Here is a 125,284-nt window from a genome sequence, read left to right on the forward strand (position 1 = left end):
ATTTTCTGGAGATTTACGACATGTTTCTGATTTCGTCGTCTGTGTATAACGTGCAGTTAAACTGTTCAATAAAAGTGCCTTTGCATGAAGTCTTTGTTCAACTCTTTTAATAACCAAATTATCTCTTTAATCACAAGCCAATTGAACAAAATTGAATTTTATTTTTTTTAATGGCAGCCGTAAATGTTACCAGGTTGAACCCCAAATCCCGTCCCTCCATAGTGCGCAGGTCTTACGTGACTTGCGCAGGTTCCCTCCCTTGTTTGGGATTGTGCAGTGTGACAATCTAATAGGACACTGCGGTTTGGTATAAATAATGGTGCACTCTCACACTTAGAGTGATTCATTTGGTCATAGTTTTAACTTTAAAGCCTAAAACGCTACAAGTCCCTACCCATCCACATATCTTATGTATCCAGTGTATCTGTGTGCTGGATGGGTAGGGACGTATGGGCCAACCTGTATGTATGAAGATGTTTTCAATAATTTACTGAAGTGTGAATGAAAGTAACACTGTAGACACCATAGCCACTTTGACTAGTTGAAGTAGTGATGGTGCCTGCAGTTTATTGGCAATAGTCCTGCATGTCTGCTAACCCGCGTAGCTGCCTTTTACCTATTTCCCAGTGACAGAGGCCACTGACCGCCATTCTGGGGGAAGTGGGCAGTGATAGCCTGAGATTCTCAGCTATCCAATTGATCCAATTTGATCTTTGTTAAATTCAGGGGAACCCAAATTGTTTCAAGTGCACTTGGAGAAGCTTGAATTAGACACCAGACGTGCCAATCACTGCCCGAATCCTGGTATAATGTGCTATGGCGCAAGGCTTTAAATGTGAATTTTATATTTTAGGGGAAAATAGTCAAATTGGAAACATTCTCCAAAGTTTATGAAATCACTCTGAATTCCTGGCATTTCACACATTAGTCAATAGTTAATATTCATCTTTACTTTGGAAAAAATCCCAGACAATGATTAATGGGTCGAACGTCACAGACCCTTCCTGACTTCCCATATATGTGGAGTTTGAAGTTAAATATTCTCTGAATCACCTGCCTTCTCTGTAAACATTCTATACATAATATTATAGCCATCCATGCTCCGTGCCGGGCAGATACTTGGCAGTACAAGGTCATGTGACCTGCCTTGGAGGGCCTGGACCACAGAGCTTACAATTTAATACAGAGGTGTTCAACTGAAACAAACCCTCTGAAGCCATATTCACACTGCAATGATGTGACTTATGTGCAGATTGCAGAATTACATTTTAAACGTTTGTTCACTAAATAGAGGACTACGGAGAAGTGCACCCCATCTCTTCATCTGCTGTTTGGTGAAACAGAAAAAAAAAAAAAAAGTACTTTAAAAAAAAAAAGTATTTAAGCTGTAATGATACACTGAGCTGTAATAATGCAATAAGCTGCAATAATACATTGAGCTGTAATACACTGAGATGTAATAATACATTGAGCTAAAATGATACAATGAGCTGTAATAATACACTGAGCTGTAATAATACACTGAGCTGTAATAATACATTGAGCTGTAATAATACAATAAGCTGCAATAATACATTGAGCTGTAATACACTGAGATGTAATAATACATTGAGCTAAAATGATACAATGAGCTGTAATAATACACTGAGCTGTAATAATACATTGAGCTGTAATAATACAATAAGCTGTAATAATACAATAAGCTGTTGAGGTGATAGTATTCTGCTCCAGAAAGGGACACAGCATGTTACATTGACCCCGGTTAATCAAAAGGTTACATAGGAATAATTTTTATAGTAAACTCTGTCTTACTGAGAAGTCACAGGTTTGTGGGTGTCACAGTCTGTTGAGTATAGCAGAGTGGGGTGAGTGGACAGTGCCTCCTTCACTGCTTCCAGTAACTTGAAGTAACCTGTTTCTTCTCTGAAATTAACCCGAGGCCATCTAAAGACAAACCATGAACATCCAGTCCGTAATTCTCCTCTGTCAAAGAACGGACAAAGTTCAGTCCTACATAGAAACTTCTAACCCCCTGCTTGCTCGGTGTTATCACAGAGAATCAACTTTGCTAGTTAGTGATAAATTCACCTATGGTACCCTCAACATGGGGTTTTAGAGTCCACAATCCATCAGACTTAAAGACATTGAGAGCAGGCAGGAGCTGACAGTTCCCTCTGATTGTCTGTGGGTAAGGAGGATAAATTACAGGACCCTGAAGGCTACCTGAAAATCAGTCAATGGCAAACCCAGAACTGGCAAGTTCTGAAAACCAGAATCTTTAACCAAATTCTGCATTTTTTTAAATTGATTTTCAGAGTTTGATATCGGAGTAACTTGGTGTAAGATCATAAAGACATGGATTCCAGGTGATGGAGAAATTTATCCCAAATTTCTGGACTTGATTGATGTAACAAGTTCTGATGTTCGGATAGTCAAAAACAGACAAGATCATCTTTGAAGCACGTTGTGGCCAGTTAAGTCAATCTTTGGGCTATCAGGAGATCTGTGCCAGGACAGAGCAAATCGTGTGGATCTAGTGGAACCAGCACAGGACAAAAACTCAAACCATTTCAAAGTGGTTGTAAAGATATTAACATTTTTTTTTAACCAGGACACAATATTCTGTATTTTGATCACCTTGGTTTCTGTAAGAACTCGATACAGCAACAATCTCCAATAACATTACAGGCAAGTCCTTCTACCTCTCGCACTCCTTGTGGTCTCCGATCATCCACAATGTCGACTTATTAACCAAAAATCTAACTTTAAGGAAAGATTGGTAGTTCTTGAATTGTAGCTCCATTCTTCGATAGAGACTGTATATTATCAATATAAAACCTATCCTGGTCAGAAGGCCACTGTTGGACATATTGAATTGTTCATGGTCAAGTTGAATGGAAATCATTTGTTGGACTTGTAATATGGTCCGTAATGTCTCCATCCATTGAGACACAGTGAGTGAGTCTCCAATTAGGTTTGTTCGTATCCGAGCAGTGATCACCGCTAAGCATCATGGAAATGATTCCTATAGAACATCAAGAAAAGGCAAACCCTGGTGAGTGCGCCATCTGCTATGAGGCTTACAAGACGCCGTCTAAATCCAGGGCACCAAAGACATTACAATGTGGGCACAGCATGTGTCTCCATTGCCTTAAAAAGCTGGTTTGCCACAGTTCACTGCTGTCCTTCGTGGTGTGCCCGTTCTGCCGTTGTGTTGCCATTATTCCTGAAGAAGGCGTCCAGGCCCTAAAAACGGATGAGGAGACCCTGCGCCGGGTTTCCTCGGTTACCGTGATTTCCAGTATCTCAGAAGATACGTATTCGCAGAGTTCTGGCGTCTCTAGCGCAGGCTCTTCACCTTATTTTTCTGTTGAACTTGGGAATTCACCACGCCCATCCATCTTCACTATCAGCGATGTTGTGCCCTCTGATCAAGGACAATTCTGGGGAGGTAGGTACATGCAACAAATTCGAAGCACCTACCTGCAGGGAATCAGTCGTCGGGTGGCACAGTCTGAAGCCCACCCATCTTCTGTCACCATGCCTATATCGGCCGACAAGTTACGACTTTGCTTCGCTTTGGGGCTGATTGTCCTGATTGCTTGTGTCTTCTTTCTCATTATATTCTTCAAGTGAGGTTCAGGCAGAGGGGAGGTGAACCGTAAGGAAAACTGCTACTACAAACACATTATGGATTCGGGGGGGACTTGAATACACTGCCAGCATTGTATGGACCTAGAGAAACCCTAATATAATGTACTGTTGGGGTTAATTAGGAGATACGGAGTTCTGCAAGACTATAGCGAGGAGAGAGACATTTTCACTGGACTCATTCTCAATCAATAAAGCTTTATCTAATCTTTCATAATCTAGAATGTTTGTCTCTTTAAATAGCTTGAACAATGCAACCAGCGAGCGCTGCTTACTAACTGTAGATAATTATATAATTGATCAAATTTAAGCTCTGGGTTGACAAAAATGGCCATAACACAGTATATTAGTTTGAGCCCTAAACCATCACTGTCATAGGCCATGTGCATTTATAAAGGGATGTCTCACTGCCCAAATACAGACAAAATAAAAATCACTGTTTAGAAGGTATGCCCACAATGAAAACATACTGCAATGTGCTTAGTAATCATCAACCCAAATAAATAGGATGAAATCAAAACTGTTACCTGCGTCCCTTTTAACATTTGATTAACAGAGGTTTTTAAATTCACTCTAATAGCCATTTAGTTTAAGCTCACCAGCCCCGTCAATACAAACCTCTGGGGTAAGTACTAAAACAGGCCTGTCCAACCTGCGGCCCCCCAGATGTTGCTGAACTACAACTCCCATGATTCTTTCAATTAAACAGATAGCCAGGGAATCATGGCAGTTGTAGTTCAGCAACATCTGGGGGGCCGCAGGTTTGGACAGCCCTGCACTAACATAGCTGGAGCGTTGGACAACGTTCTAATAGTGGAGCAATCACCATGGAAACCGTAGAACTTGGCTGCTGCTGGTTTGGGATTGAGGCTGAGCCCACATACATACAGAGTGGTTGGGTTAAACCAGATACACATGGATTTTGTTCAGCTCACAGATATTGTGCCACGATTGTTGTGTTAATTGCAGACTTTTTTTATTCATTTAACTCATTGTGTGCCATAGGCTGTGAGTTAGACTTGTGCCATTTATGGGATTAACTATTTCTTGGTAGTTTTTGTGGCCCCTGCCCTTCTTCCCTGATATCTCTTCCAATCTTGTTGCAGAGGATGGCCAGTTGATAAAGCATTCTCCTTACAGGGCGAGCAGCTGGACACTAACGTCTCTCTAATCTCACCCTCGTTCACTATTGACCTTATGGTCACTATTCTCTGGTCTGGTTACATTATTGGTTAGTAGCTCATTGTTTTAATACCATTTGCTGGATCTCAGCACCGAGCTTCAAATGGTTACATTTTGTGGGTAACAATGAATGTCAAACCTTTAGGATATTTACAGATATGGCATTTTATTCTTTACTGCAGTGTCCCTTTAATAATATAAACCCACCCAGTATAACTGTAACCTAACCTACACAGTGCACCTAACGTGTGTGGGAGCCTGGAGTGTCCCTTTAATAATATAAACCCACCCAGTATAACTGTAACCTAACCTACACAGTGCACCTAACGTGTGTGGGAGCCTGGAGTGTCCCTTTAATAATATAAACCCACCCAGAATAACTATCTGTAACCTAACCTACACAGTGCACCTAACGTTTGTGGGAGCCTGGAGTGTCCCTTTAATAATATAAACCCACCCAGTATAACTAACTGTAACCTAACCTACACAGTGCATATAATGTGTGTGGGAGCCTGGAGTGTCCCTTTAATAATATAAACCCACCCAGTATAACTGTAACCTAACCTACACAGTGCACCTAACGTGTGTGGGAGCCTGGAGTGTCCCTTTAATAATATAAACCCACCCAATGTAACTAACTGTAACCTAACCTACACAGTGCATCTAACGTGTGAGGGAGCCCAGAGTGTCCCTTTAATAATATAAACCCACCCAGTATAACTAACTGTATCCTAACCTACACAGTGCATCTAACGTGTGTGGGAGCCTGGAGTGTCTCTTTCCAGGGTCACAAAATGCACCCAAACTACTTCATATCAATGAAACTGACTGGATGTGTTAGTCCTGTAGTTTTAACTAGACATGTGCAATTTGTTTTGGTCCGAATATGAATTCGGACGAATTTCGGGCAATTCGGACATTCGGGTACTTCCGAATGTCCGAACTGCTGAAGTGCCAAAGTGCCGAAGTTCCCAAGATGCCGAATTTCCGAAGTGTCGAACTGCTGAAGTTCCAAAGTGTCGAACTGCCGAAGTTCCAAAGTGCTGAAGTGCCGAAGTTCCGAAGCACAGTATTGCCTAAGTACTAATATACTTACCCAGTGAAAGAAATAAAAAGGTTACATTGTATACAATTTTAAATAAAAAGTATACAAACATAGCCAGGATTCAGCTGTAAGCATTTGCAACACTTAGAACAATCAAGTAACATACATTCATATAAAATGTAAGTTACTTGGCCAGTCAGTGTAATGACAGGAATGAATAAGTAGATAACTCCCTAATTCCCACGGTATTAGGGAGCTATCTACTAAAAGGCTGAAAGACCTGAATTGGTCTTTCAGCCAAATTTACTAATACTAAGTAAAGATTACATAGTATTAGTAAATTATGCCCCTACTCGCTATACCGCGAGTAGGGGTATGTCAATAAAAAAAAAAAAAAAAAAGCTCCCCCTTCCCGAGCCCCCACCCCTGAGTGGCGGGTGGGGGCCCTAAATTATAATAAGGGGGGGGACCTAATGTCCTCCCCCCTGAGCGGCGGGTGGGGGCTTTAAATAATAAAAAGGGGGGGACCTAAGGTCCTCCCCCCTGGCCCCCACCCCTGAGCGGCGGGTGGGGGCCCTAAATACCAATAGAGGGGGGACCTATTGTCCCCCCCCACACCTGAGCGGCGGGTGGGGGCCCTAAAAATAATTTCCCGTCCTTCCCCCAGGTGACTAGGGGTCCCCAAACCCCTAGTCACCCCCCCCCCCCCTCTCCACCCCCCCAAAAAAAGATCCCCCTACCTACCCCCCTCACCCTAAAAATAATGAGGGGGGGACCTTTAACTAAGAACCTGTAAAAATAAAAAAAATAACTTACCATTCAATGTTTTCTTTCTTCTAAAATCTTCTTTTTTCAGCCCCAGAAAAGGCCAAATAAAAAACCGTAATAACCGACGCAATTAAAAAAAAAAAAAAATCCTTCACCCATGGAGTGCTCTGCGCAGGCTGAGCTCTGCAGGGCGGGGGAAGGCTTAAAAAGCTTTGCCCGCCCTGCAATTAGGCTCAGAGCACTCTGATTGGTGGGTTTAAGCCATCCAATCAGAGTGCTCTGACAGGTAAATGAAGAGACTGACAGGTAAGTCTCTACATTTACATGTCACAGCACTCTGATTGGTTGGTTTGAAATCCACCAATCAGAGTGCTCTGTGTCATTTTACATGGCGTGGGAAAGTTCTTTGGAATTCTCCCACGCTGTGTAATTTGACTCATAACTCTCTGCTGATCCACCAATCAGAGAGTTATGAGTCAAATAACACAGCGTGGGAAAATTCCAAAAAGAGTGCTGTGACAGGTAAATGTAGAGACTTACCTGTCAGTCTCTTCATTTACCTGTCAGAGCACTCTGATTGGATGGCTTAAACCCACCAATCAGAGTGCTCTGAGCCTAATTGCAGGGCAGGGCAGGGCTTTATAAGCCTTCCCCCGCCCTGCAGAGAGCCCTCCATGGGTGAAGAAGGAATATTTTTTTTTTGCGCTCGTTTTTTTTTTTTTTTATTGCGTCGGTTATTATGTTTTTTTATTTGGCCTTTTTTGTGGCTGAAAAAAAAGAAGATTTCAGAAGAAAGAAAACATCGAATGCTATTTTTTTTTTTTACAGGTTCTTAGTTAAAGGTCCCCCCCCTCATTATTTTTTAGGGTGAGGGGGGTAGGTAGGGGATAATTTATTTTTTTGGGGGGAGGGGGTGACTAGGGGTTTGGGGACCCCTAGTCACTTGGGGGGGCATTTTTTTAGGGCCCCCACCCGCCTCTCAGGGGTGGGGGCCAGGGGGGAGGACAATAGGTCCCCCTCCCTATTGGTATTTAGGGCACCCGCCGCTCAGGGGGAGGACATTAGGGCCCCCACCCACCGCTCAGCGGTGGGGGCCAGAGGGGAGGACATTAGGTGTCCCCCCCTTATTTTACTGTAGGGCCCCCACCCACTGCTCAGGGGTGGGGGCCAGGGGGGAGGACAATAGGTCCCCCCCCCTATTACTATTTAGGGCCCCCCACCCACCACTCAGGGGTGGGGGCCAGGGGGAGGACATTAGGGTCCCCCCCCTTATACCAATTTAGGGCCCCCACCCACCGCTCAGGGTGGGGGCCAGGGGGGAGGACAATAGGTCCCCCCCCATCGTTTTACTTTAGGGCCCCCTCCCACCGGGGGAGCCTATTTTTTTTAAACAGTGAGCAGCCACAGGCTGCTCACTGTTTACTAGACATGCCCCTACTCGCGGTATAGCGAGTAGGGGCAAAATTGACTAATACTAAATCATTTTTACTTAGTATTAGTAAATTTAGATATTTCAGCCTTTTGGTAGATAACGCCTTCATACCATGGGAATTAGGGAGTTATTTACTAAGCGGCTGCAATAGAAGTGCCAAAGTCCCAAAATTCCGAACCGAACCGCAAATTTTCCCCATGCACATGCCTAGTTTTAACCCCATCTAAAAACCATTGTAGTTTTGTAGATATGTTTACAATGCAGGTGTGGTGGAACTTACCACCTATTCGTGTGTTTACTCCTCATTTTTGTTGGTTTTCCCTTTATTCCGTTCGGGAGGACTTCATACAAACAATATCCATTCGTTCCCGAACGAGGACCACCCCTGTACCTCATTAGAAAGTTCACACCAGCAATTTAAGTGCAAAACCACAAGGGAAGGAATTAATGAATGGTGCCCCTGGGTGGCATCTTGTGTCCCGAATGTGGGCAGCAGTACTTGGTCATCGAGTGCCTGGAACTCTTTTCAGCTAGGCACTCGCACAAACGCCGGTAAAACTTAGACCACTGCCCCAAACAGAGAAGGCCCAGGCACCTCTTTCCCTGGAACTATTTTGGGCTAGCTTGCCGGTCAAAACTTTACTTCGATAGCATTCCATTTTACCAAACCGATCTTAGTGTATAACATATCCAAAGATCACTCTGATCGGGGCTATCTGGGGATGTACTTTTTGTGGGGTCCCTAGTTACGGTGGGGGCACTGTATATTTTGTATGGATTTTCTGTACCTGAGAGATAATTGGATTATGGTTCTTCTCACACAATTATCTCTCAGGCACAGAGGATCTTGGGATTGATACCCCTGTTTTATTGTATTGGAGACCCCATATAGGGGTCTGTGCATAAGTTGTGTGTGGCCACAATAAAAATCAGCTGACTCCCAGCCCAGGACTACATTTTGTCTGGTTACTGGGGGAATGGATGTCTACATGTTTTAATAGTTCCAGAGTGGCTAAGGGAAGGAATTAGCGGAGGAGTTACCCATGGTCCGCTACAGCAGGGTTAAACACACCTCTAGATGCCGTCCTCCAGACAACCACTAGAGGCCCTTCCTGAGCAACAACCAAGTAAAACTCATGTGAACCATTTGTAGCTCAAAGTATCGAATTCAATGCTTTCCTATGAAAAGAATTTGATTGAATTTTACACTCACCGAGGAAGCGATTGATGACATTGCGGGAGGTGAAGTGGGCAGCAGCACAGATGAAGTCTTGACGCTGGGGTCTATATTGGATTAGGTTCTAAGGCACTATAGCTTAAAGGACCACTATAGGCACCCAGACCACTTCAGCTCAATAAAGTGGTCTGGGTGCCATGTCCATCTAGGATTACCCTGCCTGCTATAAACAGGTTTACTTTAGGGTTAATCCAGCCTCTAGTGGCGGTCTCTTTGACAGCCGCTAGATGCGCTTCTGACTGTGATTTTCACAGTGAGAAGACGCCAGCGTCCATAGGAAAGCATTGAGAATGCTTTCCTATGGTCTGGCTGAATGCACGCGCATGCGCATTCAGACGATGACATCAGACGTGGGAGAAGAGTCCCCAGCGTAGAGGGAGCCCGGCGCTGGAGAAAGGCGAGTGTTTAACCTAGATAAGATAAGAGGAGTGTGTCAGACACCTCATACACATATGAGGGTGAGTGACAAACAATGGTCAGTTCGGTGGTTCCAGTTCCACCATATAGGGCTTGTACCCAGGTTAGAGTATTAAACAAAGAGTAAATAGATAATGTAGAGACTCACCGAAGTGAGGCTCATGAGCTGGTTTTAATACAATAGATACTGAATAGTTTAACATATAAATAAATGACTTAACCAGACGCACTGTATATTATCTATATTATCCTGATGTGTAACTCCAAATAAAGGGCATAGATTCTAATAAAAATACTTTATAATGTTCTTTGACAGAACAGAAATCCATAAGAACACATAATGCCACTGGGGAGTACCAACAGGGAAAGATACGATATACTTAGAAATGGAATGCACAGGCTATGAAAATAGTGGTAGATTCTTTAAACAATGAACATAATAGAGAATCGCCCAAAGTCAGATTGGTATACTGCACATGATGCCAACGGAAGCATAATCCTAGATTCCTAGATAATGCGCCTCCAAAGTATATGAGGCTAATCACTGGTAAATCTGAGAAGTTCTAGAGGTAGAAATCCAACTAAAAAGTGGTCAAAAGAGCAGTTATCCCTGCAACTCCTAAAAAACACCTTCAAGGGTGTTCTATACTTTCCCTGAAAGCGGAAAGAAGGAGAGATAGTACTATACCAGTTACCTTAGGTAATCCCACCTCCGATTAGCATCAAACAGTACCAACTATAACAGGGGAGTAAAAGCAAAGGAGCAATAATATGTATCCCTATAACTCCTAAGGAAACACCTTCAAGGGTGTTCTATGCTGACCCTAGGAGCTCCAAGAAGGCAGGGACATAGCTACTCCAAATGCTTGTGGCGTTCCAATTCTTAATATAAGCGGTGCTGTCTGGACAGAAAACTTAGGTGACCCAAATAAAGTTAATTAAACACCTAGTGTTCCCATAGTGCTAAGTGAACAAAATAATAAATAAAATAAAAGGACCCGACGCGCGTTTCGGTGCGTTCTAATGCACCTTCGTCAGGGGCTAACAGTACCTCGTCCAGGAGGACGTCTTTTTATACCCTCTATTTGCCGCCAAAAGAAGCAAAAGCCTTGAAATTACCTGATCTATCGGCAGGTGAGTGTAGGGGGCCTGGCTTGGGCGGGGGAAGCTGAGTAGGTTTCCCCCAATCGTCGCTCTGCATATATGTCGGCTCTGCAAATCTCCAGCCCCACGTGTGTTTGTAGGGGCGAATCCGGAGGTGAGGAGGAGGAGCGCCAAGAGAGCGGAGAAAAGTTCATCCCCTCTGAGCCTCCGTCCACTCTGAATGTAGAGGGGGATATACTGGGCGGAGAATGAGCCGTGAGTGACAGCTCAGAACGGCTCGTCGAGGACTGACTGCTTGTATAGTTAGTCAGTTCTCGGTCATAAAGAATGATAATATCCATTTGAATCATTTGAAAAAGGTTTAATACCTAAGTAGTGTATAGTGCAAACTGGGTATATAGTACAAACTGAATGTTTAGAGAGATCCCAGGGTAGAGTTAGCACTAAGAGGCTATCTTTCAAACAATAAGGGCAGCATTATATAGTGAATGATTTAAAGAAAAACTTATAGATATTAATAAAAGTCCCCAACTCCTGACCCTTTATAGTCATCTTTCCCAAAGGAAGTTTAGCATATTGTAAGTCCCGGGAAGAGGGATAAGATTGTATAGATGTCCCTTATATTTCTGTGGTTTAAGGGATCTATGATTCGTCAAGTTATCCCCCCGGGGACAATTGCCTTGGTGATGCATATTATGGGAAAGGGAAAGTGGGGCGTATCATACTTATATCAGAGTTGGTGAGATAAAGCTGTGGGTATGTCTCATATATTGCAATTAATTAGATTCATTCTAGTGTCAGAGAGACCCACTCACAGCGGAAAAGTTTCTCAACACTCAAGTATCGGGGAGAGGGTGAAAAAATGGCCTAAAGTGCAAAAGTGAGGGTATTAGTCCATCTTGGAAATATAAGAGGTCTGTAAATAGATTAAATTAAATTAAATATTGAGGTGAAGTCGTGAACATACAAGGAATTCAAAGAAGTCATTAATAGAAATTATAGAGAAATTCTCAATGAAGATCGTATGTATTGTATAGATGGTGTTAAAAGTCAGAGATCACTGATAAACGGGGAGTAGGAAAATCCTTCGTTTAGCCCCCTCGGTGATAGAGTGCTCAGGCGGTAAATCCAAAAACACTCTCTTCTCCTAAGGAGCTTATCGAGGTTTCCCTTCCTTTGGTCCAGTTTGACCAATTCAATCCCAAGAAATTGGAGTACTTTATAGTCACCTTGGTGAAAGTTCTTCACGTGTCTAGAGACTGGGGTCTCAATATGTCTCTTGGTTTTAATGGAATTAATGTGTTCCAGAATCCTTCTTTTAAAGGGCCTGAAGGTCTTTCCAACATATAGTTTATTGCATTGGCATTTTATCAGGTATACCAAGCCTTTGGAGTTACAGTTAAAGAAGGAGTTTGGGTAAAATGTTTCCACCTGAGAGCTGTTATGGAAACTTTTGGAATCCTTACAAATGAAGTTGCAGGCCTTGCAACGGCCACACTTATAAGTCCCTTGGAGTTTGTTAGAGAGCCAGTGAGTATTGGTCTTTTTGGCCTGTTTGAAGTGGCTATGTACAAGGTGGTCTCTAATATTCTTGCCCCTACGTGCTATAAGCGAAGCATTTGGGGGGAGAATTCCTTTTAGATGGTCATCTTGTTTGAGTAGCGGCCAGTACCTGTTTAGAATGATTTTCACTTGCTCCCATCCCGCGTCATAGGTGGCAATGACGCTTAAGTGTTTGGAATTAGGAGTATTTTTGTTTTTAATATATTGGTTCTGAGAAGGTATTACATCTTTTATCAGATCTTCTCGATCCGTTAGAAGGGCTCTATGGTAAGCCCTTTTCAGACACTTGTTTGGGTACCCCTTAGCTCTGAACATGGATCGCAATTCTCTGGCCCTGATTTTGAAATCCTGTACATCAGAGCAATTGCGCCTAAGGCGCAGATATTGTCCTGTGGGTATGCCCCGTTTAAGGGGGATTGGATGGAAGCTTCCCCAGTTCAACAGACTGTTTGTTGCTGTACTTTTTCTGAACAGGTCAGTTTTTATTCCGCCCCTTGTATTGGGGGTGATTGTTAGATCTAAGAAATTGAGACCCGGAGTACCCATTTCAGACGTAAATTTCAGATTCAGAGTGTTGTCATTAAGTGTCTGTACAAATTGATCGAACTCTTCTATGGTACCCCTCCATACCACCATAATATCGTCGATATATCTCTTCCAAGAGAGAATATATCTGGTGAATGTACTCAAGTTTGTTGAGAATACCACCTTCTCTTCCCACCATCCCAGGTGCAGGTTGGCATATGAGGGCGCACAAGACGTCCCCATTGCCGTACCCTGCACCTGGTGATAGTATGTGTCATTAAATACTAGAAACGCGCGTCGGGTCCTTTTATTTTATTTATTATTTTGTTCACTTAGCACTATGGGAACACTAGGTGTTTAATTAACTTTATTTGGGTCACCTAAGTTTTCTGTCCAGACAGCACCGCTTATATTAAGAATTGGAACGCCACAAGCATTTGGAGTAGCTATGTCCCTGCCTTCTTGGAGCTCCTAGGGTCAGCATAGAACACCCTTGAAGGTGTTTCCTTAGGAGTTATAGGGATACATATTATTGCTCCTTTGCTTTTACTCCCCTGTTATAGTTGGTACTGTTTGATGCTAATCGGAGGTGGGATTACCTAAGGTAACTGGTATAGTACTATCTCTCCTTCTTTCCGCTTTCAGGGAAAGTATAGAACACCCTTGAAGGTGTTTTTTAGGAGTTGCAGGGATAACTGCTCTTTTGACCACTTTTTAGTTGGATTTCTACCTCTAGAACTTCTCAGATTTACCAGTGATTAGCCTCATATACTTTGGAGGCGCATTATCTAGGAATCTAGGATTATGCTTCCGTTGGCATCATGTGCAGTATACCAATCTGACTTTGGGCGATTCTCTATTATGTTCATTGTTTAAAGAATCTACCACTATTTTCATAGCCTGTGCATTCCATTTCTAAGTATATCGTATCTTTCCCTGTTGGTACTCCCCAGTGGCATTATGTGTTCTTATGGATTTCTGTTCTGTCAAAGAACATTATAAAGTATTTTTATTAGAATCTATGCCCTTTATTTGGAGTTACACATCAGGATAATATAGATAATATACAGTGCGTCTGGTTAAGTCATTTATTTATATGTTAAACTATTCAGTATCTATTGTATTAAAACCAGCTCATGAGCCTCACTTCGGTGAGTCTCTACATTATCTATTTACTGAGTGTTTAACCTCCTTCCCCTTTAGCCCAGCAGGAATGAGACCCTGAGGGTGGGGGTACCCTCAGGGCACTAAAGGGCCAGGAAAAGGCTTGAATTCCTAACGCTTTTTCCATTTATACCCACCCAGTCTAACTAACTGCACTGAATCTCTACGAAATATGGGATCCAAATAAAGAGGACATTAGAGTTACAACTTAGGAGTAGAGATTTGTATATAGTATTTGTAATGTTATTAATAATCAGAGGATTAGCAGAGTTTTGTTACATAAAGCATTTTAAAATGTCTGGTGCCTTAGTAAAATATTTTGCAGGAGGGTTTGTGAAGTTTACTAATTCACAAACCTAATTAAAGGGGCATTATTAGTGTCATGAACAAACGTGAATTCCTGACACTATAGTGCTAAAACCACCATTTAGGTTGTCATCCCCCCCCCCCCCCCCCCCCCCCCTTACCTTGGGTTAGGAAGGTAATTTACCCGTCTTTTTCCAGCGCCGCGCAGGGCTCCTCTTGTCTGGCCCTGGCCCCGATCCGCCTCCTTGGCCGATATCAGAATTGATTATCTCACCCATAGGAAAGCATTGGGTTGGCCCCGATTGGCAATTCTGATGAATCAATGCATCTCTATGGGGAATGTTTAGCGACTCCATGAAGAGCGTGGAGACGCTGAATGTCAGTGCTGCACAGACCCAGGAAGCACCTCTGCTGGCCGTCTGAGACAGCTAAAGTGGAGTAACACCCGCTCTCCCAAACCAGCTATCTTTTCGGTTTAGCTATTTTAGTGAACAATTTAATGTACTTTTGGTTTATTTACTAAACAGTGACTTGAAAAAACAACTACATGACTATATCTGGTTAAAGAACATTTTTTTCCCAAGACAGTTCTTTTGTACCATATTTGTATTCCCCCTGAACCCACATTTAGTGTGAGTTTCCCAGCACACGTAGGCTGTCTATTTGCAGTTAAACTAAATCTGTGAGTAAGGGTGGTGGAAAAAAACACACAAATAAAACTTAAGAAAAAAAGTATACTTCTGAGTAAGTAGTTTGTTAGTAAAGAAACAAATTATAGAAATAAGCACGACACACAGTTTGTTAATAAACATCTTGGTAAATTGAAGCCGAACAGGCAGTAAGTCCCCAGTGCCAGACGTGGTTTCTACTCCCAGCGCCAATCTCAGGATCGGTAACAAACAGTGCGGAGGACATTTTATACTACAACATGGTTTATTGCCACTATAAAAAGGACAGACAGACCGACAGACGTGTGGCTGAGAAACACACAGTGGAGAAGTGGGAGCAGCCATCAGCAAACCCTGCATTCTGGCCTTTCCCAGTCCACGCTATGAATTCCTCGCTGTCCGAGCTCCAGTGTGGCCTGGAGAAGTAAAAGTGGAGGAATAACCTCAAAATATCTTTCTGAACAGATTTAGGTCAAGAAGAGAAAACTCTACCAGCCCAGATCATCGTCGTCATCATCTTCATCTCCAAAGAGAGGAGCCGGAGGAGGGCGTCCTTTTAGGCTCTAAAAAATAAAATAAAAAGGAAGATTGAATCAAGGTGAGATCATTTCTCTCTACATCATGTCCTCTCTGAGAAATGTTCGACCCCCTCTTTGCTCGCCTCCTAAAACAGTCACAAGTCCTCCAATCAACTCCTTCCAAATCCCAGTTTATTCAGCGACTCAGACCTTGGTTTCCACAGCAAACATATTAAACAATAAGCTCCAGTACAGGTCGGAGCCATCATTTAACCAGATTTCCTCACTATATAACAACCAGCTAGCTTTTCAGTGGTTAGATTTGCATCACTCAATATGCATGTTTTTTCTTGCAATCTATTAAAAGGTTCTGAACTTGTATAAATGCAAGCACTGAAACCAATACCCACACTCCGTTATGTAACAAAATAAGTCATACAGAATTTCTTGTTTTTAACCAATGCACACAACGTACAACTTGGGAGGTGTTCCCAGTACACCAACATTAGGAGATTAGGCTCAGCCATCCAGCTGAAGACAGGAGGAGGCATGGGACTAGCTGAATTCTTTCAGCCACTTCCTGGACTCTGGAGAGCTCACTGGGTATATACAGCAACTATGGGATCTTTTATTGGCCTTTTTAATCCCTTTATGTTTGTTAGCCTGTTTACACACATTATCTCTAATTTGTCCTATTAATACATTTTGAGTTCAGTGGGTATCTTACAGACCCATTCATTATAAGGAATACGACAATTTACCACTTCTTCATCTTCTTCGTCTTCCTGCTTCGGTTTCTGGGCTCGGGGAGAAGCAAGTTTAAATAAATCTTCTTCATCGGAGTCGTCCAGGCTGTAAGACAAGGATTACAAGTTAGTTTTAAACTATGATGCACACAGAACCCCCACATCCACCATTCCTTCCAGACAGAAATGGCAGCCGTCATCTCAGATCCACTGGGAATAATGGAGTTTGTTTAACCCCTTAAGGACAGAGCTTCAGAAGCTTGACTTACGCTTAATGACACAAGCAATTTTTGCATTTTCTTGCTGTTTGCGTTCAACTGCAATTTGCATCTCTCTCATTTATTGCACCGACACATATTATATACTGTTTTTTAAAGGACAGAAAGGGCTTTAATTTGATATAACATACATACATACATACATACATACATATATATATATACATATATACATATATATACTTACTTATTATAAAAAAATACAGAAAAATGCAAAAAAAAGAAAAATATTGGTTTTTTTTTTACAGTTTTTGCAATCATAATTAGTGCAGGTTAAGGAAAGTAATTAAAAATAAATTAATTTATTTGTTCTGATTTACAGAATATATAATGTGTCTAGGATTTTAAGTTTTTTTTGGTAGTTACAGGTCACAAAGCACAAGGAGTAAAATAAAATTTTAATGTGGAGCGATTTTAGAATTTGGTATGTTTGTCTTGTAAGCCTAATAGCCATAAAATAAAACAAAATTGCCACACAAAAGTATATATTTATATAAAGTAGACATCACAGGCTATTTACCTAAGGTTGTTTTGACACTTTCTACGTAGCCATTTTACCGCCAACCTCTGCTAAATATTGGAGTAAAATTGTGTTTTTTGGGGGTTTTCGCACACAAACGTATAACAAAGAACTTCTCATGTGTATTTTGTAAAGTTGGTTTGTGCTATTCCTGTACAAAGTTTTATTATGTGTTCAGTTACTTCTGCTGAGTACAACGGTACCCCCATTGTATGTCTTTGGCACTATTTCGTGAAGCTACAGTGCCATATAGGAGACCTGTCCTTTTCAGTATTCACAGTAGAATTTTGAGAGACGGATTTAATGAGCCTATGCTTGCATTTGGGGTATTATAACAGTTTGACTGTTCAAAAACCCCCACAAAGGCCTACCATTTGTAAAAGTAGACACTCCAGGGTATCTCATAAGGTGCATATTGTGCCTTAACATGCCCCCATTTTTTTACCATTACATGCCAAAGTATGTGGTAAAAAATAATTTTGTGCATTTTTTACATACGGATTGCATTTTTGCTGGGCATTTTGTATATTTCATATGTGCCACTAAGTTCAAACCCCCCAAATTATGCTCAGCTAAGTCTTCTGAGTAAAAGGACACCCCCATTGTATGTCTATGGCACTATTTCGTGAAGCTACAGTGCCATACAGGAGACCTGTCCTTTTCAGTATTCACAGTAGAATTTTGAGAGACGGATTTAATGAGCCTATGCTTCCATTTGGGGTATTATAACAGTTTGACTGTTCAAAAAAAAAAAAACACAAAGGCCTACCATTTGTAAAAGTAGACACTCCAGGGTATATCATAAGGTGCATATTGTGCCTTAGCATGCCCCCATTTTTTCACCAATATATGCCAAAGTATGTGGTAAAAAATAATTTTGTGCACTTTTTGACATACGGATTGCATTTTTGCTGGGCATTTTGTATATTTCATATGTGCCACTAAGTTCAAAACCTCCAAATTATGCTCAGCTAAGTCTTCTGAGTAAAAAGACATCTCCAATGAATGTCTTTGGCACTATTTTGTGAAGCTACAGTGGCATATTGGAGACCAAGCCATATCAGTTTTTACAGAACTTTGAATTTTGACGCTGGGCCTATGTGCAATTTCCAAGCATCTTCGTAAGTTTTAAATTCAAACTACCCCACAAAGGCCTACCATTTCTTAAAGTAGACACCCCAGGGTATTTCAAAAGGCATATTTTGAACCTTAGCGTGGGATAATTTTTCCGCTAGCTTGTACCAGGTGTAGTGGCAATAAGCGTTTTTTCTGCCTTTTTGACACACAAAATGAGTTTGCACAGTATATTTTGCAAACCTTATGTGTGCTACGACTGTATAATACTTCATATGTTGCTCAGCTATGTCAGCTGAGTATAAAAATACCCCCGTATGTACCTTTGCCAGGTATATGTGGACATCAGAGGGGCACATTTGGGACATAGTCATTCCAGTTTTTTTCAAACTTTAAATTTTTACGCTGTGCCCATGTCCCATTTTAGAGTATTTTACCAGGCTATATAATTCAAACTACCCCATAAAGCCATACCATTTCTTAAAGAAGACATCCCAGGGTATTTCAAAAGGCATATTTTGAACCTTAGCGTGGGATCATTTTTCCGCTAGCTTGTACCAGGTGTAGTGGTAATGAGCGTTATTAAATTAATTTTTTAACTTTTTAAAACTTTTTTACTTTTTAAAACTATTTTTTAAACTTTTGTTTTGCTTATTCATTTTTTTAAAGTTTCCTAAACTTTCGTAAAACTTTTTTTTTTACAGATTTAAAATTTTTCTAAGCTTTTTCTTTTACCGTTAACCCCTAACTAGCAGTAAGCAGCACTAACAGTAAATTCCCCATTTTCCCATAACTCCCACCCACCCCAGCTAGCAAAATATTTAATTATACAATATTTAAATTAGTTAATTAAATTAATTTAACCCCTGAGGGTTAAAAAATAAATAAAAGTTAATCGTCAGGGGTTAAAAAAAAAAATTAGATCACAGTATAATACTGTGATCTGTATTTTGATCACTGTAGAAAATGATAGACTGGCAGGGAAGGGGTTAATTTTTATTTGGACTGGGTAAAGGGTTTATTTTTTTTTTACTTAAACGTTATTAAAACTTTTTTTTAAACTTAATTTTTTTACTTTTTAAAGCTTATTTTAAAACTTTAACCCCTAGTTAGCCTAACACTAATTCCCCCAATTCCCCACTAACTTCCACCCTCCCCAGCTAGCTAAATTTATAACTTTAAAAAATTTAAATTAATTAATAAAATAAATTTAACCCCTGAGGGTTAAAAAAAAAAAAAAAAAAAAAAAAGAATTAACCCTCAGGGGTTAAAAAAAAAAAATCAGATCATATTAAAATGTAATCACTGCCAATTGATCACTGTAGTCAGTGATCAATTGGCAGGGAAGGGGTTAATTTTGTATTAAAATGGTAAAGGGGGGGTAAAGGGGGGTGGGATTTTAAATAAACTTTATTTTTTTTTCCACCAGGGGGCAGGATCAGCACTGATCCGTCTCCCTGCACTTCACACTGAACCCGGAAGTGCAGGGAGGCGGAAGGTAAGTATACAGAGCACATGTGCCCGCTCTGGCATGCTGTCAGAGCGGGCACATGTACTGGGACAGTCCGATCCGGTGCTCCCGGTCTGCCTCTAATACAGAGGCAGACCGGAGCACCATTAACCCCACGATCGCGGCGATCTGGGGTTAATTTTACCGCGTGACGGACGAGGTCCGTCATCCGTCGTTACGGGTATCCCCTGGATGACGGACCTTGTCCGTCACCCGTCGTGAAGGGGTTAAAGATCAGATACCGAGAACATTAGCACAAATTAACTGGCCAATTTGGTTTATTGTTTTATCATAACAGAAGGTTTTAACCTGGTGCAGTACAGATGGCCAGCTAAATGAACCAATAATTAAAATTGCGTGCACGCACATACACCTGGCTCACTGGAAACCTCTACACAGGTTCATGGAGATTTTGCAATGGAGTTAGACTTGGAATAGATCTGACCTGAGAGGGCTTTTGTGGGTCTTTGACTGTGGCTGCCCGGGACCACCCTTGGCTGCGATGCCAGACATAGAACTTGAGGTATCTTCTGTTGGAGGTATGGGGCTGCTATTGTCCTCATCACTTTCTAGCAGAGGTGGACCATCTTGCCTTCCATCGTTAAACACTTCGGTTTCAGGGACCGTGGAGGGAACAGATAGCGCTTCTTTGCGAATAGTTTTGTTCTCATTGGATAGGTCTTGTGTTAATACTTCTGGAACTGGGGAACTACTGATTCCGTTGATTTCCTTCCCTTCTTGTAGAGATTCTCCTGTGCCCTCACCAGGCTCATTATCTATATAGGAGACGGAGCTATACTCTGGCATGTCACTTGATACCATATGAACCAAAGCAGAAGATGGATCCATCACTTCCTGAATCACCTCCACCTCGCTTTCATTTTCCACCAAGACCGAGGGAACAGGTTTGGTATCCGAGGGCTTATCTTTACTCAGATCGTTCTCCACAACATGCATTCCCTGACTTTGTGTCTTTTCCATACTTTGATCAGCATATTCTCGTTGCTCTCGTCTCTGCCAATGCTCATCAGCCAAAACTACAGTCACGTGTGAACTTGGCTTCTCCTGCTCGGACACGATAACCTGTCTGGGAACTTCAATCTCCTCATCTTCATGTTCACTGTCGCTTTCTGCGGGTTCCTTATCCGGCTGCTTGTTCAGTAACTGCAGTGTTGTTGCCTAACAAGTAATTACACAATACATTGATGAAAACTTCACCAAACAGTAAAGAATCATTACATAATTAGTTCACCATTTATTAATAGGATACGTATACACACACACACACACACACTTTTTAAAAGGGAAAACAATAGTCTATCACCATTAAGGGTAAGAATTGGCAGCAGGTGTTTAGAGCCAATCAGAACCTTTGAAATGTGTTAGGCCCTCCTCCAAGGAGCCAGGTGAGCACAGATTAGCTGAACAAAACAACCATGATGGGCTGAATGTTTCTTATCTGCCGTCACATTCTATGTTTTTATACTATATTTGCCTATGCAGCCATTACAATTTCAGTTCACAATTACCAGGAAATAAAATGTCCAGGAATGAAGATGGATTTTTAAAGGCGGAGGGGGGTAATTATTACTCTAGGTGTCACCTTTATGGTGTTCATAATTGTTCCAAGAACCACTCGGCCGCTGTAAGTCTCCTCCAGCTCAAACTCCCTCCGAAGGGATTGGAAAACTCCATTCATGATCGTCTTCACCTGGAAATAGAACATGTTGAGGGATTATTTACTGCACTTGGATCAGGGAGGAAAATTTCCATATGAAGAACACTAGACATTTTTGGGATAAACCCACCTCCTCTGTGGAGTCTGCGGCCGGTTCTTGCTCCTCCATCTTTGCTCGTATTTGCTTGTACTCCTCGGTCAGTGTAGTTAGATGGCTCTGGAGCTTTGCACACTGCAGGAAAAACAGAACAAATAATGAAATGAGGAGTAATGTACTTAAACACAGAGATAGATTGTAACTTAAGCAGACAGCAGTTACATTGTAATGTCCACTTAGTGTAACAGATACACTAAAGATACACCCCAGAGACGGTCTGTTTTTTGCATTGTTTAGAAAAGGGACACGGATCCTTGCACACCGACCAAAGAAAGAAAATAGATTCAAGTACACATTGCTCAAGGAAAGATTTGGCCATTTATCCCGTGTAGCTTCTAAAGAAACACTATTGGCATCTGACTGAAGTGGTTTGAGTAAAATGTGCCCCCCCGTTTTATCCCTGCAGCTGAAAACATTGTATTTAGGCAGGAACCAATCTAACGACACCCACTAGAGGCGCTCTGCAGTATAGTGGAGTAATACTACTATTTCTAACAGATGGTCTCATAGAGACCATCTGATTGGTGCAGCGAATGGTTTTGCTGCACATGCGCACTTGCCTCCCAATGCTTTCTCAATGGGAAAGCTTTGGATTAGCTGGGCTCATTGATCTCCATTATCTCAGCCAAAAAGTGAGAGCTTCTACGAGAAGACTGGCATAACGAGGCAAAAAAGGCAATTAAACTCAACCTTTTAACTATGGCAGTGGGGGCCGGCCACCTAAATGGTGAATAGGTCCTTATAGCATAAGGAATCCACATGTGTATTCTCAACATTATAAATGTTCCTCTAAGTGCTACAGGGGTGAGTAATGTTCACATTTCATTGTAGCTAGAATTTTTTATGGCATCTAAAGATTACCCCTACACCTGGCAAGATGCAGAATTTTAAACTAGACTTCTAATAACCAAATGAGTTAAAAGAAACATGGATTAGTTTGGCATGATAAAATATGGCTTAGCATGCCAACGGCTCACCTTGTCTCTCAGCGGCTGGACCTGCGCTGCTCGCTCTTCCAGCTCAGACAGTCTTTCAAGATCAATTTCATGGGCCGAAGAACGCTGCAAAAAACATGCAAAATAAAAATAAAAAATTTCACAGGTTTCCATCCCAGTGTGCTGTGGGGTATAATCCATGAATAATTTAAACAACTGTCACTCAAGAGACCACGTCATCAGTGAATGAGTCTTTAGGAAAACGGTTTTAGGTAAATAGAACACTTTAACGCGTACTTCATCACTAAATTATTAGGAATACATGTTTGTAGCGTTTGTTTAATACAGATAATCCTTCCAACGCGTTTACAAGCGGAGATCAGGTCCACGTCACCATTAAAATGGTCACAGTTCTAATTGGGAACCCTGCTAATAGATTGTTAACATATTTACCCAAGTGATGGGTTCTAAAATGTAATTGTTTTCTTGCACCTGTGTTATGGCGGCTGGTGAATATTTTTCTGATACAAAAAGAGAAGTCCTGCGCTTAGTCCCATGCTGGACCAGCTGCAATGACTACAATACACATCAGCCCCAATATATAGTAAAAACCAAAGTAAAGAAAATGTTACTTGCGCTTTCTCCTTAATCCCTATGTATATTTAGACAAATGGAGGTCATTTAGTTGCTCCAATGGCCATTGGAGGTAAGGCCCGCCTGCCAACGTCAAGGCAGACCCCCCTAAGCGGGTCCTAACACTGACCCTTCAGCCTGCTTCCTTGAGCTTCTGGCAAAAATATCTCTAATGAGACAGAAAGGGGTATTTTTTATATACACCCCTATACTTATTAACCCTTAATAGGGAACACATGGTTGAAAAGTGGGCGTGTCCACCCAAGTACTTGTCGCGGCAGCAGAGTGGGCGTGTCTCCAGTGTGAGCGGGGCGGGGTCAGGCGCGCTGCGCTGTCTAGGAGTCCGTTGAGCTGGGAGCTGCTAATGGTCTGAAGCCGGAAAACGGGCTGGGTCTGTCCAGGGCGGCCCGCTGACTGCTCGGCTCTTCCTTCCATGCCAACAGGCCCGCACTGGCCCTCAGATGGATTTGCTGATGTAAAGAAAAGTGACTTGGATTTCTCCTGGCTGCTTACTAGACTACACTGTTGAGCATCAGCACTTTTAGAAGATGACGACAGAAGAGGTGGTCGTTGTTGCAAAGTTTGACTACGTTGCACAGCAAGACCAGGAGTTGGATATCAAAAAAAATGAAAGGCTTTGGCTCCTAGACGATTCAAAATCATGGTGGCGTGTTCGCAATTCTGTGAACAAAACTGGATTTGTACCATCTAACTATGTTGAAAGGAAGAACAGTGCTCGTAAAGCATCAATTGTAAAAAATCTAAAGGACACATTGGGTATTGGAAAAGTGAAACGGAAAACAAACATGCCAGATTCTTCATCAACAGCTGATGATAGCTTCCCAGACACCGAGCGGTTATATGACTTGAACATGCCAGCATATGTTAAATTTACTTACACCGCAGAGAGGGATGATGAGCTGTCTTTGGTAAAAGGCACAAAAGTCATTGTAATGGAGAAGTGCAGTGATGGCTGGTGGCGAGGAAGCTACAATGGACGCATGGGCTGGTTTCCTTCAAACTACGTGACCGAAGAAAATGATAGTCCCTCTGGTGACCAAGTGGGCTCCTTAACAGAGAAATTGGCCGCAGTTGTTAATAACCTTAACAATGGTCGTTCGCTTCATGTAGTTCAGGCTCTTTACCCATTTAGCTCATCCAATGAGGAGGAACTTAATTTTGAGAAGGGAGAAGTAATGGATGTTATTGAGAAGCCAGAAAATGATCCAGAATGGTGGAAGTGTCGGAAGAGCAATGGTCTTGTAGGTCTGGTGCCGAAGAACTACGTTACTATCATGCAGAACTTTCAATCCAGTTCAGGTTATGAGCCTTTACCACCTCGCTGTGATTATGTTGGACCCTCTGCATCTGGAAGATTTGCTGGCAACCAGTGGTATTATGGAAAGGTGACACGACATCAAGCAGAAATGGCACTAAATGAACGTGGAAATGAGGGAGACTTTCTTATTAGAGACAGTGAGTCTTCACCAAATGACTTTTCGGTGTCGCTGAAAGCCCAAGGAAAAAACAAGCATTTCAAAGTGCAGATGAAAGACAGTGTGTACTGTATTGGCCAGCGCAAATTTACTACATTGGAGGAATTGGTAGAACATTACAAAAAGGCCCCTATATTTACCAGTGAGCAGGGTGAGAAACTATCTAATCAAGCCTTTGTCTTGAGGATGCAAAGTGGAAACGAGGGAAGGATTTCCAGGATTGGTGCATTCACTGAACGACTGAAAAGACGACGGCTGGAAGCCACGGAACGTACCAAAGGCATCTTTTGGCCCAGTAGCAATCCTCCTGTATCACTATTCCCAAGTCCCAGCCGACATATTTTCCCCTTTTTAGAATTTAATTCTTCTATATTATTTTTATTTGCCACCACACTTTCTGTGCAGTTTCTCCACCCCCTTTTTTTCTACATTATGCCTTATTATTGCAACATATCAGATTCGGTGTAGAATTGTGTAACCTTCTGTAATCAATTATGTCCTGAGCAATGTGACTGTGGATTGACAAGAAAAGATCATGTCTGATATCTAGCATCTACATGCTGCTTCATTTGGGTAGGGGAGGGGTTCTTCAAGTATATGTTGGGTTTTTCCCTTCATTCCATGCTATGAACTATGAATTTTTAAAGTCCGCCTGGATCAAATGCTGTTCTCACTGTGGAAATGCTGTCTTCGGTTTCACAACCCCTATCAGACTGTACATTATGTCAGCTACAGAAGTGGGATGTGTGCTAACTGTCTTCTTTTCTTGTTATTATCCAAGACATTTCATATTTATTTGTTAAAAGAAACAAAAACCTTTGATTACATTTCACGTGGACTGTTCCTTAAAATGTTTTAATACTTACAACATAAAGGTTGTTCATATGTTTAGCTTTTTATGGCCTTATAGGAGACTTTTAAAACAATGCAGTCTGCTGTTATAAGAACAGACTTGTGAATGTGCAGGTATAGAACTAGAAGATGCCTGTCTCTACAAATACAATAAAGACTCTTACTTATTGAACTTCCAAAAAAAAAAAAAAAAAATAGGGAACACATGGGATGGGCAGCAGCATTGTATCAGGCTGTGTGATACAAAGTAAATACAAATACAAAAAGAGAAGTCCTGCGCTTAGTCCCATGCTGGACCAGCTGCAATGACTACAATACACGTCAGCCCCATCCAGAATATTTTTCTGACCTGCTCTGATGCTGCCTGCTCTCGCATCTTCTTCAGAAGTTGTCTCAGGTTCTCGATCTCCTCCTGATGCGTCCTGCGCAGCTCTTCTAGCTCCTCCTCGGCATGCTGCCTCTCCTGCTGGGACCGTTTCTTGCGCTCCACGAGGCTCTGCATCACAACATGTGATTCAGTGAGATCAGTATTCGTTAAAAGGGAAATCTCATGATATTTTATGTCATGTGTTAATGTGCTCAAAGTACGGGGTATAAGTTACCTTTTCCAAATTACGCTTCTCTGCCTTTAAGTCTGACACTTCTTCCTCTAAGGCGGCCAGTCTGACCTCCAGTTGTCGACGACCATCTTTCTCCACCTTGACACGACTCTTCATTTGCTCCGATAATTCTTGCACCTCTACAAACGACAGACAGCAAGGCTGGAGAGGACTTGTTGAGATATCCAGAGTAATGGGTACATATCAACCTCCAGTTTGGATCTGGAGTGGTCACTTACCAATCAGCTGGACTTGCAGGGAGGACAACTTCTCAGCGTCCTGCAGAGCGGCTGCAAGCTGCATCCTGAGGTCCATTTCTTTCTTCTGATAGGCTGTGACCTCTAGCTGCAGTTTAGACAGTTGGCCAGTGGCGGCTGCCAAATCTTCTGCTACTTTGGCCTAATTTGAGTGGTATAGATATTAGCAGGTCATGTAATCAATCAGGTACCTTCTCCGAGCACAATCTTATCACGGTCCATTAGAAGGATCATTTGGGAATTGGTGGCTGCGCATTTTGAAAAAAAGGTCTAAACATGATCTCTATTTATAAATAAACCTTTCTGCTTTTATTAAAATCTATATCATACATGCTAACCAATAACCGGATATCTAATCACCACAGCAGTAAAGATTATTATTATTATTATTTTTTTTTTTACCCCTTAAGGTCACAGGACATGTCATGATTCCCTTTTATTCCAGAAGTTTGGTCCTTAAGGGGTTAATGGCATCCCACAAATAAAGATATGAGTAAAATGTCAGACATCACTTTTGGTTTACAGACTAAACAAGGAATTGTTGGGAATGGACAAAATAATTATTGTGAATGGCTGTTTATTAAGATATTTTTGCCTATAAATAGCAATTCTATTGTCAACGCTATTCTAACTCCCTACTTTTCTACCCTACCCTTACCCTCTGTGTCACTATACCCCACTCCCTCTAACATGTAAACTCACTGAGCAGGGCCCTCAATCCTTCTGTTACTGTGTCACTATACCCCACTCCCTCCAACACGTAAACTCACTGAGCAGGGCCCTCAATCCTTCTGTTACTGTGTCACTATACCCCACTCCCTCTAACATGTAAACTCACTGAGCAGGGCCCTCAACCCCTCTGTTACTGTGTCACTATACCCCATTCCCTCTAGCATGTAAGATCACTGAGCAGGGCCCTCAATCCCTCTGTTACTGTGTGACTATACCCCACTCCCTCTAGCATGTAAGCTCACTGAGCAGGGCCCTCAATCCCTCTGTTACTGTGTCACTATACCCCACTCCCTCTAACATGTAAACTCACTGAGCAGGGCCTCAATCCCTCTGTTACTGTGTCACTATACCCCACTCCCTCTAGCATGTAAGATCACTGAGCAGGGCCTCAATCCCTCTGTTACTGTGTCACTACACCCCACTCCCTCTAGCACGTAAGATCACTGAGCAGGGCCCTCAATCCCTCTGTTACTGTGTCACTATACCCCACTCCCTCTAACATGTAAACTCACTGAGCAGGGCCTCAATCCCTCTGTTACTGTGTCACTATACCCCACTCCCTCTAGCATGTAAGATCACTGAGCAGGGCCTCAATCCCTCTGTTACTGTGTCACTACACCCCACTCCCTCTAGCACGTAAGATCACTGAGCAGGGCCCTCAATCCCTCTGTTACTGTGTCACTATACCCCACTCCCTCTAGCATGTAAGCTCATGGAGCAGGGCCTCAATCCCTCTATTACTGTGTCACTATACCCCACTCCCTCTAGCATTTAAGATCACTGAGCAGGGCCTCAATCCCTCTGTTACTGTGTCACTACACCCCACTCCCTCTAGCACGTAAGATCACTGAGCAGGGCCCTCAATCCCTCTGTTACTGTGTCACTATACCCCACTCCCTCTAGCATGTAAGCTCATGGAGCAGGGCCTCAATCCCTCTATTACTGTCTAACTCGTCTGGTTACAAATACGGTTAGTCCACCCATTGTACAGCGCTATGGAACTTGTTGGCGCTTTATAAATCAGAATAATAAATCCCACTATCTGTGATAGTTGATTGGACCTGATTCCACAGCATCTTTTTTTTTTATTGCTTGCAACTCTTATTGCCATTTCCTGTTAACTTGATCTCCCAGAATGCATTCTGAACTCCTTTAAATGCCAGACTGGCTCCTAGATTTGTGTAAATGACCTCCAGACCCCACACCATTTCGCCTTTGTTAATGAACAGGTTTTTTCTTTTTTTCTCCCGCTACACTGCAAGTTAGTGCTTTAGGACTATGGATTTCAGAGATAAAACTGTAGCGAACCTACACCCTTTACAATGCTCAGCAATCTGCAACATCTGTGCTGGCTGAGCACCAGAGAGGTGTAGTCGCATAACAGCAGGGCTTTTAAACAACAGCTACCAGTGAAATACACAACAGTGGGCGTCATCCCATCAAACAAAACGAGCAGCCATAAAAATATTACAAGAAGGCGGAGAGATCGCAAGGGAAGGAGTGAGACAGTAAGAGCCACAGAAACCACGGACCTCACCTGGCACCTCCCCAGATCCGTGTGTAATGCATGCTGGGAAAAAAAAGCAGCAAGAGTGAGAACAAGCAGGAATACAGCAAAAATCACAGTTTGTGGGAAAAAGACACAAAGACGTGCAGTTAGAAGGCAGCATTACTCCAACATTCCAGGAAAGGCCCCGACAGTCGATTGCTATTCAGAGGCTCATTGTGTACACAATGTTTCACAAATATGAATCCCATTCATCTTCTCCCCGGCAGGAATGGAACTTCTCGGCAGGTTATGAAAATCCCTACTGGGAGTAGCTTTATTTATTTTTACATATGGAAGGACAATACAAAGCTGTAGCTGCAGTGCGTGTGGTGTGAAGGAAAACGTAGAGACCGCGTGTACCAATCATTTAGGGCACGCACAGTACAGGACAGGACAGGTAGCCTAGAATTAATAGAATGGAGGGGAATGGGGCTCCTTCCAGCATATCCTACACCATACCTTTTCCTGTACAGCGTGTAGTACCCGGGCCTGCGTGTTTTCGGACGTTGTTTGCAGCGAGTCATTTCTTTGTTCCATTAGAAGATTACTCTGCTCCACAAACCTGACCGGGGAAAACAACAGTCAGAGAGCTGCCCAATTCATTACAATAACTGGGGATATGGTCATAGCTCCAGCAGGGGAAACTCCCATTACTAACTTTGCCGTCAGTGGCATTTATTTTTAATGCTAAACAGTGACGCAGGTTCCTTGTGGCGGCTTTCCAAGTGGTGGTGGTGGGGGGGGGGGGGGGGAGATCTACAGCGATGCATGAGAGAATTTTAATGGCCTCTAACCGGTAAGATTTGAAGGTTAATTCACTAAACTGAGAAAAACAAACAAACATGGATTCTAATAGTTCTAATCTATCTGTTCTAACGTCCTCCCATTTGTATGAGGGCTCAAAGGGTGAGATCTACGTGGCGCACCGGTCTCCATTGTGCTGGCACGCCTGCTTGGCTGAGATCATCAATCTTGATGATCTCAGCCAATCAATGCTTTCCCATAGGGAAGGATCGGGAGACTACTGCACATGCGCAGCAAAAAACAATACATTTTGCCAATCACAAGGGTTCTGTTACAAACAGAGTTTCAGTGTGACCGCCCTAGAGGCACGTAAACCCTGCAATGTAAACATTGTCTTTCAGCTGAGGGTTACACCTACGGGGGCATGGCACCCAGAACACTCCATTGAGATGCCTACTGTGTCCCAGCTCCAGTTGCTGTACATAAAGTCACAGGTCTGATTCCTGGCAAGGGAACCGTAACCTTTCATTCTTCAAAAGGTGGATAAAGAAGGAGTACAGCCTTACTAGTAACACACAGAATGTACCTTTGCTGTTTAAATATGTAGCAATGTTATAATTGGTATAGACAAAAGCATTGCTCATTTTAGAAAATAACTAAATACTGTGGAAGTTGGAGACCTTACCCAGCTGTTTTGGCAAAAGAATTTGTAAATAAACCTCCTCTAAGTGATTTACTAAATTCCAAACTGAGGCCTACAATTTGTCTAGAGCCTCACCTCTGGTTACGTGTAATCAGCTCTCCAATCTTCACGTTCTGCTCCTCGATCCGGCTGCTCTTTTCTAGAACCTCCTGTTTCAGACGTTCGTTCTCCTGCATCAGATTGGCCACATAATGTTAGTTTAGGATAGTGACAGGTGGACAGATGGGATGAGAACACTCACCGTGTTACATTTACACACTCAGAGCATTTTTATTGAACATTTTATAACAATCCTTTATCAGAAATAGTCATCTCCTGTAAAGTTCACAATTTGAATGTCCCGGCATTGAAGGCGTGAGTGATTATTTCCCCCAAAATCTGTGCAGTCAGTGTAAAAATTAAGGGATATTCTACGAATTCTATTCTGGAACAGGTCATATTCAAATTAAGGTACAAGGAGAATGGTTAACACTCAGAGACATCCACCAAATGACCACATTAGCCGGTGGCAATCTCTACACTTTATGGACATGACATGCACATTAAGACCAGCTTTTCATAAAGCTGTCAAACCACTTGTAGATTTTTGATCTGCAGCGTTAGGACGTTTGGTAGAGCTGGATGTTAGATGAAGCTCACCTGCATAATGCGCTGGATGTTGTTCATTATCATGGAACTCTCCATCGTGATGGTGGAGATCCCTGGAAGCAGGTGAGAGGCCCCACTAGGATTTTCCTTCTGGAGACTGTCCACCTGCCAAAAGAGCACATGATGATCTCAGCCAATCAATGACATGAGGGAACGGGAGGGACAAGGCACAAGGCTGGGAAGAAGGGGGGAGAGGGGGTTGCAGAGGCTTCGCACCTTGGAAGCCAAATTATCGATCTTGTCAATCACTTTGCTGATGGACATTCGGATTTCGGTGCTTTGCTGACGTGCTTCTGTCATCAGGAAGGACGTGATGTCACCTGCAGCAGCGCAAGAGGAACATTGGTGCATGAATATCCTAAAATATTATCAGTTCACGGTGCCATTACATTACCCAATAGGAAGAGAAAATGCCAAAAATGTGTTTTATGAATCCACGATGCCTGGGGCTGTATGATAAGGACAGCACAATAACGGTGGATTTTGAAAATCAGGTGTGATTTTATAAATTTACTCCTGCCTTTGCTTCTGTAACATTGCATAAACACTTCGAATCAGGCTTTGTGTACGAGAACAGAAAGGGGAGCAATTGAAACTTCATATAAAATCATAAAGTACACACTGATCATCAGATAAAGGACAGTAGGAAACTAATGTAATACCACGTTGTGCCTTTCTTGCCCCCTTACAACATTTAGAAGCAATAATTTGTTTTCCGTACCAGGGCAGCCACTGCTGGGATCCATTTACGGTATTTTATATGTCATCAAATTGAAGTAAATTAAAATTAATAAATTCTGGTTAGAATAGGCAAGCAGTTTTTTTTTTTTCCCAAATTCACTGAGTGGATTAAGGCCCGCTTAGAGGCGACAGTGGGCTGTAAATGCATCCCCTTTCCAGACCCAGAGCCAGGATGCATTCTGGGTAAGGGATTCTATCCTGCAGCAAATGAAAGATACTGATACCTTGGAAAGGAGACGACTGCTGGAGCTGAGGAGGGTAGACGGGTGCCATTGGCTGCAGCTGGGTAACTGGGGTCTGAGAATAGGAATACTGGAGACCACTGTATGGCTGCAAAACACGGGCAAAAAGGCTTAGCTCTAGCATAACAAGGTGTCAGATTTGACAGAAAATAAATCTACAAATGGAATTTCCTATGGATTTACACAATTTATGCCTCTTTATTCAAGTCTACCTGGACAATAAAAGAAATATAGAACTCAGAGGAGCTTGGGACCATATACAGGGCTTTGACGGTCAGCTCCTCAGCCAACAGGTTATTGGGGTGTTCCTGTTTAGTGTAATCTGTAAAATACTTCACAAACAGTTCTCCCCTTCGGCCAGCATATTATGACGCACACAGCAGTAAATATCTACACACAGATACTCCTTAACGTGTGAGGAATAATAATATATCTAGAATAAAGAGATGGCAGTGGTCCTTATGTTTAACCCATCATAATACATCTAGAATAAAGAGATGGCAGTGGGCCTTATGTTTAACCCATCAGGGTAAAGTAGTGCAGTTTTGCAGAAAGGGCAATGTTTACCTGGAAGGGTTAAACACACCTCTAGTTGTTGCCATACTGAGAGCCACTAGAGGTGCTTCTGCCCTGACTCGTCACGTGACATGGCAGCCATAGGAAAGTACTGAATTGAGACGCACAGAATGTGTGCAGGGCATTGCTTCTCTGTGATTACATTGACCAGGTCCATCTCCGGAGGAAGTCATGCCTCCTCTATAACGTTGCAGGAGGCCGAGGGAGTCTCGCCGCTAGGAAAAGGAAACTAAAAAGCTTTTATTTATAATTTTTATGGCGAAAAAGGATTGGTTGTTGAATATACCTAGGGACAAGGACTCTATATTGTTACCAGGTTTGTATTCCTAATGCTATAGTCTTCATTTAACCCGGTTTGGTCATCATTAACTTCATTAAGAAAAATACTAAGCTACAGGACCGGTGTGACCTATGTAGGAGGTTAAACAGTAAGGATATTGCACAGCCTTAAAATGGATTAGCAGACGCTCCATGTGAATTCCATTCTACCTGTGAATCTGGGGCTGTGCTGCATCCAGACACGTACCTGGAAACCTGGAGCTGGGGGTGTGCCCGAGGGGAAGGCCTGGGAATGAATGGATGGTACAGGTAACAGAGCAGCTGACGGTGCTTGGAGGCCTAACACAGCCTGCTGAGGAGGAACTGCGAGAACAGAAGACAGTGTAATCCAGAGATAATCCTGATCCTCCACAGACACACAGAATTAAAAACACATGTACCCAACATCACTGGGACAGACCCAGGCCAGAAAAAAAAAAAAGCTTCACAGGAAAATCAGTTTCATGGATAGGTCAGTAGGCCCAGGGACCAGTCTCCCAGCAGAGGTGGTAGCAATAACAGATGGAGGAAAAGAAGTAAGAAGTATAAACCCCTGGGAGACACGGGCTCACTTTGACCCTTAGGACAATGCAATCACAATACCAGGCATTAGAAATTGTATTCAGTTCTGCATAGTATACAGCGTGTGTGTATTAATTAGAATCAGGCCCAAATCTACTAAATGTTTTGGCATCCAATCAAACTGCAAGAGTTCATAATAAACATTTACAGAGAGCATGTGATGTTGGTAGCCAATAAGATCCCGTCATTTGCATAGCTGAGCAGATTATCGCCCAACATTCCACTCTGCAGACAAATGTCTCAAAACACCAGCACCCACCAAAATAAAGACTGCCGTTAAAAACCCCCAAAACAAAACTACAAACTCAAAGGACACACAGTTTTATATGCAGAAAATGTCAGAGTTGGAATTAGAAGTTTGTCCCCAGTTTGCATATTTTGGGTTACAATTTCTATTTCCCCTGATACATTTTCCACAATTCTCATTTTAGTGGATAAGCATCACACGTGAAGCAATGTAGAGGTTTATAAAACAATGGTTATTTTACAGCACTCTCGGGACACACACACACACACACACAATACCTGAAGCAGGGAGGTGACTGGCCACGGTGGTGTGGCCGATCTGTGGGGTGGGTCGGACCGGGAGAGGCACAGCTGGATGTGGGGAGAGTCGCTGTAAGTTGGGGTCCTGCAATAAGTGAACTATATTAAAGGTTTTTATTGAAAAAAAAATTCTAATCTAAACATGGAAATGCTAATTCTGACTCGTTTGTCAATTCCTGCATAAAAACAAATAATGAAAAATCTGTTATTTATAGAAGCATAAAGCAAACAGAACGGCCTCTTCATTAAAATATGTAGAGTTCTATTTCTAGAATGAGACAAACACCGGTATTTCAGGAGAACAGAATTGGAAATGTGACACCAACACAGCTGACCTGAAAACACCGATCACTTTTATTCCCTTTTAGTTTAAGCTCCTTTTTGGCCCAACATTTCAGTGAATTACCCTGCTTAATGGAACACTCCAGGCACCCAGACCACTTCTGCCCACTTCTGGAGTGGTCTGGGTGCCAACTCCCGCTACCCTTAACCCTGCAACTTTAATTATTGCAGTTTTTGATAAACTGCAATAATTACCTTGCAGGAGAAAAATCCACCTCTAGTGGCTGTCTACCAGACGGCCACTAGAGGGCACTTCCTGCTTCATAGCACAGGTTTTCTGTGCTAGAGCATCGCTGGATCTCCTCACGCTGTGTGAGGACCTCCAGCGTCGCTCAATTCCCCATAGGAATTCCCCTATAGAGAGGTCTAGTGTGCATGCGGATCAGTCTCCCCCGCCGGCTGACGTAATGAAGAGGAGGAGCAGCGGCGACCCAAAACCACCGCTGAGGGACATCGGCGTGGGTCTCAGGTAAGTCACTGAAGGGGATGGATGGTGGGAGGGAGAGAGGACCTGCAGTGCCAGGAAAACGGATTGTAAATCTGGTCTATAAAACGAGCCATGTCTCTCACACCAGCTGTGGCGATGTACACCTTTATAATCTTGTAATAAAGAGGAACAATTGCCGGTAGCAAAGTTTGCTTTCCCAGCAGAGTACTGTGGTGGTGGAATTTGTACATATCTCAGAATTTACAAATAAAGCTGTTCCTGACTGGTGTGAAAGCGGGTAAGACCTCACTCCAGCGGCCATTTTGTTACAGATGTGGTCTGCTAGCAAAGAAACATGTCTATGCCCTGCAGCGTCTGGTACATTGGATTGTTTGCTATCGGGCCCTTCAGTGCAGAAAGCACTACATGTTAAAGAACGGATTTGTGTGTGCAATTAACTATTAGCATGTCTGGCTAAGTACTTAGAAGTTCACTTCCCACCATACCAGTATGTTTTAGATTTTAAAGAGCATTTTAAATCGAGCCAGCAGCACAAAGTTGGACAGATGGGCTGGGGTGGGTACTTACCTCGATCTCAGAGTCGCTGGAGTCTGGTCCCGGCGTGCTGCTCCCTGCTAGGAAGGGTAACATTGGCTGTCCCATTCTTGCCATTCTTGAGATGAGTTTCGCTTTGGCAGCATCTGGATTCTAAGGACGGAAAGGAACAAAGTCAGAGTACGCCAAGTGCACCCACTGACACAGGAAGCGGGCAATCAAAGGAGATAAATACCTTTGTTTACAGACTATATCTCCATAGATGCCCATGGATCTGCCAGATTCACCATTCTCCCTGTACACACAATGTTACTACATGTTGATGGGCAATGCAAGAAAAGTGCTGCCCTGCCGTCTGTAGAATTCAAATTCTGCAGGATGAATCCTACTTTATAGAAGCAGCTCTTCTCCTGTGCTTACCATTAACAAGTAGATGTAATACGTGGGTGGATTTACCAGGGTGGATTTACCAGCCGAACATGGAACAGTGAATTAAACACAAACAAAAACAACATTGCGCTGACACCTCAAAGAAAATGAGATCGATACTAGGTATTCAATTTAAAATGTGTGTAAACATTTTATCCAACAACACTCAAAAATTAAACACAAACAATGCAAGGTTCTCTGTAATGACTCCGTAAATAAAAGAGTCAGTAGTGTAATAATCAGGAGAGGGGAAATGATTTTGTGTAATCTCTGATCCAGAGCTACTTACCGCTAACTGCTCGCTGATGGAGTTAGATTTGGTGCGGACTGCAGGTTCCCTGTAAGGGGTGAGAAATGAAAGCCATCATTCAAGTTCTGAGTCACTAGTAGAGAATGGCGATCACTGATAAAACAGCTTTGGTGAGATTCACTTTAGACATCTTGACTAAATTTCAAGTCCCAACGCAGAGACATGCACGTGGGATCAGATACTTGGGATAATGATAATATAATTTAAATGGGGCGCAGGTTACACATATAAACCTGTACCCAAACCCCTTGTACCAAGCTTGATCCTGCCATGACGCACTGCCAGAACACAAACAGGGTTCAAGTCTTACCCAGGGTGAGGCGGCACGGAGGTAGGTGGCTGTGGTAGGAACTCTGTGGATAAACTGTCTGTGATGGATACTGGTGAATCTCGCGAGCCAACACTTTGTCTATCAGATGCCAAATCCTTCAGTTTAATCTGCAAGATCAGTGGAAGAATCGCAAATCAATACCTACTACAAAATGGCTACTTAAAACAGGAAATGGCTTCAAACACATGATTTCAAATTAACAAGGGCAGTTTTCAAATATATAGGTTTCTTTCAAAACTATATTACATGTTAATGTGGGAGAAAGACAACTTTTTTTTTTTTTTACTGTAAATGTATTTTTCCTTAAGATTAGAGACGGTGCAGAACTCTAAAAACCACTAACAATTTAAGCATCTCCTACACTTTAGACTATAAAATTCCCCCAAAGACAAAACATCTCAAGAAAGTACAAAAGCTGAAATCATACAAAATGGTTTTTTTTTATTAAATAGGGAGGAAAATATCTTAAGGAACAATACATTTATGGAAAGTAAAAATGTCTCTCCTTCCCCACCCCTTCTAACCCCGCCCATACTTTCTGTGGCTGTCCAATCACAGACTTCCCAATGCAGCTCAATGAGAAGTGTTTGCAAAGCAGGTGCTCTGGGCAGTTGCTGCCTCTTGGGTTTCTCTCCACTGAGTGAAACAAACCTGGAAGTAATAGCCTGAGGGATGTAACACGGTCAACTTATAAAAGTACCAAATTCAATTGAAATCTGCACTTTTGACAAAATGGAAATAAGAGGACAAACGCTTCACACATAAAACTTTTCAGCAAGCTAAACTGCTTTAGGGTCCTGAAGCGTTCCTTTAATTGATCTCTGGGTGTGCTGGAGGGTTGGTGAGAGCTGATAGGTAGTTGTGGCTGGAGTTTAGTTTAAAGCGGCACTGTCATGCCGAACGTACCTTTCCTCAATCTCTTCCTCTCCCCCCCCCCCCTCAGGATCTGTTCTTCTTTTCTTCCTGTCTTCTTTAGTTTTCTTTAAAATCATAAGACAAAGTAGAGACTGTCTTATGGAGGATTCCTCCGCTTGACCAGCTCTGACCAGCAAAAGAGCAAAGTGTGCTTCATTTCCGCTGGTCAGAGCAATTTACCCATGATCCCTAGCTTTCCTCCCTGTTCCCACAATGCTTCCTGTCAGTATTGCCGAACGTCCTGTCACAGACAGAACGCCGGCAAAACTGCCGAATTGCATCCTAACAGAATGAGAAGAGTTTCTCCATTCGTGTTAGGATGCAATTCAGTACTTTGTTCGGATCGCAATTTCATTCGAATGAATGAAACTCCGATCCTATTCGTGCTGTGGCTGCATCTTGCAGCCGCTTAGTAGATAGTTCCCTGATACCGTGGGAATTGGGGAGTTATCTACTAAAAGGCTGAAAGACCTAAATTGGTCTTTCAGCCAACTTTACTAATACTAAGAAAAGATTACTTAGTATTAGTAAATTCAGCCCCTACTCGCAATACCGCGAGTAGGGGCATGTCTATTAAACAGTGAGCAGCCTGTGGTTTAAAAAAAAACTACTAACCGCCCGTCCTCCGCATCCTGCGTGGGCGGGTGGGGGCCCCCTAAATAACAATTAGTGAGGGGGACCTATTGTCCTCCCCCCCGGCCCCCATGGGCGACGGGTGGGCTACTGTCCTCCCCTTCCCCGGCCCCCACCCCTGCGCGGTGGGTGGGGGCTATAATTCACAATGGGGGGGGGGACCTATTGTCCACCCCCCGTCCCCACCCCTGCGCGGTGGATGGGGGCCATAAATAAGGATAAGGGGGGGAGGGGGGAGACCTACTGTCCTCCCCCTGGCCCCCACTCCTGAGCGGTGAGTGGGGGCCCTATAAACAATAAGGGGGGGACCTACTGTCCTCCCCCTGGCCCCCACCCCTGAGCGGTGGGTGGGGGCCCTAAAAAAACAATAAGGGGGGGACGGGACCTACTGTCCCCCCCCTGGCCCCCACCCCTGAGCGGCAGGTGGGGCCCTAAGTAAAAATCCCCCCCCCCCTCAATCAAGGTGACCAGGGGTCCCAAGCCTAAATAAGGATAAGGGGGGGGGGGGGCTTTTTTGGGGCTGAAAAATGAAGATTTTAGAAAAAAGAAGACGCCAAATGGTAAGTTTAATTTTTGTTTACAGGTTAGTTATTTTATCCCCCCCCCCTCATTATTTTTAGGGTGAGGGAGGTAGGTAGGGGATAGTTTTATTTGGGTGGGGGGTAGTGACTAGGGGCTTGGGACCCCTAGTCACCTTGATTGGGGGGGGGGGATATTTTTATTTAGGGCCCCGAACCACCGCTCAGGGGTGGGGGCCGGGGGGAGGACAGTAGGTCATCCCCCCTTATTGCTTATTAGGGCCCCCACCCACCGCTCGGGGTGGGGGCCGGGGGGGGGGGGGGGGGGGGGAGGAGGACAGTAGGTTCCCCCCCCTTATTGTTTATTAGGGCCCCCACCCACCGCTCAGGGGTGGGGGCCGGGGGGGGAGGACAGTAGGCCCCCCCCTTATTGGTTTTTAGGGCCCCCACCCACCGCTCAGGGGTGGGGGTCGGGGGGAAGACAGTAGGTCCCCCCCCCTTATTGTTTTTCTAGGGCCCCCACCCACTGCTCAGGGGTGGAGGCGGGGGGGAGGACAGTAGGCCCCCCCCCCCTACTTGTAATAAACTGAACGAACAAACGAACACTGATACTCAATGTTTGTTTGTTCGTCTGACTTTTCTATTCATTCATTCGTCTGTCTGATGAATAAATGAATAGATGAAATTCCCGTTCGCATGTCCAGATGTTTCACTGGGCATGTGCGGGAATCTCACAGTCTATCTAGTGTGGGCAGATGACGTGTCCCACAGGGACTTTATCTACCCACACAAAGATTGGGCAGAAAATAAAGATTAAAAAAATAGGTAATATTGGGTGCTTAGGGGCTTTTGGGGGTGACTAGGGGGTCAGTTAGATGTAGTGGAAGCGGGAGGAGGGTTTAAAAAAAAAAAAAAAAAAAAAAAGGGATTCGGCCATGACAGTGCCGCTTTAAGGTCCATCCTGTTTTTATTTGGCGCCAGGCACAGAGATTGAATTGTGCATACATGTAGTGCACCGTGATCTCCAGGTGGAACGCATCGCAACCAATATGTGCTTTTCACCTTAAGGACCTTCCAGCTGTGCGTCCAAGTGCACCCACTCCACTCTGGGCACCCAGCATGGATGGGTCGGACGTTACACAAGCGTGAAATGCAAGCATTCTGCGTTTGTTCCAATACTCATGAGCAGAGCTGTTCTTCTTTCCAGAGGCTGTAGCCGTCTCTCCTCGCCTGGGAAAACAATGTAACTCCTACCTACCTACTCAGACACATAGGGCATTTTTGTCTTTGGGAGATTTTATAGTCTAAAGAGGAGGAAAAGAAGGGTTTTTTTTATGTTTGTTATTCGAGAGTTCTGACTGCCTTTTGCCAGAAAGAGATAGTGACATCCCTAGCATTGCGCTGATTTTAATCTGGGGGGGAATGGGGGGGGAATTAGCACTTTAGCTAACATTTGTACTTGTGAGAGTGTAAAACTGGAAAGACAAGCAGGTATAAAAATAGCAGATAGGTATGGATGTGACGTACGCGTTTTACTTCCACTTCGAAAATGAGGGTTGAATTGGAGGGAATCCTGCCAGGGTGTCCCTGGGAGCCGTAGCCCAGGGCCGGTGGGATAATTAGCAACCGGCGGCCACCTTTCTTCATCCCCTGCATGCCTTCCTCCCAGCCCTGCAGAGGGAGCAAGAAGGGGTCAATTTACTGTGATATTCAAAGTAAGAGATCCTCCCTTGGGATTCCACGCGCTCTACCTTAATAACTTTCCCGGAGCCCAACTTCAGACGCAGCATTTTTTCCTTCTGTACGTTTGAGTCAAACATCTGAAGAGAGAAGAAGAGAAATCAGCAAATATGGCAACCGGTGTGAAACCTTTACACAGAGATCTTCTACCTTGTGCGCAGAGAGAGTGATCTTTAAAGTAAAACATCCAATAATCACACAATCATTACTCAACTAAGAGTAATCTTACATTGAAAGTTGTATTTACATTGTATGTTAGAATGTCTGAACACAGACCGAGCATACCAGGAACATTTCCTTATCCCTTATAGGCCGTGAGACCACAAGCATGCATTCACTGCTATGGAAGGAATGTCAGTAAACACGTAATCTCATACTGCAGGTTTCAAGTTATTTCGGAGTGTGACTAAATGTGTTTGGAGCATCGCTGGGTCACCTACCCAAGGAGTGCTGTGAAGGTAAGTACATTTGATACTTCCACATCACTGGATTCCTTCTCCATTAAGCGGTTTAAAAGCATATACTGGGGCAAGGGATCAGAAACATGAGATTCTCTTATAAACTAATGTTAGTCCAGTTATGGTGAAGAAGGGGAATAGAAAAGCCCTTAGAATGGTGAACGTCACACCACGTAGGACACTAAATCATGAAAGCACAATAAACTCTCCCTGCTTTTCTAACAGGGGTAATGGCAATGCATGACCGAGGGCTACTGGTAGCAGGTGAATGGAGACGGGTGCCCCAGGATTGCTTTTTATACAAAATTCCCCATTTTGATGCACCCAGCTGTCTGCCCATTGGGTACCTGGCCCAAGCCTTGGTTCTGATATAACCACCCGGTATAGGCCACTTCCAGCAAATCTCCGACATCCGCACCCTGCCCTTCTCCCGGCAATAAGTCCTGGGTGAGCACAGACTCCAGGGCAGGAGAGCTGTTACACTTGGCAATACACATCTGTAGAAAAAAAATATGAAATAATTCCATGAGAAGCAATCTGTCAGCTGCAAATACAGGGATAGAATTAACCGAAAGCTAAAATCCCCAACCACTAGATTTGTATAAAATATGGAAAAAAAATAAATAAAAATGTATCAATGTTTTACAATTATTAGATGAAATGATCCAGATTTACAGTCACTGGCTCGGCTGCAATTAGTAAATGCAGATAATGTAGAGGACTATCACGTAGCTGTGAGTATAGGGCACAGAAGCTCTGAGCAGCTTATTTACTGCGAGATGCTCTAAACTGCACCCACAAACCCCGAAAAGCACAGACAGACAGTTATTAAAGAGACAGAGACTGTCGGTGGAGTAATACCTGTTTACTAAAATCAATGGCAGACGTCTCTGACTCAAACATGACTGACCAGTTCTGTCTCTGATCATCGTAGAAAGTGGCGTAGTTATTCGGCTGAACCTAAACACGGACACAGAATGAACGATCAGATAGTCATGGATAACAGAATATGTAGTTCACTCACAGAAGAAGCACAGGATGTGGGGGGGAGAAAATTATTACGTTTTTCACTCTGAATATTCTCTTCTGTTTTGGTGTAAATATAGTGAACTCTGCATAGCACCCATCTACATTGCTACAGCCCCACCCATCACGGCACCCACATTGGTACAGCCCCCACCCTCCTCCATACAGCCCCACCCATCACGGCACCCACATTGCTACAGCCCCCACCCTCCTCCATACAGCCCCTCCCATTGCTATCGCCCCACCCATCACGGCACCCACATTGCTACAGCCCCCACTCTCCTCCATACAGCCCCTCCCATTGCTATAGCCCCACCCATCACGGCACCCACATTGCTACAGCCCCCACCCTCCTCCATACAGCCACTCACATTGCTATAGCCCCACCCATCACGGCACCCACATTGCTACAGCCCCCACCCTCCTCCATACAGCCCCTCCCATTGCTATAGCCCCACCCATCACAGCAACCACATTGCTACAGCCCCCACCCTCCTCCATACAGCCCCTCCCATTGCTATAGCCCCACCCATCACGGCACCCACATTGCTACAGCCCCCACCCTCCTCCATACAGCCCCTCCCATGCTCCCACTCACATTGCTATCGCCCCACCCATCACGGCACCCACATTGCTACAGCCCCCACCCTCCTCCATCCAGCCCCTCCCATTGCTATAGCCCCACCCATCACGGCACCCACATTGCTACAGCCCCTCCCATTGCTATAGCCCCACCCATCACGGCACCCACATTGCTACAGCCCCCACCCTCCTCCATACAGCCCCTCCCAGGCTCCCACTCACATTGCTATCGCCCCACCCATCACTGCACCCACATTGCTAGAGCGCACCTACTGTTGAATTCATGCTTCCACCCACATTCCTCCTCCCTGCCCCAGCCCTCCCACTATCCCAGCGATCCCCCCCTCTCCACACATTTACAGGCCTGTCTGTGCATTTTTCCTGGGAACCAATTTTAAAGCTGTATGTACCCTTGGCTTACCATAAACACAAACCCCGGGTGGATCTTGGCGGCAGTGACTTGCTGCTGTTGGCTGATATAAAGAAGGATCCTGTACTGAATTCCAGAAAAAGAAAGATCATTAAAAGCTGCCATAGGAACAAAGTCCTAAATGGTTTATTATGGTCCGTCCAGGACAGATCACACTAGATAACCTGGTAGAGTACATGGCGTGAGGTTAAGTTTATTCAATGGACGAACATGAAGCATGCAGACACAGACTAGGATTAAGGAGTGCTGTAACGTGTTGTATAAACGTTATATACACAGGTGAATAAAGGCAATGTGTAAGGAATGGGTAACAGACAGTGTCATACGAGATTCTATCAATAACATAAAAGATTTTAAAAATGAAATGACTAGCATCGCTTCACCTCTTTGGTGGTATGGTTCCCCAAAACAGCAGCTCCAAACTTCCCCTGCTTCACATACTGTCCGTTTGTGCTAAAAATGATAAAACAATATGGGAAAGCATTGGATTGGCTAAAAATCGTCAATTCTGGTGATGTCACAAAGGTGGCGGAGCCGGTGCCCCCGTGCGGCCATGAAAATGAAGTGAGTTTTATATGCTTTTAAGGGAGCTAAGGGCAGGGGGGGGGGGGGGAGGGGGCACAAGCCACCTAAATGGTGGGTTTAACACTATAGGGTCAGGAATACATGTTTGTGTTCCTGGCCCTATAATGCTCCTTTAAATTCACTTTGAATTCTCACTTTCGTAAATAACACTGGAAAAATTACTTAAACCAGTTAAGTATTAGAAAAGTTAAGGTTCAAAATATTAAGACAGACATTGAAAGCACCAAAGCACTTAAATCAGAATAAAGTTTTTATGGTGAAAGGATGTCCCCGGTTAAATCATTAATGGTTTAACTACAAAGTGTGGAAACCAGGAACCAATTGCTCTGCCTATAAAGATTCACTGTAGTCCAAGGCTTGAATCAGGAAGCAGTAGGCTTACCATTCCCAAACTGTTTTGTGAATGGAGCATTACTGATGAGCTAGAGAGCATCAGTTGGCGCCCACAACGCCCTGATTCAAGCCTCAGACTGTGCCCGATGGCAGTGGGCAGAGAGATCAGGTGCTGGATTCAAAACTTACAGTTAAACTGGTTATTAAATTGCTTAACCCTTTGAGGTAAGCCGGTGCCTGGGGAACTCCTTGCACTCTAACAACTTAATTCCAATGGAATTGCTATGGTGCCCAGAGTGATCCCTTAAGATGTTCAGAAAAAAAAAAAAAAAACAAGTGTTACAGAGAAACTATAAAGAGAGACAAGTGCAAAGAAAAACATACAATCTGTAGGCGTGGACAGCCGTGGCAAAGAGTACGCTTGGTGCTGGGCCCGAGTTCGCTGATCCGGGTGGTTTGGGGGACTTCGGACCTATGCAAAGCAAAAAAATATATAAATTAAATACATAAAAGGATTTATCAGTTGGTTACAGATATCATTTTACTATTGTAACAGGATGAAATGCTTCCTTCCTGAAGCTCCCCTGCTGAACCAGCAGAAACGCTTCATCCTTTCTCGTTCTAAACTTCAAGCAGACTGTTTGCCCATATGCTGTCTGGGCTAATATTTAGATTTGAACAGATTTGCCCCCGATGCAATTTAATGACAATAGTGAAGGCCTGTGTTATGGCAGAAAATAGTGACATTGCAGCTTCTGAACCAGATTTCCTTTTTTTGGGAGTGACTGTTTAGTTCTTTACTAAAGTGAGATTCAAACGGAATTTCACATTTTAAATGGACACAATAGTCACCAAAACAATTTTAGCTTCATGAAGCAGTTTTGGTGTATAGATCATGTACCTGCAATCTCACTGCTCAATTCTCTGCCATTTAGGATTTAAATCAATTTATCTATTCAGCCTACGGCACACCTCCCTGCATGTGACTTACACAGCCTTTCTAAACACTTCCGGTAAAGATTCACCTAATGTTTACACTTCCTTTATTGCAAATTCTGTTTAATTTAGAATTTCTTATTTCTTGTTGTGGTAATAGCTTGTTAGATCCTGCAGGGGCCTCCTGTGTGTGATTAAGGTTCAATTTAAAGAGCAGGAGATAAAAATGTTTAAGGTAAATGACACCTGTTTGAAAGTGAAACCAGTTAATATTTCATGCAGGCTGTGTCAGTCACAGACAGGGGAGGTGTGGCTAGGGCTGCATAAACAGAAACAAAAGTTATTTCACTCCTAAATGACAGTGAATTGAGCAATGAGACTGCAGGGGCATGATCTATACACTATGACTACTTCATTAAGCTAGAGATGTTTTGGCGACCATAGTGTCTCTTTAAGATCAGAGTAGTTGAATAGAAAGCATAGCTGACTTAGAGACTTCTTCCGGTTCGGCTATTCACCTAGAATTCTCACTTTAGTGAATAATCCTGTATTTTCGTTTTTTCTTGAGTTACACATGGAATACCCTCTTATGATAGAGTGACTAACTTGAGGGGGCAACGTTTATTTTTTCATCAATGTCATCTTCTGGTCCCTGCGTTATTTGCAGCAGTAAATGGACAACAGATAGAAGTTGTGCAAGGCATCCCCTAATATACACACCGGCTGCCCCTGGACCTTTCTTCGGCTGTTTTGGGGCAGTGTACTGGAAAGATTCGTTGCCCTGTCTGCTCGCCGTCTGGTCCATTCCAAACAGAGAGGCCAGCTTCGCCCTGCGGGAGTTATACAAGGACATTAGAAGGGAGAATATGACATAACACTTTCAGCAGACATTCCCAAAAAGCAATCTCCTATCAGGGTTCCAACGTGACTGCCAACACAGTTCATCATCAGACAAGATAAGGAAAAACAGAGTATAATTTACTTAGTTATCAATACATATACGGTTATTGTTCTCTAGGCTTGCAAAGCATTGTGGGATGTGTAGTTTGTACAGCTACGTTTTTGGCCAACTCTCTTCTAAAAGGTCACTTGCAGCCAAGCCAGGCCCTCACCATCACCTCCTTCCACAAATCATGTTTTGGTAGAATTATTACTATTGGCCAATGGATTTCTACCCATAACAAAGTATACCCTGCTTCTGTTACATCGCGCATGCCGTTTAATTAGGGTCATGGAGCGCTAGTGCTTTACAATAAATCATTATAAAATGTACCCGAAAATTAAAGCAGAAACGATGCTTCCCAACATCCAGAAACCGAAGGGAGAATTTATAGAATTGGGCCATACATCCTAAAATCCATAAAATCTGTCCATTCCTCTACAAAACTCTGAGATTAGAGTAAAATTAGTAAAGTAACAAAAATTACATACAACAAACCGTCACTGGGATATCGGCTAAGCACTCTAAATGATGACATGGAGTCACCCCGGCATCTTAACCCCTTAAGGACCAAATTTCTGGAATAAAAGGGAATCATGACATGTCACACGTCATGTGTCCTTAAGGGGTTCAAAATGTGTAAACTACATTTCACATGATTTCCAAAAAAACGGACAAGTTAGCTCAGCCCCAAATCCCATCACCCCCAGCTGCATTGCTGATCAGACCAACCCGTGATTTTCATGCCATAAGTAGTCTGTCCTCCACTTCTCAGACATGCCAGATCCGGGCACCTTGTTTGTGTTTAGGTCTGACAGCGACAGAAGATCAGCCTTTCACCACAGCGTGGTATGTGTCACCTCTCCGATGATCCACGAAGAATACGCACCACGATTACCGACTGACCACATCCCACTATCTGGGCTAAAGGGGTCGTGTGATTTAAACAGGATGTCTGCGTTTCAATCTGCCCCTTTAATTAAAACTAATAGGGATCATCTGACACTAGTTTATAAAGACTCCGGAGGCCGTTTCACTAGCAATTTAAATGGGTTTAACTTGGTTATATCTTTTTATGGCCTGTTACATTTTAAAACAAATTCTCTTTAAACCCAAACACCAAATGATAGGACTATGCTTATCACAGCTATACACACAGTTTATTCCCAAAACAACCTGTTATGGAGAGAGAATGGCCAAGTCTATTCCAACCACAGCCAAATACAAGATATAACCCAAATTAATTGGGTTGATATTGATACAAACACTGGATTAAATCGAAAATGAACACCGCTGTCTACATTTATATGGAATGGGGCTGAATTGCATTACAATATTTGAGTTTGGTGTGTGTGATTCCACAAGTCAAGGAGAGGATTTTGCTTGCGATACATTTAGCCATTTAAGTGTTCAATTTGATATCACAGGTGGAAGAAAGAGTATTTTTCATATTTTACACTACAACAAAAATTAGTTTAGCCGTGTTAATAAAAATACTGCTAATGTGACAAAATAGGGAGTCATATAATGCTTAAAGCAGCGATTTAAAAAAAAAAAAATCATTAAAAGGCACAGCCTTCCTAAACACTTCCTGTAAAGAGATCTCATTTTTACACTTCCTTTACTGCTTACTATAGAATTTCTCTCCTGCAGCTCTGCCAATAGCCTTCTAGACCCTGCAGGAGCCTCCTGTGTGTGATTAAAGCTCAATTTACAGAGTAGGAGATAAAAACTTCCAGAGCTGAGACAGGCGATGGAAGCAACTTCATGGTTAAACTGATTGAGAATGGTTTAACCCCTTGAGGTAAGTGTTTGCCTGGGGCCTCCTGGCACCAAAACAATTTAATTTAGATTAAGTTGTTTTGGTGCCTGGAGTGTTCCTTTAACATTTGATTGAAAATGAAACCATTTTAATGCAGGCTATGCGAGTCACAGCCAGGGGAGGTGTGACCAGGGCTCTATAAAACAGAAACCAGAGGGATTTAACTCCTAAATGGCTGAGGATTGAGCAGTGAGACTGCAGATGCATGATATATACACTATGACTGTTTCATTAAGCTAAAGTGGTTTTGGTGGCTATAGTGTCCCGTTAAGCCAGCAGACATTGCCTGATGATGTGCCAATTTTCTTTTTCTAGGGGGCTTCTACTCATACTCACATGAGAGTTGATACCAGTTAATTTAATTATTTATACAACCACTACCTGGGAATACCAGCAACATGCGTGGGTATGTAGGGATCACCGCTCTTTATTACCACAATATTAAATCCTTCACACCACTAATAGGATAGCGACTATTAGCGACCTGGCAGCCATAGATACCAAGTCACACTGTATCTCTCACCAGGTCTTACCACTCGGCAGACAGGTAATAGAAGATGACCCATTCATCAAGACACGATGAGTGGGAACAAGTCCCCGATAATTATAAAGCGGTCATTCTGAAATTCTTTATTAAATCTGAAGAAAATATGGAGACTTGCCATATGTAAAGTCCATTGAGAGTTTAGTAAATACCGGTGTCAGACCTTCCCTGCCACAATGATTTAACTATCGAAAAGATATTACAAACTGCAAAGCTCAGATACAAATACAAAGATTTTACACTAAACAGAGAAAAAACAAACTGTATAATAGCTAAATGGCAAACCTAGAGAACGTCACAATTTATCGAAAGTTTGGGAATTCAGTTGGCAAGACATTCAAATTCCCTGTTTGGAGGAAGTCACACACCTTTTAATGAGCCTAAAAATCATGTGACTTAAAAATGTGTTAATGGCTTCTGACTTCTGCTTTCCAGGTTCCTGAAGCAATTTAGGTGTATGGGATATGAATCATTTAAAGGGACATTCCAGGCTGGATCATGTAAATAACACACAAATAAACTAAAAATAAATAATAGTTGCCTTCTAAGCTCCTGTGTTTGCTGCAGACTCCCAAGCCGTGCACCTTCCTGAAGTGACAATTTTCACTGCAAAGTATCCGGCAGATACAGTCCTGCTATCCCCTCGGTCAGCGGTCTAATCACATTTCCTGAAGACTGAACTGTGGTCGAGCGGCGCCCCAGGCACGGGCCCTCTCAGCTTACAGAAAGCTCCATTGATGCTTTTATGAATGGAGCTATATACACGACAAGTCTATCAGAAAAAAATGGAGACTAGCATAGCGTTCATCTGTCCAGGGGACAAACTGGAGGAAACAATGTTCAGATCTGATATATCGGAATAAGGAGGTGAACGGAACGCTGCAGTTCTAAGACACTATGTGTAGGGAACAACACATGGCCATATGGTGGAACCAAATCCCCATATTTATTCTTAGATAGGCATTTTAGTAGCCTTCTTTGTGTTATATTTTTTGTAGTCTGAGTGCGCCGCAACTATTTATTTTCTCATTTATGAAGATTGGTCACTGCGGCAGCACCTTTCATGAAAAAATGCAGGTCTCGGGTGTGCCCCCAATCCTTTCTCTGTACTATGTGTAGGGAGACAGGAAACCTCCTGCAAGCAGCATTAACTTGTTATGGTGCTTGGAGTGTCCTTATAAGAGACCGTCTTGAAACGTAAAGAGAGAGCATTTAGTATCTCAAATCTGACACTGCTCTATATCCCCTGGTGATGCTGAATCTACACGCTATTTTCTGATAAAGTAATGAATATTGGGGGGAGGGGAAACCCGATAATCTTACGGTGATTCTATTTTGCTGGTTCTTCCCTGGGTAGTATCACAATGAGTAGTGACAGGACAAGTGACAGACCTGACATACTTCACTCATGGAGGAATCACTGCTGCCATAGGAAAGCGCTATTCTGTATGGATCCATTCCTCTATTCCTGGCTATCCATTGCAGCATGTAATAATCAATGAAAAAAGAAGGACACATACTTGAGAAAGCAGTACATAGGCAAAGGAATTTATCAGAAGAAACAAAACCCGACACTCCTGCCAGACCGGTTAATAAAATGGCAGTGACAGACACGATCGTAGCAAGTTGCAAAGATTTATTCTATCCAGCATGGAATACTCTCTCCATTATTATTCTCCCTCCTGCTGAGTGTTAGTGATGCAGGGTATGAGGGATGTAGTGCAGGATTGAATGCTGTATACAGCCTCAGTCAGTGGGTGATGCAGAGTATGAATGCTGTATACAGCCTCAGTCAATGGGTGATGCAGGGTGTGAATGCTGTATACAGCCCAGTCAGTGGGTGTTAGTGAGGCAGGGTAGGAATGCTGTATACAGCCTCAGTCAGTGGGTGTTAGTGAGGCAGGGTAGGAATGCTGTATACAGCCTCAGTCAGTGGGTGTTAGTGAGGCAGGGTAGGAATGCTGTATACAGCCTCAGTCAGTGGGTGTTAGTGAGGCAGGGTAGGAATGCTGTATACAGCCTCAGTCAGTGGGTGTTAGTGAGGCAGGGTAGGAATGCTGTATACAGCCTCAGTCAGTGGGTGTTAGTGAGGCAGGGTAGGAATGCTGTATACAGCCTCAGTCAGTGGGTGTTAGTGAGGCAGGGTGGGAATGCTGTATACAGCCTCAGTCAGTGGGTGTTAGTGAGGCAGGGTAGGAATGCTGTATACAGCCTCAGTCAGTGGGTGTTAGTGAGGCAGGGTAGGAATGCTGTATACAGCCTCAGTCAGTGGGTGTTAGTGAGGCAGGGTTGGAATGCTGTATACAGCCTCAGTCAGTGGGTGTTAGTGAGGCAGGGTAGGAATGCTGTATACAGCCTCAGTCAGTGGGTGTTAGTGAGGCAGGGTGGGAATGCTGTATACAGCCTCAGTCAGTGGGTGTTAGTGAGGCAGGGTGGGAATGCTGTATACAGCCTCAGTCAGTGGGTGTTAGTGAGGCAGGGTAGGAATGCTGTATACAGCCTCAGTCAGTGGGTGTTAGTGAGGCAGGGTGGGAATGCTGTATACAGCCTCAGTCAGTGGGTGTTAGTGAGGCAGGGTGGGAATGCTGTATACAGCCTCAGTCAGTGGGTGTTAGTGAGGCAGGGTGGGAATGCTGTATACAGCCTCAGTCAGTGGGTGTTAGTGAGGCAGGGTAGGAATGCTGTATGCAGCATTCACACCCTGCATCACCCACTGACTGAGGCTGTATACAGCATTCCCACCCTGCCTCACTAACACCCACTGACTGAGGCTGTATACAGCATTCCCACCCTGCCTCACTAACACCCACTGACTGAGGCTGTATACAGCATTCCCACCCTGCCTCACTAACACCCACTGACTGAGGCTGTATACAGCATTCACACCCTGCATCACCCCCTACAGTCAGTGGATGGATGGGTCAGTGGCTCGGGGACTCACCCTCCGGTGGGGGACAGGAAGTCCGTGTCGTCCTCCTCAGCCCCGAACATGGCGAGCGGTGGATTCAGGGAGCAGCACCCGGCGGCCGCCTAGCTCCCTCTTCCTGGATCCCAGCCTGTCACGGGGCGATCAGCTGACGGACTCGCTTTACGGCGCGGACTCGCTTTACGGCTGCGGTAAAAACCCTCTCACGGCCGCTCTAGCTGTCGTGTCGGGAAGCCGTGCGTGTCAAGCCTCGCTGTGAGAGGAAAGCTGGCCAATCAGCAGGCAGCCTGGACCGGCTCATTAATTCCATTGGTTACTGCACTTCATTCACAAGCTGTAGCTCCGCCCCTGGGGCGGTCTCGGGGGCGTGGCCGGGTCCTGCGGATGTGGCTGTCAGGGTAGCCGCTCAGTCGGTGAGAGCGCTGGGAGAGGGGAGATCGCGGAGTACGGGAGCCGGTAAGGGCCAGTCACGTGATCCCGTGTACCCCACACACAGAGCCACCGGGGGAAGGAGGGGGGGGGGGACATCACGTGACCGAGAGAGGTCATTCTGAGGTCACTGACCCCCCCCCACACCCAGTGTCTGTGACCTTAATCATTATATAAATATATTATTCATTATTATCAACCTCAACATTATTATTATTACCCTCTCTGTATAACACACCGCCCCTCTCTGTATAACACACGGCGCCCCTCTCTGTATAACACACACCGCCCCTCTCTGTATATAACACACCGCCCCTCTCTGTATAACACACACCGCCCCTCTCTGTATAACACACGGCGCCCCTCTCTGTATAACACACGGCGCCCCTCTCTGTATAACACACGGCGCCCCTCTCTGTATAACACACAGCGCCCCTCTCTGTATAACACACAGCGCCCCTCTCTGTATAACACACGGCGCCCCTCTCTGTATAACACACAGCGCCCCTCTCTGTATAACACACAGCGCCCCTCTCTGTATAACACAGCGCCCCTCTCTGTATAACACACGGCGCCCCTCTCTGTATAACACACGGCGCCCCTCTCTGTATAACACACAGCGCCCCTCTCTGTATAACACACCGCCCCTCTCTGTATAACACAGCGCCCCTCTCTGTATAACACAGCGCCCCTCTCTGTATAACACAGCGCCCCTCTCTGTATAACACACAGCGCCCCTCTCTGTATAACACACCGCCCCTCTCTGTATAACACAGCGCCCCTCTCTGTATAACACACAGCGCCCCTCTCTGTATAACACACAGCGCCCCTCTCTGTATAACACAGCGCCCCTCTCTGTATAACACAGCGCCCCTCTCTGTATAACACACAGCGCCCCTCTCTGTATAACACAGCGCCCCTCTCTGTATAACACACAGCGCCCCTCTCTGTATAACACACCGCCCCTCTCTGTATAACACACGGCGCCCCTCTCTGTATAACACACGGCGCCCCTCTCTGTATAACACACGGCGCCCCTCTCTGTATAACACAGCGCCCCTCTCTGTATAACACAGCGCCCCTCTCTGTATAACACAGCGCCCCTCTCTGTATAACACACACCGCCCCTCTCTGTATAACACACCGCCCCTCTCTGTATAACACACACCGCCCCTCTCTGTATAACACACACGGCGCCCCTCTCTGTATAACACACGGCGCCCCTCTCTGTATAACACACGGCGCCCCTCTCTGTATAACACACGGCGCCCCTCTCTGTATAACACACGGCGCCCCTCTCTGTATAACACACGGCGCCCCTCTCTGTGTATAACACGGCGCCCCTCTCTGTGTATAACACGGCGCCCCTCTCTGTGTATAACACGGCGCCCCTCTCTGTGTATAACACACCGCCCCTCTCTGTATAACACACCGCCCCTCTCTGTATAACACACGGCGCCCCTCTCTGTATAACACACGGCGCCCCTCTCTGTATAACACACAGCGCCCCTCTCTGTGTATAACACAGCGCCCCTCTCTGTGTATAACACAGCGCCCCTCTCTGTGTATAACACAGCGCCCCTCTCTGTGTATAACACAGCGCCCCTCTCTGTATAACACACAGAGAGGGGGGCGCTGCGTGTTATACACAGAGGGGGGCGCTGCGTGTTATACACAGAGGGGGGCGCTGCGTGTTATACACAGAGGGGGGGCGCTGCGTGTTATACACAGAGGGGGGGCGCTGCGTGTTATACACAGAGGGGGGGCGCTGCGTGTTATACACAGAGGGGGGGCGCTGCGTGTTATACACAGAGGGGGGCGCTGCGTGTTATACACAGAGGGGGGCGCTGCGTGTTATACACAGAGGGGGGCGCTGCGTGTTATACACAGAGGGGGCGCTGCGTGTTATACACAGAGGGGGGCGCTGCGTGTTATACACAGAGGGGGGCGCTGCGTGTTATACACAGAGGGGGGCGCTGCGTGTTATACACAGAGGGGGGCGCTGCGTGTTATACACAGAGGGGGGCGCTGCGTGTTATACACAGAGGGGGGCGCTGCGTGTTATACACAGAGGGGGGCGCTGCGTGTTATACACAGAGGGGGGCGCTGCGTGTTATACACAGAGGGGGGCGCTGCGTGTTATACACAGAGGGGGGCGCTGCGTGTTATACACAGAGGGGGGCGCTGCGTGTTATACACAGAGGGGGCGCTGCGTGTTATACACAGAGGGGGGCGCTGCGTGTTATACACAGAGGGGGGCGCTGCGTGTTATACACAGAGGGGGGCGCTGCGTGTTATACACAGAGGGGGGCGCTGCGTGTTATACACAGAGGGGGGCGCTGCGTGTTATACACAGAGGGGGGCGCTGCGTGTTATACACAGAGGGGGGCGCTGCGTGTTATACACAGAGGGGGGCGCTGCGTGTTATACACAGAGGGGGCGCTGCGTGTTATACACAGAGGGGGGCGCTGCGTGTTATACACAGAGGGGGGGTGCTGCGTGTTATACACAGAGGGGGGCGCTGCGTGTTATACACAGAGGGGGGCGCTGCGTGTTATACACAGAGGGGGGCGCTGCGTGTTATACACAGAGGGGGGCGCTGCGTGTTATACACAGAGGGGGGCGCTGCGTGTTATACACAGAGGGGGGCGCTGCGTGTTATACACAGAGGGGGGCGCTGTGTGTTATACAGCTCTTTATACACATCTCTGTATAACACGCACCATGTATTGCCCCTCTCGGTATAACACACTGTGTATTGCCCCATGTCATGTTGGCTTATTACCCCTGGGAATGGCTGCCTGTGGGATTATGTTTAGGTGTCTCTGAGTTTGGCAATGTTGTTCCATACTGGCTTTAATAAACTCTTTCCAATGCCATCTATACTCGCAGTTAGCGTCGTTTCGGCAGCTGATGTGTCATTCGATAGAAAATAAACGCTTGTTTGTTTGGACTGTGACCCTGATACACACAATGCTGAGCAATGATTGTCATGTGTGAGACACGGCTTTGTCTTCCATTGTTTGTCTGTTTGTAACGTTTTCTGTGATTTGTGACAGTTTGTTACATGAAAGCAGTTTATTACTTGTTTAGTAAAGATATAAGAAGATAAATGAATGATACAATTGTGAAGACACAGCGTGTGGGGGAAAGACAGGGACAGTATTTTCCCAAATTTTATTATAGATTTAATGATGAATTAGAATATTTTAGGCTTTATTCTATAGCATTATCTTGTGATTTGTCAGTAAATGTTGCTATGCCCTAAAGCAATGCATATTTAACGTTTGTGTGTGCTCTTAAGACAGGATGAGTGACGGTTGTTTTGAGATGCCTTTGTCCCACTTCTAGAGTATAGTAAAAATGTTAAAGAACCTCCAATTGGACCCACTAATATGTCTCAGTATTCCTACATTATAAGGTCTGAAGCCACGGATCTCTGCGTGTTTTATATACTGACTGTGGGTAATCTGGGTCTTAACCCAATGTTCCATGCATTGAGGCATTCTAAACCCATAAAGTACGGTACTTTAGCTTGCTGAATGCTTTATGGCGAAGAGTGTGTCCGTCTAGTTTTTATTTTACATAAAATGCAGATTTCAATAGAAATTGACACTTTTCTAAATTAATCTTCTTACACCGCCTGGCTGTCAATCAAACAGGTCCTGGTACTTTCTGGTTTGTTTTGCTCCGTGGAGATAAACTCGAGAGACAGAAATTGAGGGCTTGAAAAAGCTGCAGACACTAGATCTGCAGCTTTTGCAATCTCTGCTTTTAGGTGTACTTGATGGCTTGAGACTTTAACGATACAGTGGTTGGCATTCACCCCAGTCATATGATGAATATGCCCAGCTTCCATTTCTAGAAGATCGATGGCTGGGCTTTTAATGAAGGTTCCGGGATCAATAAAATAAACAGGATTGCGGATAATGGGTTGCCTCGCTGCTTATTGAGAGGGTAACTCTGCCATCAGTGCATATATAGAAAAGGAACAGAGGACGCTGCCTGTGAGCTTGCAATCCATGTGACAGCGACACCATTGTTGTTATTATTATTATTATTATTATAACAGGAGAAGGTAGGGATGAATGAAAGTTGACAGTCGCTGGAGGTCAAGAGAATTTAGGCTCCTCATGAATTGAGGGGGGTTAGGCTGAGAATGTTGAGTGAGGGGCTCTCAGGAACAAAAGTTTGATTATCCAGAAATGCTACCTCTGTGTAAGGCTTTGGTTGCTAGCTCTGAGTCCTGAATGCAAACCTCTGAATGTTTGTTTTGGGGCACCATGACCGTAACTGGCGAAAATCACGGGATTTAACTCATTAACACTGCAAGTACGTGGGATTTAACTAAAAGATCTAAAATGACATCTGGCAGCCTGTGTACAGACATTGCGAGCTTAGGGCAGGACGTAGTACTGGTGCCAATCAAAGCAAATATCGAACCCTCCGCAATGCTCCCCTGTAAACCAGTGTAGCCTTCTCTTTAAGATTAGGGGAAGGTGAGAGACTGCAATCAGTTTACACTTCAAGGAATATTTAGCTGTCGCATATTTTATGGGGTAATTTTTTTTTTTTTTGGTGCCACGTCAGGAATTTCATCCTGGCAGCCTGTTCTTGTGGCATGTTTACCCTAAAAGACCTTTAACTCTTCCAGTACCAAGGCCAGACACATGTTTTGCTAGCTTGACAGTGCTGCCATGTTGGTTGTGAAGGGGTTAAGTGGTGAAATGACTTTTGGATAGAATTTTGGGATTTGTGGAGAGTCCTTTTTCTTGAAATCATGTATTTTCTGTGTTGTAAAGCCATAAAATGCTCATTTAAATACTTTGATAATCGGTTATTTTGTGTAAACCCATCTCTGCACTCCATGAAGCGGAAATAGAATCGGCCTCTGTAGAGTGATGCTTTCATGGCCTGTAGACATGGTCTAAAAAGAGACAAGATGGTGCGGTTCTTATCTGTACTTTATTTAACGGAATAAACGCGGCACGTGAGGGAGCTTATTGGTTAGTGCCCCCACTGCAGTAACTCTAAAAGATGATCACACTAAGGGTTTAGGTCCAGCCTTTCATCCAGGATCCATTGAAATGAGCACTGTTTGGTTGGATAACAAAAAATAAAATCATTACCCCATAAAATATGCGACAGCTAAATATTCCTTTAATGACCCATTAAACTTTAATGACCCATGGGTGTGAACACTGAAAGACCAGCTTTTGGCTCGAACACTCACAAACATAGAGTATTTATTAGATCTAGTTAAAACCAAGCTCTGGAATATGCCTCTGATTCTAATTTGTACATAAAAAGCCACCCATTACCCGCAAGGTATTATTTTTATATAAAACACTAACATGTTCTGCGGCGCTGTATATTGGTTAGATTATAATGGTAAGTGTGACAAAGCAAGTTTGGCAGAGAAAAACATGAAGTGACATTAAGCTGATTAGGCAAACTTCCATTGTAAAGAAAGTGGGTAAAATGACACAAGATAACGAGAAAAGTACGCGGTGGTTGTAATTATTGTGTGTTCTTAAATAGTATGTTTGTATTTAGAGGACAAGGTGGAGCTGGGTTACAAAATCAATGAGTATCTGTGACAAAGCAAGTTTGACTTCGAGAAAAACATGGCGTGACGAGGTTTGCTGATTAAACAAACCTAGATTCTAAAGAAAGTGGGTAAAATGACAGAAGATAACGTGCGGAGGGTGTACTGATTACTAGGTGTACTTACTAATAATATGACTTGTTATGTGTAGAGGACAAGTTTGAGCTGGGATAGTGGTGGCAGTGGGCTGGTGCAATGTAAAGGGACACTTCATCTCATTGAAGTGGTTATAGTTTCTGGAATACCTTGCCGCCGTCCTTCCATTCAGCGTTCAACTGTTTTTAAGAAGTCCCCAGCAGCCCCCACCCTTTGTGCTGCTTGTTTTAATGAGGAAGCATTAGTTGGATCAGCAATGGGCATTTGTGATTGGCTGAGAGTGTCAGTTGACTGCTTTCAGGCCATCACAGTGCCTATTGCTGGTATGAATCGGTATCGCTAGAAGGAAATGTATGATCTCTGCCTTAGCCACACCTCCAGTGGGGGCGGATCTATGGGAAGCCAGGGACCCCCATACAGTGTAAAACTCTTGGAAAATGGTTTAAAGGGACACTGTAGACATCCAGACTACTTAATATCATTAACGTGGTCTCGGTGCATTGTCCTTGTTACCTTAACCCTGCAACATAAAACATTGTAGTTTTAGAGAATTAGAGGATTTGATTAAAGGCAGACTATAGTCATCAAACCAACTTTAGCTTATTGAAGGAATTTGGGTGTAGAGATCATGCCTCTGAAGTCTCACTGCTCAATCCTCTGCCATTTAGTAGATAAATCACATTTGTTTCTGTTTTTGCTGCCCTAGCCACACCTCCCTTGGATGTGACCGACACAGCCTGCATTAAAAAAAAAAAAAAAAGGGTTTAATTTTTAATCAGATGTATCTTACTTTGAAAGTTTGTATCTCCTGCTCTGCTAATTGAACTTTAATTACATGCCTAGGTCTAGCAACATAAAAGCAGTGCAGGAGAGAAGTAATTCTAAATTAAACAGAATTTGCAATAAAGGAAGTGTAAACATTACATGACTGTTACAGGAAGTGTTTATGAAGGCTGTGTAAGTTACATGCAGATAGGTGTGCCTAGGGCTGCATAAACAAAGTAACGTAATGTCTAAATGACAAAGAATTGAGAACTCAGACTGCAAAAGCATGATCTATACGTGTTCAGGGGAAGGCGCAAAGCTTGCAGTATGTGCTCAGGGGGCTTGCATGGCTGGCATTACATGTTCGGGGGGGGGCCCAGAGTTCACAGTACATGTTCGAGGGGTGGGGGCGCACAGCTTGCAGTATATGTTCTGGGGACACACAACTCACAGTACATGTTCAGGGGGAGGGGGCGCACGGTTCACAGTACATGTTCAGGGGGAGGGGGCACACGGTTCACAGTACATGTTCAGGGCGCGGGGGCGCACGGTTCACAGTACATGTTCAGGGCGCGGGGGCGCACGGTTCACAGTACATGTTCAGGGGGCGTGGGCGCACGGTTCACAGTACATGTTCAGGGGGCACACGGTTCACAGTACATGTTCAGGGGGCGTGGGCGCACGGTTCACAGTACATGTTCAGGGGGCACACGGTTCACAGTACATGTTCAGGGGGCGCACGGTTCACAGTACATGTTCAGGGGGCGCACGGTTCACCGTACATGTTCAGGGGGCGGGGGACGCACGGTTCACAGTACATGTTCAGGAGGAGGGGGCGCACGGTTCACAGAGCAGCTAGGTAATGGGACATTTTGGTCCTATTGTATTGGCGCAGGACTTGTCTACATGGGTCACACAGTCGAGTTTTATCATTTGACTACTCGAATGCTTTGGTAACAATTTGGGAATGTGGATATTAGTGTTAGGTGTTTATGGTGAAATATTTAAGTATAAGGGTTACGTTTAAGCATATTTAACTGCTTGAGACTGCACCAAAACAACAAAATCTTCTGTGCTTTTAACCCATTATGAATTTACTAAAACCATGGTCTGCATTTCTCAAATTACAAAGGGGCGCACTTTGTTCTTGTGCTTTTTTCATATGTTTGATAGTCTACAGAATAGCTGGCTTAGCGTAAATGAAGCCATTTTAGAGAATGCCCAATTGCAATCTATTAAGTAATTCAGATTATTTGGGGGATAACAGAGTAATGTGCGGTTAAGTTTTGGGGTGGAATATTTTTTTTCTTAAATTCCCAATAATGCCACGATGGGCAATGCTTACTTTTGAGTTACATGTCTAGGGGGAATATTTGCCCCCAGGTTTGAAGACGGCAATGTTTGGACATTGTGTTTTGGCAAGCCTGGCTGTTGTTAATGTTTGCATTACTGCACGATCTATTTCTCAATCACTGACTAATATTCATTACTTTCTACTGAAACTCGTATTGTATAGACCTAGACGCACGGACGATTCCAATTTTGTGTTCCACTGCTGAAGAGTTTGCACCCCCCTCAGGCACACAGAGCGTTAAACTCTGGGATAGATCCCCTCGCTGCTTTTATACTTTGATCTTAATAGGAAGAGACTGGGATCTGAAGCAGCCTCTTTAACCCCTTAAGGACGTATGACATGTCATGATTCCCTTTTATTCCAGAAGTTTGGTCCTTAAGGGGTTAAAGAGGCCTCCTGCTTACACATCCTGATCCAATAATCCTACTAACCCCCGTTTGTCTTTAAAGGACTAAATGATCTACTCTGAAAACATGGCGCTCTGTAGTAAAATCCTAGGAATGCAAGGAGGCCTGCAGAGACCCTCCGAACTGAGGCCCCAGCCGGCGAATCGAGGATTGGCGTGTGTTTGTAACAGTATAAATGCAGCTGGGGTTTATTCACTAAACTGCAAATTGTCAGGAATTCATTGGGGACGTGCTGGGCTTAGGCCAACTGGAAAGAAATGGTTTGTTCAAATGTTCCATTTCGAGAATTTTGGCCTGTGTTCTGTAGTGACGTGATAAAGTGTCTGGGGAATAGAAACGTAGTAAACGCAATCCCTGTAAATGGAAAAATATTAATAAAAAAATTGTAAAATGTACGGAATTTTCCCAAATCAGACATTGTAGCGTAACTCTGTACTGACACCTTATCTATATTGGTCTAACAGTTTAAACTTTTGTTTTTGTACATTCTGTTTCCTTTCTTCATGCCTCACTGCGTCCAAACAAACCCCTTCTAACCCAGATACCAAAGGAAGGGCCCGATCTGAAATCAAACAATGCCTATTGTGCAAGGACCACGGGGAACGTGTGCAGGTTTACAGACCATTATGAAAGGAATAACCGAGCTGGAATATAGCTGAAAATTCTCAATTCTAATATTATTACAATATTATTAAAATGTGCTATTCTTCTGTCAACGCTCTACATTTCCCCTAAAAAAACCCTCCTATATTTGTTTAAACAGCTGGATGGGAGAGCTACTTGTTAATGCTGACTGTTCGCGTGGCAGTCTGAGTTAAAGTAACAGTCCAGCATTACATATAAATCCACTGTATGGATATTACTGGAATGCTGTGCTCCACGCCCTCCCCCTTTAACCGTAATCCAGCTGTGAGAGTCTACCATAGCTCTGCCTGGCCAGGAGTATGTGTCTGAGAGAGAAGCACTGGGAGGCATTGGTACATTGTGTCTGCAGTGCTTCTAGTCAATCTTATACTGAAAAGCATTGATTTGTGCTTCGTGCTGGGGCACATAGTGATTAGGAAAAGCATTACATGCAGCATAACAGGTTTAAAAAGCCTCCACATTTATAGACCGGCCTGCCGTGTAAAGGCTTACTCCAGGAGAGGGAGTGAGGAGGGAGATCAGGAGACAAATATAGCGGAGGGTATAGGGAGTACAAAAATAAGGACCACTCGTAAAAGAAAGGTTAAACTAAATAGAGTTCCAACCATAACTTTCATGAAAGAATAGTAAGCAAAATTAACTGAAATAAAACTTAACATTTATTGATTCATTAAAATAGTAATCAAAAAAGTAATATATTAAAAAATAAGTAAAGAACCTATCTAGTGTAACGTCAAATAAATAAATCTGTATGTTGTGTAGAGTCTGTCGCCACATAAAATAGTAACAATGTAGCTGCCGAACGTATGTCAAGTTTGGGAAAATATGGCAGGGAGAAACAAACGTATCTGATGTTAGATACAAGTTAGCAAAGACAGAAAGGAAAACAATAGATCTCTATTGTGCCTCCGAGAACACCCCTACGGCTGCTAATTTAGCTAAATTAACTAATGCTAACGTGCCTTCGAGGGAACCCCTATAAATCTAAGATTCCTCCGGACTATACTAGACTATGACGATAGAGAAGGAAAATAAACGAACGATGAAATCAAAATCGAAGTATGAGAAGGCTCCCTAAATCCTGAGCCACTCTTATACACAACTGTCCCAATGTGCGTTTTGCCACTAACTGGCGTTTCCATTTTTATTTTATCGTTAGTTTATTTTCCTATTTTCATTTTCCTTCTTTATCGTCATAGTCTAGTATAGCCTGGCTTAATAATAACCGGTGTCTAAAATTGCTCCGTGGGACCGGTACGGCGACACTGGCTTAATAATCGGCCTCTAAAATTGCACCGTGGGACTGGTACGGCGACACTGGCTTAATAATCGGCCTCTAAAATTGCACCGTGGGACTGGTACGGCGACACTGGCTTAATAATCGGCCTCTAAAATTGCACCGTGGGACCGGTACGGCGACACTGGCTTAATAATCGGCCTCTAAAATTGCACCGTGGGACTGGTACGGCGACACTGGCTTAATAATAACCGGCCTCTAAAATTGCACCGAGGGACAGGTGCGGCGACACTGGCTTAATAATAATAATAATAATAACCGGCCTCTAAAATTGCACCGTAGGACAGGTACGGCGACACTGGCTTAATAATAACCGGCCTCTAAAATTGCTCCGTGGGACCGGTTCGGCGACAGTGGCATAATAATAACCGGCCTCTAAAATTGCTCCGTGGTACCAGTACGGCGACACTGGCTTAATAATAACCGGCCTCTAAAATTGCTCCATGGGACCGGTTCGGCGACAGTGGCTTAATAATAACCGGCCTCTAAAATTGCACCGAGGGACAGGTGCGGCGACACTGGCTTAATAATAATAATAATAATAATAACCGGCCTCTAAAATTGCACCGTTGGACAGGTATGGCGACACTGACTTACTAACCTGCCCTCTAAAATTGCACCGTTGGACAGGTACGGCGACACTGGCTTAATAATAACCGGCCTCTAAAATTGCTCCGTGGGACCGGTTCGGCGACAGTGGCATAATAATAACCGGCCTCTAAAATTGCTCCGTGGGACAGGTACGGCGACACTGGCTTAATAATAACCGGCCTCCAAAATTGCACCGTAGGACAGATACGGCGACACTGGCTTAATAATAACAGGCCCCTAAAATTGCTCCGTGGGACAGTTACGGCATCAGTGGCTTAATAATAACCGGCCTCCAAAATTGCACCGTAGGACAGGTACGGCGATACCGGCTTAATAATAACCGGCCTCCAAAATTGCACCGTAGGACAGGTACGGCGATACCGGCTTAATAATAACAGGCCCCTAAAATTGCTCCGTGGGACCGGTACGGCGACACTGTCTTAATGATAACCGGCCTCTAAAATTGCAGCGTGGGGCCAGTACGGCGACACTGTCTTAATGATAACCGGCTTCTAAAATTGCACCGTGGGACTGGTACGGCGACAGTGACTTAATAATACCTGGCCACCAAAATTGCTCCGTGGGACTGGTATGGTGACACTGGCTTAATAATAATAATAACCGGCCTCTAAAATTGCACCATGGGGCCGGTACTGCGACACTGGCTTAGTATTAACCGGCCTCTAAAATTGCACCGTGGGACTGGTACTGCGACACTGGCTTAGTATTAACCGGCCTCTAAATTGCGCCATGGGACAGTTACGGCGACAGTGGGTGGTTGGCAGGCTATCCAGTGTTTGCTGGGAAGCATTAAACATTTGTGGTAATTTGAACTGTAACATATGTCTAGTTAACCCCTTAAGGACACATGACATGTGTGACATGTCATGATTCCCTTTTATTCCAGAAGTTTGGTCCTTAAGGGGTTAAATCATGCAGTAACATCACTCGTGAAATAGCGCTAGCGTCTGCCGTCTTATGAATTTGAAGAACAAAGTAACTTCAGTCCTCCTCCCATAATCAGCCCTTGATGAGGATTACATGTCTGTCATCTTTAAATTCTTTCACACCGTCTGCAAACAACAAGCCTTGAATCTATACCAAAACAAACCTCATAGGAGTGCCCTGCGATGAAGCATCACTTCAGCTTAATTAGCATCAAATTAACCGCTACCACTAGAAAAGAAACCCGCAGGGCGGCTTGGGGTGTGTTTAAGAACCCATGCTATAATATTAGAGAGATCCTCTGAGATTTAACCAGTCTTGGCCCATTTAGTTATCCCCTGGATGTGCTGTGTTTTTATTTGTGGTTTTTGTTTTGGCTGTTACCCCATGGGTAACGTCCGGGGCTTTGTGGAGGCGCAGCTCGGCACAGGGTTTCGAGGTTGGGACCCTGTATACAAATTCTGTGATTTTTATATTTTTATAGCTCTGTTCACTGCAGTGTGATTGTCAGAAACTCACAGTGAATCTCAAATTTTAGACCAATATATCCAAACATACATCGTCCAAACCCTCTGCGAGCTACACGAGTAATGGAACTCGAACAGTCAATGGATACATTCAGGTAATAACGTCAAGACTCCAGGATGTGTTTGGAAACCAGAGGACGTTTAATGTACCCTTCCTGGTCATTTATTGTGTTCTCTTACCAAGGAATGTAAGAGACTCTTTATTGTGCTGTTGCTGTTTATACTGACAGTGCTTCAGAAGGTTTGAATGCATGCAATCTGCTTGTGAGATCGTGCAAAGTCCATTCAGAACGTCTACACAAGGAAGTGTCACTTGTTAAGATATCAATGACTTGCTCTAAAATAGGCTGATTATCTGTTATTTCATTGCTCTCCATAGGTTCCCAGGCCAGGATTCAATTCAAGTTTGATTTATTTTTGTTTATTTAATGCGAACGTTCAAACAAACTCCCTGTTTGTCACATTTGACACCTGCGAGGTCTGCAATCCGTACGGTATTTATCAATCTTCTCTTTTAATGATTACCCGGGGTGATGCGCAGCTAGTCAGGATTGTGTAAGAGGAAAGCCAGTTCCACCGCTCGGGACTTTGAACATCTGTAAAATCTGGCGACATCGAGAGTGAGGGCGAGGGGACAATACGTTCTACTGAGACAACTGATCGGAAACCGGTTTGTGTGTGTTAAATAATCTTACCTTTTTTACACAAACTGTATGCCCATACCTGCAGCATTGATGACCTTTTTAAATTGCTAATTTTTAGATATAGTTTAAAAAAACATGTATTTTTTTCCCTTCTTTTTCTATGTCTAATTTAAGTTCCATCTTAGCGAAGTCCATTCTAATATTAATGTTTTCCTGTGTGTGAATACAAAGCATGGACTTACTTTGCAATATTCCTATAGATGTAATGGGGTTTATTTACTAATCATCGCATTCTATTGAGTATTAAAAACGGATTGTTGAATTAAGGCAACAATAATGGCTTTGGAAATACCATCAATTTAGCTACATTTGGGCTAGCTGGCTTTTAGTTCTCTATAATAATTGTATCATGACTAAATCGACAAGTTGACTTAAACAAAAACAAAAAAACTACAAAGCAACTGAACTTCTCAAAGATTAGTGACATGTCAGACGTGTTGTGTTAAAAAGGATTTGCCCAAATCTCCCATGTCTGGGGTCTGCCTCTCTATTTTGTGGATATACACGCATTCCCTGTTTTTATTGCTGTTTGATATCCCTGGCTCACTTGAGTTGTTGTTGTTGTTATTAACCGATACTTTTGGTTCTTAACCTTTTTTTGATACGGGCCCAATTCCTGGGCATGGCAGTAATATGGAAACCCATTCATCTATTGCAGCAATAACCCACTGACCCATCCTTCGAGTGTAATAGAAACTGAAATACAATCTGAGATTAAACTTCTACATCGATAAGTTATGCTGCATGAGTATCCTAATGGCAAAATCTAGCTCAAATAATATCAAAGTGAGATATTGCTTCCATCTTGCCCTGACTGTACGTACAGACACTAGAGCTTACTGCCGATAATCCATTGCATTCTAGGTGCATGCCTATACACCATTGCATCATTGGATTCTGGTGATTTGCATTGTATTCTTTTATAACCTTACATGAAATGTAACTTATATTTAATTATTTAAACCCAGATTCCACCATTACCAGACACAGGGGGCGTCCATTTATCCTCCCCCAGGTAAGCAGACTTTCTCCGTACATTATTTTGTGCCATTTCCTGCAGTACAGGGAAATTAATAGTTCCCAGTATTCATTGGCTGCCAAAGAGTCTCAGCATTTGCATACATAAACATGGATTGTGTACTTATTGGGAAAGCCTGCATCCCTTGTTAGCTCTCAATCTGGCTAATAGTTCTAATTCAGGGCAGCCAAATGAACCTGCCCGCAGGGGACACTCCGATACACTTACCTTGTCATTACAGACACACAGGTAAGTGGACAGCAAACTGCTTCTGCTGTCAGTCCACACACAGCCAATTAACTCTATGCCCATCGTTGGGGGATAATTACTGAACTCCTATCGGTGGTTATTTATTAGGCAGAGAATTTAAAAGATGTTTTTTTGGCCATAACATGAGCTTGTTGTTTTGTTTTTGGCCTGCATGCAGTCCCCCGGTTAGCCCTCCGCAATCCCTGGTTCAGTGAATAAATCCTACAGAGTATAAAGAGATCTTCACATTCCTACGTGGGACAGAACAGGCAGCGAGGATAGATTGTTCTCTGCAAAGATAAGAAAAATAATCTTCATTTCTGTACTTTGTGTCTTGATTGGACTAGAGCTATAAATGTAAAGAGAATACAGCATCCTTATCTCATGTTATAAAATACAATATACATAATAGCCAACCTGTTAACCTACCAGGGGTGTCATTTAAATCTTCTAAACATTGATCATTTGTATTACTTTAACCTTGGGCACCATTAATGGAATCTGTGACTGATAAAGGATTTACGTAGTCTGAATGTAAAATTTATATTACTGTAAACTAAAAATCGCGTAGAATTGAAAAATAATTCCAAATATCAGACAAAAATAATCAAACTGGAAAGTCTCTGGCTTCCAAAGTATCAAGTCCCATGATGCTCTGCACACAGGGAATCATGGGGAAAAGTATACCCAACGTTCAGAGAGTATACAGTGGTGCTGGTAGCTTGCCATTAACTGGAGTGTCAGACTAGAAGATAACGGTTTCCCCTTGATTAAAATCACTGGACCTCATTAAAAGAATAGCCGGGGTTAATGGTAAATGCAGTTCAGCACTCTGCAGTAGTTTCATTCATGCAAAGACATGAGTGATAGCACTTTTTTTTTTTTTTATAAGATTTCGTGAATTTTGCGAGGAAACAAAGGGTCACATTGTGATTATCTGAGAATGTCTAAACTTCTGGGTTCAAAAACCAACATTCTTAAAAATCCCAATTCATGGCTGGTAACACTGCGTTTTTCTGACCGTTTTAGGATTTAGTGTTATAACTCTTGTTATGAAAGGGTTAAAAGTAGGTGTTTGAGCATCGTTGGTATTTACATTAATTATAACCCTGTGTTTGTTTATACTAAAATAATGAAATGTAATAACGGAATCAGATCAGTTTACATACTGTCAATCAGTCTGCATCACCTGTTCGCCCCCAAGGGGTGGAGGATGAAGATTGTGTTCATCAGTTTGTGAATTCTTTTTTCATATTACATTTAATGTGTAAGTAATTAATATCTAGTATGCAGAGCTTGCACTTTAAATAGTGACTGCAATTTCTCTGCTTTAGTTTTTCCTCCTGCTGCGTTGAAACAGTTCCGCGTTTATAGTTTAACCATTTAAAAAATGATTTTATTGTAAACTGTCTCTGTTGTGCAAACCATCATTCTCACTGCAGGACTTAGGGAGTAAACATAAGAAATCTCACTATTTTTTTTTCTTTTTCTGCTGAGCCCTAAGCATCATGGGACATGTAGTTCAGGGGCCTCTTCGGTGCCAGAGTTGGCATTCAGATCCCTGGCTTGCTTTGCAGTTTGTGCAAACGGCACCATTATAAATTAAACCTGTGCGTGTGACTTAGTTCGATTGTTTGTTTTTTTTCTTTTGTCAATAATGACTGTCATTCGTTACCGCCAGCCCATTATTTATGAACAATCAGAACACATCCCACTTCCCAGGAAGTCCCGGATATCTGTTTATTAGGTTATAAGTTTTATCTGACGCCTGCCAGTCTCTGATTCTGCCCTCTCAGCCTCCTGGGCTCATGGTTCTCATCCTTTTCTACCTGGGATAAATCTGTGTATTGTACTGCAGAGTGTCGTCCCATGTGTGCGGCAGGGAATGAGTTAACGGCCAGGGGTGCTTGAGGAAATTGAGGAGATTAAGGAGCTGCAAAGCAGTCACATGATAAGTGCATCATAGGACTGAGAGGGCGTCCTATTTCTCTCGCTCTCTAAGGCAACCAGTGTTAAAAAGTAGGAGCCACACATTCTCCCCCCCCCTGCAGCCCTGGGTACCGTGCCAGAGAGACCGGACGTGTCTGTTAGGGTAAGCTAGCCAGCTCTTTAACCCACTAACCCCTCCTGCATGTTTCGTAATCGCTTAATTCTTTGATTTGAAAAAGAAAAAATAAAATTTGCTTTTGTTGTGTTTTTTTTTTTTTTTTTACATTTTATTTATTTTTAATACTTGCGTTCATCATAAAGATTTCTTATTTCCTCAGTCTACCACCCCTGCTGGGATCAGATTCCGGGAATTTACCGCCCTTCTCTCCGCATTTTTGATCTTCGGGCAGTTCCCCATAATAACTTTGTTTAAAACTTGCTACCCCACAGTTTCTCTTCTGATTGTATCACCCCTTGAACTTTCTGTCCCATTGTCTAATTCGTCTTTCATTTTGTGGGAATGTGATCTTCACCCAGTCGCTTTGCGAGTAAGCGACAGAAAATTTCTCGTTTCAACAAAACCTGATTGTAAGCTCTGTGGGCAAGGAAGAGTGGTGGCTGTTTTGTGTACAGCTCTGTCTCAGGCCTTCAACGTGTATGTGAATTTAAAGGTAAATAACTATTATTGTATTGTTTAAACAATTACTCTTTCAGCCGCCAACTCTAAGGCTTTAGTTACCGACATTTAAAGCTTGGATGGAGTGGGTGTCTGACTGACCTACTAGGTGTCTGTCTGGGGGGTGCATGACACCATGATCACTGCTGTAAAAATTAATTTTGCTCCCAAGTAATGTTTAGACGCATTTAGCATCTTTTTTTTCTTTTCAATTTGATAATTTTTATTGTTGCACAAGGAAGTAAAACATTACAGTTTCTATGCCCTGGCTAGCTCACATTAGTGGCTGCTATTATCCTTTTAATGTTATTACCATAATAAGTCTAGTGTGTGCAGCTGTCTTGTCTTTCGGCTGTTTGATCTCCCGGTCGTGTAATCTGCAAGGGAACAGAAATGGCTAAAAGTGTTTGGTTGGGCAATGGGTGGTTTGATAACCAGCTGTATTCCTCATTTACTGTAAAGTTGGCGGGTTATATCAGATGTAGTCTGCTATAGAAGCACAATGGCTGCTCCCAGAGATGGTCTGTCTGGATGGGAAATGATCCATTTCACAGATTCAGTGAGACTTAACATCTGCAGCCGTGATTTGCCAGAACGTTATCATTTAAATATAACGTGCTTTTACAGATTACTTCATAATCTCTCTCTTTAAAAAAAAAAAGAGAGAATTTCTGTGGCTTGAGAAGGGATATTATAGTCTGACTGACTGATATATAAACCATTAAAATGAGGCGATATGAGGGATTTATCAGTAATGCAGATTAGAGTTTATCTTTGCTGTAATCTAACACATCAATGGTGTCTCGGCTCTACCAGCCTGGTTACTGCAGGTATCAGTCCTGTTACTGCCTGGTTTGGTTAGCTCAGTGGAGATAAACTAAGAGGCAGCAATTGCCCAAAGCACCTGCCTTGCAAAGACTTCTCATTGAGCTGCATTGGGAAGTCTGTGATTGGACAGCCACAGAAAGCCTGGGTGGAGTTGGAAGGGGAGGGCTTGTCAAGGCTGCTGACAGGGGATCTGCAGCTTTTGCAAGCTCTTTTTAGATATAACTCCAATATAAAAATGCATAATTAAATACCTGCATGCATTCTTTGGGGTTTTACCTACTAAACAATGGGGATTTTTTCTTCTTTTTGTGATATTTTTTTTTTCTTATGTTCTAATAATTGCTTTAAGATGCATATATTAAGTATAGAGCTGAAATACTATCTATCTATCTATTACAATCTCAACCACAGCTTCTTATTTTAACCAGAGTGATTTCGAAAATCAATCATAGGGCTAAGCGTCACACAGTTGGACATTTTAATTGTCCTTATTACTAGCAACAGACCGGTTACAATCCATTGGGTCCAAGACACACAGAGTAACTCCAAACCAGCATCCATATTGCAAAATAGCCAAGCTTAGACTATAATCGGAGATGGGGAATCTCCATGTCGGCTATTTTGTTCTCCGTAATGCCATTGGGATTGTCATTCATTATAATTCGGGGTTCAGTGAATCCAGACCATCTATTTTGGAAGGAATGGATTGTATGACGCAGGCACCCAATGGGGTCCTCTCAGGGTGTACAGGAGGGCAGGGTGTTTTGTAAAATGAAAAGGTTTGGCAGATGAGGTGAACGTATTGCGAGTTGGTAAAGGTGTTTATACAGGTTATTAGACCGGGGTGTAAGTAACCATTATACTCATCCTATACATCAGTAGGAAGGTAAAAGTCTAAAATCCACTAGAAAAAATCATTGGTTGGATTGGTCACTTTCAGAATGTTTTAAAGATAGAATCTTTATGAAATGCTGATCTTGACTGCCTCGGAATTTCACCTCAATTCAAAGATATCATTAGATGAAGTAGGGACTACTTTGTATTATGGATAAGCCTGAGATTGAGAAAAGGTGTAGCACCGCTGTCAAAGTTTGTCAAATCCCAGCAGTCGTCACAAGTGACTGCTGTGGGATTCACAAACGGAGGATACTACACTCACACTCAGGAATCCAGGTGCTAATCAGGGCCAGGGTTGGCAAAACACAGTTCAGTAGATAAAATAAATTAGGGCCAGGCACTCAGGAAAGGCAGGTTTATTGGAACAAAAAAAAAAGGGCAACGTTTCTGCCTACACAGAGGCCTTTACGAGGCCGAAACGTTGCAGTTATATAGCACGTTTAGCCCGCTTAACACTTCTATGTCTACTATGTTATGCATGCCATTACTCATGATTTGTAAAACTACTTAACTCTATTGTCACCTTATTGTTTATTACGCTTACAAAACTAAAAAAAAGAAAAAAAAAAGTGCCGTTAATGATTACCGCGACAATGTATAATATGTATTATTACACTGGCATGTACCTGCTATCGTGGCAATACAAGCATGTTTGTGAAATTTAAGCACTGCAAAAATAAAGAATAAAAAAAAAAAAATTACAGGGTTATTCGTAAAACCTACATTTACAAAAATATATTTCCAGAGGTATAATTACCAAAAAAAAAGCGTGCTAAATTGATCTGTAAATATAAAGAGCAAATAATAGTGCAGACAATCTGGATAAGCATGAATGAAAAAAAGGGGAATATGACAGAAAAAACTCACATGTCCCAGAGCCCTATCACCCCTGGCTCTGGGTTTGCAAAGCTCCTTTGGAGAGGGGATTCCCCCACTGAAGATTGTTCCAAAGTATATGTCCACTGGCAGTTCAATAGTACTGTGTGAAAAAGAAGGGCAGGACCTCCAATTGAATAATATCACAGGCAATCTATTTAATGACAAAAGTTAAAAACCCCTAATTGGGATCTAGTGGGTATAGACTCACAGAGTCACCCACATAAAAGCATGTAAAACAATCAAGGATGCAAATCACTTCCTGGTTTCGTTCCGATCACGTGGTCCGCTTCCGGGTCCGGCCCTCTGATGACGTACGTGTGGCGCGTTTCGCCCGCCTCCACAGGCTTTCCAGAGGTAGCTGTGAAACTGCAACTCCCATACTCTGTGAGCCTAAAGGGTGAGAATGCATGATGGGAGTTGTAGTTGTCCAGCACCTGTCGCTGCAGGTTCTACATGTGCTGTCCAGGTTCGGCCCTCTCACGCCCACTGCTGCTCTCCTCCCCCAGGCCAGCAGGGGGCAGGCTGCCGTCTCAGGAACACACCTGACAAAACGTCTGTACACCGTATAGGTGACTGGGCAGGAGAGCACAGCCTCTAGTTACCATCTCTGTGAATGTATGAAATGATGAAATAGTTTATACGCTACCCAATGAAACACCTGTATGGCAAACTGTACAGTGCAAACACCACAATCACTTTGTGTTAATAAAATCCGTTTGGGACATTTTGCAATTACCGCAATTACTAGCGGCTTCCGACTCAAATAGGTTTAGTAACTCACTGGGCGTCTGTTAATTCTCCCCTCTCCGCATAGTAGGCTGCTGGGATTGCACTTTCATTGGTTTGACTGTTGTATCTTGCTCTCTTTATTTACCATTGTTCACGTTATTGCACATTCTATAAAATTACAAAAATAGATTTAATAATAGAATCCAGTGCCAGCATGCAAAGTATGCCAACGCTGGGCACCTGGTGTGCGTCCAACGCTAGCTGGATTTATGAGACTACAGGAGATTTAGTGCTTTGTCACAGAGAAGTCTAGGATTGGTACCCATGTGCCAAGGTTTGCAATATTTCTTTATGAGAACCGTTGCATGACAAAAGTCATACGTCTTGGTCATTTGAGCGACGGCTGATCGGGAGGAGTTTCTCTCACACTGGATTATGGGTACATATTAAGGGTGATATTGTTATTATTTCTATGTTTAAGGGAGAAGTTATAAAGGGCTTAGAAAACAAAGAGTGGCGTATTTATTTAAGCTGATGTTTAGACATCATTCCCTGAGAGAAGCCATTAATTAGCCGTGAGCAATCCAATTTCCTTCCATGTTGTGTGCTTGGATTGCCAATAATTACACAGGACCTTTCTGTTCCCTAATCAGATTGAATAAATTGGCTAAAAGCGCTGTACCTGCCTGTCAGGGTGTTTATCTGCAGCCTGGCAGGTCATAATGGACAGATGGTTATTGAATTACGACAGGTACCCGGCTCTAGTTCCCATATCCCGCTGGACAGAATGCCCCAGCCGTGCCAACTTAGTTCAATAAGGTCAGAGTGGCATGGCTGGTAGTGTGGCAGGTAATTACGCTATATCTTTTATCTCACGCAGGGACTTTCCATTATGTTTTCCCCATAAAATCCTACTATAGAGAGAGGGCTAACCCTTTCTTGGCTGGAGGGAGAAGTATTTAGTACTATTTCATTTGATCTATTCCCATATATATGATATGTTATATTTATGGGATTGATGAATAGGTGTGCGATGCTGAGCAGACCCAGAGGAGCGACCCGGTACAATGCTTGGCTGGCATTGTACCCTCATTCATTCATTCTTTCATTGGCAGGAAAACAGCAGCAATTTCTGGTGGGAACCAATGGAAATGTGGGAAAGTGATTGAGATGGGCGTATTTTACACAGTATTCTGGAAGAGTTGTGAAAATACAGTATTTCTGGGGTGGGTGGGCAGGATTTGATATATATTGGTATATACATATCTGCCTCTTTTTCCCAGACACCCATATCAAACGTCAGGCTGCTTTAAAGGCAGGCCTGACATTATACTTTAAATGGAATAAAACAGGCCTGGTTTCTTCATGAGTTTATCGAAATGTACATGTTTACTGTTTCTGCAGATACATGATTCTGTTCTTTCTTTAGATTCTAGAAGGACCATTCTGTCTGTTCATCCATCGCCAAGATGGATCACAGTCACCACGGGGCCATGGACAACATGGACATGATGTCGACATCTGATCCACATGCCGGACACGTTCACCCAACCACGGCAGGACACGACCACGGAGGCGAAAGTGGCGGTGGCATGCATATGATGGTGAGTTCCTACTTTTTTTTTTTTTTTGGTTAGAAACACCAGTGTTTACATTATCCCAGACATTTCTCAACACAAACTTCTGGCCTGAATAAATCGTTTTTTAAAGGGGAAATGTCACTTCTTTGTTACGGCATTGAATAACACATTGAAAATAACAACTTGTGTTAACCTTTTTTTAATGTGATGCCCTGCAGTTCTTCTTTTAAATATATATATCAAAGGGGTACTGTAGGGACACTGCACCCAGACCACTTCATTGAGATGAAGTGGTCTGGGTGCCTGTGTGTTGAGTCCATTTAATGAAGTGGATTTGGTGCACAGATATTTTCTGCCATTTTGGGGGGATGCGGCCCTAAGACCTATGAGAATTCTTTTTTAAAATTTTTACAGCACAGTGTATTTACTGTAGAAGTTTTTATGTCCTGCTCTGTTTATTGAACTTTAATCACACATAGGAGGCTGCTGCTGGCTCTAAAATATAATGCATGCAAATATAATGTTTTTTTCCCCATTTATTTTTCTGGTGCCAAGTATCCCCTTAAAGGATCACTATAGGCACGCAGCTCAATTAAGTGGTCTGGGTGCCAGGTCCATCGAGGGTTAACCCTGCCTGCTGTAAACATAGCAGTTTCAGAGAAACTGCTATGTTTACTTATGGGTCAATCCAGCCTCTAGTGGCTGTCTCATTGACAGCCGCTAGAGGCGCTTCCGTGCTTCTCACTGTGATTTTTCACAGTGAGAAGACGCCAGCGTCCATAGGAAAGCATTGAGAATGCTTTCCTATGGACTGGCTGAAAGCGTGCGCACGCGGCTCTTGCCGCACATGTGCATTCAGCCGATGACCGCCAAAGGAGGAGGAGAGTCCCCAGCACCGGGCTCCAGAAAGGTGAGTTTTTAACCCCTTCCTCTCCATCCAGCCCGGCGAGAGTGGGACCCTGAGGTTGGGGGCACCCTCAGGGCACTATAGTGGTCCTTTAACATGTAGCTGCTTACATCACAATCCATTTCAGACAAGGCACACATTCAAAATGTGGAAGATAAATATACATAGTTTCAGTTCTCCTGCTCTCTGTATGCTTTCTCTATGCTGACTGCCAGGTGAAAAGGACAGAGTTTATAGGGAACTAAGATGGAGGCACCCAATTGTAAGACAGAGATAAATATTGCGATTTATACATTAAATTGTAAATATTACAATTCCTGGACAATAATTCTTCCCTTTAAAATATAGTTTCATGCTGGAACTTTAATTGTGCTGGAAGACTTGACCTGTGTCTTTCTGCCTTACTGTGATCAGGTTAATCCCCGGGTGACGGTCTCTGCAGATACAGTGTATTTCCAATCCTCCCAATTACTAAAATAAGGCTGTAAAACTAGCAGAAATTTATAGCATAACCTAAAGGTTCCTCTCCTCTGTGGGTGTATCTCGCTTCTTACATGTCTGCATGTCTCTGTATATATCTGTGTTTTCCTCTCTCCCAGTGTGGCTGTCTCTCAGAGTATCTGTGTTTTCCTCTCTCCCAGTGTGGCTGTCTCTCAGAGTATCTGTGTTTTCCTCTCTCCCAGTGTGGCTGTCTCTTAGAGTATCTGTGTTTTCCTCTCTCCCAGTGTGGCTGTCTCTCAGAGTATCTGTGTTTTCCTCTCTCCCAGTGTGGCTGTCTCTCAGAGTATCTGTGTTTTCCTCTCTCCCAGTGTGGCTGTCTCTCAGAGTATCTGTGTTTTCCTCTCTCCCAGTGTGGCTGTCTCTCAGAGTATCTGTGTTTTCCTCTCTCCCAGTGTGGCTGTCTCTTAGAGTATCTGTGTTTTCCTCTCTCCCAGTGTGGCTGTCTTTCAGAGTATCTGTGTTTTCCTCTCTCCCAGTGTGGCTGTCTTTCAGAGTATCTGTGTTTTCCTCTCTCCCAGTGTGGCTGTCTCTCAGAGTATCTGTGTTTTCCTCTCTCCCAGTGTGGCTGTCTCTCAGAGTATCTGTGTTTTCCTCTCTCCCAGTGTGGCTGTCTTTCAGAGTATCTGTGTTTTCCTCTCTCCCATTGTGGCTGTCTCTCAGAGTATATGTGTTTTCCTCTCTCCCAGTGTGGCTGTCTCTCAGAGTATCTGTTTTTTCCTCTCTCCCATTGTGGCTGTCTCTCAGAGTATCTGTGTTTTCCTCTCTCCCATTGTGGCTGTCTCTCAGAGTATCTGTGTTTTCCGCTCTCCCAGTGTGGCTGTCTCTCAGAGTATCTGTGTTTTCCGCTCTCCCAGTGTGGCTGTCTCTCAGAGTATCTGTGTTTTCCGCTCTCCCAGTGTGGCTGTCTCTCAGGGTTTTACTGTCACTCTCTCCCAGTGTGGCTGTCTCTCAGGGTTTTACTGTCACTCTCTCCCAGTATGGCTGTCTCTCAGGGTTTTACTGTCACTCTCTCCCAGTGTGGCTGTCTCTCAGGGTTTTACTGTCACTCTCTCCCAGTATGGCTGTCTCTCAGGGTTTTACTGTCACTCTCTCCCAGTGTGGCTGTCTCTCAGGGTTTTACTGTCACTCTCTCCCAGTATGGCTGTCTCTCAGGGTTTTACTGTCACTCTCTCCCAGTATGGCTGTCTCTCAGGGTTTTACTGTCACTCTCTCCCAGTGTGGCTGTCTCTCAGGGTTTTACTGTCACTCTCTCCCAGTATGGCTGTCTCTCAGGGTTTTACTGTCACTCTCTCCCAGTATGGCTGTCTCTCAGGGTTTTACTGTCACTCTCTCCCAGTGTGGCTGTCTCTCAGGGTTTTACTGTCACTCTCTCCCAGTGTGGCTGTCTCTCAGGGTTTTACTGTCAATCTCTCCCAGTGTGGCTGTCTCTCAGGGTTTTACTGTCACTCTCTCCCAGTGTGGCTGTCTCTCAGGGGTTTACTGTCACTCTCTCCCAGTGTGGCTGTCTCTCAGGGTTTTACTGTCACTCTCTCCCAGTATGGCTGTCTCTCAGGGTTTTAGTGTCACTCTCTCCCAGTGTGGCTGTCTCTCAGGGTTTTACTGTCACTCTCTCCCAGTATGGCTGTCTCTCAGAGCTGTGTTCAGCAGATCTGGTTGAAGGAAGGACAGGTAACCGATGATGGGATGATGCGTATATCAACAATGACTGCTTGTAATACAGTGCTCACAACTTTCTGTTTTGTTTGTTCCAGCGCATGACGTTTTACTTCGGCTACACGAACGTTGAGTTGCTTTTCTCCGGTCTGGTGATAAATTCAGGGGGAGGTGAGTGGCCCTATTGTACTGTCTGAGTCTAAGAACGCTCCGTGATTAACCTGGACACTGACCATGTTTGCATATACTGCCTGAGCATCATGGGAAATGCAGTCCATACACATATTTAGTGCCAGGTTTAGCAATCATTGGCCTAGGGATACCATAAAGCTTATACCATACAAATGGGGCTATCGGGGTCGGCCAACCAGCATGGCATTAGACTGCAGTAAGGACTTAACAATCTGCGTGATGATGTCATAGAATGATGTCATTGATCAGATCTGAATGTTAGAGGATTTTGCAAAATGAAGGACGTGTTGTATAGTTATTAGAATTAATATTTTTATAGAATATGCATTGTATTTACACATGCTTGTTAAAAGATCTATGTGTGACTTGTTTTACAATACTACAAAGGTTTAATTCTCCCCTAATTATTCTTTTTAGCGTTGTGCTTACACTGTGATTTTCCGTGTTGTTGATTGTAGTATTTACGTCTGTCTTTTCAGAGATGGCGGGTGCCTTCGTGGCAGTGTTTCTGCTGGCAGTATTGTATGAAGGACTGAAAATTGCTCGGGAAAGCTTGCTACGGAAGTCACAAGTCAGCATTCGCTATAACTCCATGCCCGTACCGGGGCCTAACGGAACCACTCTGATGGAGACACACAAAACCGTGGGGTAAGAACTGTCAATGAGCCACCCTGGGGGATAGCACAATATTCCTCTAACTGCTCATAGTCTGTGGGGTTTATTCATTAAACAGAGACTTGTGAATAATAATTGGAAAAAAATATTGACATTTTAGGCTTAAATAGGTTAGTTAGAGAATGTTCCAAATTAAACATCCAAATCTGGTTACATTTCATATGGCTTAAAATGTGTAATCCTTTGTTACTAGCCAGGTATTACAAGTTAAAAGTTTTAGTCTGGTTCTGACAGCTGATTGCTGTATATCAGAGCCAAACACTTGTTCTCTTTGCCTACTTTTGGACAGAGCCAGCCTTTTACACCCACTGCCTTATTTACTGAGGACAACCCTCTAATCTTGCTGAAGGGATTACTAGAGCGAATGAGAATGATGTCCTCAGGTGTTGAAATTGGAACGGTGTTAAGAGCGAATTAATTTTTCATGAAATGCCCTGTCTATGCCTTTTCAGGATAATGACATTAGATTGACATACACAGAACCACAATCACATATACAAATATACAATCACATATACAAATATTCCCATAATAAATACTTTGTCATGCTAAAATTATTTTACAAATTCTTTGCACTTTAATTTATATATTTCCGGGTATATAGATTTACTGGGGTTAAGGAGCCAGTTACTGTCCCGTGTCTGGAAATGGCACTTCCTCTTCAATGTAGCTGGAGACGGGGTTGCGAGATCGGTTTTAAGTCATGTTTTCTGTCCCCTCCCCAGGCAGCAGATGATCAGTTTGCCGCACATCCTGCAGACCTTCCTTCATATAATCCAGGTGGTGGTCAGCTATTTCCTGATGTTGGTCTTCATGACGTACAATGCGTATCTGTGTATCGCGGTGGCAGCTGGAGCCGGCACGGGTTACTTCCTGTTTAGCTGGAAGAAGGCAGTGGTGGTGGATATAACGGAACACTGCCATTAACGATGATTCTCCTTGGCATCTCTTGCCTCTTCCTGGCCTCATGACATGGATAAAGTTTTTTTTTGTTTAGCATCTCCCAAAGAGGCGCATGTAACTAGGATAAACCTCCATCAGTGCCTTTTCTAAAAGTGGCCACTGGGTCTAGAATTAACACTTAGACTCGAATGCTCTCATAGGTTTTCTGCAGTGCCAGCCAAGTCTGATGGCATCCAGCATTGCAAATGTTGGATCTTCACCGGATCTGTGTTGGCCAAGCCTTTTGTTTTTTCTTTTCTTCCAGTAAGTGGCATCTGTAGGAAGCCCTATTCCACCATTCCTGTGGAATGGGAGATATTTACAATCTGACACCAAAATAATAAAAGAGAAACCCACAATTTGTTCCCGCGTCTAGTGGCACCAACAACCAATTTGTGACCTGTATTACTCATGTACCCACTTAGAAGAAGCAGTGACATCCAAGAGACAGCAGACATGGCCTCTGGAAATGCTGTACCCGCACTGCAATGTGAAATCTCTGTGGATCTCACTGAACTCTAAATCCCTCTTATCAAACCAGCTTTATTTTTAAAGCCAGTTCTTCACACATACCCTTTGTCCAATGTCCTGCAGATTTCTGTCCAGAGTTTTACCTTCCTAAATTAACTCACAGACAATTCAGGTTAATCCTCAATAGCATTTCTAATTCTCTATGTAATATTTTATTTTAATCCCTTTCAGTGTTTTGATAAACTTAAATTTCTTCGGAATTGATTTTCTAATTGCAAATCTTCATTCTGGAACGTTAAAGAAATTAATCTTCCAGCTTTTATGAAATTACGGCCATCAAGTGTCTTAAGTGGCCATTAAGTGACTCCCAAGTGTCATGAAATCAAAGAGCGCCATGCAAGATACCGAAGTTGTTAACGTAGTAATGTTGCAGAGACGCTGGCAGATGCTCATTTAGGGTGCAGAAATCTGCAATACAATGTGTTCCATTTTTTTTTAAGTTTCTGTTGTGTATTTTTAGTAAAATAATGTGAAGATCTTATGAAGTCTGATTTGCATAGAGAAAACCTGAAGGGAAAGTGTAAAATCAAACCTTTTAATAAAATAAAACTGCAGTAACTGTCTCTGTGTTTACTGGGAATGCGGAGGACACCTAGTAGTAGTTACTGGTGTTACAGGTGAACAAATACATTCAGAAGTCAAACTGGAAGACTTGAATATGCTAGTAGAGATTGATAGCATATAAAAGACGAAGATGGTAACTATAGTAAACATACTAGGATTGCTTCTGTCCTGAATTAGCACAGAACCCATCCAGGCTGGCTAATGGCGCTGCCGCAGTTACATCTCCTGCAGCAAAGTGCATTTTCTGTGGATATGGAGTATTTCACAACTTTGTTTCCCTTTAAGAACCATGATCAATACAAAATCACTGAAATGGGCTTGGTTCTTGGAGTTACCCATTAATGCTCTGATAACACGGTTTAAATTTAGACCGTTATGCTGGACAGTTTTTTTACAATTAATACAAACTGAAAAGCAATGTGTTTTGTTTTTTTCCTGTTTGTAGTTTTACATTAAACTATGATCCTGTTTTTAAGAAATATTGGCTTGAACAGACTTGATACAGGCTGCCTCTGATTGGATTTAAAAAGGCACTCAGTGCAATTAACCTTTAAGCGATGAGATTAATGCTGTGTTTGGCGCAGATTGTGAGCCCTCAGGATACACAGAGCAATGAGCTGTTCTCAGAATCAGGATTATCTTGATGTGTGATAGCAGAAACGTGAACTGTTTTCCAGCAATACACAGCCTGCAATGCTCCACTTGCATGTCAGGAAGGGCCGAGCCACAAATATTAACTTGCTCAATTAAATTAGCATAGTGACAATGGGAGCCTGCATGCCGTCTCCTCTTTTTCTATCTTGGCACTGGTAGTGAGTAACTAAATCACAGAGAAATACAAAGTTTGTGCCACAATAGCATTTATTCACTTTGGCTATTTTACGTTACGATCTCTTGGATAAAATTAATGTAGGCAGGGTAACATTATAAATATTTAAAATATTACCGTAATATGCGTGAACTAAATTACTGTAAAAACTTGAAAGTGTTCTTCAGAAAGCTCTGATACATAGTTGAGAGTAGACAAGATTGTGTTGTCCCCTATTCCATGTTTTTCAGCCTTTGTATTTTTATGCCATTAACAACTCCCTCCAGTCTCAGCCAGAGTCTCACTGAGCATGAAAGATACTGCTGCCTGTGTGACATACACAGGGAGAAACTGTGCAGCTTATCTGCTGTGTCTTGGTTCTATATCTCGGGAACAAAAGATTTTTTTATATAGACTGCAGGAGGTGAATCTATACCGTGCACTACATATGGATTACGGTATATTCAAATACTTTAACCCCTTAAGGACCAAGCTTCTGGAATAAAAGGGAATCGTGAAATGTCCCACATGTCATGTGTCCTTAAGGGGTTAAAGGGACGCTATAGTCACCAGAACAACTACAGCTTATTGAATTTGTTCTGGTGAGTAGAAGCATTCCCTTCAGGCCTTTTGCTGTAAACGCTGTCTTTTCAGAGAAAATGCAGTGTTTACATTACAGCCTAGTGATAACTTCACTGGCCACTCCTCAGATGTTTATTAGAGATCCTTCCTGGGTCATGGCTGCCTAAAATGCATCCAAACATTCAGTGTCTCCTCCCTCTGCATGCAGACACTGAACTTTCCTCATTCATTGATTCCATTCATCTCTATGAGGAGATGCTGATTGGCCAGGGCTGTGTTTGAATCGTGCTGCTTCTGCTTCTTTGTCAGTCTCAGCCAATCCTATGGGGAAGCATTGTTATTGGATCAGGCCAGCACTTCTGCTAATGTCAGCAGGCAGGTCAAAAGGAAACAGTGACAACGCCAGCAGCTTCAGGCTTGAATACAAGTAAGATTTACTATATTTAGGGAGGCATGAGGGGACCAGAGGGGCTAAATGGTGGTTTTAACCCTATAGGGTCAGGAATACATGTTTGTGTTCCTGACCATATAGTGCTCCTTTAATGTAAAAGATACACAATTTCTAAAAGACTGGGTCACTTTAACCTAGTACAAGAGAAGATATAGCAAGTGATAACCTCTCCTAGCTTTCTCAAGCGGCTCATTGCAAGCTCTATCAGTGACGTGGCTTTCTATCCTTTGGCCCATCTCCTATTCAGCTGGTAGAGAATTTTGGGTAATGTCGTCCACAACCACACTAAAAGCTAGTCATTACTAGATAACAGCACCTTTAACATGGCTGTGTGTCAAACTTGTGCTACAAGTCCCTTATAAACAACAAAGGTTCAATGACAGCAGCAAAACAATGGCTGAACTGCTGAGAGCTGTGTTGGTTAAGAACACTGGATAAACAGCAAATGCCTGTAATGCACAATGGATGATGCAAAGGCCTTGAGTTCAGGACCCAGCATATAATAAGGCTTCTCATTTCCAGGGTACTACTTTATAACAAACTCTCCACGCAGCCCCAAACAAATAAGATATCGCTATTCATCTGTAGAATATAGTTAAATATTTCTGTGCCAGGGGAAAATATACTGGAATAGATTTGAACTATATATTAAACTAGGAAAAATGTCAGATTTATTAAAAAAAAAAAAAAAAAAAAAAAAATTTAATATATAATATACAAAAACAGGTTACAAAGTTAGTTCACACCAAAAAAAAGTAAAGTGCTTTCATGGACCCAAAGTATGTTTTCGAGGATGTGACCCTCCAGTTAAAACTCAAAGTTCCCAAACTGGGTGGCATGGCTGTTCGGTTTTGGCTGGGGTTTGTACCCGATCCGATCATGAATGGTTTGTTCTCGGCTCTTGGGGTCCGTGCTAAGCGACACTGCCGCCTCTGGTTCACTGGCAGATAAGTCCACCTCTTCGCGTTTTTTCCGGCCCTGCAGAATGGTTGGAATATCAGTAATGCTGGACAGCTGGATCTTAAACTGTGCTCAAAGGAACTATAGACATACATACAAGCTTCTATTCATAATGCTATAGTCACATGAAAATACTAAAATAATAAAAAAAAAAAATTTTTACTTCTTGATTTTCCCCAGGACCAAGGCTCTCAGTGTTGCTACTACTGCTCTGCCTCACAAAATATCATCGTAGATGTGTAGCGGAAGACCTAGGCAATTATCCAATGCAACTCATAGGAAAGCATTGAATGTAATGCCTTTCTACAAGTTCAGCATTTGGTCATATGACTTTCACATTGCTAGTGCACAGGCAGGTCCCTCTAGTGGTTGTAATGAAGACCATCATTAGAGGTATGTGTTGAACCCTGCAATAGAATCACTGTTGTATCTAATTAATATTGCAGGTTACTGCACCCAGTCCATTTCATTGGGATGAAGGGTATGTGTGCATTTATCGGAACACTCCAATGTTAAACAATATACAGCTTTATTATTTGGAGTGTTCCATTAGCCATGTAGATTACCAGGTACCTCCATATACAACAAAATAACGCTGATAACCAAGCTTTTACTCCAGCAGCGAGTCCCCCACCCGTCAGATGAAACTGGCACATGCGTGACAATCAAAGGCGGTAATTTCCCAAGAGAATGGCTCATAGGGATGTAATGAGTCTCACAGCCAGGAGGGCTTCCTTATCCACTTCAACGACTGAGCCAGGAAGCACGAACATTATAGTCAATAAAACCAAATGATATGCATGGTTAATGTCTGATTAATGAAAAGAAATCCTAACACTGAGAGAGAGATATAGATAGATATATATATATGTATAGATCTTATTATCTGGGCACAGTCAGGGACACCTACTGCCCATTTCACCAGACACCGCTCACCTCCAGGTCTTTTCTGATACTCTCAAACTCCTCCAAGTCATCCAGTTTCAGCTCCAGACGAGTGGGTTTCCTGCGCAGCATCTTATGGCCTCAAGCAGAGTGTAAGCTGTTGAGTCAAGGAATAACAACTTAAGGCTGTGACATGTCTTGTAAACATACAATATGTATCCCACTAATCTGATGTGAACCCCAAATGTCAATTATCCCTACTCTTGCTATTACCTCACAATATAAAGCGTACCCCCTCTATTACCTCACAATATACGGCGTACCCCCCTGTTACCTCACAATATACGGCGTACCCCCTCTGTTACCTCACAATATACAGCGTACCCCCTCTGTTACCTCACAATATACGGCGTACCCCCTCTGTTACCTCACAATATACGGCGTACCCCCTCTGTTACCTCACAATATACGGCGTACCCCCTCTGTTACCTCACAATATACGGTGTACCCCCTCTGTTACCTCACAATATACCGCATACCCCCTCTATTACCCCCATAATATACCGCGTACCCCCTCTATTACCCCCATAATATACCGCGTACCCCCTCTATTACCCCCATAATATACCGCGTACGCCCTCTATTACCCCATAATATACAGCGTACCCCCTCTATTACCCCATAATATACAGCGTACCCCCTCTATTACCCCATAATATACAGCGTACCCCCTCTATTACCCCATAATATACAGCGTACCCCCTCTATTACCCCATAATATACAGCGTACCCCCTCTATTAGCCCATAATATACAGCGTACCCCCTCTATTAGCCCATAATATACAGCGTACCCCCTCTATTAGCCCATAATATACAGCGTACCCCCTCTATTAGCCCATAATATACAGCGTACCCCCTCTATTAGCCCATAATATACAGCGTACCCCCTCTATTAGCCCATAATATACAGCGTACCCCCTCTATTAGCCCATAATATACAGCGTACCCCCTCTATTAGCCCATAATATACAGCGTACCCCCTCTATTAGCCCATAATATACAGCGTACCCCCTCTATTACCCCATAATATACCGCGTAACCCCTCTATTACCCCATAATATACCGCGTACCCCCTCTATTACCCCATAATATACGGCGTACCCCCTCTATTAGCCCATAATATACGGCGTACCCCCTCTATTAGCCCATAATATACAGCGTACCCCCTCTATTACCCCATAATATACAGCGTACCCCCTCTATTAGCCCATAATATACAGCGTACCCCCTCTATTAGCCCATAATATACAGCGTACCCCCTCTATTAGCCCATAATATACAGCGTACCCCCTCTATTAGCCCATAATATACAGCGTACCCCTCTATTACCCCATAATATACGGCGTACCCCCTCTATTACCCCATAATATACCGCGTACCCCCTCTATTACCCCATAATATACAGCGTACCCCCTCTATAACCCCATAATATACAGCGTACCCCCTCTATTACCCCATAATATACCGCGTACCCCCTCTATTACCCCATAATATACAGCGTACCCCCTCTATTACCCCATAATATACAGCGTACCCCCTCTATTACCCCATAATATACCGCGTACCCCCTCTATTACCCCATAATATACAGCGTACCCCCTCTATTACCCCATAATATACAGCGTACCCCCTCTATTACCCCATAATATACGGCGTCCCCCCTCTATTACCCCATAATATACCGCGTACCCCCTCTATTACCCCATAATATACAGCGTACCCCCTCTATTACCCCATAATATACCGCGTACCCCCTCTATTACCCCATAATATACAGCGTACCCCCTCTATTACCCCATAATATACCGCGTACCCCCTCTATTACCCCATAATATACCGCGTACCCCCTCTATTACCCCATAATATACAGCGTACCCCCTCTATTACCCCATAATATACCGCGTACCCCCTCTATTACCCCATAATATACAGCGTACCCCCTCTATTACCCCATAATATACCGCGTACCCCCTCTATTACCCCATAATATACCGCGTACCCCCTCTATTACCCCATAATATACGGCGTACCCCTCTATTACCCCATAATATACAGCGTACCCCCTCTATTACCCCATAATATACCGCGTACCCCCTCTATTACCCCATAATATACAGCGTACCCCCTCTATTACCCCATAATATACCGCGTACCCCCTCTATTACCCCATAATATACCGCGTACCCCCTCTATTACCCCATAATATACAGCGTACCCCCTCTATTACCCCATAATATACAGCGTACCCCCTCTATTACCCCATAATATACGGCGTCCCCCCTCTATTACCCCATAATATACCGCGTACCCCCTCTATTACCCCATAATATACCGCGTACCCCCTCTATTACCCCATAATATACAGCGTACCCCCTCTATTACCCCATAATATACCGCGTACCCCCTCTATTACCCCATAATATACCGCGTACCCCCTCTATTACCCCATAATATACCGCGTACCCCCTCTATTACCCCATAATATACAGCGTACCCCCTCTATTACCCCATAATATACAGCGTACCCCCTCTATTACCCCATAATATACCGCGTGCCCCCTCTATTACCCCATAATATACAGCGCACCCCCTCTATTACCCCATAATATACAGCGTACCCCCTCTATTACCCCATAATATACAGCGTACCCCCTCTATTACCCCATAATATACAGCGTACCCCCTCTATTACCCCATAATATACCGCGTGCCCCCTCTATTACCCCATAATATACCGCGTGCCCCCTCTATTACCCCATAATATACAGCGTACCCCCTCTATTACCCCATAATATACAGCGTACCCCCTCTATTACCCCATAATATACGGCGTCCCCCCTCTATTACCCCATAATATACCGCGTACCCCCTCTATTACCCCATAATATACAGCGTACCCCCTCTATTACCCCATAATATACCGCGTACCCCCTCTATTACCCCATAATATACAGCGTACCCCCTCTATTACCCCATAATATACCGCGTACCCCCTCTATTACCCCATAATATACCGCGTACCCCCTCTATTACCCCATAATATACAGCGTACCCCCTCTATTACCCCATAATATACCGCGTACCCCCTCTATTACCCCATAATATACCGCGTACCCCCTCTATTACCCCATAATATACGGCGTACCCCTCTATAACCCCATAATATACAGCGTACCCCCTCTATTACCCCATAATATACAGCGTACCCCCTCTATTACCCCATAATATACAGCGTACCCCCTCTATTACCCCATAATATACAGCGTACCCCCTCTATTACCCCATAATATACCGCGTACCCCCTCTATTACCCCATAATATACAGCGTACCCCCTCTATTACCCCATAATATACAGCGTACCCCCTCTATTACCCCATAATATACGGCGTCCCCCCTCTATTACCCCATAATATACCGCGTACCCCCTCTATTACCCCATAATATACCGCGTACCCCCTCTATTACCCCATAATATACAGCGTACCCCCTCTATTACCCCATAATATACCGCGTACCCCCTCTATTACCCCATAATATACCGCGTACCCCCTCTATTACCCCATAATATACCGCGTACCCCCTCTATTACCCCATAATATACCGCGTACCCCCTCTATTACCCCATAATATACAGCGTACCCCCTCTATTACCCCATAATATACAGCGTACCCCCTCTATTACCCCATAATATACCGCGTGCCCCCTCTATTACCCCATAATATACAGCGCACCCCCTCTATTACCCCATAATATACAGCGTACCCCCTCTATTACCCCATAATATACAGCGTACCCCCTCTATTACCCCATAATATACAGCGTACCCCCTCTATTACCCCATAATATACCGCGTGCCCCCTCTATTACCCCATAATATACCGCGTGCCCCCTCTATTACCCCATAATATACCGCGTGCCCCCTCTATTACCCCATAATATACAGCGTACCCCCTCTATTACCCCATAATATACAGCGTACCCCCTCTATTACCCCATAATATACAGCGTACCCCCTCTATTACCCCATAATATACAGCGTACCCCCTCTATTACCCCATAATATACAGCGTACCCCCTCTATTACCCCATAATATACAGCGTACCCCCTCTATTACCCCATAATATACCGCGTACCCCCTCTATTACCCCATAATATACCGCGTACCCCCTCTATTACCCCATAATATACAGCGTACCCCCTCTATTACCCCATAATATACCGCGTACCCCCTCTATTACCCCATAATATACCGCGTACCCCCTCTATTACCCCATAATATACCGCGTACCCCCTCTATTACCCCATAATATACAGCGTACCCCCTCTATTACCCCATAATATACAGCGTACCCCCTCTATTACCCCATAATATACCGCGTGCCCCCTCTATTACCCCATAATATACAGCGCACCCCCTCTATTACCCCATAATATACAGCGTACCCCCTCTATTACCCCATAATATACAGCGTACCCCCTCTATTACCCCATAATATACAGCGTACCCCCTCTATTACCCCATAATATACCGCGTGCCCCCTCTATTACCCCATAATATACCGCGTGCCCCCTCTATTACCCCATAATATACAGCGTACCCCCTCTATTACCCCATAATATACAGCGTACCCCCTCTATTACCCCATAATATACAGCGTACCCCCTCTATTACCCCATAATATACCGCGTACCCCCTCTATTACCCCATAATATACAGCGTACCCCCTCTATTACCCCATAATATACCGCGTACCCCCTCTATTACCCCATAATATACAGCGTACCCCCTCTATTACCCCATAATATACAGCGTACCCCCTCTATTACCCCATAATATACCGCGTACCCCCTCTATTACCCCATAATATACAGCGTACCCCCTCTATTACCCCGTAATATACCGCGTACCCCCTCTATTACCCCATAATATACCGCGTACCCCCATATTTAGGCGGGGTGCTCACACTCACCTCGCTCTGTCACTCCCCTGAGTGGTTACGGCTCTCACTCGGCTCCCAGCATGCAGCGCGGCCCCGTGACCCGGAAGTGCTAGTGAGAGCGAGGCGCATACTTCCGGTTTGAGAGCCGAGTTCCCGTGAGTATCCCCAGCCTGGAGTACTGATACCCCGATATACACCATGTGCCCCCCCCAATATATACCGTGTGCCCCCCTAATATATACCGTGTGCCCCCCCAATATATACCGTGTGCCCCCCTAATATATACCGTGTGCCCCCCCAATATATACCGTGTGCCCCCCCAATATATACCGTGTGCCCCCCTAATATATACCGTGTGCCCCCCTAATATATACCGTGTGCCCCCCCAATATATACCGTGTGCCCCCCCAATATATACCGTGTGCCCCCCTAATATATACCGTGTGCCCCCCTAATATATACCGTGTGCCCCCCTAATATATACCGTGTGCCCCCCTAATATATACCGTGTGCCCCCCCAATATATACCGTGTGCCCCCCTAATATATACCGTGTGCCCCCCCAATATATACCGTGTGCCCCCCTAATATATACCGTGTGCCCCCCTAATATATACCGTGTGCCCCCCCAATATATACCGTGTGCCCCCCCAATATATACCGTGTGCCCCCCCAATATATACCGTGTGCCCCCCCAATATATACCGTGTGCCCCCCTAATATATACCGTGTGCCCCCCCCCATATATACCGTGTGCCCCCCCCATATATACCGTGTGCCCCCCCCCCATATATACCGTGTGCCCCCCCCCCATATATACCGTGTGCCCCCCTAATATATACCGTGTGCCCCCCCAATATATACCGTGTGCCCCCCCTAATATATACCGTGTGCCCCCCCCCATATATACCGTGTGCCCCCCTAATATATACCGTGTGCCCCCCCAATATATACCGTGTGCCCCCCTAATATATACCGTGTGCCCCCCCCCATATATACCGTGTGCCCCCCCTAATATATACCGTGTGCCCCCCCTAATATATACCGTGTGCCCCCCCCAATATATACCGTGTGCCCCCCCTAATATATACCGTGTGCCCCCCCTAATATATACCGTGTGCCCCCCAATATATACCGTGTGCCCCCCTAATATATACCGTGTGCCCCCCCATATATACCGTGTGCCCCCCCTAATATATACCGTGTGCCCCCCCTAATATATACCGTGTGCCCCCCCCAATATATACCGTGTGCTCCCCCCCCAATATATACCGTGTGCCCCCCCCCCCGATATATACCGTGTGCCCCCCCCCCCGATATATACTGTGTGCTCCCCCCCCCCGATATATACTGTGTGCTCCCCCCCCCGATATATACTGTGTGCTCCCCCCCCCGATATATACTGTGTGCTCCCCCCCCCGATATATACTGTGTGCTCCCCCCCGATATATACTGTGTGCTCCCCCCCCCCGATATATACTGTGTGCTCCCCCCCCCCGATATATACTGTGTGCTCCCCCCCCCCGATATATACTGTGTGCTTCCCCCCCCCCCCCCCCCGATATATACTGTGTGCCCCCCGATATAAACTGTGTGGCCCCCCCATGATATATACTGTGTGCCCGCCCCCCGCCAATATATACCGTGTGCCCCCCCCCCAATATACCGTCTGCCCCCCTGATTGACTGAGATACACTAATATATACTGTGTGCCCTTCCCGACTGATATCTCAGTCGGGAAGGGCACACAGTATATATTACTGTGACAATTTTGTCATGTGACCATGCCATTATAATTCACAGTCATCTAGTACCAATAGATTTTGGAAAACTGAAACACATTGTAGCCTTTCACTCATTTCTGTCCCAAGACTCATTTTGTATTTTACTATAACCTGTATTGTTTTATAGAACCTGCTCCTTAAGGCCTAAAGATGTCAGATGATGAGGGAGCCCCTGTGGTGAAGAAATCTCGGATTTTTTATGGAAGTTTGGCAGACAAGGAGAAGGAGCGCCTTTCGAAAGGAGAGTCTTCGTTGGGGAAAGCAGCAGTGAAAGCAGGAATTGAAGCTGGACACATCAATGTAGGTGGGGGTAAGTTGTAGAGTAGGTAAACTTTGTTCTGAGGGTCTTCAAATCTGTTGGGTGAAGGTTCTTGGCATGGGGAATGTGCTTTTCCTTTCTGATCTCAGTATAGTTTTGTTTTTGTTCGTCCTGTAGGGGAATCTTTTGACCTTGAAGAACATATCAGTGAGCGGCAAGCAGAGGTTCTTGCAGAGTTTGAGCGCAGGAAGCGGGCACGCCAAATTAATGTCTCCACCGATGATGCTGAGGTGAAGGCATGCCTGAGAGCTCTTGGAGAGCCAATCACACTTTTTGGGGAAGGACCTGCAGAAAGGAGAGAGCGGTAAGTTTGCTCAGACACAAGTAGGCTGCAGAGAAGAGAGCTGTAAGTTTTCTAAGAGTCATGCATGGCAGACAAGAGAGAGCGGTATCTTGGCTAAGTGGCATGCACAGGGCACAGAGGAGAGGGCGGTAAGTTGACACGGGCTGGGAGGTGAGAGGGCGGTAAGTTGACACGGGCTGGGAGGTGAGAGGGCGGTAAGTTGAGATGGGCTGGGAGGAGAGCGAGCGGTAAGTTGAGACTGGCTGGGAGGAGAGAGAGCGGCAAGTTGAGATGAGCTGGGAGGAGAGAGCGGCAAGTTGAGATGAGCTGGGAGGAGAGAGTGGTAAGTTGAGATGAGCTGGGAGGAGAGAGAGCGGCAAGTTGGGACGAGCTGGGAGGAGTGAGCAGTATCTTGGTTAAGAGACATGTAGTCAGCAGGACGGTAAGAAGAGTTCTCTTTTTTTGGTACCAAAATATTCCTTCATGCATCTATTTCATCATTTTATTATACTGCTCCATTTTGGGGTTGTTTTTTTGTATTTTGTTAACAAATTTGCCACTTCCAAAGTATAAAAAAGAGGTGCAAAGGAGCCTTTTGGTTTCAAACTACTTTCTCCACTCCTGTCAGATTGCTGTATGTAACGTGACAGTAAAACCGGTTTCACTATCTTCCTTTTGTTTAATGTGTGAAGAAAATCCTTCAAATTGCACGTCTTATTTCCCTGCTAATGTTACACATATGACTTATTTTGAGTTTGTACTTTTGTAATAAATGGTAAAATCACAAGGGGGGAGGGGGTGGTGGAGCAAAAAATCCAATAGAGAAATAAAGTGTCTGAAAATAATTGATTATTTTGGCACACTTGTTTGTTTATGTTATTTATAAAATATTTTACCAGAAAGGATGTTAAAAGGCGCAGATGTATAAAGAGTGGAGTAACCGTTTATTCATAAGAAAAATGGTTCATGCAGCCAGAACTAGTACAAACTTGTAATGTAATGTGACCGTTTTTATACATGACCCCGATGTATAGACCGGGTAGGGAACCATCGGCATTCCTTGTTGTGGGCTTTGTCAGCGGTATGGGAGTTGTAGTTTGCATGTGGAGTGCCGAAGGTTGCCTACCCTGATATACACCATTTAGTTTTGTTTTTTGTTCAGTATTGTATAATGGTGCATACAAACAGTCTGCCTCACTTCATGTGTTTATGGTGATAATTACCAGCCCCAGCCCGATTCTGCAGCCGTGATATTTTCTATAAGTATTATTTTCATATTGTTTGGTTTACTTGATTCAGTGATTACAGATTCATGCTATCTGTCCGCTGAGCTGAAACGCAGGGAGAATTGTCTCTGTTGATGGTGATGTTTCTTTTTTCCAGTTTACGGAATGTGCTTTCTGTGGTCGGCACTGACGCCTTGAAGAAAACCAAAAAAGATGAAGAAAAGAGCAAAAAATCAAGTGAGGAGGTAGGAATCCACTCACACCATATGCCGACCATATAGCTCATAATTCATAGGTGTATCTGATGCTGCTGTTTTTATTTAGTGATATATATATTTATATATTTATTGCGCCATCAAATTCCGCAGCGCTTTACAATGGCTGGACGAACAGACATGTAGTTATATGTATGGAAACATCCAGCCATTGCACGGAGGTGCTGGCTAAAACCGTGTGTAGGCAATGACCATTACCAATATTTTTACTAAATAGAAAGTCACTATGTGCTATCAGTATAAATAAAAAGGGAATAATACAAATTCAGCTGCTGCTTACAAAATAGGAGACCCACTCCCTATTTATTAAACCACAAATACATTTGTATGGTGCTCTTCTATGTATCAAAACAAGAATTCAAATGAATAAATTACAATTCGGATTAAAACATATGCTGGTTGTGCTTCCTTTTTTTTCCATAAATTCTTGCCAGACTTTAATATCTCAGTGGAGATTGTCTCTGCTTTCGGTTCAAGCTCCTACACTCTCCATGAAACTTGCCTTGCAAATGTTTATCAATTGCAGTGGGCATAGAAACAATACCGACTGTCTCAATGGCTTGCCCTGAATTCTCATTAATATATTCTCCCTATAAGTTCCCATTTAATAGAAACGAGTGTGATCCTTAAAGGGGCATCACTTAGACATCAGCAATAGACGATTACTTCTGGGGAGTAGAAAATAAGAGTATATGGTCCTGAAAGATACGGGAACCTGTCAGTCTCCTCCTGAGTCTGTGATAGCGGCAGCCTTGTTTGTGTAACGTGCAAATTTGTTTTTCTTTTGTTTCTTCAGTATCAGCAGACTTGGTACCATGAGGGTCCAAACTCACTTAAAACAGCCCGGTTGTGGATTGCACGCTACTCCCTCCCTCGGTAGGTACACACCAGTATTCTAGGAGCAATGATTGTGTCCCTCTGGGCTTACCAGTTAGAATATACAATGCAATCATTTCATGACCTAGATGTTTTAGAGGGCACCATTGCTCGTACTGATGGCCCTAGTTGTGCATTATGAAAAAGATGCATTAATAATGTTGTTCAAAGCCAATAAAGAAAAAAGAGCAATTGTGCTCTGCGACAATAAGAACTGATCAGTTTTCAGCCATTGGTGCTCTGACTATGCGTGTAAGTGATGCCACAGTCACTTGTGTGCATGATAGACCTTGTCACGTTACTGTGGTGATTATTTAAGCATGTGCACTATTGCCTGATTACATTGAATTCACTGCTACTGTACATGGTAAAGTCAGCAAGTCTCCAGCTGCCTCTAATGTGAATTTCGTATTCGAACGGAAGATGGAGCTAGGTCCTGCAGATTTTACTACCAGAATATATTTATTTATTAAACCGCTAACACTATGTATATTGAGCAAGGTAAATTGTCTGGGTGCTTGTAGTGTCCGTGCCCAGACAGGTGAGGGTGTCCACAGGAGCAGTTTGAGGAACTGCTGATATAGACACCTGTTTGCATGTGAACAGGATTAGATTGCAACTTTATCTGTGGTGATTTTAGCCATATTTCTTTTCTTTCAGTGCCGCAGTGAGCCTTTTATGCAGTATGCAAAATGTAGGCCACAATAACCGTACTGTACATGTACTGTACGGCATGGCTGTTTCCCAGTTGAGTCTGCAATACTGTTACGCTACTTATTAAAGCTGACAAACCGATCCATGGGAGAGAACGCAGAGGTTATAGGAAGGCGCCCTGTTTGTATGATGATGATTTGGTCGTCCTCTTCCATCGTTAGATAGGGCTGTTCCCCCAACATTACCGCTGTTCTCATGGGGTAGAGCAAAAGTGTTGGAGCAGTTATGGCTGTGGGTTTTAAATGGTGGCTTTCACACCAATATAAAGTATTTAACAAAAGAAATGACTAGGCGCCTTTATACTGATTACAGCGCACTGAAACGTATAGAAGCTGCACGAGAATATCGGAGTATCCCAGAATCCACCAGGACTTCTCAAAAACAAGAGCTCCAGAAATCATTGGGGGTGAGTGAACCGAATATAGAGAGCCTGTGCTGGGCTTATATTGTGCTCTCCACCCAAAGTGTAATGATACTGATACCTCTCCATGTTCATTCCCTTCTTTCCAGTCATTAAATAATTTCTGCAGTCAGATTGGAGATGACCGTCCCCTTTCCTTCTGCCATTTCAGCCCCAACTCCAAACTTCTTGTCACAGCATGCTGGTAAGTACCGGGAATACGTGTCCTATATCTGAGGACATTATTATTCTCCATGTTTTAGGATTGATTTCTTTAAAGAATCTGATCACCCACATTGCCATCTCAATGGTTCCATGTTTTAGAAGTAATTAAAGAGACAGACCACAGACTTGAAGGAGTTGACTTGTTGTCCCCTTTTTTCACTCAAGTGTAAATAGCGCATTAAATCTGCGCCATCTGCCTAGATATGAAATCACTAAATGCCCAAATAGAACATGAATGGTCCGCCCAACGCTGGGTGTGTAGGAAAGCCTTTGCTTGATTTATTATTGAGCACAGACAGGTGGATAGCTTATCGTTTAGAAGCCTTAGAAGGAATATATCTCTAATATGAGTTTCTGTTAGTCGAATTTCTGGTTTGCGTAGTATAATCTTTTACACGCTTTGTAAAGACTGGAACCGAGGTGGCTCTTAGCTCCCAATGCATGCTCTCTCTAACTCCCAGCAAGTAAACCTTTTTACTTTCTCTATTTTCCAGGAGCGGACTCTGCAAACTGTGGTCTGTACCAGATTGTAACCCAATACGAACATTAAGAGGTAACAGAGTACTAGGTGCTTGTAACAAGATGATTGAAACAGAAACAAATACTGTACTAAATGCATTCATGCTGTATTTAAATCCATTTTTTTGTTGTGCCAGTTATATATTAGTCTCTCCTGTAAAGTATTTCATATAGTATTTCCTGGACCACTAACTTGCTTAATATGTGGTTATATGTCTTTGTGTATTTAGGACACAACACAAATGTGGGGGCAATCGTGTTCCACCCAAAAGCCACGATCTCCGTGGATGAAAAAGATGTGAACTTGGCTTCCTGTGCAGCGGATGGTTCGGTAAAGCTGTGGAACCTGGAGAGGTTAGTATCGTGTCGCTGCATCATTCAACAACTTTAAAAACACACGTTTTTCTGGCACATCTCATCATGCATTTTATCATTTGGTTTATATCTAAAAACAGCTTGCAAAAGCCTCCCCTTCTAGCCTCACCCAGCTCAATGAGAAGTCTTTACAAGGCATTGAGCCATTGCTGCCTCTTGAGTTTATCTCCACCGAGCTAAACAAACCAGGAAGTAACATAATCTGTTGTCTGATTGACAGTCAAGGGAGTGTAACAAGGTTAATTTATAAAAGTGTCAATTTCTATTGAAATCTGCAGTTTTTGTAAAATGAAAGAGAGGATACTTTTCACACAAAGCGTTTAGCAAGCTAAGTGCATTAGGCATCAGCAGTGTCCCATTATAATGCCACGAAGGTTATCTAGAAGTCCTCTTTCTACTTTTAAGTTAAAGTTTTATAATGTTTTTAAATTATCATGAGGGCCCAATGGAAATGTCTAATGCCAGAGACAGTTTAAACCGTAGAGTGTTTTCTCCAGATTCAGCTCACGAGACCTACCTTGAAGGAAAGGTTTAAGCTTGTTTATTTCTTGAGTAAATATTCATCACAGCTTTTCAATGTTAACCATGGTGTATTATTGCATAAGTTCATTTCAAGATGCAGTTTGGGAATGTCTAGAGGGGAATTTAAGTTTATTTGAACAAAGTCAGCGTGGTTTTGGCAGTTTATGTTCACTTGAAGACACTATAGACAGAGCAGATTTGCTATATTTTTGCACAGTCACCCAGGACCAGATGCGTTGTACCCTCTGTGATGTATGTAAAAAGTATCGCCAGTTGGACTTGTAGTACAGACAGCTGGATGTATCAAACCTTCCTGAAGAGCAAAACATTGTTCTGTTTTAAGGAATGATACGAGTGTGTATTTCTAATTTAAGAAGCTCACTGAAGTGTTAGAGGAGGGTTTTTTCTCTTGCCTCAGCTAATTAAGCAGCAAACTTCATCTCGGGGGGTTAATTAGCCAGAAGCTAGAGAATTGGACAGGTTACCCAGGCGAATGATCCTGTTTTGGGTATGAAGCTGACGCTGTCCCACAAGGGCATTTCTCTGGCGGTTCACACGAAGTGTTCATAAGACACGCAGTGTCAGGGCGCCACACCCCAAATAAGTGTGCGGTTTGCCTCACTGCTCAGTAGATATGTGGAAAAACTCCCAGGGGAGCTACTGGGAGGTTTTACTCCTGCCTCGAAGGACTGAGCAATCACAGGCGATAAATGGTATCTGAAGAATCGGCTTAAGTTAAAAGCCACAGGTCTGGAAAAATGTTAGCTTCAGCCATTTGGGGGGGAGGGGGGAAATCTGTAAATATAATGCCACGTGCTAATAACCGTAACCATCCTGCTTAATCACTGAACTTTTGGGAAATATTGATTCAAAGCTTAATTTCCAGGAAATGTTTGCAGGCTATTTGGATTTTGTCTTAATGGTCACTTGTAATACTATACACCCACAATGCACTGGGTACATTTGTATCTGCACAGACGTGCCTATGCATATGTGCTGAAATTCAAAATATTCTGGCTCCGAAATATACAGTGGCCATGGGTTTTGTGATGGTAAACATGCAAACAACTTGTTACCTAGAGAGATAATGTATCGTAAATTCGATTCTATTCACACAATAACAAACTCTCTGCTAGCCAAATCCGTGATCATATTTTCTCTCAAATATTCTAGAATGCTCTCTAGATACAGTTTAGAAGCTGACATGGTGTGAAAGCGGATTATTATAGATTAGAGAATACATCTTTCACAATTAGAAGTTGGAATTAAACGCAGATGCATTGCACATGGAGCAGTGGCTTTCTATGTGTGCAGATTGCTGGATATGTGTCCAGATTTTTGTTTCCTGTAGAGCTGTCCTCTGGTCTCTTCCAGTTAGACTGGGCCGGTGTATATATTGGCTTCATCGTTGGGATTCCTGTAATTGAATCAGTCTGCCACACGCCTCTCATTTTTTATCTTTCATTACAGTGACGAACCTGTGGCAGACATTGAAGGTCATTCAGTCAGGGTGGCAAGAGTGACGTGGCATCCGTCTGGTCGCTTCCTGGGCACCACATGGTAAGGCTTTTGGCTGGAGAAATAGGATTTATGTTAAGTCTTGGTTATTTTGGATTACTGATTCATGTTACTATTCCAGCTATGACCGATCCTGGAGGCTCTGGGACCTGGAAGCCCAAGAAGAAATTTTACATCAGGAAGGACACAGTAAAGGGGTCTACGACATCGCCTTCCACCTGGACGGATCGCTTGCTGGTACTGGGTAAGGATTAACAAAAATGATGCATCACCTCCACTGGAACTTTAGGCTGTTCGGAGAGCTATATTTAAACTGGATTATTTCCCCTCGTTTTGCAGTAACAGAAACTGTACAGTTTAGAGTTCCTTTACAGTGATTCGTTTTTATTTATTTTTAAATTCTTCACAATAATTCTTTTTCAATCTATAGATTGTTTGTTTGTTTTTTATCCCTTTTTTCTGCTTTGTTCTGTATTCACTTTATTTTTCTGTCCTTTTTTAAATCCTGGGATTTGCAGTGAAATTATCCTACGGTCAGGAAAGTATAACATAAATGTCAGCATTTCCTTTTGAAAGCAGAGTCTGTTTATTCGGGTGCCCAATGTGTACAGCGTTCTGAATGCACCCGAATAAAGGAACACTACTTTCAAAGAAAGTGCTGAATTTTATACTTTCCTGAATATATTCTGATTTGGGCAGAACCGGATTCCTTGCTTTTCTTATTTTGAAGTTATACATTGTGCCTTGTGAGAAACAGGAGAGCGTTTATGCTCTGGTATCTGATTATCTGATTGGGCTTTAAGGTTAAATACACCCACTCTTACACAAAATAACAAACAGCAGGGAAAGAGGTAAACTGAAATAGGAGGATTCTATGATTCATAAAATCCTGATTCACTTTAATTTGATCGTCTGACGACACTGGATGTGCCCCCTGGCATCTTATGGTGTCTACGCAGGAGCACCACCTTTATGCAGCTGCCTCTTTAAGTACATTTATTGTGGAAAGAGAAATATATAATATATTAGAAAAAAATAGTCTACTAGTGTCTCTGCTTTCATAGCAGATCCATTTTATCTGTTTCCTCCACGTTAACAATAAACATCCCATTACACACAGCCAGCACCTTAGGGGAGCTGCTATTTAAATTGTGTGGTGCCTTTGGGTTCCTATCGACAGAACTCTACCTTAATGTTACATGGCTGCATAGTGTGTTGTACATGTTACATGGCTGCATAGTGTGTTGTACATGTTACATGGCTGCATAGTGTGTTGTACATGTTACATGGCTGCATAGTGTGTTGTACATGTTACATGGCTGCATAGTGTGTTGTACATGTTACATGGCTGCATAGTGTGTTGTACATGTTACATGGCTGCATAGTGTGTTGTACATGTTACATGGCTGCATAGTGTGTTGTACATGTTACATGGCTGCATAGTGTGTTGTAGTACATGTTACATGGCTGCATAGTGTGTTGTTGTACATGTTACATGGCTGCATAGTGTGTTGTTGTACATGTTACATGGCTGCATAGTGTGTTGTTGTACATGTTACATGGCTGCATAGTGTGTTGTACATGTTACATGGCTGCATAGTGTGTTGTACATGTTACATGGCTGCATAGTGTGTTGTACATGTTACATGGCTGCATAGTGTGTTGTACATGTTACATGGCTGCATAGTGTGTTGTACATGTTACATGGCTGCATAGTGTGTTGTACATGTTACATGGCTGCATAGTGTGTTGTACATGTTACATGGCTGCATAGTGTGTTGTACATGTTACATGGCTGCATAGTGTGTTGTACATGTTACATGGCTGCATAGTGTGTTGTACATGTTACATGGCTGCATAGTGTGTTGTTGTACATGTTACATGGCTGCATAGTGTGTTGTACATGTTACATGGCTGCATAGTGTGTTGTACATGTTACATGGCTGCATAGTGTGTTGTTGTAGTACATGTTACATGGCTGCATAGTGTGTTGTTGTACATGTTACATGGCTGCATAGTGTGTTGTACATGTTACATGGCTGCATAGTGTGTTGTACATGTTACATGGCTGCATAGTGTGTTGTACATGTTACATGGCTGCATAGTGTGTTGTTGTACATGTTACATGGCTGCATAGTGTGTTGTTGTACATGTTACATGGCTGCATAGTGTGTTGTACATGTTACATGGCTGCATAGTGTGTTGTTGTAGTACATGTTACATGGCTGCATAGTGTGTTGTTGTACATGTTACATGGCTGCATAGTGTGTTGTACATGTTACATGGCTGCATAGTGTGTTGTTGTACATGTTACATGGCTGCATAGTGTGTTGTTGTACATGTTACATGGCTGCATAGTGTGTTGTTGTAGTACATGTTACATGGCTGCATTGTTTGTTGTACATGTTACATGGCTGCATAGTGTGTTGTACATGTTACATGGCTGCATAGTGTGTTGTACATGTTACATGGCTGCATAGTGTGTTGTACATGTTACATGGCTGCATAGTGTGTTGTACATGTTACATGGCTGCATAGTGTGTTGTACATGTTACATGGCTGCATAGTGTGTTGTTGTACATGTTACATGGCTGCATAGTGTGTTGTACATGTTACATGGCTGCATAGTGTGTTGTAGTACATGTTACATGGCTGCATAGTGTGTTGTAGTACATGTTACATGGCTGCATAGTGTGTTGTTGTACATGTTACATGGCTGCATAGTGTGTTGTTGTACATGTTACATGGCTGCATAGTGTGTTGTTGTACATGTTACATGGCTGCATAGTGTGTTGTTGTACATGTTACATGGCTGCATAGTGTGTTGTTGTACATGTTACATGGCTGCATAGTGTGTTGTTGTACATGTTACATGGCTGCATAGTGTGTTGTTGTACATGTTACATGGCTGCATAGTGTGTTGTTGTACATGTTACATGGCTGCATAGTGTGTTGTACATGTTACATGGCTGCATAGTGTGTTGTACATGTTACATGGCTGCATAGTGTGTTGTACATGTTACATGGCTGCATAGTGTGTTGTACATGTTACATGGCTGCATAGTGTGTTGTACATGTTACATGGCTGCATAGTGTGTTGTACATGTTACATGGCTGCATAGTGTGTTGTACATGTTACATGGCTGCATAGTGTGTTGTACATGTTACATGGCTGCATAGTGTGTTGTTGTAGTACATGTTACATGGCTGCATAGTGTGTTGTTGTAGTACATGTTACATGGCTGCATAGTGTGTTGTTGTAGTACATGTTACATGGCTGCATAGTGTGTTGTTGTAGTACATGTTACATGGCTGCATAGTGTGTTGTACATGTTACATGGCTGCATAGTGTGTTGTACATGTTACATGGCTGCATAGTGTGTTGTACATGTTACATGGCTGCATAGTGTGTTGTACATGTTACATGGCTGCATAGTGTGTTGTACATGTTACATGGCTGCATAGTGTGTTGTTGTAGTACATGTTACATGGCTGCATAGTGTGTTGTTGTAGTACATGTTACATGGCTGCATAGTGTGTTGTTGTAGTACATGTTACATGGCTGCATAGTGTGTTGTTGTAGTACATGTTACATGGCTGCATAGTGTGTTGTTGTAGTACATGTTACATGGCTGCATAGTGTGTTGTTGTAGTACATGTTACATGGCTGCATAGTGTGTTGTTGTAGTACATGTTACATGGCTGCATAGTGTGTTGTTGTAGTACATGTTACATGGCTGCATAGTGTGTTGTACATGTTACATGGCTGCATAGTGTGTTGTACATGTTACATGGCTGCATAGTGTGTTGTACATGTTACATGGCTGCATTGTGTGTTGTTGTAGTACATGTTACATGGCTGCATAGTGTGTTGTACATGTTACATGGCTGCATAGTGTGTTGTACATGTTACATGGCTGCATAGTGTGTTGTACATGTTACATGGCTGCATTGTGTGTTGTACATGTTACATGGCTGCATTGTGTGTTGTTGTAGTACATGTTACATGGCTGCATTGTGTGTTGTTGTAGTACATGTTACATGGCTGCATTGTGTGTTGTTGTAGTACATGTTACATGGCTGCATTGTGTGTTGTACATGTTACATGGCTGCATTGTGTGTTGTACATGTTACATGGCTGCATAGTGTGTTGTTGTAGTACATGTTACATGGCTGCATTGTGTGTAGTACATGTTACATGGCTGCATTGTTTGTTGTACATGTTACATGGCTGCATAGTGTGTTGTTGTAGTACATGTTACATGGCTGCATTGTTTGTTGTACATGTTACATGGCTGCATAGTGTGATGTTGTTGTAGTACATGTTACATGGCTGCATAGTGTGATGTTGTTGTAGTACATGTTACATGGCTGCATAGTGTGTTGTTGTTGTAGTACATGTTACATGGCTGCATAGTGTGTTGTTGTTGTAGTACATGTTACATGGCTGCATAGTATGTTGTTGTCCATGTTACATGGCTACATAGTGTGTTGTTGTTGTTGTAGTACATGTTACATGGCTGCATAGCGTGTTGTTGTACATGTTACATGGCTGCATAGTGTGTTGTACATGTTACATGGCTGCATAGTGTGTTGTTGTAGTACATGTTACATGGCTGCATTGTGTGTTGTACATGTTGCATGGCTGCATTGTGTGTTGTACATGTTACATGGCTGCATTGTGTGTTGTACATGTTACATGGCTGCATAGTGTGTTGTTGTACATGTTACATGGCTGCATAGTGTGTTGTTGTACATGTTACATGGCTGCATAGTGTGTTGTTGTAGTACATGTTACATGGCTGCATAGTGTGTTGTTGTAGTACATGTTATATGGCTGCATAGTGTGTTGTAGTACATGTTACATGGCTGCATTGTGTGTTGTACATGTTACATGGCTGCATTGTGTGTTGTACATGTTATACATGAGGCATTATGTTTTCTCCTTGATAAATTCCCCTTTCCCCACGTATAGGGGTCTGGATGCCTTTGGGCGAATATGGGATCTACGGACTGGCCGCTGCATCATGTTTTTGGAAGGACACTTAAAAGAAATCTATGGAGTAAACTTTTCACCTAACGGGTAAGACATCCATAAAGGTTTAAGCTCCTTTCTACACAGAGATAGGGGAGAATAAGGGAGTTAAAAAAGATCAAGGACAAGTCTTGCCCAATAAGAAGGTAGGTAGAGGAGAGCAGGGGAATGCCTTGACCAATGAGGAGGTAGAGGAGAGCAGAGGAATACCTTGACCAATGAGAAGATAGATAGAGGAGAGCAGGGGAATACCTTGACCAATGAGAATGTAGTAGATAGAGGAGAGCAGAGGAATACCTTGACCAATGAGAAGGTAGATAGAGGAGAGCAGGGGAATACCTTGACCAATGAGAAGGTAGATAGAGGAGAGCAGGGGAATACCTTGACCAATGAGAAGGTAGATAGAGGAGCGCAGGGGAATACCTTGACCAATGAGAAGGTAGATAGGGGAGCGCAGGGGAATGCCTTGACCAATGAGAAGGTAGATAGAGGAATGCCTTGACCAATAAGGAGGTAGATAGAATAGAAGTATGTTCTGGCCGTTTGGGGATGGTTTGACTTATTTTTGTTTCTAACATCTTTCTTCGTTTCAATGTCTCTTATCCCAGCTATCACGTGGCTACAGGAAGCGGGGACAACACTTGCAAGGTTTGGGATTTACGCCAACGCCGCTGTATCTACACAATTCCTGCACACCAGAACCTGGTCAGCTCCGTCAAGTTTCAGCGTAAGTAAAGATGTGTCCTTCTCTCCTGTGCTCTGACTGAGTACCTCCGCCAAAGTTCCCCTATCATTGGGAAAGAATCGCCCAAGTGTCTATGGCAAATATTTGTAGGGATAACCACAATAGAGGAGTCATCAAGAGTGACATTAAATTCACACCCTGGCGCCTCTATGTCTGGGGGATAACTCGATTAACTTGATGATTTTATTAACACCCAAACAGGGCTCTGTACAATACAAACCCCAAAACATAATGTTCCCCACAAGTGCAGGTGACCGTTCATGCATTCACAGACAAGGATTGCGCTCAATAGTAAACTGTCCAAAATTTTTTCCAATCGGAGGTATGTAGCCTGAGTAATCGTTAAAGAAGCTCTAGCAGGATGTGGCTAATCTCCGGTCTGGTGGCTCCCTGGAAGGTGAATCCCCCTAACTTCTAGAGGGTTTTTTTTGCCCTCCCTCCAATTAGCGCCATTCTTGGTGTCCTGGTTTAGCAACAGTGGTCATGAAAAGTTGTATCGGGTCACCATCTGACCTTAGGCCAAGTGGGAGTTCCAGGTGGTTAGTGTGTATCTCCAGCTGGTGTAGTTTTGACTTTTCCCAGTCAACACGAACAGCTCCCAGGGATGGTAAACAGGCGCTCTGCTGCCTGGAGGTCGATGAGCGGATGGAGGTGGAGGCAAGGGTTTGAAACCGATCTTATAGGGGAGTTACAGAGAGTCATGCACCAGTTGTTAATGCGATCGCAGCGTGCACCATCACAGTATCCATTTAGTTTAGGGGGGGGGGAGGGGTGGTGTGTGTGTGTGTGTGTATGTATGTATATATGTGTGTGTGTGTATATATATATATATATATATACACCATAAACAATACACAAGATCCAGCGCACTCTCCTATCTACTAAACAGCAACTTCAATGTTGACAGATTTTATTAGTTTGTAAAAGTTTTTTTAAAAACGCCTAATCTAGGCAAAAAAATAATAATGGGGATTTAGTTACATTATATGATCATACATTGCATAAGCCTGCCACAACGTCAATGTACCCCATCTTTGGCCGGTCTATTCCTGACATCTAGTGTTCCTTTAAAGGATCACTATAGGGTCAGGAACACAAACATGTATTCCTGACCCTATAGTGTTAAAACCACCATCTAGCCCCCCTGGGCCCCTTATGCCTCCATAAATATAGTAAAAAAATCTTACTGTATTCAAGCCTGAAGCTGTAAATCTGCATGCTGTTTTCCTCATAAAAAAAAAAAAAGCAGTCTGCTGACATCATCAGAAGTGGTAGCCTGATCCAATCACAATGCTTCACCATAGGATTGGCTGAGACTGACAAAGAGGCAGAGCCAGCATGATTCAAACACAGCCCCGGCCAATCAGCATGTCCTCATAGAGATGAATCGAATCAATGAATCTCTATGAGGAAAGTTCAGTGTCTGCATGAAGAGGGAGGAGATACTGAATGTTTGGATGCATTTTAGGCAGCCATGACCCAGGAAGGATCTCTAACAGCCATCTGAGGAGTGGCCAGTGAAGTTATCACTAGGCTGTAATGTAAACACTGCATTTTCTCTGAAAGTGTTTACAGTAAAAAGTCTGACGGTAATGATTCTACTCACCAGAACAAATTCAATAAGCTGTAGTTGGTCTGGTGACTATAGGGTCCCTTTAAGGTTTGATTTTCTGTGCGTAAAAAAGCTTGTGATGATGTTTCAAAGGGTATTGCTTGAAAGGATTTTAACACTTTATGTCCCTACACAGCTACCAACGGGCACTACCTGCTGACTGGTGCTTACGACAACACGGCAAAAGTATGGACGCACCCGCTATGGTCTCCATTGAAGACTTTGGCTGGCCACGAAGGGAAAGTGATGGGACTGGATATTTCTTCTGACGGCGAACTCATTGCTACGTGCTCCTATGACAGAACTTTCAAGCTATGGATGGCAGAATAACATTTTGTGGACAGCACCAAGCCCTATGTTCATTAGAAGAATTTGAAGAATGGGCCCAGAAACGGACAATGTTAATACCCGGCACACAGTCTGTGTCGCTACCCAGTTTACCATGAAAAGAGCCAACATTTTTATTTTTTAACAGTCGATTTGGTATGAGTTATATTAAAAACTTTTTTTTTTCTTAAAACGACTGGAATGAATTTCATGATAAATTAGTTACATTTTAATTTAATGTGGTAAGAATTATCTGATAGCATTTGTATCCTTTATTTTTGTAATATTTCTGGCATTTGATGTGTATAAGTAAGAGATTCCCAGTTACACAGCCTGGCCTTCCATCAATGCAGGGATGAAGTGTGTGCTTGGGAAACCACGTGAGTCCCTGTAATGGCCAATCCTTGACTAGTTCTGGTTAACCAAAGCTGTGTACATCACTCTGTTTTCCCGTTCGCCATTGTGTCAATTCTATTATTTCCTAATAACCAGTGGCTGAACACACAGCTTCTTTCTACAAACTCCTGTGTTTACTCCGTGGCTTGCAGTGTACTGTGAGATCTGTCCCCCGTGAATAGCCATTAGGTTTATGTAATGTATGGCATTCAGGGATTTCTGAAAGACATACACTAACCTGATATCAACAAGGCTCCAGAACAGGGATTCAAAGTGGGACATTTAGATAACATTATATTATTATATATAATATAAAGTCACCGCAAACAGTCTCCGAACACCCCAAACAGACTTCATACCGAGGCTGCATTTTAAAAAAATCCCTTACAAATAATGTCTGTGGAATACTCAGGGAAAACAACGGCTGACACTGGAGGGAGCAATTAACCTTCTTCCCCCCGCACCCCCCCCACAATATTATTTACACTAAAGGGATATGGCAAGTTTTGTAATTACAGAATTTAATAATCAAGCCAGTTTAATAAAAGGCCACTATGAAAGGTGATTTTGCCCAGCCAGACTCTGGAATCTGTAAGTGAAATAATTCCAGGAATTAAAGACAACACGTAATTTACATGTTTTGAAACAAACACAGAAAACGGCAATATCTGTTTCATTTATTTATGGCACACGTGGATGCTGGAGTTAAATATCTATTTGAATTAAATGAGGAATATTTTTTTAAAATCAGATTATGTAGACAACTAGCCATTCAAATCACTTTATTTTCATCCCAGCAGAGATGCATAGCTTCTAGGTTTGACATGACTATGTAACACTGAAGGAATATAACAATATATATAGATAGGTGTGTATATATACACATTGATAATCCAGGGAGTGTATTTTATAAAATTCTCTTCTCTGTATCATGTAAGCTTTTCCTGAGCAGATGATATTAATTACCATATAGCTCCTTCCTGTAGTTCCTGGCACGCTTGCTGGTCATGTTAAAGGGTAACCTAGCACAGTAGACAGATCGTTTTATAACCCGGTAAAATGTAGGAGCAATGTCTCACATCCTGATCAGTCTTTATGTGGAAGGCTTTTAGAGACTGATAGAAATCTTGTCCAGGGACGAGCCATGGTGATACGTATCCGAGTACGCTCTGCAACATGGCTGAAATCAGGCATTTCAATTTACATCCCAATAATTCTGTTTATACAAAGCACACATCAGAAAATAGTGTATTTTATAATAAAAAAAAAAAAAATCACAGCTTTAAACGAAATCTATGGCAATGCAAAGAATTTAAATTGTGTTCTTATGAAATATTCTGACATTTCTGCAACAAATGAACACTGCATTGATGGATCTAAAATGTCGGTTTGACTCAGTTTGGGATTGCTGCAACAGACTTCGATGTCTGTATGTGTTCCCCATTTATATATCCATTAGTGGAATGTGTTCTGTAATAATCTCGTCATTTGGCAATCACGTACATCGTTAAATGGTAATCGGAGAGAAAAGACCCAAAGCCCATCAAGTTCATTTTATAAATCTCGCTTTCTGCTGCTGACACAAAACGAGGTGAAACAACTAAATTGAAGCAATTTCTGATAGTGCCAACAAAAAGTGAAAACAAATCCCCTTAAATCCATGGCTATTGCTCATTGGATCAAGACGCTGTTTGCCGTATATCCTTGAATATTCTGTTTTTCTCAGAATACACTCAGACCTTTTTCATTACATACAGAATCTGACCCTACAGCCGCTTTAAGCATAGAATTCTGCATTGTTATTCTTACTGTAAGGCACATGTTCCATCGCTGTTGGTGAATTGTACATTCCTATATGTGATATGCAGACCATGCATTGGGAATCCCAGTGAGACTATAATTGACAGAATGCTCCGCCGAACAGTCTTTACTCTTTAGTGCCCAATATGGGCTTATTTTATTTTTGTTTTCACAGTTTTTTTTTTTATATCAAAGCAGCATTGAAAGATATGGCATTAATATAACAATAATCCGTCCACACAGCCAACATTCAGAGCTCACAGAATACGGCACTTTGTATGAAGTGACCGACTCCTCTTATTAAAAATAGTCATCATTAATATTACTTAAAAGGCTGTATTGTGAAATTTTCACCTGGCCACCTCATGTTATAACTTGTAACACAAGCTAATCCATCCCTTTGTGAGTTTGTAATTAAGTTGTCGGTGTGTTTTGACAGTTGACAAGTAGTCCGTTTTTCATTGCCTTTCACCAACTATCTCCAAGTATTAGTCATTGCAGGAGACTCTACCTAAGATCTTCTCCTTATCTTGTACCTGTGGACAGAAAACCTTTTAAAATGTTCTATCATTAGGGGCTAAACCAGAAACACATTCTCGGTGTCCCATGGACACCGTGACAAGTTTCTTCCATAAACAGTGTGATGTTAAATGAGGTTGAGAACAGACACAAACCCGTCACATTATCAACCAGTGCCCCAACTTGAGTCCTTCATTTCCTCCCAAGAGATCTCTTCTGGGCTTAACGGTGACTGCGACCAGTTCCCGACATCCACCTATATCGGTTTATATACTCTGTGCTTGTACAGATTCTACTTCTTCCGCCATGATGGGAAGATTGTGCAAGTTAACCCATCTATGTTTGGAGGGTGCACCAGTATTCCATAAAGAGAGTTCTAGATTTTAAAAAATAGTTATATAGTTTGGCATTCTGGTGTAATTTGATTGGTTATTTTGTAGTAGATGTTTGTATTTAGTGGTTATGGTTGCAGCCGTTATTAAAGCCGCTCGATTATATTTCACCCTGGGCCCCAAAGGAACTTACGAGTCCAGAAAATTGAAAAAATGAGCAGCAGACTGACCACAAGCATCGTCGTCATCAGATACAAAAATATGCGAAACTGTGGGTTGTGTAAGCATTGGCGATACGTGCCCTCGCTAGGTATGGTGGGAAGGGGTGTTTGGACCTGGGTTTGCTCGGTACCAGCTGAAGAGTCCGATTCCACCCCTACATTGAGTGTGTAAACAGAGGGTGGACGCACAAAAAGGCTCCGCCTTATGGGGTCCTGGGCCCAAGAAAGTCGCCCTGGCAATGGGAGCTTCATTTGCCGTAGAATCTGTGTGTTGGTGGGAAGGTCGGTAATCAGCTGGTTGATGCCCAGAGTGGTGGTGTGTCGGCACAGTGGGCAGTGGAGCTGGTTCCTGACTTGGCCAGCAGTGCTCAGGTGTGCCAGGCACTCCATGCAGAAAGAATGGTGGCACTCCAACAATTTGGGCGTGCGAAACGTATTGTTGTAAGGATTCCAGCACACGGGGCAGTCATACTCTGCATCCACTTTTGATCTGTCGGCCATTTTTCTCCTCTAGAACCGTGCGCTGTAAGACACATCACAGTAACGGTTAAATTATAGAAATAACCATTTTTAACCATTGGAATGCTATCTAGTTTTACTCCTGCGATTATGATTTTTGCCATAAAATGTGCAGTTTGTCAGTTCTAAGCAATTCACCGTTTAGTGAAAGAACCGGATTATGTGTCTAGAATGGTAGATGGATTTTATTTGCCCAAGCACAATAATTACCATTTTAAAGCCTAGCGTTTCATTCGCCTTACCCATCATTAAAATGCCGGAACTCTTGTGATGCGATGGGCTTTGAGGAACCTTGGAAAGTGCACCGCCCCACACTGGTATTTGCACAAGTTGTGAATTGCGTTGTATCTTTAATACAATAATCGAACAAAGGAGGTTTTTATCCAGAGCAATTATTGGGCAAAGTTCTAAAAGTGGGTGTTATTTGGGCTAAAGTTAGCAGGTGAGCTCACACTTCATGGCTCTGGAGCACTAAAAGCCACATTTGTTTAAAAATGCAGAATTCTTCAACATTCTCAATAAAATGATTTTGAATAAAAAAAATTTTTTTTAAAAAGCACAATTTTGCTTTGTATGTTTTTTCTAGATGTATTAGTTCATGGAGCCTGCCGAGGCATAAGGGGAGTTTGAGTCCTTTACTATATATGTGACCCGGTATAATTTTGTTTTAAGGTTAGGTTTCCTTTCGCCTCTGCCCATTAACCCCCAGTGTTTATTATATTGTTAGCATTTTAAGGTCAATGGACGAGATCTTTACAACAACATGAATATGCACATTTCTTTACTGAGCACAATTTATCCGAACTCGTGCTTTACATGGTGCAATAAACGTCAGAAAATCTGGGTCAAAGGTCACATTTGTCGTATCAGTAAAATATGTTCCACGTCCAATGTGGGGTTAATACGGAGTGTGTCGTTTATATAATACTCTGAATTCATGCTGTGATTTGGTGACACAATGTGATTTGTAGAAGCCGTTACAGTTTAGGGTTGGACACAACAGGGTAAAGAAGGGGCTTCGGTCAATATACTGTATATGGAAGGGGCTTCGGTCAATATACTGTATATGGAAGGGGCTTCGGTCAATATACTGTATATGGAAGGGGCTTCGGTCAATATACTGTATATGGAAGGGGCTTCGGTCAATATACTGTATATGGAAGGGGCTTCGGTCAATATACTGTATATGGAAGGGGCTTCGGTCAATATACTGTATATGGAAGGGGCCGTAAAATGTACCCTTGGCTGAAACCCTTATCTTTTTGCCACCTACAACGCCTCTGGTCCAAGTGGTGAAATCTTTGGCTTTTCCCCTTCCCACTGGAGAATTCGGTGCTTGTAGTGTTAAAAGTAGAGGGGCAGAGAGGTCGGCGATAGACCCAGCGTTGAGTGTCAGCTCAGAGACCGAACCTGGCGTCAGGCTTAATGGGACATTTTATAACCATAGAAAACAATCCATTGTTTTCCGGAATAGTAAAAAAGAGCGATAGTCAAATAGTTTTAAATTCGGGGTGTGCTTGTGGGGGTCATTCAATTAATCGGAAATGGTGAGAAATTGGACACATTCACACTCTCAAACAGTTTGGCAAAATAATGTCGGGGTTTTATTTTTTTTTTACTAAAACTGTAACTTTTACGCCCAAATAACAGAATTTAAACATTTCTCTTTATTTATATTCAGATCCCCCCAAAGACGTTCTTGTGAGTTAGAATTTTTTCACACTAATTGGCGCCTTGTACTTCGTGTACAGAATCTGACGGAATTCTTGAAATATATATATATATATTTTCTGTCGATTTCTATGATTATTCTATAAGGTGTCACTTACCTGCTCCTGGAGTAAGGCCGGACGGTCTGTTTCGGTGGTGAAAATCAAGCCATAAAATTAGGGTATCAGGAGGACAAGACAAAGCCAGCACGTTTGACAGGAGTTGAGACTGCAGGACCGGCAACTGAAAGACTTGTCAAACACAGGAGGGAAGAAAGGAATGACTCAGTGATAGGAGAGGGGACAAAGCGGTGACAAATTGCAAATTCCTTCCAAACAGGGGACAAGAATAGAGACCCCTGAATCAGCCCGTGGACTGACTGCCGTCTCTAATCCTGTCTCCCAACAGTGCACGTTCTACCTGCAGCAGGTGAGCAGGTGTAAGAGGAGGGGGAGGGGGATGGGGATGGGGAGGGCGGAGGAGAACCTCTGTGCAGAACTTTCACTCTCCCAGCTGAATTTCCAAGCGGGGACACATTGTATAATGTGAATGTCAGAAACTGTCATTATTTACCTTTAGAAAAAGGGGGATTTGGGGGAATAGATGAGAAAACTGCAAAATGAGTCAAAAATAGTCAGGTTAGAAAAAACAAAAACCCTGATAAGCTCAACTATTCAGTCCAAACCCAACATTTGGTAAGTGGGCACCCCAATACATCTTCTGATACCTTGTGTCCATACTGGTTTGCATGTGGTCATTCGCCCATTGGGAGAATACGATCAGGATTATAATCCTATGTTTTATCTTCTCATTGTGTCTCTGTATTTATTTAGTAAATAAGCAAGACAAGATCAGGGATTTCTGGCTGCTGTTTTTAGCTGTAAATATTTCAAACAGTACACCCCGTTTTAGTACACCCCTTCTCTAACACGCTTGGAAACTGAAAATGGACTTTTTTTATAGGGAAAATCTCCAATATATCAGGAATCACTGAGATTGATTGATATATTTTTTTTTTTTTACAAATGATGGATTGATTTAATTTGTTTGAATCCGCATCAGAAAAGATTCACATCTTGTAAAGAAATCTGTTCAGATGGCTTAGCTACAGAAGTCACCATTAATATAAATAAGCGATTTTTGTAGATAAATCATTTAAAAAGTTATTCTAACAGAATGGGATCATTTCTGGTTTAAATTAATGAAATCAAGACTCTATCAGAGAATGCATCAGGTCAAAAAGTACGCGGGCACTTCTGACAACTTTAACCAGATTTTCTGTAAAATATCTTGAAATTTGCTACAAGCTATTAATTTCCCATTTTACTAAATATGATTAAATGATTGTATTGATGAAATTACCAAATTTTCCAGTATCCCAGAGCATATTCTGAATAGAACACGTTTTAGGTACTTAAAAAAAAAACACTCCAATGGAAGAATTTCTTTAAAATTTACTATAACAATTTAGTAGATATACCCTAATTCATTTTTCATTGGGGATATAAAAAAAACTGCTTGTAAAAGCTGTAAGCCTTTGTAAGCCTTCCCCCTCTAACTCCGCCCAGACTTTCTGTGGCTGTCCAATCACAGACTTCCCAATGCAGCTCAATGAGAAGTCTTTGCAAGGCAGGTGCTCTGAGCAGTTGCTGCCTCTTGGGTTTAGCTTCACTGAGCTAAACAAACCAGGAAGTAACAGGACTGGTTGTCTGATTGACCGCAAGGAGGGTGTAAAAGCTTAATTTATAAAAGTGTCAATTTCTATTGCAATCTGAAGTTTTTGTAAAATTAAAAAAAAAAGGGCACCCTCTTCAAATAAAGAGCACTTCCAGGAGCTAAACAGCTTTAGGAGTGGAGTGCCCCTTTAAGAGTTAATGACATGGAGGTTCTGGAAGGATCTTGAAGTAAGTGGGGATCGATACGGAGAAGGAACAATCGTCAGAGTATAAAAAGGAACTGAATGCAGAACATCCGGTTCTTAATGTGTTTGCGTGTAAAATCTTGATACATAATTAAATATTTGTTATGTCAATAAAAACAGAGAGCGTTGGCTAATTTATCCCGAGTCGGGGGACTGAGCTATCTAATAATACTACCATGAAGGAAAGCAACCAATGGAGTTTGCTGGTCATTAGAAACGTTCTGCGATTTATACATTGACAAGACCAACCGTACTTATTGTAATAATGTAACAATACACACAGAGCTGTCAGCACCCCCTACTGGCCAACTAATGAACTGCATCCAGCTGGCACTTCTACCCAGGATTTGAACATTCTGTATACTTATCTGTATATTTAATAAATATGTTTTTCTGAAGTCTTAAAAATAAAATTAAATGTAAAAATCCACAGCTCTTTATTCTGTAACTTGGTATCTCCATCTTAGCTCCCTGTCAATCATTGTTATAAGCTCCGCCCTTTACACCTGGCAGTCAGTATAGAGAGAGCCACCTCCATCTTAGCTCACTGTCAATCATTGTTATAAGCTCCGCCCTTTACACCTGGCAGTCAGTATAGAGAGAGCCACCTCCATCTTAGCTCCCTGTCAATCATTGTTATAAGCTCCGCCCTTCACACCTGGCAGTCAGTATAGAGAGAGCCGCCTCCATCTTAGCTCCCTGTCAATCATTGTTATAAGCTCCGCCCTTTACACCTGGCAGTCAGTATAGAGAGAGCCGCCTCCATCTTAGCTCCCTGTCAATCATTGTTATAAGCTCCGCCCTTTACACCTGGCAGTCAGCATAGAGAGAGCCACCTCCATCTTAGCTCCCTGTCAATGATTGTTATAAGCTCCGCCCTTTACACCTGGCAGTCAGTATAGAGAGAGCCACCTCCATCTTAGCTCCCTGTCAATCATTGTTATAAGCTCCGTCCTTTACACCTGGCAGTCAGTATAGAGAGACCCACCTCCATCTTAGCTCCCTGTCAATCATTGTTATAAGCTCCGCCCTTTACACCTGGCAGTCAGTATAGAGAGACCCACCTCCATCTTAGCTCCCTGTCAGTCATTGTTATAAGCCCCGCCCTTTACACCTGGCAGTCAGTATAGAGAGAGCCACCTCCCTCTTAGCTCCCTGTCAATCATTGTTATAAGCTCCGCCCTTTACACCTGGCAGTCAGTATAGAGAGAGTCACCTCCATCTTAGCTCCCTGTCAGTCATTGTTATAAGCTCCGCCCTTTACACCTGGCAGTCAGTATAGAGAGAGCCGCCTCCATCTTAGCTCCCTGTCAATCATTGTTATAAGCTCCACCCTTTACACCTGGCAGTCAGTATAGAGAGAGCCGCCTCCATCTTAGCTCCCTGTCAGTCATTGTTATAAGCTCCGCCCTTTACACCTGGCAGTCAGTATAGAGAGAGCCGCCTCCATCTTAGCTCCCTGTCAGTCATTGTTATAAGCCCCGCCCTTTACACCCGGCAGTCAGTATAGAGAGAGCCGCCTCCATCTTAGCTCCCTGTCAATCATTGTTATAAGCTCCGCCCTTTACACCTGGCAGTCAGTATAGAGACAGCCACCTCCATCTTAGCTCCCTGCCAATCATTGTTATAAGCTCCACCCTTTACACCTGGCAGTCAGTATAGAGAGAGTCACCTCCATCTTAGCTCTCTGTCAATCATTGTTATAACCTCCGCCCATTACACCTGGCAGTCAGTATAGAGAGAGCCACCTCCATCTTAGCTCCCTGCCAATCATTGTTATAAGCTCCGCCCTTTACACCTGGCAGTCAGTATAGAGAGAGTCACCTCCATCTTAGCTCTCTGTCAATCATTGTTATAAGCTCCGCCCATTACACCTGGCAGTCAGTATAGAGAGAGCCACCTCCATCTTAGCTTCCTGTCAATCATTGTTATAAGCTCCACCCTTTACACCTGGCAGTCAGTATAGAGACAGCCACCTCCATCTTAGCTCCCTGTCAATCATTGTTATAAGCTCCACCCTTTACACCTGGCAGTCCGTATAGAGAGAGCCACCTCCATCTTAGCTCTCTGTCAATCATTGTTATAAGCTCCGCCCATTACACCTGGCAGTCAGTATAGAGAGAGCCACCTCCATCTTAGCTCCCTGTCAATCATTGTTATAAGCTCCGCCCTTTACACCTGGCAGTCAGTATAGAGACAGCCACCTCCATCTTAGCTCCCTGTCAATCATTGTTATAAGCCCAGCTCCTTTACACCTGGCAGTCAGTATAGAGAGAGCCACCTCTATCTTAGCTCCCTGTCAATCATTGTTATAAGCTCCGCCCTTTACACCTGGCAGTCAGTATAGAGGGAGCCACCTCCATCTTAGCTCCCTGTCAATCATTGTTATAAGCTCCGCCCATTACACCTGGCAGTCAGTATAGAGAGAGCCACCTCCATCTTAGCTTCCTGTCAATCATTGTTATAAGCTCCACCCTTTACACCTGGCAGTCAGTATAGAGACAGCCACCTCCATCTTAGCTCCCTGTCAATCATTGTTATAAGCTCCACCCTTTACACCTGGCAGTCCGTATAGAGAGAGCCACCTCCATCTTAGCTCTCTGTCAATCATTGTTATAAGCTCCGCCCATTACACCTGGCAGTCAGTATAGAGAGAGCCACCTCCATCTTAGCTCCCTGTCAATCATTGTTATAAGCTCCGCCCTTTACACCTGGCAGTCAGTATAGAGACAGCCACCTCCATCTTAGCTCCCTGTCAATCATTGTTATAAGCCCAGCTCCTTTACACCTGGCAGTCAGTATAGAGAGAGCCACCTCTATCTTAGCTCCCTGTCAATCATTGTTATAAGCTCCGCCCTTTACACCTGGCAGTCAGTATAGAGAGAGCCACCTCCATCTTAGCTCCCTGTCAATCATTGTTATAAGCTCCGCCCTTTACACCTGGCAGTCAGTATAGAGAGAGCTTACAGAGAGGAGGAGAAATGAAACAATGTTACTATTTCTCCTTATTACCATTGTGTGCCCTGGCTGTGCCTCATCTGAACTGGAATATAAATATTTAATATCATTTAAAAGATAATTGAACCCAGCAGAAAACTGTTAATTCAATTATGTATAATTCAATGGTGTAAATTCCAGATAGGTTTACAGACACATAGACACCCTCTGAACATTACAAATGGGCTACATTCGTTTTATTGCTACGGAGCTCTGTTATATACTCTCACACTGCACATTACTGGGAGTTTTATTGCTGTGGAGCTCTGTGATACACTCACACACTGCACATTACTGTGAGTTTTATTGCTGTGGAGCTCTTTGATACACTCACACACTGCACATTACTGTGAGTTTTATTGCTGTGGAGCTCTGTGATACATTAATACACACTGCACATTACTGGGAGTTTTATTACTGTGGAGCTCTGTTATACACTCTCACACTGCACATTACTGTGAGTTTTATTGCTGTGGAGCTCTGTGATGCATTCATACACACTGCACATTACTGTGAGTTTTAGTGCTGTAGAGCTCTGTAAAAGAGATTGGTATAGTTTGAAAGGGGCGGCCATGTCGAGGTTGGGTCCTGTCAGCTCCTATATACAGACTAGTTATTTCCACACAGGAATTTCCCTAACAAATCGCAAAACTGTGTACGAACCATTACCGCACTCAGTGTCTCCTGACAACAAAACTCCAACTGTCTGTGAAATGCATCCCACAATGCTGAGTCAGCATTTAGAGTAGCTGAGCATCATGGGAAATGTAGTTTACAAGCACTTGGGAGGCCAGACAACACATCACACGGGGCTTATTTACTAAATACCGAATTGTAGGAAACTGACAAACAAATCGCCAAATGTAACTTCAATATCTCTGCCAAAGTCACAGCTCGTTTATTTTTACTCTGACATTTATAATTTGGTATTGAAGTCCCTGTTTAATAAATAAACCACATTATATAAGAAAAAATAATTAAAACGTTTATTTTCTAAAGCCCCCCCCCCCCCCCTCCCACTCCCCCTACCCCCCAGTGATAGGTGTGTTAGGGTTTTGTTAAATAGTTAGCATGACAAACGTTGTGTGTAAGTATTACCCTCCGGACAAGTATGCACACATTTATACAATGCATGAAAGAATTCAGAGAAAGTCTGTCCCTCACAGGCATACTGAAAATGATTTCTCTTCAACTAAAGTTTCATATGTGCAGTCTTGACAAGACTTCAGGTGAAATGAAACACTTAGATCAAAGGTTTCGACTAAAAAATCAAACAAAACCTAACATGAAAAGTATATCTGCCAATAAGATACACCTGTTTTAATACAATTGGTTGTTTTTTTTAAAGCGTTATCCTCTTTTTAATAATGAGGATATAATATGCTCTGGTATTAAACGTGTGTTGTTAGTTCCTTGCTGTCCTATTGTTCCAGGCATTGTGAGTTGCCATTGGGGACTGTGTGAAGATGTAATTATCAGTTAGTAATGTGATCCGGTGTCACAGTACGAGCAGTAAGTAAATATAGTTACTAAGCAAAGTGTGAACACAGAGCGGACGAGCAGGTAATGAAATCCTGAATCCTTGTGAAACACACGTCTCGCTCAGGACTCACTCCGCAGCATGAAATAGAAGACTTTACCAGGCATTCCCATTTTGTGGGTAGCCCCGGGGCTACATGCGTTCTTTTGATTTTCATGATGAACATGCCAGTCCCTTAGGACATTTTCCAAAGTTTTCCCCAAATTTCTGCTGTTGATGGAAGGATGCCTCCAATGAGCAAACCTGCCGATATCTCATGGTATAATTCAAGTTGGCTTCAGAATTTTTACTTCTTCGTCTGGTAGAAAAAAAGCTACAATAATTTGAGTTTTTATTAAAAAAAAATTATACTGATTGGAAGCTGGAATGAGGGTTTAACGCACCTACTCCCTGGTTGGACATTCATTTCTTCTGATTTTGACAAGTTCTGCTTTGTACAGGGTTGCCCACATTTACCCCACAATGGTCAAGGAAGGCCTTGCCAATCTGGTTGGGAATCGGGATGATATGGAGCAAGAGTTTAATATTCCAGAGTGCCCAATATGTTTTTCTACCTATGACAATGTTTTCAAGACCCCTCTACTGCTGCCTTGTTCTCACACCTTCTGTATGGAATGTCTATCCAAGCTTTGTGTCTTCCAGAAGGAACTAGAGAGCTTCTGCTGTCCCATGTGCCGGGCTGCTGTCACCATCCCAATAGGGAGTATCCCGAAGCTGCCCCCCAATATGGAAGTGGTGTCACAGTTCCCACCATGGATGGGTCAACTCCAAGAAGTCTGGATGGAAGGATCCAAGCTCTGCTGGAAGAAGGGGTACGGTGAAGGCTATGTCGCAACTAGCCAGAACACAGTGTCTCAGTACCCACCGGAGCCTGAGGACAATGTCATCGTCACCATTTATCTATTGGGAGTTGGGCCAGCAACACCCCATTTTTCCCAGACCAGGAATCTGGTCATGATACCTCGTCAACCTCGCTACCATCGGTTTAATATCATGGTTCGGAATTACGGCTGCATCCTTTGGATCTTCATCACTTGCATGGTCATACTCTTCCTTACGGTCTTCTTCCCCACATACCTGCATCTATAAAACCTCCTTAAACGACCATGCAGGGCCATGTTTGCTGTGGGTTCTCACCCTGCACTGATCACTGATCACATGATTTATAATTTACTTCAAATTCAGAGAATATCGTTTCACTGTTTTAATCCAGATTGTTTGTGTTTGCATTTTACTTTTTCTATAACTTGGATAAATTGTATTTATTTGACACATAAAATTATTGATTTGGACGGTGTGTCTGTGTTTCTTATATCCAGGTAAATTCTATATAAACCAGCTGTTTTATATACATATTATTTAAAGTCTGTCGTCAGCGTGCTGGTCCTGTAAATCAATTGCTAATCCCTTTAGATGGCTGACTCTCTGAGGAATTTCTACTAAATATATAAACTAAACACCGGCACAACACTAATACCATGTGAAAACGAGTTGATTCAAAAAACCTTTCACACAAGATACAACAAAAAGTAGCGGAAAATAAAGTGAATATTTTATAATTCAGTAATTCATCCTTCTTGAGTTAAAAAATTTAAAGGTTTACTACAAAAAAAATATATATATATATTTAAAAATGGAAAAACTAAGAAAATAGTAAAAATTTACCTTGCTTTTCAATGTTGATGCCGAGTTCTCGCTCAGCATGATCCTCCCCATCGCTGACGTTAATCCCACTCACCGGATGGCGACGGGTGTCAGGGGGCCGTGCTGAGGGGAGGACAGGGCCGCACGTGCTGCCAGTGGACTCCTGTTACCAGCTTCCTGTGCGCACTGACGACAGACACCAAATATGCACAGAATTCACCAACACAGAATTTACCCCAATCACACTACCGGAGGTGAAACTCAGTATGTGCAGCGTTGTATAGCGAAACTCCAGGCACCATCACCACTTCAAATCACTGAAGTAACTCTTTAATGTCTTATCCCCTCTCCTTACTCCCCTAATGTAACACTAACCTAACCCCGACTCTCTCCTTCTGTTCTTCCCCATGTCAGCCCTCACCATAAAATCCTAGCTACCCCCTACCCACTTCTTACTTACTGGTAATAATCTCTCTGAGTCATTCCTCTCCCTATTACGCTGACTGCCCCCATCGCTGTCTCTCTACCTATTACCCTGACTGCCCCCTATTCCTATTACTGCCTCTCCCCCTATTACCCTGACTGCCCCATCGCTGCCTCTCTCCCTATTACCCTGACAGCCCCCTATCCCCATCGCTGCCTCTCTCACTATTACCCTGTCTGCCCCCTATCCCCACCACTGCCTCTCTCCCTATCACCATCGCTGTCTCTCTCCCTATTACACTGACTGCCCCCTATCCTCATCGCTGCCTCTCTCACTATTACCCTGACTGCTCCCTACCCCCATCACTGCCTCTCTCCCTATTACCCTGACTGCCCCATATACGTATTACTGCCTCTCTCCCTATTACCCTGACTGCCCCCTATCCCCACCACTGCCTCTCTCCCTATTACCCTGTCTGCCCCCCTATCCCATCGCTGTCTCTCGCCCTATTACCCTGACTGCCCCCTATTCCTATTACTGTCTCTCTCCCTATTACCCTGACTGCCCCATCGTTGCCTCTCTCCCTATTACCCTGGCTGCCCCCATCGCTGCCTCTCTCCCTATTACCCTGACTGCCCCATCACTGCCTCTCTCCCTATTACCCTGGCTGCCCCCATCGCTGCCTCTCTCCCTATTACCCTGACTGCCCCATCGCTGCCTCTCTCCCTATTACCCTGGCTGCCCCCATCGCTGTCTCTCTCCCTATTACCCTGGCTGCCCCCATCGCTGTCTCTCTCCCTATTACCCTGACTGCCCCATCGCTGCCTCTCTCCCTATTACCCTGGCTGCCCCCATCGCTGTCTCTCTCCCTATTACCCGGACTGCCCTCTATTCCCATTGCTTTGGCAAATACACTAAAATGTTCACTTTTTCCATGACTCGTACACGCGGTGCTCCCATGATGCTCTGCACACCAAGCAAAGCGATTTAAGCGATTTAACATGTGATACAAACAATTCTCATCATAAAACACTAAATATAAACGTGGAATAAATATCCCAATACAGAGAGAGAAACACATAATATGAACACTTTGGGGTTTATTCCCTGAAACTGGAATTGCAGACCTGACAGGAGAATTGCCAATTTTATGCCAATAGTTGAATTGGATGAATTCTCCTACTTTTTGATGTTCGCCTGTTGGGACCTAAAATTTGCAATCCCCTTGTGAATTCTTCACACTCCCACATTAGTGAATAGACCTCCAATATATCTCATGTTCAATACATTTGCTGTCAGGCCCACGTTTCATTTTATATCGCCTTCTAACTACAAGTTTTCTAGAATTATCTGAAGCTGCGAATGTTCTGCCGGAGAGCGATTTGCTTTGTAATGAAATTCCTAAAACTTAGATCAGAATCACCGATTACCATTGAACAGAGCGGACTGAACGGCTCTGAAAGAGTTACATTGTGTTTGGAGATGCTGATAGCAGTCGTATGGTGCCGCTGTCTTGTAAAAGGTGTGTTTGGCTCTTTCTGATCAGGACACATGGAGTTCAGCTTTTGTTTCATCTATTGTGGTTGGGTTGCTATGTGAGGAGGGGAGGAAGATTGGCCTAACTCTTGGCTAGAGTTTGTAGGAAACTTGAAGCTTATTATTGGTTACCAGGCGCTTGAGACAGCTACGTACATACAAGATATCAGCAGTGAGGAACTTAAACATGGAAGGGTAATGATTTTGATGGCTCTCTGTACACGATTTAGGTACCAGAAATGTAAAGGCTCTAAAAATATGGGGTGACCGATGAAAATCCTTCAAACGTGTCTTCTGTTAAGACAGAATCTTGGTGGCCATACTGGATCATACAGTTTTCACACTGTGATTCGTCTCTGAACCACCAGAGGTAATCTCGAGATTGTTATTGGATTTTGGAGAATTGGTCTAGACGATATGACATGGCCATAGAAGATGTGGACGATGCGGACGAAGAGGATCCCGAGGAGATTGCAATGGAATGTTCAATATGCTACGCTAGTTATGACAACATCTTCAAGACGCCAATGCTACTTCCATGTTTACACACTTTCTGCATGGAGTGTCTGTCCAGACTTTGCCTCTTCCTCAAACAATCACAAAGCTTCCCTTGTCCCCTGTGTCGGACCTTAGCTCAAATCCCCTTTGGTGGGGTTCCTAAAATGCAGCCCAACCTGGACTTTGTCTCCAAGTTTCCCCATGACATGCGGAACCTACAGGATGTGTGGCTGGATGGACACAAGCTGTGCTCGGTGAGGAAGGATGGTGGCGATCAGAGTAAAGGCTCCCTGGTGACAGTTCTCCTCATGCCAAGCCTTGTAGGTCCATCACAACAGGACAGTGTGGTCTCTGTCAACCAACATCTGTGTCGGAGCTTCTGGCACAGCATTTGGGGCCTTGGTTTTGTAATCTTCATGTGTGGGCTGATCCTATTTACGGTGGTATTTTTACCACTTTATATGAAGAGTACATGAAAAGAATTATTGTTCTTATATGGATGCCATCACCTATTCTGGATCCTGGACGTGAACATTTTAAGAAACTTGCCATACACAGCAGACCGGATTGGCTGGCATTGCATGGACATTGGTACCATCTCATTATAAACTCCAAAAGGCAGAACACTGCTCCTGTCAATTCATAGATAATACACTCAGGGTAATAATTCACTCAAGGATAAATTCCTAGGAATATGAAGTGAATTTCAGAATTTAGGTTTATTACAGAGGGATCAGAGCCCCAGTTTATCACAGGTTATTACATCAGGAAACTTGCTGTAGATTTATAACGATCCCAGAATTCTAGATTTAGAACAGCAGAAGTCATTTAGACATCACCGTTATACTCTGAGCTTCATGTTATGTGAAAATATGGTAGAATTGTAATTTAAATTGGAATGAAGGCAGGATTGCTGTATGTAGAACAGATAATGGATGTATAATTCTGATTCTCTTTACAAATGCAGATTATATTTCAAAGTTACTATGAATGCCATAAGAACTGTGAATCTGCTGCAAGGTTCTCCCCTGGCCTGTACTATTTAAATGTTTATTTAAATCATTTTATACACGAGCCGGATGTCCCACGTTGGGAGCATTGATAGAGTTATGGCATTCACAATGGCAGGATTTATTGGGGGATTGTGGAGATCTGATGGGGGAATTTGCTAATTTTAAAGGAAAATTGCTGAAAATATTCTCCATATCTCAGATTGTTCCAGCTAGGTTTATTTTAATATAAAATTATCTGTATGCCAATTCTTCACATATTACAGTGTAGTGAATAAACTCCATTGTGTTTTAACAAATCTCATGCATAATTTAAAGGTGAATCGTCACTTCCCTGCCTTTTTAATACTCTGTACCTAAATGTGTTTGGACTCCGAGATGTAAAATATAGAATGAAACTGGGCGCCTCCATCTTGACTCACTGTCAATCCTTGTTATAAGATCTGCCCTTTGCAGAGTAGAGGAAGGAGAAAAATATATTGTCCAAAGCATTGTGTGCCCTGACTGTGCCAGGACTGAACTAGATTGTGATGGATTCAATGTTTTATTCATGTGTTGTTTAATTTAAAGGGACACTCCAAGCACCATATCCACTACGGTTTAGTAATACAATGAGCTGTTACAGTACAATAAGCTGTCATAATACACCTGTAATTCCCGTGAGGCTTGTAGTGTCACATTAAATTTTAGGCCTGTGACAGCGACCCCTGGCAATGCAGATCTTTGCAAAAACTAATGCTCAGTGAGCCCCAGCCATCTGCAGGGCTTAGATTGGCCAGCAATGCTCCCGTGCTTTGCGTCACAACGGTGATCCAGTATTCTGCAGTTCTGTATATTTGTTGACATGTTAAAATCAGATGTGTAATAAAATTTGATGCGTTTATTTTTACTATTTGTGTACCTTAAAGTAAATCCATTGTCACGTTACAAAAGATAACGTATTCCTGCGGGCACGGCAAAAAGTAATATCCTTATTCTGCATGCTGGACCAGCAATTACTGAGCGGCTTACCCACCAAACAGTGAGTCGTGGTGAGCTGACAGCAGATTTACAAAATTTAGGCCAAAGTTGCTAAGCTAGAACAATACTCCAAAGCAACTTTGCCTTAATTTTGCAAATCATCACCACTGAATGTTTAGTGAATACGTTTTTAGGGATGAATAAAGAAATCAGCCAACATCATTGTGTACCCAACAGAATGAGGACAAGACTGGGCATGTAACGCGATGTACAGACACAATGAATGGGGAGCAGGGTTACTGAAATGACCCAAACATTGCAATATACACAATGGCTGCACCTACATTCAAAGTTCACGTTAAACAAATCGCCTTCTGGTTATAATGTGTCCTCTGTACAGAAAACCAAATCAATTTACCTTTGAGGGCTAGAGGGGGGGGAAACAGGTTGAACCTGTTGGTGAGAATGTAAAATGCTTTAAGGAAGAAAGGCACAGGTTTCTGACAGCGAATAATTACTGGAATGCTTTACTGGGGTATATATATATATGGAAAGTGCTGGGTTACAATAATCGTCTAACTTGATTGTTTGTATCCTTTATATATTGGCAGATGATATTTCAGCCTAATATTCTCAGTCAGATATTTAAGGCTTTATATTGGGGTTTATCCACTAAATATATCATTTAAAATGGTGATTTCAGAATCGCGCAGCATTACTTCGGAGACATTAGGGTTAACGGCGTAATGTGGGTTAATAGAGCGTGGCGGTTAGGGAATAGCTTAGGGCAATGAAAGATACAAAGCTTTATTTTCACATCGCCAGTAACTCCTCTTAAATATTGGGTGCCAGTCATCGGTTCATCACAACTCACTGTTTAGTAAGCAAGCCCCTATTTTATAATGTCTTGTGCCCAATCACCCAGCATTGACGGCTTATATTAGAGTCAGACAGATGGACAGCGATCCTTATTTATCTCCGTACCCCATAAATATATCGTATCCTTACAGCCTTCACTCCTCTCTACAATGATAATAATAGAGAGCTGTGATATCACTGTGAACTCTGACGTGTTCCTTTAAGAATAGTGAGATCCCACTGGAAGGCTATTCCAGGTATCTACTATCCTTTCTATATCACCGTTACTGCTCCCACTGGAAGGCTATTCCAGGTATCTACTACCTTTTCTATATCACTGTTCCTGCTCCCACTGGAAGGCTATTCCATGTATCTATTACCCTTTCTATATCACTGTTACTGCTCCCACTGGAAGGCTATTCCGGGTATCTACTACCCTTTCTATATCACTGTTACTGCTCCCACTGGAAGGTTATTCCAGGTATCTACTACCCTTTCTATATCACTGTTACTGCTCCCACTGGAAGGCTATTCCAGGTATCTACTACCCTTTCTATACCATTGTTACTGCTCCCACTGTAAGGCTATTCCAGGTATCGACTACCCTTTCTATATCACTGTTACTGCTCCCACTGGAAGGCTATTCCAGGAATCTACTACCCTTTCAATTTCACTGTTACTGCTCCCACTGGAAGGTTATTCCAGGTATCTACTACCGTTTCTAGATCACTGTTAGCCTTAACTGCTCCCACTGGAAGGCTATTCCAGATATCTACTACCCTTTCTATATCACTGTTACTGCTCCCACTGGAAGGCTATTCCGGGTATCTACTACCTTTTCTATATCACTGTTACTGCTCCCACTGGAAGGCTATTTCAGGTATCTACTACCCTTTCTATATCACTGTTACTGCCCCCACTGGAAGGCTATTCCAGGTATCTACTACCCTTTCTATATCACTGTTACTGCTCCCACTGGAAAGCTATTCCAGGTATCTACTACCCTTTCTATATCACTGTTACTGCTCCCACTGGAAGGTTATTCCAGGTATCTACTACCGTTTCTAGATCACTGTTAGCCTTAACTGCTCCCACTGGAAGGCTATTCCAGATATCTACTACCCTTTCTATATCACTGTTACTGCTCCCACTGGAAGGCTATTCCGGGTATCTACTACCTTTTCTATATCACAGTTACTGCTCCCACTGGAAGGCTATTTCAGGTATCTACTACCCTTTCTATATCACTGTTACTGCTCCCACTGGAAGGCTATTCCAGGTATCTACTACCCTTTCTATATCACTGTTACTGCTCCCACTGGAAGGCTATTCCAGGTATATACTCCCCGTTCTATGTCACTGTTACTGCTCCCACTGGAAGGCTATTCCAGGTATCTACTACCCTTTCTATATCACTGCTCCCACTGGAAGGCTATTCCAGGTATCTACTACCCTTTCTATATCACTGTTACTGCTCCCACTGGGAGGCTATTCCAGGTATCTACTACCCTTTCTATATCACTGTTACTGCTCCCACTGGAAGGCTATTCCGGGTATCTACTACCTTTTCTATATCACAGTTACTGCTCCCACTGGAAGGCTATTTCAGGTATCTACTACCCTTTCTATATCACTGTTACTGCTCCCACTGGAAGGCTATTCCAGGTATCTACTACCCTTTCTATATCACTGTTACTGCTCCCACTGGAAGGCTATTCCAGGTATATACTCCCCGTTCTATGTCACTGTTACTGCTCCCACTGGAAGGCTATTCCAGGTATCTACTACCCTTTCTATATCACTGCTCCCACTGGAAGGCTATTCCAGGTATCTACTACCCTTTCTATATCACTGTTACTGCTCCCACTGGGAGGCTATTCCAGGTATCTACTACCCTTTCTATATCACTGTTACTGCTCCCACTGGGAGGCTATTCCAGGTATCTACTACCCTTTCTATGTCACAGTTAGCCTTTACTGCAGTCACTGGAAGTTTTTTTGAGGGAAGTACTACCCCTTTCTGTATCGCATGATGTGCTGTGAGAAATAGGACTGATTCCAGCCTCTGAATGGGTGGTAGATCCATTGCTCTGTCTTCCAGTGATATAAAAAAGTGGCATAGACCCGCACTTGTCATGCTTTGCCAGTCTTCAGCCTGAATGATGATGGGAGTTTGCTCCAGTAAAGTTTAGGCAGCTAGTTCTGGTTTCCTATGAAAGTGTTTGTAAGATTGTACGTTCAAGGCCAGAATGAAATGTCCACGGGGTTCCAGGAGAGACTTCTGACCACCAGGTATAAGGGCTGGAAATGTACTGAGTGAGGGAGCTGGTACCAATGAATCAAACTCCTTTTAATCTGCG

General features: G+C 43.2%; 8 protein-coding genes across 15 annotated transcripts; 5 read left to right on the top strand and 3 right to left on the bottom strand.

The window, feature by feature from the left end:
* Window positions 1–15,308: 15,308 nt before the first annotated feature.
* On the bottom strand, window positions 15,309–50,632 carry FKBP15 (FKBP prolyl isomerase family member 15). Of its 4 annotated transcripts, none has more exons than XM_063433007.1 (29): window positions 50,494–50,632; window positions 44,967–45,076; window positions 43,695–43,782; window positions 42,776–42,845; window positions 42,384–42,458; window positions 41,216–41,314; window positions 40,702–40,851; window positions 39,908–39,976; window positions 39,684–39,827; window positions 36,070–36,197; window positions 35,739–35,787; window positions 35,054–35,173; window positions 33,676–33,781; window positions 32,777–32,892; window positions 31,657–31,762; window positions 30,908–31,011; window positions 30,683–30,796; window positions 30,119–30,213; window positions 29,056–29,158; window positions 28,585–28,617; window positions 26,298–26,457; window positions 26,062–26,198; window positions 25,809–25,955; window positions 22,521–22,604; window positions 21,517–21,618; window positions 21,312–21,419; window positions 20,154–20,887; window positions 16,342–16,432; window positions 15,309–15,625 (listed from the first exon to the last, which is right to left on the bottom strand). In XM_063433007.1, exons 1-29 carry the CDS (start codon window positions 50,541–50,543, stop codon window positions 15,551–15,553), a joined length of 3,567 nt encoding a protein of 1,188 aa, XP_063289077.1. In that variant the 5' UTR covers window positions 50,544–50,632; the 3' UTR covers window positions 15,309–15,550. The 4 variants fall into 4 exon arrangements, with proteins under 4 accessions (XP_063289077.1, XP_063289078.1, XP_063289079.1 ...); XM_063433008.1 differs by having other exon boundaries at window positions 16,342–16,422; window positions 20,147–20,887; XM_063433009.1 differs by lacking the exon at window positions 28,585–28,617 and having other exon boundaries at window positions 50,494–50,631.
* LOC134572665 (SH2/SH3 adapter protein NCK1-like) lies at window positions 23,415–25,631 on the top strand. Its single transcript, XM_063431768.1, has one exon. The coding sequence runs from the start codon at window positions 23,660–23,662 to the stop codon at window positions 25,073–25,075; it is 1,416 nt and encodes a 471-aa protein (XP_063287838.1). The 5' UTR covers window positions 23,415–23,659; the 3' UTR covers window positions 25,076–25,631.
* Window positions 50,633–50,837: 205 nt separating the features above from the next.
* On the top strand, window positions 50,838–78,590 carry SLC31A1 (solute carrier family 31 member 1). Of its 5 annotated transcripts, none has more exons than XM_063433015.1 (5): window positions 50,838–50,934; window positions 72,481–72,655; window positions 75,791–75,863; window positions 76,364–76,532; window positions 77,285–78,590. In XM_063433015.1, the coding sequence occupies exons 2-5, from the start codon at window positions 72,521–72,523 to the stop codon at window positions 77,484–77,486; spliced, it is 579 nt and encodes a 192-aa protein (XP_063289085.1). In that variant the 5' UTR covers window positions 50,838–50,934; window positions 72,481–72,520; the 3' UTR covers window positions 77,487–78,590. The 5 variants fall into 5 exon arrangements, with proteins under 5 accessions (XP_063289085.1, XP_063289086.1, XP_063289089.1 ...); XM_063433016.1 differs by lacking the exon at window positions 50,838–50,934 and adding an exon at window positions 63,735–63,818; XM_063433019.1 differs by lacking the exon at window positions 50,838–50,934 and adding an exon at window positions 65,092–65,113.
* Window positions 78,591–81,129: 2,539 nt separating this feature from the next.
* CDC26 (cell division cycle 26) lies at window positions 81,130–87,384 on the bottom strand. Its single transcript, XM_063433022.1, has 3 exons — window positions 87,317–87,384; window positions 82,334–82,439; window positions 81,130–81,415 (listed from the first exon to the last, which is right to left on the bottom strand). Exons 2-3 carry the CDS (start codon window positions 82,412–82,414, stop codon window positions 81,245–81,247), a joined length of 252 nt encoding a protein of 83 aa, XP_063289092.1. The 5' UTR covers window positions 82,415–82,439; window positions 87,317–87,384; the 3' UTR covers window positions 81,130–81,244.
* On the top strand, window positions 87,371–104,239 carry PRPF4 (pre-mRNA splicing tri-snRNP complex factor PRPF4). Its single transcript, XM_063433021.1, has 14 exons — window positions 87,371–87,441; window positions 89,197–89,379; window positions 89,506–89,692; window positions 91,055–91,142; window positions 91,969–92,048; window positions 93,075–93,168; window positions 93,273–93,367; window positions 93,882–93,940; window positions 94,137–94,260; window positions 96,274–96,363; window positions 96,443–96,565; window positions 101,297–101,404; window positions 101,965–102,083; window positions 103,850–104,239. Exons 2-14 carry the CDS (start codon window positions 89,220–89,222, stop codon window positions 104,041–104,043), a joined length of 1,521 nt encoding a protein of 506 aa, XP_063289091.1. The 5' UTR covers window positions 87,371–87,441; window positions 89,197–89,219; the 3' UTR covers window positions 104,044–104,239.
* A 2,361-nt stretch (window positions 104,240–106,600) lies between these two features.
* On the bottom strand, window positions 106,601–107,832 carry RNF183 (ring finger protein 183). Its single transcript, XM_063431769.1, has one exon. It carries the CDS (start codon window positions 107,807–107,809, stop codon window positions 107,255–107,257), a length of 555 nt encoding a protein of 184 aa, XP_063287839.1. The 5' UTR covers window positions 107,810–107,832; the 3' UTR covers window positions 106,601–107,254.
* An 8,313-nt stretch (window positions 107,833–116,145) lies between these two features.
* Window positions 116,146–117,287, top strand: LOC134572667 (uncharacterized). The gene has a single exon (XM_063431770.1). It carries the CDS (start codon window positions 116,458–116,460, stop codon window positions 117,082–117,084), a length of 627 nt encoding a protein of 208 aa, XP_063287840.1. The 5' UTR covers window positions 116,146–116,457; the 3' UTR covers window positions 117,085–117,287.
* A 2,383-nt stretch (window positions 117,288–119,670) lies between these two features.
* LOC134572668 (RING finger protein 223-like) lies at window positions 119,671–121,120 on the top strand. The gene has a single exon (XM_063431771.1). The coding sequence runs from the start codon at window positions 120,022–120,024 to the stop codon at window positions 120,571–120,573; it is 552 nt and encodes a 183-aa protein (XP_063287841.1). The 5' UTR covers window positions 119,671–120,021; the 3' UTR covers window positions 120,574–121,120.
* Window positions 121,121–125,284: the final 4,164 nt, after the last annotated feature.

Source organism: Pelobates fuscus, chromosome 9 (genome assembly GCF_036172605.1).
Source record: "Pelobates fuscus isolate aPelFus1 chromosome 9, aPelFus1.pri, whole genome shotgun sequence".
Taxonomy (NCBI): Eukaryota; Metazoa; Chordata; class Amphibia; order Anura; family Pelobatidae; genus Pelobates; species Pelobates fuscus.

Excerpts from the sequence above, each read along its gene's own strand:
- CDC26 (XM_063433022.1), bottom strand. The coding sequence starts at position 82,414 with ATGCTGCGCAGGAAACCCACTCGTCTGGAGCTGAAACTGGATGACTTG. Across the intron at positions 81,416-82,333 it reads GTATCAGAAAAGACCTGGAG|GGCCGGAAAAAACGCGAAGA; the intron begins GTGAGCGGTGTC and ends ACCATTCTGCAG.
- PRPF4 (XM_063433021.1), top strand. The coding sequence starts at position 89,220 with ATGTCAGATGATGAGGGAGCCCCTGTGGTGAAGAAATCTCGGATTTTT. Across the intron at positions 89,380-89,505 it reads ACACATCAATGTAGGTGGGG|GGGAATCTTTTGACCTTGAA; the intron begins GTAAGTTGTAGA and ends TTCGTCCTGTAG. Across the intron at positions 94,261-96,273 it reads AAGCTGTGGAACCTGGAGAG|TGACGAACCTGTGGCAGACA; the intron begins GTTAGTATCGTG and ends CTTTCATTACAG.
- LOC134572668 (XM_063431771.1), top strand. The coding sequence starts at position 120,022 with ATGGCCATAGAAGATGTGGACGATGCGGACGAAGAGGATCCCGAGGAG.
- FKBP15 (XM_063433007.1), bottom strand. The coding sequence starts at position 50,543 with ATGTTCGGGGCTGAGGAGGACGACACGGACTTCCTGTCCCCCACCGGA. Across the intron at positions 35,788-36,069 it reads TCCGTGCCGCCTCACCCTGG|GGAACCTGCAGTCCGCACCA; the intron begins GTAAGACTTGAA and ends CACCCCTTACAG. Across the intron at positions 31,012-31,656 it reads GCAGTCGTCTCCTTTCCAAG|GTGACATCACGTCCTTCCTG; the intron begins GTATCAGTATCT and ends GCGCTGCTGCAG.
- RNF183 (XM_063431769.1), bottom strand. The coding sequence starts at position 107,809 with ATGGCCGACAGATCAAAAGTGGATGCAGAGTATGACTGCCCCGTGTGC.
- LOC134572667 (XM_063431770.1), top strand. The coding sequence starts at position 116,458 with ATGGTCAAGGAAGGCCTTGCCAATCTGGTTGGGAATCGGGATGATATG.
- SLC31A1 (XM_063433015.1), top strand. The coding sequence starts at position 72,521 with ATGGATCACAGTCACCACGGGGCCATGGACAACATGGACATGATGTCG. Across the intron at positions 72,656-75,790 it reads GCGGTGGCATGCATATGATG|CGCATGACGTTTTACTTCGG; the intron begins GTGAGTTCCTAC and ends TGTTTGTTCCAG. Across the intron at positions 75,864-76,363 it reads GGTGATAAATTCAGGGGGAG|AGATGGCGGGTGCCTTCGTG; the intron begins GTGAGTGGCCCT and ends CTGTCTTTTCAG.
- LOC134572665 (XM_063431768.1), top strand. The coding sequence starts at position 23,660 with ATGACGACAGAAGAGGTGGTCGTTGTTGCAAAGTTTGACTACGTTGCA.